Source organism: Monodon monoceros, unplaced genomic scaffold, assembly GCF_005190385.1.
Source record: "Monodon monoceros isolate NGI ecotype Baffin Bay Population unplaced genomic scaffold, NGI_Narwhal_1 Super_Scaffold_18, whole genome shotgun sequence".
In the NCBI taxonomy this organism is placed as follows: Eukaryota; Metazoa; Chordata; class Mammalia; order Artiodactyla; family Monodontidae; genus Monodon; species Monodon monoceros.
In genome coordinates this window covers 113,564,498-113,708,676 of record NW_021703774.1, presented here as the reverse complement: position 1 = coordinate 113,708,676, position 144,179 = coordinate 113,564,498, and the positions used below count along the sequence as shown (strand labels likewise).

General features: G+C 37.5%; 2 protein-coding genes across 7 annotated transcripts in view; both read right to left on the bottom strand.

Moving 5' to 3' along the window:
• Nucleotides 1-58,703, bottom strand: part of ZZZ3 (zinc finger ZZ-type containing 3) — a 102,147-nt gene extending 43,444 nt beyond the window's left edge. Inside the window, exons 1-4 of one of the 2 annotated variants that reach the window (XM_029227880.1) lie at nucleotides 58,537-58,703; nucleotides 17,081-17,214; nucleotides 15,326-15,479; nucleotides 8,701-10,256 (exon numbers count right to left, since the gene is read on the bottom strand). In XM_029227880.1, coding sequence (XP_029083713.1) covers nucleotides 8,701-10,205 — 1,505 coding nt within the window. In that variant the 5' untranslated portion in view covers nucleotides 10,206-10,256; nucleotides 15,326-15,479; nucleotides 17,081-17,214; nucleotides 58,537-58,703. Of the gene's footprint in view, nucleotides 1-8,700; nucleotides 10,257-15,325; nucleotides 15,480-17,080; nucleotides 17,215-58,536 lie in introns of those variants that run through there. The other variant, XM_029227881.1, reaches the window with a different exon arrangement.
• Nucleotides 58,704-72,544: 13,841 nt separating this feature from the next.
• USP33 (ubiquitin specific peptidase 33) lies at nucleotides 72,545-143,133 on the bottom strand. 5 transcript variants are annotated; one of them, XR_003794406.1, is made up of 25 exons: nucleotides 142,932-143,101; nucleotides 115,840-115,971; nucleotides 115,583-115,636; nucleotides 115,092-115,154; nucleotides 113,802-113,954; nucleotides 111,466-111,568; nucleotides 110,660-110,729; nucleotides 109,031-109,144; nucleotides 106,480-106,558; nucleotides 104,939-105,350; nucleotides 102,399-102,539; nucleotides 101,018-101,133; nucleotides 99,687-99,859; nucleotides 99,492-99,586; nucleotides 98,460-98,493; nucleotides 96,781-96,826; nucleotides 96,156-96,336; nucleotides 95,628-95,754; nucleotides 94,312-94,481; nucleotides 93,084-93,165; nucleotides 92,331-92,439; nucleotides 81,841-81,943; nucleotides 80,601-80,669; nucleotides 79,869-80,199; nucleotides 72,545-72,774 (listed from the first exon to the last, which is right to left on the bottom strand). XR_003794406.1 is itself a non-coding variant. In XM_029228268.1 (24 exons), exons 2-24 carry the CDS (start codon nucleotides 115,918-115,920, stop codon nucleotides 80,042-80,044), a joined length of 2,733 nt encoding a protein of 910 aa, XP_029084101.1. In that variant the 5' UTR covers nucleotides 115,921-115,971; nucleotides 142,932-143,133; the 3' UTR covers nucleotides 79,001-80,041. The 5 variants fall into 5 exon arrangements, 4 of the variants coding, with proteins under 4 accessions (XP_029084101.1, XP_029084100.1, XP_029084102.1 ...); XM_029228268.1 differs by lacking the exon at nucleotides 72,545-72,774 and having other exon boundaries at nucleotides 79,001-80,199; nucleotides 142,932-143,133; XM_029228267.1 differs by lacking the exon at nucleotides 72,545-72,774 and having other exon boundaries at nucleotides 79,001-80,199; nucleotides 99,492-99,562.
• Nucleotides 143,134-144,179: the final 1,046 nt, after the last annotated feature.

Genomic DNA, 144,179 nt, shown 5'->3' with positions numbered 1-144,179 from the left:
CAACTGAGGAACCATTTCCAATAATCTAGAAAAGAGAAGATAGTGGCATTAATTTAAGATTAATTTAAGAAAGTGACATTAATAATAAAGAAATAAAGTTGAATCAACATTGGTGGGAGAGGAGGGTATGGTGAAGAAGTAACTGAAGAAAAATAGGGGTACGTTTTTCTAGACTGGGCAAATGAAAGACCCTACCAACTAAGTAAAAAGATGGTGGTGTTTATTGGGTGTGTATGGAGGAAGCAACGATGAGTTCAACTTTAGACATGTTCCACTGAGTTATTGTGAGACATGTAAATGGAGATATCTTATAAATGGTCCAAAGTTCAAGAATAATCTGATTGGACATGTAAATTTGGAAATCCATCAGTATATAAGATGGCAATTTCATAGCAGTGAGAATGCCCAGAGAGCATGCAAAATATGAAGAAAGTAAACAACTGAAGCCTGAGCAGGGCCAAAAGTAAAGGGAAGAGCAGACAAAGAGAATTCAAAATCATATATACAGATAGACAGATAGACATATATGAAAAATAATTAGAATTACAGAAATCAAATCATGTCAACTTTATAGATGAGAAAACTGACAACCATAGAAGTTAAAGACATTTACCCAGCTCCACAGTACCAGTTTAGAACAGTAATGGAAGGGGACTGGAACACTCCTCAAATCTAGTCCAACCTCTGAAAATAATTTACAAATAAAAATTTTTTAAATATTGAGATTCTACAATTAAACGAGTTAGCATTTTAAAAACACAAACACTGGGAATTCACGGGCAGTCCAGTGGTTAAGGCTCCGTGCTTCCACTGTAGGGGGCCCAGGTTCCAGCCCTGGTTGGGGAGCTAAGACGCTGCATGCTGTGTGGTGCAGCCAAAAATAAAAAATAAGTAAATAAAAAGAAAAACACAAACATTATCTACTCATGATTGGTGCCTTAAGAAAAACTCTAATTTTGACAGAAAATGTTATATTTGTTGCCTTTACTGACTCTTCACACCCATATATATGTTTTGAAGTGTTTATTAAGAAGATACTTTAGGGTTTGATTGTAATCTTTTTCACTCCCACTTCCTACCCTCATTGCCAATAAACTTTTAGCATGACCCTTGCTCTCTAACTAAAGTTTAAGCAGAGCAAAATAATCTTATGCTTTTATATTCTGACACCTATTATTTAAAACATGATAAAAATACATTTAAAAATTATGGGGAAAGATAATGTGAGACAAGTGAAAAGTAGCAAAGAAAGAAAGAGTTCAGCCAAAATTTTTCAACTTAATACAAATGATAAAAATTACGGTACCAGGCAAAATAGATTTCTGCATAATACTCTACATTTAATTTTATTTAAGAAAAAAGTATATAAAAGAAACTGGATTAAACTGATAGTCGTAAAAAGGGAACATTCATCATGGCTTTCTGAAAATATAATACAGAAAGTTTGGTCCAGCAAAAAGATCTGAAGGGTCTAAGAAAAAGAGCTAACTAAAATCCAGATACATTACATTACTCCTTAATCATTTATGGCTACCATTCTAAACCTAGTAAACAATGTTTCATATCTTCTTGTATGTCACTTTCTCTTTTACCCTCCTCCTGAAGTATATATCAACCAGTAACCCAACTTTTTACTTCTGCCTCAACCATAACAATACCTCATCAACACAACTAAAACAATGTCAAGTTTCTTTTTACCTTCATTCTTCAATTCAAATCGTTATTATTCCAATTTCTCTGACTTAAGCTTCTTAGCAAAAGTCGTCACTTAAACTGATTTTTAAGGTATAACTAAAAACTAGGGACTTCCCTGGTGGTCCAGTGGCTAAGACTCCACACTCCCAATGCAGGGGGCCCGGGTTCGATCCCTGGTCAGAACTAGATCCTACATGCATGCCACAACTAAGAGTCTGCATGCCACAACTAAGACCCGGTGCAGCCAAATAAATATTTTTTAAAAAAACAAAAACAAAAAAACTAGCCCTCACTGTCACAGGAGCATCAACAAAAAATCATTTCCAAATGGCCAAACCGTAGGCTAGGCGTGAGTGTCCTGAGAAGAAAACACACCTAATGTATATTAAAATTAAATCAGAGATTTTCGCTTCCAGTTATGACAGAGTAGCCAACACTGAATACCCTCCTGCTATACATAACTAGCAAACTGGAGAAAATATAGAAGCAATTACTGTCAGACAATGGACAACAGGCAGAGCAGAACTATGACCTGTGAGAGAGGGCAAACAAATGAGCTAAGCCCTAGGATCACACTCACTTTCTACATAGAAGTACCATCAGTATCATGAAATAAGAAGGGGTCTGGATGAGCAGAGAGACAGAAAACAGAGTTTGGGCAAGCTGAAGCAGCTGGAATTTGTGGGACAGAGCACCAAAGAAGAAGCAAAACAGAAAAGGATGGAACACAGAAACCTAGAGTCTTTGGCTTGAACATAAAGCTGCACATATAAAACATGAGATTCCACAGGACCAAGCAAAGAGTAACTACCAGTATTCTCATGAGGCTAGCTAGAGTCATTAGGGTTTCAACTAGCCAGAGTAAAGACCTTTTTAAGAGACACCAGAAAGGCCATGGCATAGAAGTGAGGCTAAACTAGATCTAGAGCACAGGCTACTCTGGACTTCCCCCTAACAGAGCTAAAAGTATAAGCCTTATTAAGACCAAGCTTATTATCAAGTAAATTAACTGCCTGTCAGACCAAATTTCAACACTTTTTAAAGAAAGAACAAAATCCAGACAGTCAACAACATATTTACAATGTCTACCACACAAATATTACTAGATATGTGAAAATAAAATCATAACACACTACAGAGAATTCTATCTACTGAGAGAACCCTGAACAAATTACTCAGTCTCCTCTCATCACTTTACAAATTTCCCTCTGTTAAAATCAGAAATTAAAGAGACAAGTAGAAGCAGCTTTCCATAATAATGCAAAGGAAATGTGGTAGAGAGATTCCACTAAAGTAAGAGGGAGGAAGGGAGGAGGGTGGGGAGGAGTAGAACGGTCACAGACAGATCTTCCCACTTATTACTGTACATTATAATACCTGATGACGTGCATCATCAAAGAAACAGTATATATGGTATAGGCTACTAATACGTAAAAATACAACATTTTTAGCCTACTATAAAAATTTACAGAAATAAAGCTCCTGCAACTAAAGGCTAAGCTTCAATCAGTCTCAAATAAATGATAATTATTTTAGATGGGTTTTATTTCTAATGAGTATTTATTGCCATGTATAAAGAACCAACTATTGTTTATTCAAAATTTAGATACCTGGTAACTTACATAAGACACAGCCTCCAAATCAGAGAGGAAGCAAACAATAAAACCCACAATTAAAAAAAAAAAATTTCATGAACTAATGCTCATTTACTAATTCAAAAAGAAATTTCTCAGTGCATCTCTTAAAAATCATGAAACAATTCTTACAAGCTTGGTTATTCTTGGTTTCCAAGTTGAAAGAAAACTGAAAGCAATTAGAAGGGAAGGCTGAATTATTAGAAGGTAAGTACCATCACAGCACAAGTGACTAATGAAAGTCAACAAAAATTAAGAAAATCATAAGAAGCCAGAGAACTTAGAAAAGAAGCCACATTCTAAGAGCATAAAAAGCGGAGAAGCCCAAATCATTTAACACAGGTGAAAACAGACCTTCTGGCAGTGATGCCAGAAAAAGTATCACCACATAACCCCTGCCAGCAAAGATGACCCTAAATCAAAAAGAACAGATTAAATTACACTCGAGTATAAATATAATTCAATCACAGGCAGATAGTTACTTTTGGAAACCACTGACATTAGTTGAAATAAAAGATGTTGGTATTCAAAGGAAAAAACAAAGAATTCACAATATTTTGACTAGTCAATGGCTTACTCCACTTCAACCCAAAATTTTATACTTAGGACACTTATCTCCCTCCTCCCATTAATCTTTGTGTCAAACTACTGGGGCCAATCTGGCTCTTGTATTCCACACTGTTTTCCCATGAGTTTTCCCTAGTAGCTTTTGACTTTAATATACCTAATTGCATTCTAAACTACCCTCCATAAAGTATTTTTTGCGCATTATCCAAATCCTCTATGTAAAGTCAAGTTGTAGCTGTAATTTTATTTCCCCAGTTTACTGTACATGGGAGTTATCCTTCACAGACACACTAACAAAATGTTCTTCAAAACAATGAACACGGGCTTCCCTGGTGGCGCAGTGGTTAGGAATTCGCCTGCCGATTCAGGGGACATGGGTTCGAGCCCTGGTCCGGGAAGATCCCACATGCCGTGGAGTAACTAAGCCTGTGCGCCACAACTACTGAGCCTGCGCTCTAGAGCCCACAAGCCACGACTACTGAAGCCCCACGCACCTAGAGCCCGCGCTCTGCAACAAGTGAAGCCACCACAATGAGAAGCCTGCGGACCGCAACGAAGAGAAGCCCCCACTCGCCGCAACTAGAGAAAACCTGCACACAGCAACGAAGACCCAACGCAGCCAAAAATAAATAAAATTTATTAAAAAAAAATGAACATGAAAGTATTTCATTCAATAAACAGGTTACTTACCTATAAGGCTGATTCTCTGACAGATAAAACCAAATAATTATGATTACAATTACAGAGCTTAAACTTGGGCTAACAAATTTTGAAAACTGGGTATCCAAGATCTGTTCCATTAGAGTCCTCAACCTAGAAATTCCAAAAGTCCATAGAATAAATCTTTATTGGATCAGGGAACCTAGTTCAGACTATCAACTGAAAGACAGAAGTTCTAACCCCATTTCTACCCAGAATTCATCATACTTTAAGTAAATAACCTAAAAACCTTGATTATGAGTTAGGAAACAGGGACTGCCACCTATGCTGTCTATTTCCAAGTAGTTGTGGGTGTCAAATGAGAAACTAGATGAAATTACTTTGTAAATTATGAAACACAGTACAAATGTAAAATTATTTTATCCAGGGCCGGATTTCAACTCTAGTGCTTTCTAAGCAAAATCCATCCCTAGTCTTGGAGTTTTCTGGCCCTTTGAAAGAAATTACCTTGACAAACAATAAAAGTAGTCTCATAGGAAGTAATGAATCTAGAAGAATTGATGAGGATTTTCCTATGTAGCTTCTGAAACTGATGAAGTATCAAATGATTCCTCATAAGCACTGTGCAACAGAAGGACATATAATTATTTAGTACATTAATGTTTTCAGAGAATCAAGTTTGAAACTACAATTCTTGTAATATTCCTTAATATGATTTGAAAACAAGATTTTTACCTGAACACTACATGAGCAACACTCTTAGATGAGCAATAACTATCTTACTCTTACGCTTTCATTATCTAGAAACTTACAAATCAATATCAACATTAGCAATATTATCAATGAGTTAAATCATTTGTAAGACCTCAAAAATCTAGAAACCCTAAATCTGACTTTCCACCCTCTATCTGTTCATAAAAGCTTTCATGAAGCTATCCAAGGCCCTTCAAGTACAAATTTATTTAAGTATTCTTGTACAATGAGAATTCAGAGGCAACTGACCAAATCACATTTTTATTTGAAAATTTATTTTCCAGTGACTGCCTTGTGAATTGGAAGGAAAGCTCTGAACATTAAATCCCAGGACCTGAAATCTTCCATATCTTCTCTCCCTAGAACCAGAACTTCAAAATTTAGAGGTCAGTTTCAGTGTCTCTGATTCAAAATCAGCAAAAGGTCCATTCTCAAACAGAAAGAGCAATCCACAGTTAAGCACATGATCTCAGTTAGTCCAGCTATTTAGGCCAAAAAGAGAGTCATTAGGTATTATCTACCACTTTAACAGACTCTATCAACCTATAAGATGAGACTGTCTTGAGCTGAAGTATATTTCTTTTTGATTCCCCACCCCCTAATCTTTAAGAAGGCATATTCTAGTAAAATACTCCACAGCTGGAATCACACCAGAGAAGAAGATACTCTTCAGTCCCTTGATCACAGTGGAGTTCTCCATGTGGATAAATAAATACAGAAAAGCACCTATGGGTTTATATGCTGGAGAAGAGGGATGGTATCTAGAGAGGAAACAGGGCAAGCACCCAAAACATCTGTAGGCTCACTTCTCTGGCCTATGGCCTAATTACCATGAATCGGGTCTAAGTCTAGGACTCAACATAAAATATCTTTTCAAACATTTAGAAGTGATTAGATGACCTTGTATATGATATCCCTGCAAACAAGATGGATAAATTATAGGATGAATGCTAGGATAGAAGGTTGCTGATTAATTAATGTTAATTCAAAGAACTGTAACTGGAACAAAGAGCTATGGCCTCCTGGCTCCAGACAAAGAGCTACGTCACACTCAGTGTCTTCTATTCATAATATATTTTCTAAACTGGCCATCAGGAAGTACTCATTCCCTAGTGGTGGAGATCTGTGTGTGCAGGGGGACAATAATCCATCTACCCCAAGTGTCTTTTTTTTTCTTTCTTTCTTTCCCCAAAGTACCTTTTAACATTTTCCAACTGCCAGAAATTTATTTGAGAATTAAAAGCGTTAGACAGGTATCATGATGCTATTTTCAACAATGACAACTTGGGTAAAAACAGTCAAAACATTTTCTCTAACCATCTCCTGGTTCTAGATAGGAACAGGGATTTTACTGAAAGAGATTAACATGTGATATGATCAAACACCTCATCCCAATTTTTCTTAAATTATCTTTAACCAAGATGCTAATCAAGATGCTCCCTCTCCATCCCACTTCTGCTGATCTGCTTCCTTTGGGGGAAAAAAAAGTTAAAAGTGAAGGGTCAAAGGTGCTATTTTCAAAAGATTTGGAAAAAGCAAAAAAGCAAGAAGGAATCAATTCTGTTGCCCAAAGTCACCCAACAAGGCACTAATTTAACTTGAGAACACTGTCCTAATAAAGCAACTATCATCCAAATTCCAAAGTACTCTATATCCTAAGGAACCCATGAAACTATTGTTCTCATTCTCAAAGGTTTAGGAATATGCACCTCACTCTTCAAATGTTATGGCCACTATCTTTAGAGAACCATTTTATAGGAACATCATTCTTCAGAATCACCAGAAGAGCTCTTACCAAAAAAGTAACATAATGTACTAATGGGAATATTTTCCATGATTAATAACCAGTTAACCCTTAATAAGAGAGTACCTCTTTTGCCAAAGAAACAATAAAAAGCAAAGAATAGAATAGAGTATCATTTTGTAAATATGCATACTTCCAGACTTTTCGGTATTTCCCCCAAGACACATGCTCTGCTTCCCAGTGCCTGCAGGAAAAAACTCTACTTTTGAAAACTGATACATGATACTAATGGTAAGAACTCAATTTATCTCAAATTGAAAAAACTTCATTTATGAATTTTTTTCCATCTCAAACTGGACTTCAAACACTTCAAATACATGAAAATGCTAACAGTTCCACAAAATAAGTAAAATGCTCAAATAAAATGATCTATGAAACACAATATTAAAATGCTGTTTATAAAGAAAACAGAAGAAAATTTTCAGAAAAGAGACCTATGCTAAAAGGCCACCATGTTATCATGTACAAATCTAAACTATCTATAATGCGTGGCAAAAGATTATTATATTCTACAAGGCAGGATTTGATACTTTCATCCAATATACAGCAGGATCTGACAGCTGCCACAACAAAAACATTAAAAAGGTTCCTCAAATAAGTATTTTACAGTTTATATAATCTGATTGTGATATTTATTCAAAAGCCTACTCTGTAAAAGTAAACGTGATTAAATCTATCTTTTACTATTGCTGATCATGATATTTATGATAAGCACTTTTGTTAACAGTTCCTTTCACGATTTAGACATAGCTCCAATTCATTTGTTATTGCCCAGAGTACTGTAAAGAAAATCTAAGCAAAATCGTGATAAATCTGGACACGGAATTCTTTATTTTAAAAAGTACCTTTATCACAAAGGTTGAGAACAGATAGTATTTTAAGATACAGTCTCCCCTTATAATTTAGAATCAGGAAAATAAAGAAATCTGTCTCAAATGCTTTATGTAAACTATAGAGCAGACTTAACTCTTGCTAATAAGCTAACTACAACATACAACTAGCTGTCACAGTATTAACAGTAATATCTACTTCTCTACATCACAAAAGTCAAAGACGATGCATAAAGCACACTGTTTAAATCAAAAGTTTTAATTGGAAATTAGATGTAAATAACTAAGATAAATGTAGATTTGTAGCCTGCCAGATTTCCCTTATTTGGATGATGTTTATTCACTCATTAATTGTTCTACATTATGTGGACACCATATACACTTCATAAAGCTCTACAAGTGTACTGTGATAACTAAAGATGTTTCTATTTTATAAATTAACTCAAATAATATAAAACTTATTAAAAAATAAAAACACCATCAACCATGTTTCCACATGTCTTTTCTAATTTGAGATGTGTGAAATCTTAAAACTAGAAAACCATATTGCCATTGAGAAGGCTAATAAAGCTGGATGTTAAGTCTTTTTTTTGGAAAATTTTTTTTTAAGAGTTGAGAATATCATTGTGTTAAACCCAAAATTTCAGCTAAAGCATTAATTTTAGCTGTAATAAAAATGCTATAGACATTATGAATAAATGAAAACTTGGGGAATAATAAACAAAGCAGAATTCATGGTTACCATATTTACACATACTCTTTGTTGTGTTTCAGTGCCACATGATCTGATTCAAAGTAATAAACATCAGGATCATCATCTTCCTCTTCTGTAATGTGCGGATTGGCACTCTCTTTGGCAGATGGCAAATGTCCAATATTGAGTCTTGCCTCTGAGGATGGCTTACTTAGTCCTTCACTCCCATAATTTTCAGAGTCACAACATATGCCTTTTTCATTGTGAGAAATTTCATCGGGATTTGTGACAGACTGACTTATATTATCACTAACAGGTGCATTTGTTTCACTGGGATTAAGATTATTCTCCTCAAGTTGTCCATTTTCTCTGCAAGGAGAACTGTTTTTAGTGGGACTACCTCTGGTAGGGGCCGCCCTCCGGGGTGAAGTTCTCAGAGTATACCGATGTTCTTGAGGTTCTGATAAAGACATCATTTGAGCCGAAATACAGTCTAGAACAGAAGATGGTTCTGGTTCTCCGGAGACTGGCATACTCTCAAGACTTGTGTCCAGGGCGTTATTGGTGTTTTCATTACACTGCTCTTTTGAGGCACTGCTATCTCCCACCACATCTACTTCCTCCTCAGAATCCCTTAAAGATGAATGAATTTCAGAAAAGGGGCCTGTAGCTGGCTCAGTAGTCAGCTGATTAACATGTTCCACAGGCAGGCAGGCAGTTACTATTTTGTGGTCCTCCAACTTGACCTGCACTTCTGAATTTGTGCAAGGCACGTTATGGTCTATATAACTGTCCTCCTTCCTACTACCAAGGAACATTGAAGTGTGGGTATCCGAATCCCCATTTTCAGCTACTGATTTCTCCTGCAACACATAGGAACCAGTGCTATTTTGTTTAGTGTTCCCATCGGACTGACAGTCATCACAGTTTACAACAGCTGAATCACTGTCATCAACACCATTGACAGCCAAATAGCCCGTGATTTCTTCAACTACTGTAGAATTAAGTGGCCCTTCCTCACTGACATTCACCTTTTTAATTTCCCTTTTCTCACAATCATCCAGTATAAGACATCGACAAGCTCGTTTAGTCCCTTGAAAATCTGCATCATTGTCCACTACTGTACTCCTCTGTTCTACTGACTCCTTGTCTGATTTTATAGGTGAATCTTCTTCTGAACTGTTTGGTGCTTCAGATCTAAGACAACGCTTAATTCTTTTTAAAACTGGTGAAACAGGTTCTGCTTGCCTTCTTTCACAATTTTCTACAGACTGCCTTTCTACGTTATCTTTTTCTGAAGAAGGAAGTCCTCTTTTCCTAGGGCTTACCCATGACTCTCGAGTACTCTGCTGTTTTATATCAGTAGTTCTTCCATTATTATTTCCTTTCTGAATTTGCACAGGCTCTGGTCTCTTCTTTGGTGATCTTGATCGTACTTGAGAATGAGAAGAGATTTCTTCAGGATGAGCAATGCTACGATTCCTTAAAGTTCTACCACAAAAAGATTCATCCAAGCCGTTTAACCCCACTGTTGATCTTGTAACACGAGTAGATCGGGAAGCAGCCATACTATGGCAAGTCCCTACAATACGGTCATCATGATCCACTCATTGGGAAACCTTCAAAAACGTAAACAAAATAATGAGAAAAAGGTAATAGTTAATACACCTAAAACAAAAGTATAAAGCTATAACTTTTTAATCCATGTATAGCCATATTAAATTTTGTGATATAATTATTTTATTAACATTTCCAAAAGTGATAATATTAGCTAACAATTATATGGCACTTAATACATTCCAGGAATCGTTCTATATGCTTTACATACGTTAACTCACTTAAGTCTAACAACAATTAGAATAAGTGCTTATTATCATTCCTACTTCATAAATGAGGAGATTGAGGCACATACAGTTTAAGTAATCTGTCCAAATTCACACAGCTAGTAAACTGCTGGGCAGGGCCCTAGATTCCACGCTCTTAACCTTCCTCGCTATGTATCTACCTCTCAGATATACAGGGGCAAAGCACCCAGAAAGATCTCTCTCAAAGACAGGACTTCATCTTGGTTATTAAAATAATAATCTTGAATTTATATAGCAGCTATCATATAAACTATCCCAATCACTTCTCATGTTTTCTCAACACTTCTGGGAGGTAAAAAGACAGGCTCTGCTCTTTTTAATTCACTCTTACTAAAATGAGTTTCAGGTCAAATTCTTTGATAACAAACCACGTGGCATCCAAAAAATTTTGGTTGCAGTAGAATTTTTTATAACTAAGCAGATGAACAGAAATCGCAGTAGAATTTTTTATAACTAAGCAGATGAACAGAAATCACAACCGTAGCTTATACTTGCTAAGAGCAATACAGAGCAAAGCCAAGCCACCCTAGTCTCTAGAAGTAGAGCCACAAATTAGCAAGTGAAAGGAAGTATTCTAAAGAGGATAGAAGAAAAAGGGAAAGAAGCACACTGCCAAACAAATATTACATTTAAGAAATCAGGAATACACATATAACCCCATCCTTTCCTTCTTTGAACTCCTGAGTATATGTGTATGCCACAGTATTAATGCATGTTAAGGAGATGAGCAGGCTTTCTGGTGTGGATGCTTTGGTGCTTCTATAATACAAATGAGAGGGAAACTGAAAACTGCCCTGATTGATCCATTTGTATAAACTGAGCGATTCAGTGATTATTTTCCAAGGTTCTCCCAACAAGCAGAATTAAAGGAGCTGTTAAAATTTCAAGTCTCCATTCTTCTGCTCCTCCCCTATTTAGCTTTCAAAAGGTACTTCGCCACTTCACTGCCTGACTTCAAACGGGGTGCAGGATGGACAGAGAAAAGAGGCCAGTAATGGTTGTAGTACAAAGTTGCACAGGAACCTCTTCCCTCATCCCTTTTGCCAGCTTTCCCACAAGCTCACTCTCCTATAACCCTCCAAATGCCATTCTACCCCTCTCCCCACAAATCAAATACAATCTCTCCTTTGCCTCAACTTAGAAGTATCTAACAGTTGGAAAGGTTATTAAGAGCTACAGAAGATACAGCAACACAGTATCACATACAAAAAGAAGAAACTGCCTTCTTGTTCCTGCCTGCTGACAAAATGAATAAAATGAAGAAGTATCCTGTAAAATATGTAAGTCAGTTGAATTTAGTTTTGTTTCAGAGTATGGCATGCTTCTAAATTTTTAATTAACAATTTTTAAAAACCTTACAAGACTCACAAAATCAGCCCTGGGATTAAAGTGTGAAAATTCTTTCTAGAGAATTCCATAGCAATTCCATGAACAGTAAGTATGGAACACTGATCAGAGCTTAAAAATAATGCTTTTCAAAGTAAACTTTTACTCTTTTGGGACTCATTAGTCAGATCTGATGTATAATTCTCTTCTGTTAAAATCTTCTTATCAAGATTACAGTCTATTTTTATTCACAGGTAATAAACAGTGAATGACCCATAAACATCCACTTTTAATTACAAAACTTTAAGTTAAACTTCAGATGATGTTTCAAAAGAGCACAAACTAAAAAATATTAAAATCAATGTATTTGTTTCATGTATCCAAATCTGAAGCCTTCAAATTTGAAGATTACAGATTTTTAAATATTAAATACCTATGTAAATATAACAAAGAAAACATAAGCTAATTTTATAAACTTTATTTATAAAACCTAATGCAAATATCTTTAATGCCAATTTGATTATATTCGTGATTTATGGTTCAAAAATAATATTGGCAATAGTAATATTTTATAAACACACACACAAAAAACTGTTTATCTTTATTTTTAAAAATATGATGCCAATCAAGGGCATATAAACTTCAAATGATTCTGGTAACAGGCATTCCTAGCCCTTTTCTCTCCACACCAACCCAAATGAGAGCAAAATTTCTGCCTTATCATTATTAATGAAGTAATCCTATTATTAGTAGTACCCAAAACTACTAACAAAGAATATATATATATCATTATAAAACACCACCTATAATGAGGGTCTGTTTTATTTCTGCACCATTCCAGTGATCAATCAAAACACTGATCAACATGAAATATTAAAACTTTTTTCATTTCTTTTGCTCCCTAAAAATATTTTTATTCCGTTCACAACTACAATGAAGTCCAAATTTTAGAGTTCTCAAACCCTATGCTATTGGGCCATATTTTAAATGAAACTGTTTTGTGATAAGAACCCTTGTGGTACCTCAAACTCTTGCAACTCTAAGTGTGGCCTGAACACCTGAAACTAACACAACATTGTAAATAGACTATACTCCAATAAAAAGTAAAACAAATAATAATAATAAAGAAACCAATAGGATATTTTGTACAGAAATTTGGTGACTCATATTTACTGTCCTTAAAGTAAAGTATAAAAGTCTTTAAAAAAAAAAAAAGTGTGGCCTGAGAACTAGCACCATGGACATCTACTGGAAGCTTGTTACAAATGCAGAATATCAGGCCCTGCCTTAGACCTTCCAATTAATTTGATTCCCAGGTCATTAAATGTCTATTAGGGTTTGAGAAGCAGTGCCTTAGACCACTGCATCCAGACAGTAGTCTATTAAAATATATCAAGTTTCAAACTAAATTAGACCATTTATAACATATCCTTTAATTCTTTACTCGATCCTAATAATAAAAAATTTATAAATAAAACCATTATCCCTTTGGCTAAGGAAGCACCAAATAGAGGACTATAAAAATCTCTTGCCTGAAATTAACATATTACATATACTTAAGGTATTAAATTGGTTAAAATTCTGAAGATTAGAGTTAAGTGAAATTTCAACACTCTTCCTTCTAATGATTTTTTCCTTCTGTTCTAACCTTTTTCTTCATTATCTTTTCTATTTTTGAATAAGCATTTATAAAGACACATATTTTCTGTAGTTATCTGATAAACTGAGTGCAAAATTCAATTACCAAAAAGAGACTAACAATGCTCCAATTATCTCAACCAAGTCTCAACATTGTTTTGCCATGCTTTGTAAAGTATTATAGACTAAAAGCAGTTGTCTTCCTCATTTTAGCTGCATAACACAAGAGTTACTAAAGAAATTTAGTGAAGAGGTTTGGAGTACAAAATTATATTCCAGCCAAAAATTAAGTTGCTAAAGGAAGAGAAAAAAACTCATTTACAAACAAAGTATCTCAGAAAACACCCCTGCTAGTTAAGTAAATAGTTAACATGGTTTAAACATTAGCCAGCACCCAACTAGAACTGGTAATTCAATCAATCACTCTAGTTTTAGAATTAAGGGAAACTGTTAGTTAACAGATTCATATGGGCAAAACCCAATCTAGCAACTAGAATGACGTTTTTCCTATGTTACCCACAAACTAATGAATATGGCATCTTCTACAATAGAGGGAAGAGAATATAATCAATCACTAGAATTCCTCTCTTCCCCACCTTCGTGAGTTTTCATTCTATTGCAGGACATATCTCAGAAGGAGAGTCAACCAAATTTTACCCTGTCCATTCACATTGAGGCCCAAATCCTACCTATAATTCCATATGTCTCACCCATTTATTTACTGCTGAACTACCCTCTCCCAAATTTGAATCTACTTGTAGGATCTAATTATAGGATTCTCAAATATAATTATGGGATTCTGAAACGCTCTCTGAAACAGTATCAGCTATGTTTCAGATCATAAATTTCCAGCCCCTGTGATCACATCTGTATCACTGTTTCAGTGACTGAAAGTAAAATGGTCCACCTAATGAAACACTACTCCAGCTATCTACCACCTTTACTTTAGAAATCTCAAAAGATATTTCAAAGACACTGCCTGTAAGCTTTTTTTCCCACTATAATTACTGAAGTAGTATGGTTTATTTTGGGAATTGAAGGACTGGCAATCCTTCGTTAACATCAATGTTCTAGCTGATATTTATTTAGTTTTATTAAGTGAACAATTTTTAGGAACTGGTCATGATACCATGTAGACAAACCAAAGTGAAAGGCAAAAAGAACAACAGCAATTGGGAAGTGTTACCAATGATTCTTTTTCTATTTGTCTAGAACATAAACAGGAACTGTTTAATAACGGTTTAGGGACTATCCTTGTCATACAATTCTTTTAAGACAAATTTCTTTGCTGAGCAATTACCACTATTATCTATAATGTCAAAAGTATCTATAAGGTTAAAAGAAGGAGAGTGAGACCTGGGGACCTATCTATGTAATTCAACTTAAGGTTCTTAATATCAGTCTCTTTGAACCCTGGGAACTCTATTACATACTACCTTGATCCCCTGTTTAAAGGGATCTCTTCTTTCTTCCCCATTCAGAGGGGCGAGGGGGTAGGCAGAGAGACATAGATATAGAGAGAGCTGAATGAATATACACTTAAAAAGACAAGTGGGGAGAAAGAGAAGTCAAGGAATTTCATACTACCCTTGAATCAAAAATACCTAGAGTGTCAAAGAAAGGTATAATGCTCTAGAGATTCCAATGTACTTTAAGTCACTTCATTTATCCCCTGTTGGAAAAAGATATCATCCCTACGCCATTCCCTATAGCTCTGCGCTCCTATGAACAGCTACCCAGACTGCACAATTTTCCATGCACCGAAGGAAGTACAGAAAAATAACAAGCCTCCTCTCCTTAATTACAGGCAAACAAACAGACTATAGTTGTCTTCACTACTACAAAACTAAATAACTTACCTGTATAACCAAAGATCTATCATTGTGGAAATATTATCTCTTTTCCTTATATCCTGAAGGAGTTGGAGCTATGATCTAGAATAGAGCTTAAGCATCATGGTTTCAGACTCTCAGCTTCAGCCATGGAGAATACTAGAACTTCCTAAATTCCTTTCTTTAAAAATAAAATAATAAAAAAAAAGAATTAAAGAATCAAATTAACTTATGCTAAAATATTTTAGTAACATCTTTGGTAATTCTTGTTAACTTTGTAGGCTCAGATATATCAAGAAACTGGAAAAAGATTTTTAGAAACCAACAAAAACAAACCAAAAAGAGCTTGAAATATACTAAATCTTTACAACAACTCAGTATTATTTTGAGTCAAAATGTAACTCAGTTCTTTTCTAGAGTCTAAGGCAATACTGTTTTGAGGTGACCCAAAGACTGCCCTTGATAAGAAGATTTCTCATACGGAATTTATAATCTCTTATTCTAGAGGCCTTCCCAAAGTTTGGCTTTCAGGTATTTAAAACTAGGAACTGAACAACAAAATTAATTTAGATTATGTACAACAAAGAATCAACCAAGTCTTCTGGAATAGATATACATTATAACTTTGGTTATATAAAGTGCTACAAGACTTTACAAAGGGAAATTTTTTATAAAGGGAAATTTCTATTATTTTTGGCATATGGATTTTCAACAAAAACAAAAACAATAAGGATTTTCTGGCTTTAGTACCCAGTTGGCCAGATATTTTAATTAATCTAATTATAATCCATTTCTTGGACAGTCTGGCTAATTACAGTTTTACTTTATAATAATGTATTATGATATCCTTTTCAGAGAATCTGGATAAATGGGTTACTATGAGTGCCCATCCAAAAACAAGGAGGAACACCAGGAAAAAGACTAACGATGTTCATGATGGAAATTGTCACTTTATTATAAACATAAAACTAGATATTCTAGAAGTGATACTATTTTTGGTAAAAGATTGCAACTTAAAAACTAATGCAAAAAATTTTTCAAAATAAAAATGGATGCAATTATCAAGCTTTGTAAACTAGATTTACTGCCTAGAAAAAATAAATAGATTACAGTTTAAGTCAGCAAGAGGGCAACAAGGCTAATATCTATAGATGCGACCTCTCCCAGATATGTCTTCTAAATTCTTGAAAAGCACAAGGTAGGAAAATTGTCTAAATAAAATTATTTAATACTACATTAAAAAATGTTCTAAATTAACACGAGGAGGGTGCACAGTGAAAAATGGTCCTACAAAAAAGTAACCCTTGACTTGAAACTTCACTCTTCTTATAACATTCCAATTGCCAACGCCTTTGTACTCAACCCTGAAATCCTTTCACAAACATGGTAAAGCATTACACTGTATGGTGTATGGAGATGGTAGCAAACAACAGAGCCAAAGAGGATCCACAGTTTAGGATGTGTCTCTGAGTATCCGCTGGCACGCCCATTCCAGCGCTCTATCAAGTTCCAATCAGTCACGTTACTATCCTATTTGGGTAGGGTTTGCTGTTGAAACATCACCCATTATGATATTTGCCAGGCAAGGAGATCTGCAGCAGTTATTTTCACAGAAGAACTGGTACTTACAGCTGAGTCCTACCAGTATTAAGATAAACAGGATCATGCAGATGATTAGGCAGATTAGGCTTCTTAAAAGCCTAATACAGTGAAAAGGAAACTTCAATTACTTCTACTAACTAAAGCCCACTTGGCCTTAATTAAGATTACATTTTTTCTTACCTTTTTTAAAAGTGTTTCGCCTAGTATTTGACTCCCAAGCGTCTGCATTTATCTGTCATCACTGTTAATGTCCATGTTACACTGTGACTTCAGGTATTACTTATTTATATGGTTGTACTAGCACAACTTGATATCTGTGAAGGGAAACCACAATATAGTCACTATGGATATGTTACTGTTTACAGATTTGTGGATAAAACTGATAATATTTCTTAACACACCACACACTGCATTTTCTAATAAATTTCACAAATAATTCCTTATATTTAGCTACAAAATATGTGTTATTTTTTAGCAGACTAAGATGATTTGTTAACACTCTTACAAATGCTTCTCACAGTACCCACATAAAATATTTCAAATTTAATTCTAAATTAAAATTCTTACAAGTTTTAGAGGTTCTTAGATTCCTTTTCTGACTACCAATGTAGACATACAGATATATCTGTAATTTCTCAGACATTAATAGAAAAGTACTTTTTTGTGTTTTATAACAATATTAGGGAATAATCTAGAAGCTTAAGAATGCAGTAAAAAAGATCATGACTTTCCCCTAAATGTGACTTTAAAACATTCTATGTCTTTTAAAGTAACATTTTTGTCTTGGTTAGATTATCCCTCTGTGACTAATCTGACCATGTTATTTTGAATATAAATAGAAAATAAATGTGACAAAATAAGTGAAGAAACAAATCAAGATGTAGCTGTACAAACGTTCCTTAAAAAAAAGTAAGCTTCTTAAAAACATACACATGGTTGTAGGTTACAAGTCTGAGAAACACATCAATGTGCTTACAATGATAATGAAAAGCATTATATAAAACTTTAAGTCATTTCTACCCATTTATTATTGGAAAAATAAGCTAAAAAAAAGTCATATATATGTCAAAGAAATCTATCAATGGCATTCTAAAATGATTCAGCATGGTGTACCATCCCAAATTCCAAAATCTACACAGAAAATGCAGATAGCCTTACATCTGTTTTGTGGATAAAATTTGTTACTGGAGTTGTCAACCTGACAGATGTTCTCAGTGAAAAGTTTCACTAAAATACAGTAGAAAACTAACATAATATCAATTATATTTAAATTTTTTTTAATTGGAGGGAAAAAAACACAATAGACAGCAATTAAGAAATACTAATATCTATCCTCAAACACTTCATTCCTATTATTTGTTTTCTTTTTTTTTCCCCCCGCCACTCCACACGTCTTGTGGGATCCTAGTTCCCCGACCAGGGATTGAACCTGGGTCCCCTGCAGTGGAAGCACAGAGTCCTAACCACTGGACTGCCAGTGCATTACCTCATTTGTTTTCAAACGTTAAAAAAGACTTTAGGAAATGCCAAAAAAAGTTAATACAGATCTAGGTATTCCTAAATTTAAAAGTTGATATAAATTCTCTTGTAACAAGCAAGGAGTTAAAATAGTCAAAACTCTTCTTATATTCCCTACATAGCAGTCTTCATTTCATTCACTATACATTTCATATTTAAGATTCTGCACAAATACTATATGCTTTCTGGAGCAGAAAAGCTACTTAGAATTGTGACAAGCTACAATAATTTTAAAATTTGAACTATTTAAATATATAACTTACTTCCAGAAGTTTAAAAAACTTAGCTACTTTGTCTTTTGAAACGCATACAAAATAGAAAACAAACCATTTAAATCCCATTCCTAAGGCCTTATTTATTCTTTGCCATAGAGCTTTGCTTGTTTTCACGTACTAACAAAATTCATTGACTATTCAATAATTCCAAAAGCAAATCCAGAAACCAATCTTGACTGAAAATAATTACTTTTCCTACCATTTGCAGTCTAACACTAGTACTACTGTGTTAAACAGATTACGGATCTCAGATTCATGGCACATATGAAATCACTCCAAAAGACTACAGAAAATCTCACTAGAAAATATATCAGTTCTACTAATATAGCAAAGTTATAAGCCACACAACATACTATAAAAGTAAAACAGTGACATCCAAGCTAAATGCAATCTAAATTATAAGACACTGAATTTTTTTTTTTTAGTTTTATAAGACCTTGGGGATTAAAAACTCAGAACAAAGGTTATAATATAGATTCATATTTCACACCCAATTCTTCAGTTGTTATAAGAAAAATACTGAACACATGCACTGCAGTACACTATGGCTTTAAGTGATTTTAAAAGAAAACAGAGAGAGGGACATTCAAAGCTGGTTGTAAAAAGCATTAAGATAATGGTCAAAGACAAAAATACTTTTTCTAGACAATTAAGTTTACCACAGTTACTTGCTATAGAGAGCTGAACCGAACTTTCACTTGGTACAAAGTATGACCAAGAAGATCACACTTTCCTGGCTCCCTAAATTGTTTGTAACCACAGATGTAATGTCTTGGATGCCTCCTACAGATTTCAGAGATAAGCCTATTACATAGTCAACAGAAAGGAAATAGAAAGAGCATCAGATTTGGTGGAAGGAGAAGGAAATATGATTCTCTACCCACCATCAATAATAACTGTTTGACCAAGAGAAAACCACTTTGCACTTCTGCGTTTCATTTCTTCACCTATAAAACAGGAGACATAATACCTGCCGACTACATCTCAGGGTTACTATGAAGTTCAGTGAGATTATACCTGCAAAGCAGGCAAACTTTAGTGTGCCTAAGAAATTCCTGGAACTAACTGCCCCAGAAATTCAGATTCAGCAGTTCTGGACATGCACACATAAATCTTTACTTTTAATTAACCACTTCAGGTCATTCCAATGTAGGGATCCCCCAAAGATGAGGCTCACCCTTTGAAAAAAAAAAATTCCATCACTTTCTTCTGAAACTTTAGTGTTTGTAAGCATTACCCTAGGGGCTTATTTAAAATACAAATTTTTAAACCTCATCCTTAGAAATTCAGATTCAATAAAGGTGGGGCAGGACACAGAATCCTCATTTTTATCAAACACACTACAGGTGACTGAGATGTAAATGGCTCATGACCCATCCTTTTACAAACCCTGAACTAGATTCTTCCCCATACACGTTTCTCAAATCGTTCCCCACCTCTCTAGTGTCATCCATGACTAACATTAGGCCTTCATCACTTCTCACTTGAACTAACCCACATGACTTATAATTGGTCCCTCTACTTTAAGTCTTGTCCCTTACAAATGCATGGTCTGCAGCGGGGTCTAAAGCACACATTTCTGTCACTCTCTTATCTAAAACACTTCCAAGGGACTTCCGCTTCTGGCCAAGACAGGGTAACAGAGATGAGATTTACGTTCCTATCCGAAACAACTAAAAATCTGGGCAAAATATATGAAAATGTTTTTCAGACACTGGAAACCAGACAATATAGGAGAGTGATCGATGAAAGAGAAGAAACAAATAAAGCAAAGCCCCAGCTTCCTGCTTGGAGAGTTTCCAAGCTTCAGAGTGAGGAGGGTGATCCCAGGCAAAGCAGTCTCCCTGATTTAAGAAAATGATGCACAGAGTCTGGGGAGACCCAAGTAGCTAAGGTTCCCAGAACACTTGTACCAGAGAGGAGACAGCTTCAGAGAGAGCAAGTAAGACCTCAGGAGATCTGCAGAGATCCTCCTCAAGTCTTGAGCTGAGCACTGATCAGTATATGCAGTGTATCCAAGGCCTGGAAAACCACTCTTACCCATAGCCAGGGGTATGCTAGAAAATGTGTAACAACCAAGGGCAGTTGGTGGTTTATAGTTCCTGGTTTGCAGGGTTACCAATGACTCTGGTGTGAATACTCCTACCCATGGCCAATTTCAAGCTATCAAGGAATAACACTGAGTGCAAAGATGGGAAAAGATACATGATAACACATTAAACATTACAGAATATTTCTAAAATAGTGATATAATAAATTACCACCAAAGCATCAAAATAGTAATAATAATATAATTTACAAGTCATGAGTTTTGAGTATTTATCTCCTTTATTCTTAATATAACTGATTTAACTATAAGTGTATATAATTTAATTCTATTAAGAATTAAGCCAGCTCACAAACTTCCCAATATTTTGAAAACTGGCCCTCACAAGCTCTAGTATACCACTGCCCATGGCTCACACAGGGCCAGGAATAGTTTGTATACCTATCAGGTAGAGTAGAAAAACTCATAATTCATAAGACATCAAGTACAGTGCTCAGGAGGGCATTGCCTCAGTAGTGGGACAAAATGAGCTCTAGACTAAAGATTGCTCTAGTCCCACCTAACAAAGATTAAAAGCAAGCCCCAAAAGAATAAATCCATTTGCAAGGAACTTAACTGTATCCCAGAACAAAACTCAAAAATATTTATAGGAATACAAAAACGTCTAGCACCAAACAACGTAAAATTGACAATGCCTGGCATCCAATAAAAAACTACCAGACATGCTAAGAAACAGGAAGATACTACATATAATGAGAAAATCAATCAATAAAAAAGGACACATACATGAAAGATTTACTAGGCAGGAACATTAAATCAGTTATTATAACTGTTGTTAATACATTCAGAAAGATAAATGGAAAGGTTAAGCATGTTAGGTACAGATATGAAAGATATTTTTAAAAATTGATTCTTCTAGTAATGAAAAATGCTGGTTGGGATAAACAGCAGATTAGATACTGCAAAGAAAATGTCAATGAACATGAAAGCATAGCAACAGAAACTACAAAATAAAGCACAGAGACAAACAAAACTGAATAAAAAAAGCATAAATGAGCTGTGAGACAACATCAAGCGGCCTAGTAGATGGGTAACTGGAGTGCACAAAAGCAGAAAAAAATGTCTGAAAAAGTAATGGCCCCAAATTTTTCCAATTTGACGGAAATTATAAACACACAGATCACAGAGACTAAACCCCAAGCACAAGAAACATGAAGAAAAGCACAGCACATCATAAGCAAATTGCTTTAAATAAGTTAAAAAAAAAAAAGAATATCTTAAAAGCAGACAGAGAAAAATGACACATTATATACACGGGAAGAATAAGATTGAAAGCAGACTATTCACTAGAAACAACACAAGACACAAGACACAGTGAAGTTTACCTTCATACTGAAAGAAACTATCAACTGATAATTCGATAGTTTTTGAAAGATACGTTCTCTAAGTTGAAATAAAGATGATTTCAAATGGTAAATGTTGGAAGATGCCATCACCAACAGAAATAAACTATAGGAAATGTTAGAGGACTTCCCTGGCAGTCCAGTGGTTAAGACTCTGCGCTTCCACTGCACGGGACGTGGGTTCGATCTCTGGTTAGGGAACTAAGATCCTGCATGCTGCGTGGCACAGCCCCCACCCACCCCCAAAAAATGTTAAAAGAAGTTCTTCAGGCAGAAGAAAAAAGATACTGGTTGGAACTCTGGATCTAACCAAATGAATGAAAAGCACCAGAAATGGAAAATGAGGGTAAATCTAAAAGAGTTTTCTCCTTAGTTGTTATATCTCTTTAAAAGATAACTGGGACTTCCCAGGTGGTGCAGTGGTTAAGAATTCCCTGCCAATGCCGGGGACACGGGTTCGAGCCCTGGGCCCGGAAGATCCCACATGCCTCAGAGCAACTAAGCCCATGCACCACAACTACTGAAGCCCACACGCCTAGAGCCTGTGCTCTGCAACAAGAGAAGCCACCGCCAACTAGAGAAAGCCTGCATGCAGCAACAAAGACTCAATGCAGCCAAAAATGAATAAATAAATAAATAAATTTATTTTTTAAAAAAAAGATAATTGACTATTTAAAACAAAATAATACCAATATACTGTGAAGTTTATAACATGCACAGAAGTAAAAGGTAATAATAGCACAACAACCAGAAAGGCAATAGTAGCACAACAACCAGAAAGGCAATAGTAGCACAACAACCAGGAAGGTAATAATAGCACAACAACCAGGTAATAATAGCACAACAACAACCTTACAACAATACAATGTTGTAAGGTTCTTATATTACATGTGAAGTGGTATAATATAATTTCAAGATACTCTGTGATAAGTTAAAGATGTAGACTATGAACCCTAAAAGCAATCACTTGCAAAAAAAAAAAAAAAAGATGATAGTTAATAAGCCAACAAAAGAAATAAAATAAAACATAAAAAAAAATACTAAATCCAAAAGAAGGCAGAAAGAGGGAAAAGAGAACAAAGACAATATAGGAAAAAATTTTAAACAATAGCAAGGTAGTAGGTTTAAACTTAACTACAGCTAATGTAAATGGTCTAAAATCAGTTTTAAAATAGTTATTTGGAAAAAGTTGCTTGGAAAGAATATCAATAAATTTTTAAAGATTCAAGTAATATAAATTAACCATGATGGAATTAAATTAGAAATCAATACTAAAAGTATATCTCAAAATCCCGAAATATCTCAAAATAAATAGCATGTTTCTAAATACCCCATGAGTCAAAGAAGAAAGAGAAATGAAGGGAGAAATTAGAAAATAGTGTAACTAAATGAAAATAAAAACACAACATATTAGCATCTGTGGGATGCAACAAAAGCAGCACTTAAAGGAAAATTTATAGCAGAAAACATTAGAAAAGAAATAAGAACTCAACATAACAACATCAACTTCCACCTTAAGAAACTAGGGAAAAAAAGAATAATATAACCCATATAAAAAAGAAAGGGAATAATAAAGAACAGAAAATCAATGAAAACTGAAAACAGAAAAACAAACATCAGTAAAACTGATAAATCTCTTGCCAGACTGATCAGGAAAAAAATATATAAATTATTAATATTAAGAAACAAGGAGGGACTTCCCTGGTGGTCCAGTGGTTAAGAATCCGCCTTCCAATGCAGGGGACGTGGGTTCGACCCTTGGTCAGGGAACTAAGATCTCACGTGCTGCGGGGCAACTGAGCTCACGAACCTCAACTAGAGAGCCTGTGTGCCGCAACTACAGAGCCCGTGCGTTCTGAAGCCCGCGTGCCACAACAAAAGATCCCACATGCCGCAACTAAGACCCGACACAACCAAATAAATAGATAAATTAAAAAAAAAAAAGAAGTGGTATAACTGTAGATTCTGTATTTAAAAGATAATTATTCCAACAAGGAAACCAAGATAAATCAATGGGGGAAAAAATATCTTCCCCAAAAATGGTGCTAACAAAAATGGAATATCCACATGCAAGAGAAAGCTGGACACCTATTTTTGCATTACATTCAAAAATTAACTAAAAATTAATCAAAGACCAATGTGTAGGAGCTAAAATTATAATATTCCTTGAAGAAAAATAAATATAAATCCTTGTTACCTTGGATTAGACAATGGTTTCTTACATATAACCCTTAAAGCACAAGCAACCAAGGACAAATACTACACGATTCCACTTATATGAGGTAACTAAAGTAGTCAAATTCATAGAGATAGAAAATACACTGGTGGTTTCCAGAGACTAGGGAAAGAGGGTAATGGAAAGTTATTGTTTAATGGATAGAGTTACAGTTTTACAAAATCAAATTAGTTCTAGAGGTGGATGATAGTGATGACTGCCCAACAATGTGAATGTACTTAATGCCATTAAAACTGTACACTTTAGGGACTTCCCTGGCGGCGCAGTGGTTAAGAATCTGCCTGACAATGGAGAGAACATGGGTTTGAGCCCTGGTCCAGGAAAATCCCACATGCCGCGGAGCAACCAAGGCCGAGAGCCACAACTACTGAGCCCGCGTGCCACAACTACTGAGGCCCGTGCACCTGGAGCCCAAGCACCGCAATGAAGAGTAGCCCCCACTCACCGCAACTAGGAAAGCCTGCGCACAGCAACGAAGACCCAATGCGGCCAAAAAACAAAAACAAAACTGTACACTTTAAAAATGGTCAGTTTTACAAACTCACACACACACACACACACACACACACACACGCATGCATGAATATTAGCCACAAAAAGAATGAAATACTGCCATTTGCAGCAACATGGATAGACTTAGAGATTAGGCTTAGTGAAATAAGTCAGACAGGAAGACATATACTATATTATATCACTTACATGTGAAATCTAAAAAATAATACAAACGAATATATATGCAAAACAGACTCACAGATACAGAAAACAAACTTGTGGTTACCAAAAGGGAGAGGGAAGGGGGTAGGGACAAATTAGCAGTATGGGACTCATAGATACAAACTACTATAAAATAGATAAGCAACAAGGATATACCATACAGCACAGGGAATTATATACTTTAATCTTGTAATAACCTATAATAGAATATAATCTGCAAAAATACTGAATCACTATGCTTTACACCTGAAACTAACACAATAGTGTAAATCAACTATACTTCAATTTTTAAAATGGTCAATTTTATGTTATGTATATTCTACCACAATTTAAAAATTAAAACTAAAAAGAAAGAAGCAACCAAAGGAAAATACAGATAAACTGGAATCATCAAAATTTAAACCTTTGGTGCTTCTAAGAACTGTATCAAGATAACAAGACAAACCACAGAATGACAGAAAATATCTGTAAATCACTCATCTACAAAGAACCTTTACAACTAAACAAAAAGACAAGCAATCTAAAAAATGAGCAATGGACTTGAATACATATTTCTGCAAAAAAGATGTACAAAAAGCCAATAAGCACATGAAAAGATGCTGAATATCATTGGTCATCAGGGAAATATAAGTCAAAACCAAAATGAAATATCACTTCATACCCACTATGATTAATATGACAAAAAAATGGATAACAATACTGACAGGATATGGAGAAACTGGTACCCTCATAACTTGCTGGTGTAAATACAAAATGTTGCAGCTGCTTTGGAAAAGTCTGGCAGGTCCTTAATAAGTTAAAGATAGAATTACCATATGACCCAGAAATTTCACTCCTAGATATATACCCAGCAAAAAGAAAACACTTTCACACAAAAACTTGTCCATGAATGTTCATAGCAACATTATTCATAATAGGCAAAAAGTGAAAACAACCCAAACGTCCATAAACTGCTGAATGGATATATAAAATGTGGTACACAATGGAATATTCATTCAGCCATAAAAAGGAGTGAGGTGTTGATACGTGCTACAACATGGATGAACCTTAAAAACATAAGTGAAAGAAGCCAGTCACAAAAGGTCACATATTGTATAATTCTATTTATATGAAATATCCAGAACAGGCAAATTCATAGCCAAAAGCTACAAAAAGGAGATTAGTGGTTGCAGAGACTGGAGGAAGGGAGGAGATGGTGGAAAGTGATTGCTAATGGGTATGGGGTTTCTTTTTAGAGTGATGAAAGTATTCTAAAGGTGATGGTTATGGAACTTTGTGAATATATTAAAAATTACTGAATTATACATTTTAAAGGGGTGATTTTATTATATCTAAATTTTATATTATCTCTCTCTCTCTTTTTTTTTTTGGCTGTACCTTGCAGCATGCAGGATCTTAGTTCCTTGACCAGGGACCGAACCCATGCCCCCTGCAGTAGAAGCACAGTCTTAGCCACTGGACCGCCAGGGAAGTCCCCTATGTTATCTCATTTTTTATGTTATTTTTAACTTACCTATTAAAAGTATGGTATACATACAGAGAAGTACGCAAATTTTAAATGTGCAGCTTGATGAATTATCACAAAGTGTAGAGGTATATATATATTTTTAAGAGTTCCAAGGATAATTTTGATAAACAAACAACCAAGGATTAAAACTACTACCTCTGCCTCAAGTGTCTTTACCTTCTTTCCTTTGCTAGCTAACATTTATCTTGCCCTTCAAGTCACAGATCAGATGCAACCAACTCCTATAAGAAGCTATGTGGGGCTTCCCTGGTGGCGCAGAGGTTAAGAATCCACCTGCCAATGCAGGGGACATGGGTTCCAGCCCTGGTCCGGGAAGATCCCACTATGCCATGGAGCAACTAAGCCCGAGCGCCACAACTACTGAAGCCTGCACGCCTAGAGCCTGTGCTCCGCAACGAGAAGCCACCACAATGAGAAGCCCGCGCACCGCAAGGAAGAGTAGCCCCCGCTCGCCGCAACTACAGAAAGCCCGCGCACAGCAACGAAGACCCAACGCACCCCAAAAAATTAATTAAAAAAAAAAAGACTTTAGCCATAAAGAAGCTATGTGTTCTCAGGGAATCCTGTGCATAGCTCTTATCATACCACTGAGCACATGTGGTATTTTCCGAACTCTTTTTTAAAGCAAGAACTCTTAAATTATATGCTAAAGAAACAGAAGAAAGTAAAGCTGCTCTAGTTAAAAACAAGGGTAAAGTCATTGCATGACAGTAAGCTTGCCCACCCTCCCTCAAACTATTCCCCTAGGAGTTTGAAAATTACTACTTAGTATACTCTTCTATTCACTTGTATTTCATTCACCAAAACTAGTTTATAGCAAGGCCTCTCATGATTTCCCTGATGCTTAGAAAACATTAATTAAACATTATTACTGAGACATTATTCAAACTAAAAGTAAATATGGAGGATAAATCAGTAAGGGGAAAAATGTTTAAGAAAAGGTAAACAGTATCAATGGAGGTACTGAAACAGAAAAAGCCTTGGCATATCAGAGGAACTGAAATTAGGCCAGTTAGGCTGGACCTTAAGTGGGCAAGGGAGGAAGCATAATGAAATAAGCTTTAAAGCAGACAGGTGCCAGATCATGAAGGGCTTTGTAGGCCATGATAGGAATATGATCTTTGGGGTTTTTTTAATTTACTTTTTAATTTTGTTATGTACTTTTAATTATTTTATTTTATTTTTTTGCGGTACACGGGCCTCTCACTCTTGTGGCCTCTCCCGTTGCGGAGCACAGGCTCCAGACGCGCAGGCTCAGCGGCCATGGCTCACGGGCCCAGCCGCTCCGCGTCATGTGGGATCTTCCCGGACCGGGGCACGAACCCGCGTCCCCTGCATCGGTAGGCGGACTCTCAACCACTGCGCCACCAGGGAAGCCCTTGTTATGTACTTTTAATCTGAAGTATTTATTCCATAGAAGAATTTTAAAGAAGAGAATGACACAATCTAATATACAGTTTTAAAAGATCATTCTGACTGCTGTGTGAATGTGAACTCAAGAGCATAATGGGAAGGGAACAAGAGTATCCTAATAAATTTGAACAAAGGGAATAAAAGAATAAACGTTTAAGCAGGAAAGTGACTACATCCAATATTGTCACTTGTTTTCATTCATTCAACAAATACTAACTGGGACCAACTGTGGTCCTGGCACTGTTCTGGACACTGGGAAGAGGTAAATTCCTGCTTTCACAGAGCTTACATTTTGTATAAACAATTCAACAGATAAATTATGTCAGATAAGTACTACAAAAAATAAAGCAAAGGGCTTCCCTGGTGGCGCAGTGGTTGAGAGTCCGCCTGCCGATTCAGGGGACACAGGTTCGTGCCCCGGTCCGGGAAGATCCCACATGCCGCAGAGTGGCTGGGCCCGTGAGCCATGGCCGCTGAGCCTGTGCTCTGCCACGGGAGAGGCCACAACAGTGAGAGGCCCACGTACCGCAAAAAAAAAAAAAAAAAAAGCAAGATAAGACAATGAAAATGATGGGAGTGGTCGGGGGGAATTCTCTAATGACCTAACTTTTTTTAATTAATTTTTTTATTGGAGTAGTTGATTTACAATGTTGTGTTAGTTTCTGCTGTACAGCAAAGTGAATCAGTTATAATATACATATATACACCCTTTTTTAGGTTCTATTCCCATACTGGTCATTACAGAGTATTGAGTAGAGTTCCCTGTCCTATACAGTAGGTTCTTATTAGTTATCTATTTTATATATAGTAGTGTGTATATGTCAATCCCAATCTATCCCTCCCCCACCTTCCCCTCTTGGTAACCATAAGTTTGTTTTCTACATCTGTGACTCTATTTCTGTTTTGTAAACAGGTTCATTTGTACCGTTTTTTTACATTCCACATATAAGCGTTATCATATGACATTTGTCATTCTCTGACTTACCTCACTCAGTATGACAATCTCTAAGAACGACCTAACATTCGAATAGCGATCATGTAGGACCTGGTAGGCAATGGTAAGGACTTTGGATTTTATTCAGAGTGAGATGAAAGCCACTGGAGAATTTTAATCAAGGGAGTACCATGATGTGACATTTATTTAAAAGGATCATTCCAACAGCTCTGTGCAGAACAGACTGTAGACAGCAAGAGCAGAAACATGAAGGACAGTTCCAGAGAATATTACTGCTATGGGAGAAATACCAGTGCATTATCAGAGGAAGTGGCAAGAAAGTGGCCACTTCAACCTAGATTTTGAAAGCAGGCCAAATCGAATTCACTATCATTAATACTTTGGATGTGGAGCTTTAAAAGAAAGTCAAAGATTCTAAGAATTACTCCTCCTCTGCTCAGGAGTACTCTGCAAGGTTCTGTCCTACTCCCTCCTTTGTTACTGCCTTCTTTTATCCTTGCACAATAACTTCAATGCTTTGGGCTCCTCGATCTATACAGCAGCTTCTACATTTCCCTTCAGAGCTTCAGTTCTATATCCAACTGCCCGCTGGACTCTACAAAAACCTCAAATTCTACTTGTTCAGAAGTGAATTCACCTCTTCCCTTCAGCCCCAATACCAATACCTGGTTCCTCCATCAGAATTACTTACCTAAATGAATGATACTACAAAATACCCTACTGCCAAAGCTAAAATCCTAGGAGTAACCTTTTTAATTCCCTTTTCCTCTATCATCCAACCCACCCACCCATACCCATATCCAATCATTCATCATATATATTTTTTTGTACATTATGTGCACTTTAATGATGTCACAGCACAAGGGTAAGGAAGATCATTTAATCTGCTTTCTCTGACTTATGGTATATAAGTGAATGCTCTAATGTTAGTTCGAAGAAAAATTAAGGGAGTCAAATCTTCAGCAAACAAAACAATAAAGTTATAGGAGAAGGATTAATGTTTGGGAAATGGTGTTATTACGACCTACAAATACACAAGTTATCTTTTATAAATACCTATATCTAACTCCACAAAGAACATATATTCCAAGATGTTGATAAAAATTCACATTTTCCCAATGATTTACAACCTCAACTACACAGATGAATTATCAGTAGAATATCTTTTGATCCCAAATACATAAACCTTTTCATAAAAACTTTTAAAAATGCTTTTTAAACAAATATATAGCACCAAGTGAGAGAGTTCATTTGAATGCTGCCCATTTTACAGTGATGGAATGAAATGTGAAAGGCCATCATAATGCCTAAGGATAATTTAAAGGTCTCTATTAGTATTCCAAGTTCAAAACCTGGACTGCAACAGGAAAAAAATTAAAAGAACAAGGAAGAAAACCTCAATAGAGTTCTCCAAATTTCCCTTGAATACAATGTCTATTTCTATTTTCCCAGACGCAGCATCAAAAGATTTCAACCAGAAATATTTAAAGCTAGGTACTTTTTCATTTTGGGGTCTTTTGACCTTCTTCCCTTGGCTAGAAAGTCAATTACAGTTTTGCACTTCAACTTGAAGTAAGCTCCTTACAAAGAGAGGATAAAATCAGAGTATTTTTCCCTTACCAGAGGCAAAGTCTAAAGTCACTTTGTAATAGCTAAGTCAGCCAGACTCAAGGAGTCTAGTGGCTTATAAACAAACTATTAACTGTTCTTAATTACATATCAACAAAGCATGTTTATTTCTGTAGTATAAGTTCTAGTCTATCGAGCAAAGTAAAGAAACCTAGGAAGACTGGAATAAAAGATATTTGAAAACACTGGAAAACTCAAAATCAGTCTTTGAAAAAATCTGTAAACATGAATCAAAGGTGATTCGTCTATATGGTGTAAAGGTACCTACAGCATATATCTGAAAGGAATCTTAATATACTGGGTGTTGGGGTGGGGGGAGAGTTTTAGGTTCCAATCCAAACTAAACTACTTACTAGTTATATGACTTTGAGCAATTAACTGACACTCATTCCTCACCTGTGAAATGGGGAAAAAGCATTCCTACCACACAGAATTGTCCTGAGAATTAAATGAAATAATTTATATAAAGTACTCCCAGTACATATTACATAATCAATAGATACACATAATAATGATTGTTAACATTTATTATGTCCAATGCTAGGCACTATACTTTATATTCATCATCTCATTTAAAACTCTCAGAAACCTGGGGGGGGGTCCTATTATTATTCCCATTTTACACATGAGAAAACTAAGGCTTGAAAAGTTAAATATTTTCTTCAACATTACACAGATAATTAAGTGGCAGAAAAGAATCTTAACCACTTTGATACTGTGCTTTACAATAACAACTTTCTCATTATACCTTCACAATAACCTCAAAAGTATACAGGATAGGCATGATCTTCATTTCCTGTAGCATATGGCAACAAACTCAAGAAACGCCTATGATCACACAACTAATAAAGCCAGAATTTGAGCCTAGGTCTTATTGCTCAAACCAGAGTTCAATCTATGAGACTATGTGGCTCTCTATATTATGGTAATAATTCTGTAAACACTGTGAATGAAGAACTCCTTCCAGAAGAAAACAAGAGAGGTTATATCTAATAAACAGATGATACATGACCTATGTTAATACTTCCTCCCAATGGCTGTCAACAGTCAAATTTACCAGAAGTTAAAATATAGATTTACTTAAGAATATCAATAACACCATTACCCTACTTACATGAAGTCTGTGAGAATATCCCAGTGCTAATCAAAAGCAGAAGATATTTTGACAGGTCCATTACTGTTTTCTGTGTATGCTTCTTGTTTAAACAATGACATCATTTAACAGAGAACTAGAAGGGTTTTATACTTCTTTGTAAGTCATTCAGTCTCTCCTGCAAACTCATTCCCTCTCTCTGTTCATGAAGAGGGAAAAGATTTCCACCTTTGGAAAGGTGTAAAGACTGAACACAAGACAGAGCCTAAGGCTTGATACGAAAAGTGCCCTTCATTGTATTTATCTCCTATTTGTCTCCTAGAATAGAAAACTTAAGAGAAGGAAGCCAATTAAATAGTTAATATTGACACAACATGATCAAACAAATGATTTGTAAGATCAAAATTAAAATTGCTTCTTCTATAATTACCTTTACTTTGACTGGATTTTAGTCATGACAGTATTTTTAAATATTTAAAAGAAACAGCTACTTTTTTTGTTGTTGTTGTTGGGGGTAGGAGTTCATTAATTTGTTTATTTATTTTTGCTGTGTTGGGTCTTCATTTCTGTGCAAGGGCTTTCTCTAGTCGTGGCAAGCGGGGGCCACTCTTCATCGCGGTGCATGGGCCTCTCACTATCACGGCCTCTCTTGTTGCGGAGCACAGGCTCCAGACGCGCAGGCTCAGTAGTTGCGGCTCACCGGCCTAGTTGCTCCGCCGCATGTGGGATCTTCCCAGACCAGGGCTCGAACCCGTGTCCCCTGCATTGGCAGGCAGATTCTCAACCACTGCGCCACCAGGGGAGCCCCAGCTACTTATTTTTTAACCAAAAGGGGTATGAGCAAATATGGTCATCTGATTCATGACAAAGGTAAAACTATAGTACAGTGGGGAAAGAAAGGTTTTCTTCAATAGATTACAGAGGGTCAACTAGATATCCATATGGAATAAAATGTGATTTGACTACTACCTCATGCCATACACAAAAATCAATTCAGACAGACTACGGATCTAAATGGGAAAGGTAAAAAAATTTTTTTAACTTTTTAGAAAAATTTAAAAACTTTTTAGCAGGAGAACAGCTTTATCATCTTGGAACAGGCAAAGATTTTCTTGAACAGGTCACAGAAAGCAGCATTTGAAAAAATGGACTGGGAATTTCCTGACGGTCCAGTGGTTAGGACGGCTTCCATTGCAGGGGGCACTGGGTCGACCCCTGGTTGGGGAACTTAAGATCCCCATCGTGTTGTGGACAAAAAAAAAAAAAGAAAAGAAAAGAAAAGAAAAAAAATGGATCAACTGGATTATGTTACAATTTTAGAACTTCTGTTCAGCACAAGATACCATTAAGAGAATGAAAAGGCAATCCAGAGTGGGAAGAGATATTTGCAATGTATATTTCAATCAAAACAGGACTCATGTTCCAATATATTTTAAAAATTCCTATAAACCAATAAGAACAAGATACACACCTAATATTTTTTAAACAGGCAAAGATCTGACCACACAAAAAATGAAAGCCAATTAGCCAATAAACATGAAATGATGCTCTACTTCATTATTCATCAAGGAAACAAAAATCAAAACCGTATGACTATGATTTTTTTAAAAGGCAAAACAAAAATTAACAAGAGGGAATTCCCTGGCAGTTCAGTGGTTCAGACTCTGGTGCTTTCATTGCCAAGAGTCCGGTTCAATACCTGGTCGGGGAACTAAGATCCCACAAGCCTACACCACGGCAAAAAATAAAAAAATAAAAATTGACCAAGAATGTGGAGCAACCAGAACTCTGATACGCTACTTGCAAAAGTGTAAACTGATATAACCACTCTGGGAAACTGTCAATATCTACAGTTCAATAAATACACACTGTCTGACCCAATCATTTCAATCCTAGGTATATAGCCAATAGAAATGTATATATATGGGGGAAAAAAGAGAAATGCATGCGTATGTTCATCTAAAGACATGTATAAGAATGTTCATAGCAGCACTATTTGTAACTACCTAAATGCCCATCAACAATAGATATATAACTTGTTGATTATTCACACAATGAAACAGTATACAACAATGAAAATAAGCTAAAAGTTCATGCAACAATAAAAAGCTCATAAGCATAATGTTTAGCCAAAGAAGACAGACACAAAGGAGTACATACTGTATGTTTCCATTTATATAAAGTTCAAGAACAAGTAAAACTAATGTGTGTTGATACAGTTGATTTAAACATGGCTGACTCCATCTACATGTATATATGTATATGTACACATACACACACACACACACACACAGAGCATGTGACGCAAGCAGCACCAATCACAGTTCCTCCATGAGATCTGTTTATATGGCTAATGAAATAGCCTAACAGATAGGATTTTTCTCTACAGTAGCAAAAAATAAGGTTGAAACTCCCTGTGCCCAAGCAAAAGAAGGAAAAAGAGCCCTAAACGGCCATCATTTAAACAATTTGATTTAGTTCTGCCTGAAGCGAGATAAACAATCTGAACTTTTCAACTTCATAAGTCAAAAATATTCCCTTAGTTGACAGATGACTTTCAAAAAATGAAATGGGAATGCATCTATACATCATTCTGAGGTCCAAACTAGCTTGGTTGTTCATGGAACAGACTAGTTTGGAAATGATTCTTGGACTATCAAGACTGATTTATTTCAAGATACATTAACTGAGCACGTTATGTTACTATGCACTTACCATCATTAAGACAGAATCTCAGCTCTGTACAATGGTTCACCTTCAGTAAACATTTGCAATTAAGTATTAATAATTCAGCAAGGCCTATGTGAAATGTCTGATGTAAAGATCCCTCTATTAACTTCAATTTGTATAAATGTCTTCCTTTCAGTAATATTCCTCACTAAAACTATCTTTCAGAGCTGCCTAGCTGTACATAACATTTTGAAAATGGTTACAAATAATGATTGTAAGTGCTTGTTTTAAAATATTAAAAACAAGTCTTACACATATTGTAAATCCACTATACTTCAGTTGTTAAAAGTCTTATATTTATAATGATTTCAAATTCTGTAATGCTCTAGAGTGGTTATGAATTTATCAATTAGTTAAATTTGGAGAAAAGGATAAATTTCCATTAACTTTATTCAGTGATTTTTATCTTTAAGGATGTTATGTAATGCCAGTTTCTTTAAAAGCCAGTCTTAACTCTTTCTAAAAGACATGTTCCATCTGTCCTAAGAATTCTCAATGGTTTTGGTCAACACAGATATCAAGGACCAACAATGAAGACTAGGAAAAGTCTTCTAACACAACATTTTTAATCAACTATATGCCAATATAAAATTAAAAATTTTTTTAAAGACTATGAAAAATCTTAAAAGCAAATTAAAAAATCAACAGGAGACAAACTAAGGTAAAGAGTCATATTGAATTAGGACATTTTACCATTCTTCTCTCAGGACAGAGTCCTCCCAGAAATTTTTTTTTTTTTTTTTGCGGTACGCGGGCCTCTCACTGTCGTGGCCTTTCCCGTTGCGGAGCACAGGCTCCGGACGCGCAGGCTCAGCGGCCATGGCTCACGGGCCCAGCCGCTCCGCGGCATGTGGGATCTTCCCGGATCGGGGCACGAACCCGTGTCCCCTGCACCGGCAGGCGGACTCTCAACCACTGCGCCACCAGAGAAGCCCAGAAATATTTTTTGATATCATCATCAAGGGCGGAATATCAAAATGCAAAACCCTTGAAATCTTATCAGATCTCTAGCAATTCCTCTAAATTCTTGAATTTTTACTGTCAATTATCTCAGAAAGGACAAAAAAAATTCACCAGTATACTAATCCACCTCTAAGTGGATGCTCCACCACCTCTAAGAATCTATAGAGGTTAAGGAGTTCCCAAGCTAGTTTTAATATTTCAAAAACTTAAAACTGCCATAACACAAGTATCATATAGTTGATTCTCATTATCCACAGTAGTTACGTTCCATAAAGTTGCCACAAACACTGAATTAGCCAATACTGAACCACTTCTCCTAAGGGAAATGCAGAGTTAAGCTCCTGCAAGCCTCTGGTCACATTTTCATCATCTGATCAATACATAACCTTGTTTTATGTACGTGTCTGTTTAAATACACCTTATTTAATATACATTATTGATTCATTAACATTGAACTTACAGCCAACAGCACTGTAACTAGTACTAAAATGAAACTTGTCTAACACATATTTTCTATTTTCTCTGTAAGATACATCACAACCTCTGTAAGATACATCACAACCATCACAACCTAGACAGCACTTCAGCACGACACTTGGAGTTCACTTTAAACAACAAAATCTCACCCCCCAAAACACAAAAATGTGCAAGACATGGCACTAAATAGACCATGAAAAGACCATGAAATAGAACACTGTTTACAGTATGCGAGCTGAAAGAAGGCAGGTCATGACCCTGTTCAACCTCAGTTAAGAACATGTGCCTTGGGCAACTCAAATTTTTCACCACTCTGCACATCTGTGAATGACCATGAAAGCTCCAGGAGTATTGATTTTGGTGTTAAAAATAAATTTTAGCAGGTAGGTGAATTCATAAATACAAAACCTGCAGATAATGAAAATCAGCCATATTTACATTCTTATCACTCTACCTGTTTCTTGACTAGAAAGTTATATGGCCACATTAGTTATCTCAGTGCTGATCATAACTATTAATAATGCAATTTTTTAAGTAAAAACCTTTGAAAATATAGATTAGAGGGGAAATAATAAATGAGAAGTTTTATAGGGAAAGAGTTGGGAACTGTTATCCGGAAAATACACATACCTAAAAAACACATAGAAGATAATCATATCTTAATTCTATTTTTCTGCCTAAGAAATTTTAATGTGCTAATATAATTGACCTAACCTAGGATCATGTGTTTAGAACACATGATACTGCAAAAACAAGGTAAAGCATTCTCACAAGCATAAAGCACAGTATACAACTGCAGGCTTCTGGACTTCAACTTACTGTTGTATCAGTGTGGAATACTTTTCTGGTTAATTCCCTCACTTCTTTCAGTCCTCTGCTCAGATATCACTGTATCAGGCTTCCCTGACCACCTACATATGATATTCCCTGATGGCCACTCCTTGCCTCCACACAACCACAGTCTCCATCCCCTTTACCCTACTTCCAGTTTTTTCGACAGCACTTATCACCATCTGACATATGTTTAAATCATATGAAACTTCCAGTTTAGTAGGTCAAAAATGATCAAATAACAGCCTTTTAATAAGGTTCAATGGAATATTTGCTTGCTACCTCCCACAACTTACCTATAATCTCCACTAGGACTTTGTTTTCTTCTCTTTTATAATCCAGAGCCTAGTCAGAGCTTGATGTCCAATACTATTTGTTAAATGAATAATTACTATACAATCATTATTAGATACATCCTTAATATAAAGTACAAATATAGCTTAACCCATTTCAACAACCACTTAATATACTAGTGTATTCCCTTCCATTCCTATTATATGTGCATTTTTTAAGTCAAAATTCACATTCTTTTTTTTTTTTTTTGCGGCACGCGGGCCTCTCACTGTTGTGGCCTCTCCTGTTGCGGAGCACAGGCTCCGGACACGCAGGACCAGCGGCCATGGCCCACGGGCCCAGCCGCTCCGCGGCACACGGGATCCTCCCGGACCGGGGCACGAACCCGTGTCCCCTGCATCGGCAGGCAGACTCCCAACCACTGCACCACCAGGGAAGCCCTCACATTCACATTCTTAATTTTACATCCTGCCTCACACACACTTAACATGTCACACGGTTAAGTCTTAAAATTGTTAATGGATATAGAAAAACCTTGTAAGCAGTCCCTAATTCAACCATATCCATTCTGTTGGGACATTTAGACTACTTCTGATACTTTATTATTGATTATAAATAACCCTTTGATGCATGTCCTTGTACATTCTGTACATTTCTGCATCCCTGACTACTTGTTTAAAAGACTTATTGGGTCCTACGATATGAACTTTTTTAGGGTTGTGATGAACACCGTCAAGTTGCTTTTCAGATAAAGCTTTTATATTTTATACTTGTTAATATAAAGCTGAATATGTTAAAACTTCTAAATTTAAGGTGACTACAAAACAATGCATTAAAATATCCTTGGGGCTTCCCTGGTGGCGCAGTTCTGTAGAAGTTCTGTAAAGGCGTTCTGATATTCTGCTCAAGGCTACAGAATGGTTATATATACTGATTCTAAGGTATTTCAATTTACCTGATTCTAAGGTATTTCAATTTACCTAAAGAATACTGTCTTATCTGAAAAACCACAGAGTAACTTGACATTGAGGCAGCAATGTTTATCAGAGAAACACATAGGTGCCGAATGCCAAATGGCTGATTATCAGAACTTCAGACTAAACGTTATCTCTCAGGAACCACTGCCAAATGCCAGTTCACTCCATTGTTTTAAGGTCACAGCCCAACTGCCCACTGTAAGAAACCCCAGTGTAAAAGATTATTTATCAAGAAACACAGGACATGGGGGGGGGGGAAGATGTCAAGTGTCATCAAGCTTCCCTACTAAAAGATAGAGTTTTATGCTGTTCTCCTTTATCACGTCTAATTTCTGGTTTTAATATCAAACGCTTATCACTAAAGTCTTTTTATCTTTTTTTTTTTCCTGTCCTATTTCCCTATTACCTGTTGGTTTCAAGTGAGAGAAATCCAAACTCAAACAAACAAAGAAAATTACTGACTTAGTAACTGAATGACCTAGGGGTAGATTTAGCTGAGGTACAGGAATTCGATGTCATTAAAATCCAGTTTTTATTCCACTTTTAGCTCCATTTTTGGATATTTAACATTCAAACATATGTATTAAGTATCTACTTTGTTTTAGATGTTGTGGAAGCAGTGGAAATAAGACAGGTAAGGAAGGTCCCTACTTTTATTGAGTTTACACTCCAGTAACAGTAAAGCCTAGAGATTCACTCTGATTGGACTAACTTCAGTCATGTGCTCATCTCTCATGAACCAATCACTTGGCCAGTGGTGAGCTGATCCGGCTTTAGCCTGGATAATATATTCCACCCCTAGGACTAGGGATGGGCCTGCGCTGGATAACATTAACGTCCTTTATCTTTTTATACCTCTCTTTCTACAATAATACCCCTTTTCCCAATCAGTATGTTCATCAAAATCTTATAGAAAACACCTAAACTGGATATTCCAAATTAAACCCTACTTTAAACCACTTATGATTTTATTTTTCACTAAAAAAAGTTTTATCTTTATCCAGAAGAAATAAATTAATTTTTGTTCATTTCTCCAGAAATGTCAGCATAAACTTCACCATACAGAGCTATGAAAATTTCTATAAATCGATGGAAAAGTTAGCGCAGACTCACATTTTAAACTAATCATACAAATATAAAAGATAATCTTTTCCCTAGAAGTGAAAGGATAAAACTTTTATGATTATATGATTTCATAACAAAAGTAGTAAAAACATTTAGGTTTAAAATCTTTTGAAAATTAACATTATGTGATATCATTTACATAAAGTTCAAATCAGAGAAACTAATCTATACTATCAGAAGTCAAGATAAAGGTTACCCTTGGCATGGGGAAGTAGAAAGTGACTGAAAGGAGGTACTGCTGGGACTTCCTTGGTGGTCCAGTGGGTAAGACTCCATGCTCCCAGTGCAGGGGCCTGGGTTCAATCCCTGGTCAGGGAACTAGATCCCACATGCTGCAACTAAGATCTGGTGCAGCCATGTGTGTGTGTGTGTATATATATATATATATATATATATATATATATATATATTTTTTTTTTGGAAGGGAGGGAGGGAGGAAGAAAAGAAAGAAAGGAGGTACTGCTAATGCTCTCTTTCTTGATCTAGTTGCTGGTTCAGTTTCTGGAAATTCACTGACCTTTATACTTAATGATGATGTGTTTTTCGTATTTATGTTATACCTCAACAAAAAGGTTTTGAAAAAGTTTATTACATTTGCAATTAACACTCCTATAAACAAGAAGCTAGAAGAATAAACTTACAGTAGAGATGTATCAATAGGGACCAATAATAATGAAGAGGCACATTTCATTTTCTAGCAGGTAAAGGTATGCCTCTTAAGTAACAGGCCACAATTACTTCTATCCCATTATTTTAGAGCCTAACTATCATTCTTCTTCCCTTCCCTTTATACTATCATTGTGACCAAATCCAAGGTTCCAATCATTCTGGGCTAATCTCCATTTCTTCCAATTTATATCTAGCAATAGCTGTTCCAACAGGAACCACACATTTATGAACATACAACATAAACAAAACATATATTTTTCATTTATAAAAACTTTTCTGGGAAAATTCAGGAACTCAAATTCCATATGTACTCTAAGTGCATTTGCCACCCTAATTTGTCATCAATAAATTGAGCATTGTTTTAACTTTAAAAAAAAAATCGCTAGATCCCCTCATAAAAATCACCCAGAAAAGCATGCAGTTAACATTATGTGATATCATTTACATAAAGTTCAAATCAGTATGGCACACATACAAAAAGTAAACTTCCAATGCAATGATTGAAAACACCCTCAGACGTTATTCAGCCCTGAAGACACACCCTAACAGCTTTTTTGACACTCAGAGGAAAATGAATATGAACTTTATATTTAGATATTTGGTAACAAACTACAATTCTCTGAGGAGCGATTTTCTCTTGTATAAAAGAGGAAAGCATACCAATCTTAATATTGATAATTATCATATAAATAAAATGAGATCATTGTAGAATGTTGTCAGTTTCCTTTATCCAATTCAGGGGAGTTTCTAAACTCACAAGATATCTCCTTCTCCATTTTTGAGCAGTTCAAAGTGGAAACAGGGTACTTTTAAACATGATGCAAAAAAAAAAAAAAACCTTTTAATTACCTTTATTGGAGAAGAGAGTTACAAATATATCAGGGTGGGAAACTGGAATACACACTGCAGTGACTGGAATTGAAGGTATCAGTACATATAGCCTGAATCTAAACAAAAGGAAACATCAGAAACACAAATTGAGGTACATTCAACAAAATAATGGGCCTAAACTCTTCAAAAATGTCAAGGTCAAGAAACTCGAGGAACTGTTCCAGATTAAAGGAGACTAGAAAGATAGGATAATTAAATACAACACATGATCCTTGATCTTAAAGCGATGAAAGTAATTATTAGGATAACTGACAAAATTTAATTATGGACTATAAATCAGATATTATATTAATGTTAAAGTTCCTGATTTTGATCATTGTAACTGTGATTTTTTAAAAGAATATCTCAGTTAAGGAAAAAAGTCTGGCAGTATACCTGGATCTAGTTCCACTCTATGAAACTTCATTACAGCCCTTCACTACCTGAAAATAGCTGCTGCCTCCCATTCTCCACCCATTCCAACCAAGTCATCCCTTCTCCACAGTAAGCACTCCAAACTCCTTCAAAGGTTCTCAGACACTTCATCATCATCTGGTTACCCTCCTCTTGACACATTCAATTTTTCATTTACTGTTCTTAAAATGCAGCTTCTAGAAGCAAGGCCAACATTGTAAACACGTTCTAACCAACACGGAATACATATTACAGTATATCCCTTATTATGGACAGAATCCCATTAATACAACCTGGTACCTCATTTGTTTTGTTTTGTTCTTTTTTAAGCAACTCACACTGTTGGATCTCTGAGATTATGCAAAACCAAACTCCTAAAATTCTCTATCAAATCCAGCTAGTTCTTCCCCCAGCTGCAAAGGTTTCTCTTCTCAGTAGCCACACCCTGAAGCTTTTAATCAAGTCATCGCTTCTCTCCTTCCTTTGAAACTCCCATCTTTGACCTGCATTTCCTTCTAGATTTCCTCCTACCTGAGATAAATTTTCAAAGGCTTTCCCCCTCCATTTTCTCATGCAATGTGACTTCTCTCTGCTCCCGACAAAATGTACATGTCCCGCCCTTTCTAACTCTCTCTCCATAGCTGAAGTCAAACTCTTTCAGATAAATTTAATCTATAAACAGTTTTATATTTCTAGCCCCAACCAATACCCAAAACTTCCGACTGGCATATTCTGAGCTCTCAATCTAGATACCCCAAAAGTAGTTGTATTCAACAAGTACAAATCCCTAGTCATTTTCTTTCTACCTCCAAAAAACTATCTCCTCCCTATGTCAACAATCTAAAGGACATATATCTAATCACCCAAACTAAAAAACTTTGAGACATCTTAACTCTTTCCTTTTCCCATCAGTATACAATCAATAAACCCTACTTCTTCTACTTCTGAAATGTCCTGAAAAAAACCTTCTACTCTTTCTGTCCTATTGTTACTGCTCCAGGTCAGGCCATCATCACCCCATTTAAACAACTGTAATAGCCTAATTAATCTCCCATTCCAATGTATTATTTATCTATTCACAAATATATGTCTTAATAAACAGAGCCCTGGCTGATTTTTCAGTCCCCTAATTAGAAAAAAAAAAAAAAGAGAACAAACAAAACAAAACACCACAATGACTTTCTCCCATCTTCAACTCCTAGAAAACTTTTCTTCCTCAAAACCCAATTCAATGATCCATCAGAATTAAATGCTCTCTTTTGTTCCCATAACACTTAAATCTTCTATCACAGAATTTACAATGTATAGTTTGATGTGTGTATATTCCTTACTTGATTACAGGCTCCTTGAGGGAACAGTGCAATTCATGTTTTATTCTCTAGTACAGTTCCTTAAAATTGGTGAACTGAATAGAATTCTACTCAGAGAACTTTTTCAATCGAATTCCATACTTTTTCAGAATTTCTTCATTTTTAAGTAACTCAAACTATAGGTTCCTGCCTGTGATTTCAGACAAAATTTTGAAAGCTGTTTTTAGTCATCTATCCTTGCCAGTTGAGTTGTTCAGAAAATAAGCACAACTGTATATTTATGCGAAGTATTAATAAAAATATTAAAATAGACAAGGACAAAAAAAGCCTTTTTAGATATATCTCTTAAGTTTGACATAAATCCCTCTGTACCAGTATTTAAGAAAGGTTATTTTACACCTATTAATGTAACGTTCTTAATGCTGATGAACTAGCCTATTTCTCTACCTTACCTCCAAGGACTGGAAAATGATTTCAAAAACTACTGGGTTTTTTTTGTTTTTTTTTAAATAAGACTGTCTGTTTCTAATCTTCTGGCATACTCTGACTCACCACAAATTAACAAAAGCTATCAACATCTCTCTCAGTTCCTTTGTGTCATTTAAATGATCTAAAACCTGTGGCATTAGCCAAATAGGTAGAAAATGAATTCTTGGAATCCAATCAAGTGGTGAAACAACCTGGGTGGGGTTTACAGAACTTTATTAGGCAATGGAATTAAAAGGCAGTTACAAAAAGCCTTAAACTTGAATGGAGAAGAAGCCAAAAGACATTGTCTTGGAGTTCCACTGTTATCATATCACGATTTTTGTTAAAGGTTCAATGTGTCCGTGTGCGGAATGAGAAAAACCACCTGGACAAAGGCAGCTTCCGAAGCCAATCAATGTCAGGTTGATAATCAGCCAGTCAAGAGATGGTAACTGGTCTGTGTTCATAAACTGTGTCACAGAAATTTCAACTTGCTTGAGACAACAAAACTATTCCCTTAAGTAACAGACTCTCTGCCAAGGTGAATTAGAATTAAATACTACTAAAATTTAAGTATTATATATCAAACCCACAATATTAATATTTCCATGTTAAGTTTACAACTATGTATTTTTTCTTTAAGTTTTTATAGTGTTTAAGAGAACTTTAACATTATAGAATCTGACAGTCTTATAATTCTAAATTTAAAATAGTAACTGACTTCAGCCTTAGGACATTAAGTTTAAAGGTATAAAGTATTTGGTTTGGTTAATAAGCAATATTGGAATGCTTAAGAGAAATTATGACTGACTATAGTTATAAGTTCCACTTATTAATTTTAAAGGAGTTTTACGTATTCGGGAAAGTCCTGCTTGTTGAAATTTTACATTTACTCTGTAAGGTATATAAAGTGCTAAAAAAATAAAATAAAAACCAGTATAATTAATGTGTAAATATAAGGAATGTAATTAAGTTAAGCAGCAGCAGTAGTGCTACTAACAAAAGAGCATTTTCCTAGTGCTCAACATTGTTCCAAGTACTTTACAATATAAAGTCATTCATTCAACAAATAATCACTGAGCATACACCATGAACTAGGCATTGTTCCAAGCTCTGAGAATTAAATCAGTGAACATAAATCAGTGAATTATGAAAACATAATTTCAACCTTCGTGGATCTCATATTTTAATGAGAAGAGGCAAACAATAAATATCAAATATGATAATTACTGTGAAGAAAAATAAACCAGGGAAACTGAAAGGAGGAAGTGCTCTTTTAGATGGTATAAAGAGGGTCACACCAGTAAGCATCATTCGCAGGGAAGTCTATGTAAATGATGCCCCTTGGAAACTCCTTCATCAGGGAAAACCTCTCTAGACCAAGTGACATTTGAACCTAAGAAATGAGGGAGCAAGGCGTGCAAATATATAAGTGTATTACAGAAAAAGAAAACAAGTACAAAAGCCATTTTACCTGGAAAGGGTGTTTTAAGGGAGATTTAATCTCTTCAGCAAGAATTACTAAGATACAGTAATCAAAGTGTCATCCCCCCACCCAGGAAAACAAAAATATTCTTAGTTTATATGAAACTTGCTCAATTTATTAACAGAGTAATAAAATATATAAGTTGAACTTAAAAGACAAGTTTTTTAATTTAACGACTCAATATTATTTTACCAAAACTTGTAAATGGTCTTTACACCCAAAAGCAGCCACAGACATCAAGAAACAATGATGCTTCATTGCTCTAAGTAATTCATTAGAACTAGAGATCTAAATTTATTTAATGAAACTAGATGCTCTTTACCACATAACAATCATGGAATAGTCTCCTCTTTAAACAAGGTTGTGTCCCTTCCAGTATGAAAGTCATCTTCCTAGACATAAGAGAAGTAAAACAGGATCTGAGTAGTTGTCATTATTTAATATCTCCCCAATGAATGTGTCTCTTTCTTCCTTACTTATCTTGCTGAGTTTAGCTAAAGCCCTCCCTTGTTGGCTTAAGCATTTTTTGCAAACTTTAACTCATTCAGAGCTCTAGCCTCCCCATATTCCTACTGACACATTTTAGTATTAACCATCAGTTATAAACCATTAGTAATGCAGGTATTCTTGATATGTTTTCTTTTGAAGTTTATTAGAAATTACCTATGTGAAAGTCACAATATTTTCTCTGAATGACTCATGCATTTTTCTCCCCTCAGTGGAAATTTTTTGTAATTTTAATACATGCTCCATTTTTTAAAATAACATGTTTATTTTTAAGTGCCTTCTATCAATATTGTCTACATCATCTGTGGTCATTAGCAATCTTTTTTCTGACCTTTCTGAAACTTGCTTTTCTGTGAATTCCTACCTAATAATTTAAAATCCAAAGTGACACAGTCTCAACTTTTGATTCCCATGATTTCCATTTCTATCTAGGAGACAAAGAACAGTATTTTGGAAAAGCATGGACTTTGAAATCAGACAGATATCTGTCACTTACTAGCCGTGTAACAAACTTCTCTGAGTCTCCATTTTGACATCAATAAAGAACAGATTTAATGAGCACCTATTTTATATCAAGTGCCTTATACACTATATGTAAGTAGAAAGTATGTATCATTTATATTAAGGAAAACAAGAGCTTATATATAAGCAATTTTCTTAAAGTCACAGAGTTGCTAAGTACTAGAGCCAGGATTTAAATCCAGGTCTGATTCCAAGCCCATGTTCTTTTTCCTACAACACAAAGAAGAGACTATAAAATGGGTCCACCTGCCCAAAACAAATGTTCAATAAGAGTTAATTCCACACGTCCCTCACTGTTCTTCCTTGTTGGTCGGAATCAATTTCATACCAGCAGTCCTCTTCCACATTCAGGAGACTAAACTGCCAGCGAATAATGTATCAAAAGCTCTGATAATCTTTATTGTTAATGTATTGTTTAATTAATCCACTTAATTAAAAGTAAAGGGCTTTCCTGGTGGCGCAGTGGTTGAGAGTCCGCCTGCCAATGCAGGGGACACGGGTTCATGCCCCGGTCCGGGAAGATCCCACGTGCCGCGGAGCAGCTGGGCCCGTGAGCCATGGCCGCTGAGCCTGCGCGTCCGGAGCCTGTGCTCCGCAACGGGAGAGAGCCAACAGTGAGAGGCCCACATACCGCCAAAAAAAAAAAAAGTAAAAATTCTATTACATTATGCCACACGTAATTTTCAGACATTTTTGTGTTAAAAGAGCCTTATATGCAATCATAAAAACCCAGGGTTAGAGAGACATAAAAAGTCAGCTGGCTGAACTACCTTATTCAGCATAATGTGCTACTCATCCTCAAAATTCTTAAAACAATGTAGCGAAAAAAGTTTTTTTTTTTAAAAAAAAACTGTCATTCTTGTGAGGTATTCAGATCAAGACAACAGAAACGCTTACCATAGTTTTCCAGAAACCAAGCAACCACCAAACAGAACTCTGTATTTGTCAATATCATCATGGAACTATAGTTTCCCTTAATTATCTTCTCTTTCTCTTCTCCTCATACGATTGAATAGCCAATTAAGTGAATGAAAGAATGTTTCCTAGGCCCAAACACTACCATTCACATCACTTTGAATCCTGCCAATCAGTTAACTGATTTGAGTGAACAGAAACTAAGAGCTAGAACACTAATTTTTTTTCCCATTTCTTAAAAGTAAGTTAAAAAAGGGTTTATGGATTAAGGTTTATACACAGGTTTTTACAACTAATAATGTACTATGGTGCTATACTGAAGGACTTCTAAAATGCACCAGCTGACTTTTTTTTTTTTTTTTTTTTTTGCGGTACGCGGGCCTCTAACTGTTGTGGCCTCTCCCATTGCAGAGCACAGGCTCCGGACGCCCGCCCAGGCTCAGCGGCCATGGCTCAAGGGCCCAGCCGCTCCGCGGCATGTGGGATCTTCCCGGACCGGGGCACGAACCCGCGTCCCCTGCATCGGCAGGCGGACTCTCAACCACTGCGCCACCAGGGAAACCCACCAGCTGACTTTTTTTTAAATCTATAATAAGCTGAAAGTGAGACTGACAAAAAAAGAAAAAGAAATCAGATTGATGGAAATGTTCTAAAACTGGACTGTGGAAATGGTTGCACAACAATGTAAATTTACTAAAAATCAGTGAATTGTACACTTAAAAAATGACTCAAATCCTCCCAAAATAACCTATTATTAATAAGGTGACCAGAATGCTTTCTTATACTATTACCTTGAAATAAACGCCATCATTTAGATTTATTATTCTGCAAATATGCATGCTTACTTGAAATGAACCCCAAGTATAGTTTCAGCACATCGGGGCCTCTAAGTACTGAACTACAACTGTGGTCCTCTTTTTTCTTTTTTTCGGTACGCGGGCCTCTCACTGTTGTGGCCTCTGCCGTGGCGGAGCACAAGCTCCGGACGCGCAGGCTCAGCGGCCATGGCTCACGGGCCCAGCCGCTCCGCGGCACGTGGGATCCTCCTGGACCGGGGCACGAACCCGTGTCCCCTGCATCGGCAGGCGAACTCTCAACCACTGCGCCACCAGGGAAGTCCAGTCCTCTTTAATAAATACAATTTTTGAATATATGAACTTATCATTGTGCAAAATTTTAAATGAAACACTAACCAGTAAGAGCTGCCTTACTACAATTGCACACAAAACAAAGTATAAGGGAACAAAGAGTTTGGATAAGTAACACCTTGATGAATAAACTTAAGTGATTTCTATTCTTAAAAACCAAAGTATTCAAATCACAGCTACTTCCAGTTCTGTTTTTGTATATAAAACACAATATTTTAGCAAAAACAGTCCTTGAATATAAGATCTGGAAGAAAATTCAAATGCCACTGTAAAATTTGACACACAAAAAATTCATTAGAATATATGTCAATACAATGGAGCTCGATCAACAAGGAAGACACATATACATGCACATAAATGGTCCTGATGATAGCATCTCAAACCCCAAAAGTAGAGTTTGAATGCTTAAGTTCATATCCTAAACCCTGCATTCAATGCCTGTGTGACACTGAACAAGATACTTAACCTCTCTGCCTCAACTTGCTCATTTGCAAAATGAGGATAAAACTAAACATCCCTGGACTTCCCTGGTGGTGCTGTGGTTGGGAGTCTGCCTGCCATTGCAGGGGACGTGGGTTGGAGCCCTGGTCCGGGAGGATCCCACATGCCTCAGGGCAGCTGAACCCGTGCGCCACAGTTACTGAGCCTGCACTCTGGAGCCCGCGAGCCACAACTGCTGAGGCCCGCGCACCTGGAGCCCGTGCTCTGAAATGGGGGAGGTCACCACAATGAGAGGCCTGTGCACAGCAACAAAGACCCAACACATACATACATACATACATAAATAACATCCCTACAAGGTTGTTGCGAGGACCAAATAATAATGAATACATTATTTACATGTATCTAGCATACAGCAAATGTTCAATAATTTTAAATTAGTATTATTTTTATAATGGTAATAAAAATCATCTAGAGCTGCCCTTCACAATGTTCAATATATATTCAAACTGCCTGGGAATCTAGTTAAAATGAGATTGTTATCGAGAAGGTCTGAAATTTCCATTTCTAACAAGCTCCCAGACAGGTGTCAAGGAAGGCCACTTCTGAGTTACCAGGATGGTTCTCAAGCTTTGGCACACACCAGAATCACTTGGAGGGCTAGTTTAAAATAGATTTCTAGGTTTCACCCCAGAGTTTGAGAGAATTTGCACCTTTAACAGATTGCCAACTGAAATTCCCAGGATGATATTTTAAGAAATAATGTTCAAAGGTTCTCAGCTAGGATGTACATCAGAAACACCTGTGGGGTTTTTGTGTAGGTGCCCTTACTATACCCTAGTATTGTGTGATCTCCTAATCTATTAAACCTGACACTCATGCACTGTTTTTAAAGAATAAAAACAAAACTTCCAGGCAATTATGATGTATGCTAAAGTTTGAGAACAACTGCCTTATAGTTACACATGAATCAAAATCTCCTTCATGAAATTTTGCTAGCTATAGAAAGAAAAGTACCTACCCATAAATGTGCCTGAGTTCAACCTGGAAATTGTCCTGACTCATTCACCAAGAACAGCATTTATTCAAATTTAGTGGTAACTCTATAACCTTTACAAAAGTCAATTACTTTCTCCTTCAGTCTTCATGAGATGTTCTCCTATAACATGATGCCCAAAGTCAAACATTTAAAATATCCAGGCAAAAAAAAAAAAAAAATTTTTTTTTAGAAATTAGTCTAAATTTTTGCATAACGTTTAATTTCCACAGAAGCTCAGCAAATGAAAGAGCACTAGGGTACAAAATGTAGGTACATGTTACTCTTAAATTATACATGAACAAAACACCTAATTTTGACAGCTACAGGCTATTTATAATATTCTGGTCCTAATAATTACTGAGTGACAGCAAGCAAAATTCGTTTATAAAGGAAATTAAGTGTATCTTCCAGGCTGTGGGACTTAAATGAAAGAAAAACTATGTGCAGGAACACAGTAATAAATCTTTCCTACGTCTTCCTTTAAAATTAAGAAAGTGAAATGGAGGGGTAGAAAAGAAAGTACAAAGGGAGAATTTCTCATAAGAAAGTTACACCTAACACTTGAAACCAGCCTGAAAGGAGTTGCTAACTAGGTATAGCTGACTCAATTTTTTAGTAGCCTATAATTTGATCTATAATCTGTATACCACAATGTTATAATGTTCATAAATACAAAATAAATATTTTAAAAGTAAAATGACTTAACCTGAGACTTTTTATGAGAGGGGAGGGAAGGCGAGGGGTGGGTACTCACGACATTCTTTGAAATAACAGCGATACTACAGGATAGCTGTCATAAAAATCTGAATGGGAATCACTGCTTGAAAGGAATTCAAAGAATGAAAAAAAAGCTGCCAACTCATAGGATAAAAGTCCAAAAAGCCATTAGCTGGTCAGGAATGCTATACCAAAGTTTTCAAAACAAAATTTTTAAGTAGGAGGAAAAAAAAAAAAAAAAAGGTGAGGTACTCTTGAAGGCCATCAATGACAGAAATTAAAAGCATCCTGTTTGCCCAAACAACATTAAAACACAAACAGGGTCTACCACACAATCTGAAAGCAAAGAAGGTGGTTCTTTGATGTCCCCTTCTAGAGTTCCTGAAAACTATGAATACCATGAGAAAAATGTCTAAGTGCTGAGATGTCCAAGTATAAACTAGATCAAGTTCTAGGATTTCTCAAGTTACTTATATCAAAACAGGATAACAATGCATTAATGTTTATAAAGGAAGTTAAAGTTCAAAACCAGACAAAATTATTCTACGGTACTAGAAATCGAAATAGTGATTTCTCATGGGCGTGGGGAGTTAATGACCACAATACAGCACAAGACAGTTTCTGGGGTTTTGATAATGTTCTATTTCTCAGTAATAATTACACAGGTGTGTTCACATTGTGAAAATTCACTGAACTGTACACTTAGGAGAACTTTCTGTGTGTATTAATATGCTAATCATATTTACTTTTTTTTTAAAGTGGGGGGGAAATTTCTCCCTCAGGAAATGAAACGTATTACTGCAAAAGCAACATTAAAAATTTTTAGGGACTTCCCTGGTGGCGCAGTGGTTAAGAGTCCGTCTGCCAATGCAGGGGACACGGGTTCCAGCCCTGGTCTGGAAAGATCCCACATGCCGCGGAGCAACTAAGCCTGTGTGCCACAACTACTGAGCCTGCACTCTAGAGCCGGCGAGCCACAACTACTGAGCCCACATGCCACAACTACTGAAGCCCACGCACCTAGAGCCCGTGCTCCGCAAGGAGAAGCCACCGCCATGAGAAGCCTGCGCACCACAATGAAGAGCAGCTCCCGCTCGCCGCAACTAGAGAAAGCCCATGAGTAGCAACAAAGAACCAACACAGCCAAAACTAACTAAATAAATAAATGTATTAAAAAAAAAATAGTGGAGACCATTCAGATTAAGAATTACAGGTTTGGGGTGGGGAGTAGAGAGTTAATATGGAGAAGTGTTAGAAAGCTCCTCAAGGGCTTTCAGTAGATAAATCTCACAAACATACACACACCTTTTTCAGGAGGAAAAAATCTTGGTACCTCCCTCTATAATACAGCCAAGCTAAATTTCACTCTATTTATGAAACACATAAATCTGCTTCTAATGGGGAAGTGCATATGAGCTGCAGTATCTACTTTCCTTAAACTTCTGTCCAATTTTTTAAAAAAGTTATTAGTAAGGAGGTAAGTAAATGCCAGAACACAATTAGCAACTGCTATTCCTGGACCACTTCAGTGCCATTCTGAAAAATAAACTCACCCCTTAGGGGGTAGCAGAATTCTAGTAGAAATAAAAGATATAAATTATGTTCCAATCCCTATAAATCTCATCCCAATCCAAGGTAAAAGGAAATTTCATCACACCTGGTTCCTCATCTGCAATTCTCTTTATGTAATACCCAAGCACAGGACATATGTGTTTTCAAATATTACGTTTTCATACAAAGTTAATCTGGTTTTTCTTCCTAGCAATTATGTAACCATACCATTCTGTAGCCAACAGAAAGTGCTAGTCAATATTTAATAAAATAATAGCTTGGAACATTACAGTTTTAAAATGTAAGTATAAATATCTCACTTTTTAAAAAATTATTTTATTATCTTGAATAATTATTTCATAAAGGAAAAAACAAACCACACCTTCGTAAACAATAAGAACTGTAAACATTTAAAAAGCTCTCCTTGGCATGGATGCCCTCACGAATGCTCACATAGAATTTCTCAGATTCATTACTTAATTTCAGTAAACACACAACATTGCCACCATTCTTAACAGTTGAAAAACAAAGGAACTGTGATTCTGGAACTTGAGTCCTAGAACTGCAAATGAACACTTTTTTTTTCTAAATATTTTAGAGGGCTATGATGTCAAGTTGTATATTACTATTTAATGAGGGAAACACCTTAAGCACACATCCTAAATTGTTGATCTTAGAAGTTTATTTCTTTAATTCCACAAAATCTACCAAAGTAGTTTTTCTCTTTACAGCCTCTTGTACTGTATACCTTTACATAGTTTCATATTTTATCTTTTCAAGAAAGGAGAAATTGCTTCATTTAATCCTACTTAATTCTGGTATATGGGAAAAGAATATTTCAAATTTTCGTTGACAAAAGGAATTATAAAACATTGTTTTGTACAAAATAAGCCTTTATTATCCTCAAATTATAAAGTGCTTTCAAAAATCGATAAGAAAACAAACACAATAAAGAGACCAGGGCAAAAGATATTAAACATGTAGTAAGAATCATCTTAAAAACAATACTAATTTTTTTAAGTTTGGGATTAAAAATAAGCAATATAACATATAAACATTTAAAATGTAAAAATGGAACACGCAAAACAAAGGAAATATTTGATAAATAGACTTGAGACAATTACCGATTTGCAAGAAAACATTTACATTCTCATACCAATGCCACATGAGATAAAAAGTTAAATTTATTTAAATCTAACTTAGAAAAACTAAAATAAATAGTATTAAGATCAGTATTATTTATTACATTAGAAATGAGAAGGCAGAATTTCGTAAGATCAGAAACAAAACAAAATTAGGCCAATGATTTGATTATATTAATTTTAAAATTCTGTTTATCTGAAAAACTCACAAAAGAAATACACCTATTAAGCATAATGTTTCACCCCAGTAGTAATCTAAGAAAAAAAATGTTATAATACGACTTATCCTCTATTACGTTTTTGTTTTGTTTTTTTTTTTGCAGTACGCGGGCCTCTCACTGTTGTGGCCTCTCCCATTGCAGTGCACAGGCTCCGGAAGCGCAGGCTCAGCGGCCATGGCTCACGGGCCCAGCCGCTCCGCATCATGTGGGATCTTCCCGGACCGGGGCACGAACCCATGTGCCCTGTACGGCAGGTGGACTCTCAACCACTGTGTCACCAGGGAAACCCCCCGTATTACGTTTTTATAAACAATACTTAATGTTGATGTATAGAGCCAACAACCACTCCAATGTGAATATAAATTGATCCTTTTGACAAACATCGTGACACGGTTTTAAGAGCCTTTAAAATGTACCTAAAAATTATACCTGTAATATACTAGAAGATAATACTATAAATAAGAAACACCTTATATATAAATGTTCTTCACACTCTTATGCAAAAAACTAGAACAGGAGAATGATATACATCTACACATGGAACATCATACAACCACTTATAATGATGGTTAAAAATACTCATTGTGAGGCATCCCTGGTGGCGCAGTGGTTGAGGGTCCGCCTGCCGATGCTGGGGACATGTGTTCGCGCCCTGGTCCGGGAAGATCCCACATGCCGCGGAGCGGCTGGGCCCGTGAGCCATGGCCGCTGAGCCTGCGCGTCCGGAGCCTGTGCTCCGCAACGGGAGGGGCCACAACAGTGAGAGGCCCGCGTACCGCAAAAAAAAAAAAACAGAAAAACCTCATTGTGAGAATGGGAAAATGTTACCTAACATTAGGTTAAAAGCAGGACATGAAATTAAATATGTTTTATCTGTAAACATGTAAAAGATATATTTTTAAATAATAGAAGAAATACATCAAAATTTTAATATGGTTATATTAATTCCCAAGATTCAAAATCCTCAAACCAGCCATCAAAATCATTAAAACACACACAAATATACACACTTAATACCTAAATCAAGTGCTATATACCATCACTCTACCACTGAAGGGCGTGTAAGGTTTAAATTAACATATTAAAAGAGACTGAAAAGGCAAGCAAAGCAACAAACAAAATCTACTACAAAAAGAAACATTTCTCACCTCTGGACATTCAGCTGTGCTAAGGATGGAGACTCACTACCAGGATTCAGAACTATACAACTGATTCACAGACAGGTCATTTACTAATTCTAATTATCTGCTCTGAAAATTCCTTCATCAACAAACGTGCTTATCTTTAGCCAATTGGTTAATTATTACTGATACCAAATATTAAATGTAATAGAGTCTTACTTGGGAGGCAACTCCTTGAAATACTAAATAACGAAATAAGTAGATAAAAGCAATAAAATAAAACAAAGAAAATTCCACACACAGCAGCCCCATTTTTTGGGGGGGGTATCAGATGAGTTCTGTTAAGTGAATTTTCTAGAAAACTGAAATGAATTTATTAAAAAGCTTTGAAAACGTTTACCCTTATAAGAGTCTTCTAAAAAGACACCAATTTCTTAATTCCTTAAACACAGTACATAGAGTAAAAGTTTATTTATGATTAAGATCATCACTGTGACAGACCATGTACTATACTACTCTACAACATTGTGATTCCCTCAGAAGTTAATGATTATAGAACTGTATGTCTCCATGAAATGGCCTTAAAACACTATCCTTTTATAGTTCCATATACTTTTTAATAGCTCTTCTTCAGTAGCCTTGAAATAAGATGACATTTCAGTTGTCAGTGTGCCTAACTCCAATGGCCAACCTTGCAAATTGTAATCTGTGGGCTGAAAAATCAGATAACCAACCCTGCTGGGGCTGCAAAATGTTATTTACTCCAGTTAGTAGTTTCTGAACAAAGCTCACAGGCTTATTATACTTGGTTACAGTTATTTTGAAGCCTCAGGATCTCTGCTGTTTGAAATGACTAAAATCACAACCACTCAAAAAATGTTTAATTACTAACTGCAACTTACACATATTCTGGAGTTCCAAAATAATCATAATAACTGAATAGTTTGATAGTCTCCTCAAAGTTACTCAACTCACTTGTCTCTGACCAGAGAAAAATTACCTACGTAAGCTGAGAAATAACAGATGAAAAGAAAAAGAAGGAAAGAAGTGAGAAGGACAAGTTCAAATGAAATAGCAAAGTCCATACTGCATGGTTCTAGAAGGCAAGACTTATGACTTTGGGAAATATTTACACATAGTGTTTTTTAAAGTATAATTACAGTGGTTATCAGGATATTAACTATAGAAAACTGCACTACAGTGTATACCACATATATATTAAATAGTACTTTAAAAATCAAGACTGGGAATTCCCTCGTGGTCCAGTGGTTAGGACTCTGCGCTTTCACTGTCGAGGCCAAAAAAACAAAAAACAAAACAAAACAAAAAACATGCAAACACATGCAGCAAATATTCCTTGTACTTAAACTGACAATGAATTTTCATATGAAATGGCAGATTGTTTAAAAAAGCACCTGCACGTATTTGATATTTCTGGTCAAGTAATTTCCTGTAATCTGTCTTGGACACTGGTTCAGGAAGAGGCAGGAAATAAAATGTACATTCTTCATATAATTAATATGTAACATAGGTATTACACTATATAGTTACAAAGTTACAGGTCTATGGAAACTAGCATTGTGCCATATCTAAAAAAAAAAATCCAAGTGAGGACATAATATTGTCACTTTTGTTAATATCCTCTGATTACTGAAGCTCATTAGCTCTCATAGGTCACTTCTATGACAGTAATAACTGAGAAAGAGGAAAATAAAATTTTCTGGTTAAGTTTTACTCAAGCAAAACTCAACTCACATAAGATATATTTCTCTTCTTCTTGTATTGTCTCAGTATATTTCTACCCAGTATATGGGTATTTTAGTGTCTGTAAAAGTTTGCTAATTCCTAAGATCCTCTACCAAAAACAGTTTATAAAACAAAGTTGTACGAATAAGTAACATATATTATTACAAGGATCAGATGCACATGAGAACTCCCAAGGCCCAATTCCCAAGCAAAACTTTGTAAAGTTTGCAAAAGCCATTATAGAACTGTGATCTTTTGAATCCACTGTCATTTTCACAAGCTCCTACTTCTAAAAACATAAAATAAGTAAAGAATTCACAAAGTTCCGATTAAACATCAACTTCAGTTGATTTTATTTTTTTGGGGGGGGGGACAGGTGATATCAAGCACATCTGGGGGTGAGCTGAAACCTGTTTAAAAAAAATTATTTAAGAGGAAAAAAACTGCCACACATACTGATTCCAAATTCCGGCCAACTCAAGTCACCCTCCCGCCATCATGAACAGACTATTTTTGGACCATGGCTCTGTCAACCTTCTACCATCCTTTCTTTTCTCTGCAACTTCTCCAATTCCATTTCAATATCAACCTATACACACTCCCGTGTCTCCTTTTCCTCTTTCCCACATCTCACCTCTCAACACTCACTTTTATTCCCCAACATTCCTACTTTAACTATTACAAGAGAAAACTACAGTGACCAAAACGAGTGGTCACTTTTTTTACGTGACAAGTGTGATAAATAATACTGCTGGTAGTTTGGAGGGAAAAATACAAAAAACAATCACAAAATGCTGCTTAGCAACTTTTGAGTATATGTATGTTTGTCTATATTAACTACTGATGTTTGTCTGTATTAACTACTGATGTATCTTCCACTCTTCAGTTGAGAACTATTTAATTAAGCTGATAACTTTTTAAACTTCTGGAAAACTCCGATATACACACTTGGGTAGCAGTTTAGAATATATAAGTTATCAAGAAATATAAACATATAAATATAAATGTAAATAGACAGCACAACTATTAAACATAAAAATATAAAACTCAAGTGACAAAACATTTATATCTTTAAATCTTATTTCACATGTACTTTATTTTTGTACAGAACAACCAGCATACCACTCTACAGTAAAAATAATGCTATCACTCAAGCTATTTTCACAAAACTATACCACCAAAATATCTGTACAAAAAATTTACTTTTTTAAAGCATGTATGCATGAGTCAAAACACCACTAAATAAAAATATGAGCAGAAAAACTTTTACTGATTGCTAATGTTGTGACAGAGTATCTTAAAACAACACCCCTCCGTTTCCTCCTCTTTGTTAAAAAAAAATAAAACACATGGAAAATATCTGGAATAATACATACATAGCCACCGCTAAGAGTGTTTACAGAGATTTAGGACTGAGAGAGGCAACTTGGTAGAATGTAACAGGAAGAATTTTACCCTTTATTTTTCTCTGTACTAAGTGTAGAGGAAAATAACACGTTTGTAGTTTAAAAAAAATTATGACCGGATTACCTAATTATCTGATTAGTTTGTGATTAATTTACCACTACGAATACTAAATAAATCCAGACTGCTCAAAAATACGAAAAAAAAAGTATACTATAAATTCATCTTTGATAAAACACTGAAGGGTTGGAGAAAAACTAATCTTCCGTCAAATTCATTTAAGGAAAAATTGAACTCAAGTTTTGACATCAAAGTTTACGAAGATTAGTTTGCTTTTAAATTTGACTTAAAACATTCCACTGTTGCCTTAAATACGTAAACTAAAACAATCATCCCTGAACAACAAAGATGGCAAACTCATAACAATAGTAATCAAAATCCTATCGGAAAAAAAAAACTTATCGATAATTATGAGTTAATAGGCACGTAGCAAAAAAATTAAAAGAATGGTTTTATTCTGACATCAGGTATTGTCAGAGATATAAAGGATCCCTCCAAATACTGCCAAAAGTTATCGTAAACACAAAGTTAGAGTGATGAGGGAGTTATCAATGACCAAATAAATGTGAGTAAATGATGCCCAGAGAGAAAAAATGGAATGCGCTCTATTTTAAGCGTCTGAGAAGGGGCCGTGGAGAAAGGTTCTGCAGCAGAAACAAGCGACAGAATGGTTAACAGGTCTGGAATTCTTCAGAAAATTGTAACAAGGGGAAAAACTGACAAGAACGTCTGTAAGTAAGAGGAACGGTATCCAATGTAATCCTCACGTCTGTGCTAGCACGGCTCCGTACTTCCAGTGAGACGGGGGAGGAACTATCACTGAGCGGGGGAGAAGGAGCCCGGGCTGAGGGGTGGCTTCTGCAGGTGGCGAAGCGCCCGCAGGGGGGTGGGGAGGAGGATCGTGTCGCCTCAATTGGGTCAATGTATTCCCTTCAAGACTACAGGAAGATGACGCAGCACGGCTCCCGGCACCAAGAGGCACTTGCCCCCGGCCCCTCCCTCGCAACTTGCCTTGCAGAAAGAGTTGCGGGTCCCAGGCCCCCGGAACCCACGGCTCCGCCATCCAGGACAACTGCTCTGCCAACAAGGTCCCGCGAGAATCGGAAGATCTCGCGATACAAACCCACTAGCATCTCGCGAGTTTCCCCCAGAACCAACATGGCGGTACACAGAAACCAGTACTTCGGCATTTAGAAAAGGTTTCATTTACGAAAAGAATGTGTATAACAGGGAAAGAGCGGGAAGTCTTTTTCGCCTTATATTTCTCTTCATACCCCCCTAGTAGAGATGAAAAGCGGCAAACAACCCTAAAGCCTCCGACGACCACGGTTGCGCTACACAGACACAGCAATCTTCTGCCTCAGCCAGCCTCCGAGCCTGTCACGTGGAAACATTCTCGGCGTGCCGGTCACGTGGACCACTACTGAGCGAGCGCGCGCCCGCCACCCTCCCCCGGGCCCTCCCCGCCCCCCTTCTGCCCGCGCACACGTGCGCGCGCCCCCCCGCCCCACGTGGGGGCTTCGCCGTCGCCGCCGTCGCCGCCGCCGCCTCCAGCCCACCCCCTCCTAGCACTCGGTTCCAAATCCGGGTCCCAAAGCCGATCATCCCCAAGATCTCTCCTCCTCCATTCCCCCTCCCCCATCTGGCCCCCACCACGTGCCCCGAGCGCCTGCTCACCTTTCGGGCGGGGCCGAGCACCGCAGGCCACTCCGGGAAGCGCCGTCGCCGTGGCCGCTCTCCGCCCCCGCCACGGCACTGGCTCGGCTGGCCGCCGCCGCAGGAAGCTCGACAGCGGCGCTGGGGCGCTTCCAGGTGGGTCCCCGCCTCCCGTTCCTGCCACTTCCCGCAGCACCAGTGGCTCCTTCCGGTCCCCTCCTTTCTCGTCCTTGCTGGGACTGGCGGGCTGATGCGGCTGCGGCTGTAGCTGCAGGCGCGCTCACTACACCGCCTGCTGGTAACCGCGGCCGGTGCAGCGCCGGCGGCCCAGGCGAGGTCCACCCCCGCGATCCGCCCCCGCTCCTGGGCAAGGGTTGGTCTTCTGAGGGCGGGACCCAGTCCATCTCCTACGGCTAACTTGGCTCTAGCCTTGGAGGAAGGGCGTCCCTGGAGCGCCGCGGTTGGAAGTCCGTTTCATCCTGCCTTTTGTGGCCTCTTGAGAGATTTGTACACCGCCCTTCCTTAGTAATGTGGTCTCAGGTAGAAAACTATCTGTGTGTATATTGTATGTGCTCCTGCCTACCTCATTTCCCACCGCATAGGTCCCTCGCTCACCTCTCTGGCTTTCCCTCTGTTCCTGCAACACGCAGGCTCGATCCACTTCACGACTTCGCGCTTGCTGTTCCCTCTGGCTGGAACACTTCCTCCAGATTTCTTTTAACTCGTTCGGCGCGTATTCCAGGTCCTTTGTCAAAGATCGATATCTGAGTCTTCGCAGACCGCTCTATCCAAAGGAGCACACTTGCACCGCCGCTTTTGCTGTCTTTACACGCTTACATTTCTTCATGACAGTTATCACTTGCTGACCTTATTTATCTGTCCTCTGCCACCAAGAATGTGAGATCTGGTGGGGTTTTTATGAATTTTATTTATTTGTTTCTATAACAGGTTCTTATTAGTTATCAATTTTATACACATTAGTGTATATATGTCAATCCCAGTCTCCCAGTTTATCACACCACCACCACCACCCCCCGCTGCTTCCCCCCCTTGGTGTCCGGACGTTTGTTCTCTACGTCTGTCTCTATTTCTGCCCTGCAAACCGGTTGATCTGTACCATTTTTCTAGGTTCCACGTATATGCGTTAATATACGATATATGTTCTTTTCTTTCTGACTTACTTCACTCTGTATGACAGTCTCTAGATCCATCCACATCTCTACAAATGACACACTTTCATTCCTTTTTATGGCTGAGTAATATTCCATGGTATACATGTGTGACATCTTTATCCATTCATCTGTTGATGAGCATTTAGGTTGCTTCCATGACCTGGCTATTGTAAATAGTGCTGCAATGAACATTGGGTTGCATGTGTCTTTTTGAATTATGGTTTTCTCTGGGAATATGCCCAGTAGTGGGATTGCTGGGTCATATGGTAATTCTATTTTTAGTTTTCTAAGGAACCTCCATTCTGTTCTCCATAGTGGCTGTATCAATTTACATTCCCACCAACAGCGCAAGAGGGTTTCCTTTACTCCACACCCTCTCCGACATTTGTTGTTTGTAGATTTTCTGATGATGCCCATTCTAGCTGGTGTGAGGTGATACCTCATTGTACTTTTGATTTGCATTTCTCTAATAATTAGTGATGTTGAGCAGCTTTTCATGTGCTTCTTGGCCATCTGTATGTCTTCTTTGGAGAAATATCTATTTAGGTCTTCTGCCCATTTTTGGATTGGGTTGTTTTCTTAATATTGAGCTCCATGAGCTGTTTATATATTTTGGAGATTAATCCTTTGTCCATTGATTCATTTGCAAATACTTTCTCCCATTCTGAGGGTTGTCTTTTCATCTTGTTTGTAGTTTCCTTTGCTTTGCAAAAGCTTTTAAGTTTCATTAGGTCCCATTTGTTTATTATTGTTTTAATTTCCATTACTCTAGGAGCTGGATCAAAAAAGATCTTGCTGTGATTTACGTCAGAGAGTGTTCTTCCTATGTTTTCCTCTAAGAGTTTTATAGCGTCCAGTCTTACATTTAGGTCTTTAATCCATTTTGAGTTTATTTTTGTGTATGGTGTTAGGGAGTGTTCTAATTTTATTCTTTGACATGTAGCTATCCAGTTTTCCCAGCACCACTTATTGAAGAGACTGCCTTTTCTCCAGTGTATATCCTTGCCTCCTTTGTCATAGATTAGTTGACCATAGGTGCATGGGTTTATCTCTGGGCTTTCTATCCTGTTCCATTGATCTATCTTTCTGTTTTTGTGCCAGTACCATACTGTCTTGATTACTGTACCTTTGTAGTATAGTCTAAAGTCAGGGGGTATGATTTCCCCAGATCCCTTTTTTTCCCTTAAGACTGCTTTGGCTATTTGGGGCCTTTTGTGTCTCCATACAAATTTTAAGATTTTTTGTTCTAGTTCTGTAAAAAATGCAAAAAATGCCATTGGTAATTTGATAGGGATTGCATTGAATCTGTAGATTGCTTTGGGTAGTATAGTCATTTTCGCAATATTGATTCTTCCAATCCAAGAACATGGTATATCTCTCCATCTGTTTCTACCATCTTTAATTTCTTTCAGCAATGTCTTTTAGTTTTCTGCATACAGGTCTTTTTTCTCCCTAGGTAGGTTTATTCCTAGGTATTTTGTTCTTTTTCTTGCAATGGTAAATGGGAGTGTTTCCTTAATTTCTTTTCCAGATTTTTCATCATTAGTGTATAGGAATTCCAGAGATTTCTATGCATTAATTTTGTATCCTGCAACTTTACCAAATTCATTGATTAGCTGTAGTAGTTTTCTCATGGCATCTTTAGGATTATCCATGTATAGTATCATGTCATCTCCACAAGCAGTAATAGTTTTACTTCTTCTTTTCCAATTTATATTCCTTTTATTTCTCTTTCTTCTCTGATTGCCGTGTCTAGGACTTACAAAACTATGTTGAATAATAGTGGCGAGAGTGGACATCCTTGGCTTGTTCTTGATCTTAGAGGAAATGCTTTCAGTTTTTCACCATTGACAACAATGTTTGCCGTGGGTTTGTCATATATGGCCTTCATTATGTTGAGGTAGGTTCCCTCTATGCCCACTTTCTGGAGAGTTTTTATCATAAATGGATGTTGAATTTTGTCAAAAGCTTTTTCTGCATCTGTTGAGATGATCATATGGTTTTTATCCTTCAGTTCGTTAATATGGTATATCACATTGATTGATTTGTGCATATTAAAGAATCCTTGCAACCCTGGGATAAATCCCACTTGATCATGGCGTATTATCCTTTTAATGTGTTGTTGGGTTCTGTTTGCTAGTGTTCTGTTGAGGACTTTTGCATCTATATTCATCAGTGATATTGGTCTGTAATTTTCTTTTTTTGCAGTATCTTTGTCTGGTTTTGGTATCAGGGTGATGGGGACCTCATAGAATGAGTTTGGGAGTGTTCCTTCCTCTGCAGGGCTTTGGAAGAGTTTGAGAAGGATGGGTGTTAGCTCTTCTCTAAATGTTTGATAGAATTCACCTGTGAAGCCATCTGGTCCTAGACTTTTGTTTGTTGGAAGATTTTTAATCACAGTTTTAACTTCATTACTTGTGAATGGTCTGTTCATATTTTCTGTTACTTCCTGGTTCAGTCTTGGAAGGTTACCTTTCTAAGAATTTGTCCATTTCTTCCAGGTGTCCATTTTATTGGCATAGAGTTGCTTGTAGTAGTCTGTTAGGATGCTTTGTATTTCTGCGGTGTCTGTTGTAACTTCTCCTTTTTCATTTCTAATTTTATTGATTTGAGTCATCGCCTCTTTTTCTTGATGAGTCTGGCTAATGGTTTATCAATTTTGTTTATCTTCTCAAAGAACCAGCTTTTAGGGTTTTTTTGTTTTTTGAATTTTTGAATTTTTTTTTATACAACATGTTCTTATTAGTTATCCATTTTATACATATTAGTGTATATATGTCAATCCCAATCTCCCAATTCATCACAACAACAGCACCCCCCTGTCACTTTCCCCCCTTGGTGTCCATACTTTTGTTCTCTACATCTGTGTCTCTATTTCTGCCCTGCAAACTGAGAACCAGCTTTTAGTTTTACTAATCTTTGCTATTGTTTTCTTTGTTGCTATTTCATTTATTTATGCTCTGATCTTTATGATTCCTTTCCTTCTGTAACTTTGAGTTTTGTTTGTTCTTCTTTCTCTAGTTTCTTTAGATGTAAGGTTTGATTGTTTATTTGAGATTTTTCTTGTTTCTTGAGGTAGGCTTGTATTGCTATAAACTTCCCTCTTAGAACTGCTTTTGCTGCATCCCATAGGTTTTGGATCATTGTGTTTTCACTGTAATTTGTCTCTAGGTATGTTTTGATTTCCTCTTTGATTTCTTCAGTGATCTCTTGGTTATTTAGTAATGTATTGTTTAGCCTCATGTGTTTGTGTTTTTTACGTTTCTTTTCCCTGTAATTGATTTCTAATCTCACAGCGTTGTGGTCAGAAAAAATGCTTGATGTGACTTCAATTTTCTTAAATTTACTGAGGCTTGGTTTGTGACCCAAGATGTACTCTATCCTGGAGAATGTTCCATGTGTACTGGAGAAGAAAGTGTAATCTGCTGTTCTTGGATGGAGTGTCCTACAAATATCAATTAAATCTATCTGGTCTATTGTGTCATTTAAAGCTTGTGATTCCTTATTAATTTTCATTTTGAATGATCTGTCCGTTGGTGTAAGTGAGGTGTTAAAGTCCCCTACTATTATTGTGTTACTGTCGATTTCCTCTTCTATAGCTGTTAGCGTTTGCCTTATGTATTGAGGTGCTCCTATGTTGAGGGCGTATATATTTATACTTGTTATATCTTCTTCTTGGATTGATCCCTTGATCATTATGTAGTGTCCTTCCTTGTCTCTTGTAACATTCTTTATTTTAAAGTCTGTTTTATCTGATATGAGTATTGCTACTCCAGCTTTCTTTTGATTTCCATTTGCATGGAATATCTTTTTCCGTCCCCTCACTTTCAGTCTGTATGTGTTCCTAGGTCTGAAGTGGGTCTCTTGTAGACAGCATATATATGAGTCTTGTTTTCGTATCCATTCAGAGAACCTGCGTCTTTTGCTTGGAGCATTTAATCCATTCACGTTTAAGGTAATTATCAATATGTATGTTCCTATTACCATTTTCTTAATTGTTATTGGTTTGTTTTTGTAGGTCCTTTTCTTCTCTTGTGTTTCCCACTTAGAGAAGTTCCTTTAGCATTTGTTGTAGAGCTGGTTTGGTGGTGCTGAATTCTCTTAGCTTTTGCTTGTCTGTAAAGCTTTTGATTTCTCCGTCTGAATGAGATCCTTGCCAGGTAGAGTAATCTTGGTTGTAGGTTCTTCCCTTTTATCACTTTAAATATATCATGCCACTCCCTTCTGGCTTGTAGAGTTTCTGCTGAGAAATCAGCTGTTAACCTTATGGGAGTTCCCTTGTATGTTATTTGTCATTTTTCCCTTGTTGCTTTCAATAATTTTTCTTTGTCTTTAGTTTTTGTCAGTTTGGTTACTATGCGTCTTGGCGTGTTTCTTCTTGGGTTTATCCTGCCTGGGACTCTCTGCACTTCCTGGACTTGGGTGACTATTTCCTTTCCCATGTTATGGAAGTTTTTGACTATAATCTCTTCAAATATTTTCTCAGGTCATTTCTGTCTCTCTTCTCCTTCTGGGACCCCTATAATGTGAATGTTGTTGGGTTTAATGTTGTCCCAGAGGTCTCTTAGGCTGTCTTCATTTCTTTATTTTCTTTATTCTGCTCCACAGCAGTGAATTCCACCATTCTGTCTTCCAGGTGACTTATCTGTTCTTCTGCCTCAGTTATTTTGCTATAGATTCCTTCTAGTGTATTTTTCATTTCATTTATTGTATTGTTCATCTCTGTTTGTCCTTTAATTCTTCTAGGTATTTGTTCTTTAATTCTTCTAGGTCTTTTTTAAACATTTCTTGCATCTTCTATATCTTTGCCTCCATTCTTTTTCTGAGGTCCTGAATCATCTTCACTATCATTATTCTGAATTCTTTTTCTGGAAGGTTGCCTATCTCCACTTCATTTAGTTGTTTTTCTGGGGTTTTATCTTGTTCCTTCATCTGGTACAAAGTCCTCTGCCTTTTCATTTTCTCTGTCTTTCTGTGAATGTGGTTTTCCTTCCACAGGCTGCAGGATTGTAGTTCTTGCTTCTGCTGTCTGCCCTCTGGTGGATGAGGCTATCTAAGAGGCTTGTGCAAGCTTCCTCATGGGAGAGACTAGTGATGAGTAGAGCTGGGTGTTGCTCTGGTGGGCAGAGATCAATCTAACTTTAATCTGCTTGTCTGCTGATGGGTAGGGCTGGGTTCCCTACCTGTTGGGTGTTTGGCCTGAGGCGACCCAGCACTGGAGCCTACAGGCTCTTTGGTGGGGCTAATGGCAGACTCTGGGAGGGCTCATGCCAAGAAGTACTTCCCAGAACTTCTGCTGCCAGTGTCCTTCTCCCCACGGTAAGACACAGCCACTCCCCACCTCTGCTGGAGAGCCTCCAACACTAGCAGGTAGGTCTGGTTCAGTCTCCTATGGGGTCACTGTTCCTTCCCTTGGGTCCCAATGCACACACTTCGTGTGTGCCCTCCAAGAGTGGAGTCTCTTTCCCCCAGTCCTGTTGAAGTCCTGCAATCAAATCGCTCTAGCCTCCAAAGTCTGATTCTCTAGGAATTCCTCCTCCCATTGACAGACCCCCAGGTTGGGAAGCCTGAACTGGGGCTCATAACCTCACTCCAGTGGGTGGACTTCTGTGGTATAAGTGTTCTCCAGTTTGTGAGTCACCCACCCAGCAGTTATGGGATTTGATTTTACCATGATTGCGCACCTCCTACCGTCTCATCATGGCTTCTTCTTTGTCTTTGGATGTGGGGTATCTTTTTTGGGGAATTCCAGTGTCTTCCTCTCTATAATTGTTCAGCAGGTAGTTGTGATTCTGGTGCTCTCACAAGAGGCAGGGACTTCGTAACCTTTGATCTTGCTGTATCCACAGAACCTGTGTCTGGCACAAAGCAGTGTATGATACTGTATTAAATTATATCAAGGAACTATAGTGAGCATGGAGGAAAATAAAGGTCCAATACCCATTGATGGAGATAAGTACTTACTTTGGGTTGGTAGTTTCATTGACAACCTCACCTTTTATGAGCTGTGAAAAAGCTGAACTAAATCTCCTTCCCTCTGTATAATTTGAAGATTATATTCTAAAAATATCAAATGCAGTGGTAGAAGCTATTTTAACTGGAGCTCTTCAGCAATTGTCCAGTAGTGCTTCATTGCTTTTGTTTACCTTGTGTTTGAAACTTTTTTTCAGGCAAGTGGATATGTGCCTCCTTTTATTTTGCTAATAAAAGTTATTAAATGCTTTTTGTATTTGTTTTAGTTGAGAGTTCAATTCAAATTAATATCTGCTTGGAGACCAGGGATGGCAGGTATATTCTTATACTGACACATCAACAAACCTTTATTGAATCTAATTAGTTCCAGGCCCTATACTAGGACTAGAGACACAAAAATTAACAAAACAAGGGTTCCCTACCTTGCTCTATATGATTTTAAGAGCCACGTACTAATTTATAGTAACCTTAACAATTAGCTCTTCTTGAGTCCTATGTGCCAGGCAGTATGCTGTGTACTTTTTATACCGTATCCTATTTTAGGCTTCCAGTAATCCTGAGATAGATGCTATTAGTGGGGGACACTGAAATGTACTTCTCAGATCCCCTTCAGGAATGAGGGACATACTACCCCAGCGGCCAGGAGTGTTGCCCACAGACAGCCATAGCCATCAGATGTCAGACCCCTTCTGGCATTGCCTAATGTCACACCCCTTCCCCAGGAGGCAGATATCTGTCTACAAATTGTTGGAAGGCCCAGCCCTCTCACCTCAAGTTGTGACAGTTCTGATGGATCATCCCATCCCCAGAACAACCTGCATTCCATTAAGACTGCATTGCAGCTCGACTTCTCCCTCTGCCCCATTCTTCCCTTCTCTCTCACAAGTGATGATCCAAAGGGCATTCCCTAATAAATATGCACACTAATCATGTAAGAGTCTTCTTTCTGGAGAACCCAACAGGTGACACTATTCACATTTTTTTTTGATGAGAAAATAGGCTTAGAGAGGTTAAGTAGCTTACCCAAGTTTGAGCTGCAGAAGTTCTACATAGAGATATAAATAAAGTATTGTGGCAACAGAGGAGGACTTGGGAAAGGTTTTCTACAAGGGTTGGCATTTGAGTTACAGCATGACTTTGCAGAGAAAAAAGACCATTTTCAGCAGAGGGAACTGCACGAATGTGAATGTGTGGCAATGTGAGAGGGGAACTACAAGTAGCCCCAACTGGTTGCACGCAAGGGTCTTTAAACCAAGCACTAAAGGAGCGATCTCAACTGACCCCAAGGGCTCCAGGTTAGTACTGGTTTCGACATTTATCACATCACAGATCCAGAACCACTTTCTTTTTCCACAGTCCATTTACAGTGTAAAGAAGATTTTGAAAAAGTCCCTCAAAAAGAATGGTAGAATTAGAAAAATCACCATTTTTCAGCCTGTGATGAAATAACTGAATCAGGCAATAATATCAGTAGATAATACTATTCGTTGATAAGTTGATCAGTAACTTTACGATGAAAGGATTGAGCTCTTACCATCTGAACCCACTGATCAATCCTTGTATCATTAAAAGTGGGATAACCAAATATTGTATGACCCCCTCACTTCACCAGGCTCATCAAACATGTTAGACAGTTATATTGGTGTCTCCCAGTGAACTATGCCTCCTGGTATTCAAGCCCTTATATAGTTCTCTCCCAAAAGAAGATGGCCAAAAATGGTACTGTGTCAGGTCCAGTCCCAACCCTTTAGAAGCCTGCAGCATTTTCTTTCACCTTCCTGGAATGTAGCTGCGGGGGAGTAAGGACGATTAGGCTATCCTTCTACAGAGGGAAGCCATATGGAAAGGCCCTAGGGGACGAGATCCTGAAGACAGAGGCCTTGATGGAAATAAATGTAGTGCCTCAGCCAACAGCTCCAAGGCCCTGGTTATGTGAGAAGCCTTCTTGGACCTCCCAGCACAGCAAATCTGCCAGCTCAATTAACCTCATGAGTGACTCCAGACAACACCACAGGGAGAAGAACCACCCAGACCCAGAAAATTATGAAAAATAATAAATCTTGATTTTAAGTCAGTAAGCTTTGGGGCCCTTTGTCACACTACAAAGGATCGTCTTCAATTTGAGTAGCATCATGACTTTACTGTTAGAGAACTATGCCAGCTGCTGTGTTCATGAACAGTCTCATACTTCAGTGTCCTCAGGTCCTGTAGCAGAACTTCACGTGGGTGAGAGACAGAGAATTGAAGGAACTTAAACCCAAAAGGCTTGTCTGATAAATCTGCACCTGAATAGCTGCTATCATAAATAACTATGCCTCCATAATTTTGCCACACAATACACAATTGAGACATGAATTATCAAAGTCACTATCTACTTAGTATTTGGAGCGCTATAGAGGGATGGGCTGGTGTCCTGGACTTTCTGCCATTGGTGACATGTGAAAAGCACTGTGGGATTATGCATCTGACAGGGCATGTTATATGCACCCAAAATTGGGGAGAGAGATGCTGTGCATTTACTAGGTACTTTGTATCTTTTAAACATTTAGTTTCGTAACAACTCAAGGTAGATACTCATTTTGCAGATGAGGAAACTGAGGTGAGAGAAGTTGCCAAGGTCACACAGCTAATAGGTGGAAGAGCCCGTATTCAATGTAAGCAATTTGACTATTGTAGATTGATTGTATTAATGACCTTAATTGTTCACATCTCTCTGTATCCACGTCTTTTGCCAAGTGCCTATCATTAAAAGTAGAATGTATTCCCCCCTCCTTGATTCTGAGTTACACCACACAACTTGCTTTTTGGTCAAGCAAATATTAGCAGATAGGACATATGCAGAGACTTGAAAACGACTTGTCCCTCTGCCATGACCAAGAGAACATGTTGAAGGACATAAGAAACAGAACCAGTTTGCTCCGGTCACCTCCACGGAAGTCATCCTCCATCAGCCCAACCCTAGACAAATGAGTGAGCCTAGCAAAGGTTAGAGGCCAGCCTAGCCGTCCCTCAGCTGACTGCAGATACACGAGTGAAGAGTGAGCCCAGGGGAGATCAGCCAAGGCCTGATTAGCTCAACTCCCCAGACTTGTAAAATAAATCAATGTCCTTGTATACTACTGAGTTTTTGTGGTTGTTACATAGAATTATTGTAGCAAAAGTAATTGATACACTGGCTCTGAAGCCCATTCTGCCAATGACTACTTATATTGCTTTTCAGATTGTTCAAGTTTTAGGTGACTGACATGTAAGTAGGTACATTTGGCAAAGAGAAATTTGAGTTTGTAAGAGGCATTGAGGGTAGTAAAATATACTTGAGAATCATTTTCAAGTAAGTGATATTGGGACTTCCCTGGTTGTCCAGTGGGTAAGACTCCACACTCCCAATGCAGGGGGCCTGGGTTCCATCCCTGATCAGGGCACTACAGGCGTCCCCAACCCCTGGGCCATGGACAAGTACCGGTCCGCTGCCTGTTAGGAACTGGGTCCCACAGCAGGAGGTGAGCAGCGGGCGAGCGAGCGAAGCTTCATCTGCCGCCGCCCATAGTTCGCGTTACCGCCTGAACCCCCCGTTTCTCACATTACCGCCTGAACCTTACCCCCCCGATTTTGTGGAAAAATTGTCTTCCACAGAACCGATCCCTGGTGCCAAAAAGTTTGTGGACCACTGGGGAACTAGATCCCACATGCATGCTGCAACGAACAGTCTGCATGCCACAACTAAGACCCGGCACAGGCTAAATAAATATTTTTTAAAAATATTTTTAAAATAATAAAATAAAAAAGTAAAAGAAAGCAGCCACATAGCACAGGGAGATCAGCCCGGTGCTTTGTGAGCACCTAGAGGGGTGGGATAGGGAGGGTAGGAGGGAGGGAGATGCAAGAGGGAGGGGATATGGGAACATATGTATATGTATAGCTGATTCACTTTGTTATAAAGCAGAAACTAACACACAATTGTAAAGCAATTATACTCCAATAAAGATGTTAAAAAAAATAAAAGAAGTGATATTCAGGGAATTCCCTGGTGGTCCAGTGGTTAGGATTCCTGCTCTCAGTGCCAAGGGCCTGGGTTCAATCTCTGGTCAGGGTATTAAGATGCCACAAGCCGTGCAGCACAGCCAAAAAAAATAATAATAAAAGACATGATGTTGAAAGCAAGGGAGTAAACGAGCTCCCTAAATAAGAGGATATGTATTTACAAAGGTAGAACGACAGAGATTTATCATTTAACATCCAGAAAGAGAAGCCACAGTAGGCAGATATGCAGAGAGGAAAAAAATGGGTGGAAAGCAGCACCATGCAACTTGAAGGAGGGAAGTTTCAGGACATAGTTGTCACTGAGAAAGTCATTGGACTTTCTAACTGGAAATTTACTTGTGACTTCTGACAGAAGCATAGGTTTTGGAATCAGACACATGTGGGCTTGAATTCTGACACTTAATAGTTGTATGTACTCAGGAACATTAATTTGTTTGTAAACACATTTAGCCTAATGTCTGACACTTGCTAAGAACTCAAAATTAGTAGGGATTAGTAGTGGTTGTGTTGTTAATAGTTTTGAATGATAGCCCATTTTTTTTCCCCTAGAGAAACAGGAGGTAAGGGGGCAGGGCACAACCTTTAGAAGAATGACACAGCCCAAGGACATGACATAAACTGATTAGAAGCAAATAGGTCCAAGATGGCAGACAAGTCAACTTCCACTAGACCTTGAGCCTCAGTATACGCTCATCGTAACACATCAGCAAGCTAAATGACACACCCACAGGCGCCATGACAGTCCCCAGGCTGACCATAAAGGTCAAGAAGTGGGCAGTGGCCCAACTTCTGGAAATCCCCACCCCTTCCCCAAAATAGCTGGAATACTCCTCCCACTCATTAGCCTATGAAATTACCCACCCCTATAAAAATTGACAACCCCCCATACCCTGGTGCCTTTCTCACCTTCTGAGACGGCCCACACTCTGTGGAGTGTGTTTCTCCATAAACAAATCTTCTTACCTATCACTTTGTCTCTTTCGGAATTCTTTCTGTGACGAGACATCAAGAACCTGAGCTTCATTAAGTCCTGAGACCAGGTGTGTGATCTCAGTTAAAATACTGTGGGTTCAAGTCCCAATCTGGGTTACACAGCAGTTTCTTCCTAATCTCTTTACTCACAATCCTTCAAAATGGTAACTAGTATATTCAAACTGATCATCTTCCTTTGAGACTTAAGGGAGTAGCTTCAAAATACAAGGAAATTGCATCTTTCTGATATAATTAACTGCAAATAATATTCCAAAGTTAGTTATGAAAATAGTAATGATTGCTAATAAGCCATATAAGAGAAAAAAAATTTTTTGAGCCAGGTGGCAACAGTAAAAGCCAGAGATTTGAAAAGTAAAGAGGGTAAATACTGAAGTGGAAGCAAGGAGTGAAACAGAGCAGGACCCTGTGCGGCCCTCCCGGTATAAACCCTTTCTATGTCCCCTGTTTCTTGTTTGTAGGAAATAGGCTTCATTCAGCCTCCTAGACCTTCCCTGTATTCCAAAAGGCAGACGCACAAACAGTTGCTAACCAGGGAAATGAGGGAATGCAAAAACAAAGGAGGAGCAATCAAGAAACAATAGTGCAGGGGCTTCCCTGGCGGTGCAGTGGTTAAGAATCCACCTGCCAATGCAGGGGACACGGGTCCGGGAAGATCCCACATGCCGCGGAGCAACTAAGCCTGTGCACCACAACTACTGAGCCCGTGAGCCACAACTACTGAAGCCCACACGCCTAGAGCCTGTGCTCCACAACAAGAGAAGTCACCACAGTGAGAAGCCCACGCACCGCAATGAAGAGTAGCCCCCACCCCCCGCTCACTGCAACAAGTGAAAGCCCGTGCGCAGCAACGAAAACCCAACACAGCCAAAAATAAATAAATTAATAATTTTTCTAAAAAAAGAAACAATAATGCAGAATGGAGTGAAATCCTGGTTCCTCCTGGGGGATGTGAATAACAATTTGATACATATCTCTGAGTTCTTCTACAAGAACTAAGATCCCCACCCAGGTGGAAGATGGTAACTTCAGGCTGAGCATAAGCACTGGACCCCAGACCAACTGGAACCAGAAGGCTGATGATTGAGATTCCTGGAATACCACCCTATTACCACCAACCAATTAAAGGAGGGTTACACATCCGGCAGCCCTGCCCCCAAATTTTGCCTATAAAGATGTCTCCCTGAAACCTACTGGGGGAGTTGGGATGTTTTGAACACTAGCTGCCCTGGACTCATTGTCTGGCGCCTTACAGTAAATGCTGCACTTTCCTTCACCACGACCTGGTGTCAGTAGATTGGCTTTACTGTGCACAGGCAAGGGGACCCAAGTTTGTCTCAGTAACAAGAGTGTAGACCAATCAAGTAAGAACTTTGTCAGTAAGTATGATACTGGCACAAAAATAAATATAGATCACAAATATAGAAATATTGATCAATGGAACAGGACAGAAAGCCCAGAAATAAACCCATGCACCTACGGGTAATTAATCTACACTAAAGGAGGCAAGACTATACAATGGAGGAAAGACAGTCTCTTCAATAAATGTTGCTGGGAAAACTGGACAGCTACATGTAAAAAAATGAAATTAGAACGTTCTTTAACACCATACACAAAAGTAAACTCAAAATGGATTAAAGATCTAAATGTAAGACTGTATACTATAAAACTCTCAGAGGAAAACATAGGCAGAACACTTTTTTAAAAAAATAAATTTATTTATTTATTTTTGGCTGCATTGGGTCTTCGTTGCTGTGTGACGGCTTTCTCTAGTTGTGGCGAGCAGGGGCTACTCTTCGTTGCGGTGCATGGGCTACTCATTGCGGTGGCTTCTCTTGTTGCGGAGCACGGGCTCTAGGCATGCAGGCCTCAGTAGTTGTGGCTCGCGGGCTCTAGAGCGCAGGCTCAGTAGTTGTGGCACACAGGCTTAGTTGCTCCGTGGCATGTGGGATCTTCCCGGACCAGGGCTCAAACCCATGTCCCCTGCACTGGCAGGCAGATTCTTATCCACTGTGCCACCAGGGAAGTCCCAGGCAGAACACTCTTTGACATAAATCTCACGAATATCTTTTCAATCCGTCACCTAGAGTAATGGAAATAAAAACAAAAATAAACAAACAGGACCTACTTAAACTCAAAAGCTTTTGCACAGCAAAGGAAACCATAAACAAAAAGAAAAGACAACCCACGGAATGGGAGAAAATATTTGCAAACAACCTGACTGACAAGGGATTAATCTCCAAAATTTACAAACAGCTCATGCAGCTCAATATCAAAAAAGCAAACAACCCAATAAAAAAATGGGCAGAAGACCTAAAAAGGCATGTCTCCGAAGAAGACATACAGATGACCAAGAGGCACATGAAAAGATGCTCAACATCGCTAATTATTTAGAGCAATGCAAATCAAAACTATGAGATACCACCTCACACCAGTCAGAATGGCTATCATCAAAAAGTCTACAACAGGGCTTCCTTGGTGGTGCAGTGGTTAAGAATCCGCCTGCCAATGCAGGGGACACGGGTTTGAGCCCTGGTCTGGGAAGATCCCACATGCCTCGGAGCAACTAAGCCCGTGCGCCACAACTACTGAGCCTGCGCTCTAGAGCCCGCGAGCCACAACTACTGAGCCTGTGTGCCACAACTACTGAAGCCGGCATGCCTAGAGCCCGTGCTTTGCAACAAGAGGAGCCACCGCAATGAGAAGCCTGCACACCACAACGAAGAGTGGCCCCCACTTGCTGCAGCTAGAGAAAAGCCCACGCGCAGCAGCAAAGACCCAATGCAGCCGAAAATAAAATAAAAATCTACAAAAATAAATGCTGGAGAGGGTGTGGAGAAAAGGCAGCTCTCCTACACCGTTGGAGGGAATGTACACTGGTACAGCCACTATGAAGAACAGTATGGAGGTTCCTTCAAAAACTAAAAACAGCTACCGTATGATCCAGAAATCCCACTCCTGGGCATATATCTGGAGAAAAACATTGTTCAAAAGGATACATGCACCCCAGTGTTCATTGCAGTGCTGTTTACAATAGCCAAGACATAGAAGCAGCCTAAATGTCCATCAATATGTGAATGGATAAAGAAATTCCAATATACAATGGAATATTACTCAGCCATTAAAAAGAATGAAATAATGCCATTTGCAGCAACATGGATGGACCTGGAGATTATCATACTAAGTGAAGTTAAGTCAGACAAAGACATATATCATATATCACTTATATGCAGAATCTTAAAAAAATGATACAAATGAACTACTGTATAACACAGGGAACTATACTCAATTATTTTGTAATAACCTATAAGGGAAAAGAATCTGAAAAAAATAGATATATCGATATATGTATGTATAACTGAATCACTTTGCTGTACACCTGAAACTAACACAACATTGTAAATCAACTATACCTCAATAAAAAAATATATATGGTGTGGCAAATTGGTCTAGGAAATACTAACTTCCCTCATCTTCTCCCTCCCAATAAGGGAAAATTTAGCAAGAGTGAAGACAGGGGAAGGTGCAAGTGAAAAGGGGAAGTTTGAGAAAGTCTATGGTGTGGATACTTAAATTTGTTTGTTTTGTTTTTGGCCATGATGTGGTGCATGTGGTATCTTGGTCCCCGACCAGGGATCAAACCCGTGCCCCCTGCAGTGAAAGCGCTGAGTCCTAACCACTGGACCGTCAGGGAAGTCCCGATACTTAATTTTAAAATGTACTGAGGTGTATTACAATGGATTACCACTTCAGCCATAAAAAAGAATGAAATGTTGCCATTTGCAGCAACATGGATGGACTTGGAGGGTATTAGGCTAAGTGAAATAAGTCAGACAGGAAAATACAAATACTGTACGATATCACTTATGTGTGGAATCTAAAAAATACAACAAACTAATGAATATAACAAAAGAGAAGCAGACTCACAGATACAGAGAACTAGTGCTTACCAGTGGGTAGAGGGAAGTGGGGGCGATATAAGGGTCAGGGATTTAGAGGTGCAAATTATTAGGTATAAAATAAGCTACAAGGATATATTGTACAACATGGCGAATATAGCCAATATTTTGTAATAACTATAAATGGAGTATAACCTTTAAGAATTGTGAATCACTATATTGTACACCTGTAACTTACATAATGTTGTACCTCAACTATACTTCAATTAAAAATTTTTTTTAATTAAAAAACAATGTACTGAGGGAAGTGAAAGGGCATGAAAAGTACCCTGAATGAATAAATAAATTCATGGGTGAAGACAGGAAGTCAGAGAAGGAAACAGAAGGGCTTCTCCTTTCTCTAATGCAGAAAGATGCCAAATATTAAGAGGTGGCAACAGAAGACAAAGAAGCTTACGCCTCCTCAATCTTAACAAAAGAGGGGGTAAGATTATTTACTGCAACCAAGGGAAAGGCAAGGTTTGGAAGAGCTGGTGTGGTAGTATGTTATCCTGACGAATTGACAAAGGATCACTAAAGATGTCACTAAACTCTGGGAACTAAATTGATGCAAAAATAAGTATCTTATGATTACCATGTAAAGGTATATAGATATTGTTAGTCTTCCCATCTTCACTTTTTAAGTTCAGTGATTCTAAATGGTTCTGAAATTCTATGCCTCCTTAAACTACATTCTAAAACTGCAAGCAGTTTAGTAATAGTTCAGGATATATGAGTATCGGAGTATATACTTCTTAATTAACCCGAATCCATAATCTTGCAATGCAAAATCATAACCTTTCTGAGCAATGGAGTCATTGTCAGGATCAAGGGAGATTAAATTTTTTAAACTTGGGGGGTAGGGTTGGTAACAACTGCTTTTTGACCCCAACTTTTTTTTTTTTTTTGGCCTCACGGTACGTGGGATCTTAGTTCCCTGACCAGGGATTGAACCTATGCCCCCTGCACTGGAAGTGCAGTCCTAACCACTGGACTGCCAGGAAATGCCCTTTTTATTTTGAAAAATTTCAAACCTATTGGAAGTTCCAAGAATAGGGTGAACCCCTATATTCGGCAATTATTTTTTTACTTAACCTTTTTAAAAATCAAAGTACAGTTGATGTATAACATTATATGTTACAGGTGTACAATATAGTGATTCACAATTTTTAAAGGTTGTACTCCATTTATAGTTATTTTAACATATTAACTATATTCCCTGTACTGTACAATATACTCTCGTAGCTTATTTTATACCTAATAGTCTGCATCTCTTAATCCCCTCGCCCTGTATTGCCCCTCACCCCTTCCCTCTACCGACTTGTAACCGCTAGTTTGTTCTCTGTATCTGAGTCGGCTTCTCTTTTGTTATGTTCCCTAGTTTGTTGTATTTTTTAGATTCCACATATAAGTGGTATCATACAGTATTTGTCTTTCTCTTTCTTATTTCACTTAGCCTAATACCCTCCAAGTCCATCCATGTTGCTGCAAATGACATTTCATTCTTTTTATGGTTGAGTGTATATATATATATATACATTTCACATCTTGTTTATCCATTCATCTGCAGATGGACACTTAGGTTGATTCCATGTCTTGGCAATTATAAATAATGCTGTTATGAACATTGGGGTGCATGTATCTTTTTGAATTCGTGTTTTTATATTTTTTGGATATACACCCAGGAATGGAACTGCTGGGTCATATGGTAGTTCTATTTTCAGTTTTTTGAGAAACCTCCATACTGTTTTCCACAGTGGCTGCACCAATTTACATTCCCACCAAGAGTGTACAAGCGTTCCCTTTTCTCCACATCCTGGCCAACATTTGTTATTTGTGTTCTTTTTAATGATAGCCATTGTGACAGGTGTGAGGTGACATGTCATTGTGGTTTTGATTTGATTCACCAATTAACACTTGCCACCTCTTTGCACTCTCTCTCCCTGCTTTATCTCTCACGTATGTTTATTTCATATAGCATGACTTTAATCCTAAAAACTTTACCATGTATTTCCTACCAAGGTCATTCCCTCACATTACTACAGTAGTTATCACACTCAAGAAATTTAACATTGATACATTACTATTATGTAATATATACTCCCTATCCAAATTTCCCCAACTGTCCCAGTATCACTCCTTATAAATTATTACCTCCAATCCAGGATCACACATTACATTTTGTTGTCATGTTCTCTTAAACTTCATCAGTCTTTTTTTGTCTTTCATAACACTTATTTTTTTAAGAGTCCAGGAAAGCTGTTCTGTATAATGTGCCTTTTTTAAACAATTATCACAATTCCCTCCCGCCTCATGATTAGATTCAGATTAAATATTTTTGGCAGCCCTCTTACAAAGATGTGTCCTTAAAAGTTACACATTTTGAAAAGGAGAAAGAGAATAAGGGACTACATCATCAAGTGCCAAATTATGTTAAGTATAATAAATATAACAATACACATAACTATCATAATCTTATGATCAAGTATGGCATACACACAGATTTTCAGACCACTCTTCAAGAAAGCACTCATTACCCAGATGAGAGGAGAGTGCTTGGCTGATAGCATCTTGCTATTAGTCCCTGCAGTGTCAATATGAGGTCACTCTCTTTTCCAGGTAGCCACTAGTCTGTGACAGTACAAGAGCCTACCCATTTCTGCCCAATGCAAGACTTCTCTAATGGACAACCTTAGCTCCAGATCTTTCCACGGAGCTGGTAGAAACTCTGTCAGGTCAGCATTATGTTCTGATAACTCCTGCTTCCTCCCGTTTTCTTTCACTGATGTTACTTCCCAAGAATCATTTGTACTTCTAACTCCATCTCAGTGTCTGCGTCCTGGAAAACCCAACCTGAAACATTCTCGTTTAAGAGATGAAAAAAACTGGAGATAGAGAACTCTGAGTGCTGTTCCAACTCATAGCTGGAAGATGACTTATCTACTAGGATTTGAACAGAAGCAAACTGACTCCAGAGTCCAAAAACTAATCACCTTCATGTTATAAATCAATGTAGTATTCTTAAAATATTGTAGGCTCTCACTATCCCTTAACTGCAATTTTCCTATTTCTCAGCTTAAGTATTTCCAAGAAAATCATCCTCAGATAAACCATATCTTTTATTTGACACCTGTTAACACATACGCTAACATTCAGCTGAGAGTCTATGGGACTGCTAATAATCCTTTACATACTATTTTGTTATGTATTTTGATGATTATAATGTAAAAAAAATTATATAAACCTTTAGAGACCAGTGTTCTTTTTTTTTTTTTGGCTGCCCTGCACGGCATGCGGAACTTCCCCAACCAGGGATCGAACCCATGCCCCAGTAGGAGCACGGAGTCTTAAGCACTGGACCACCAGCGAAGTCCAAGACCAGTATTCTTTACCATATTATATATCCCAATGACAGATGCTATTAATGAATCTAATAGTAATACTATAATCTGTTTTAAAATAATTCAGTGGGAGAAAATATGGTGAATAAGAACAGTGGTATAAAGTTGCAATGACTTTAGTTGGAGTCCCATATCTGCTACTTCTTTGCTGTACGACTTTGGGCAAACCACCTGACCTAAGTCATAGGGTTGTAACTGGGATTAAATATAAGTAATGCGGGACTTCCCTGGTGGTGCAGTGGTTAAGAATCTGCCCGCCAATGCAGGGGACACGGGTTCAAGCCCTGGTCCGGGAAGATCCCACATGCCGCAGAGCAACTAAGCCCGTGCGCCACAACTACAGAACCTGTGCACTAGAGCCCGCGAGCCACAACTATTGAGCCCGTGTGCCACAACTACTGAAGCCCACATGCTTAGAGCCTGTGCTCCACAACAAAGAGAAGCCACTGCAATGAGAAACCTGCACACTGCAACAAAGAGTAGCCCCCACTCACCGCAACTAGAGAAAGCCTGCGCACAGCAACAAAGACCCAGCATAGCCTAAACTAACTAAATAAATAAATTTATTTATATATATATATATAAGTAATGCCCTTAGTTGAGTGGCTGAAACATCATAAATATGTAATAAATGGCAAGCACTATTAAAAATGAATCTTTTTTGATTATCTCCTAAATGCCAGGCGTTACACTGATCTCTGGTGATACAAGACAGATCAGTAATATCATTCAATCCTTGAAGAGGATTATAGCATAATCATGAGAAAGAAGAAAACTAAAAACTATTTTTTTTAATTCAAATAGATTCTAATGGCTGATTATTTCATTTCACTAAATACCAAAACTTTAAATACTATACCAAATGACTTCTTATTTTGCATACTTCTGATTAAGAAATAACAAGACATTAACATTAAAAAACTTTATACCCTTCACCCTTAATATCTATCAAATAAATACATCCAAGTTCTACATTTTTCAATCATTTTTATTGAACTAATTTTAATAACACTGTTTTAGCAGGTGGCGGCTGCCCCAAACCAAAACAAAGCCATTGTGAATGCTATTCAACATTCTCAAAGTAATCCAGTTTGTTTTTGTACTTGGAATATAGTTAAACTTTTGACATCACATAATCAAGCAAATAGCAGTGCATATTATATTATTCAAAAAGACTTTATGCATTTCATTTAAAAAATCATTTTGCAAGAGGCTTCAGCTTTATCAACAATCTCATTGACACATTCTGTACTCCATGCTCTCAAAATAAAAAGTGCCCTAAAACTAACCCTAAGTTTTTTACTGATATTAATGAATACTATTCAGGGTTGTAGGAACTGAAATTTAACATTTTACAGTGTAAGAGGCAATAAATTACTAATATCTGTTGACACAAATTCCACTCAGACTAAATACACCATTGATACACTCAAAAAGACATTTTGTAAATATTAATATGCTAGTTTATATGCTGCAGTGCAAAAGGCGTGACACCCTAACAGTTTCCTGAGCTTTAGGAGATTAACAACATTTTTCTGACTACTACTCTCCATTTAAAATAGGCTCTTTATTATATGAAGCCATGTCAAAACTATACAATTAAATTAGGTTTTTGGGGAACTGAAAAGATTGGTCAGAATTATGGTGGCTTAGGGTAATGGAAAAGTTTTCAAAGCAAAAGTATTTACAAAGCTACAAAGGATACTATGGATTTACATGTAGTATAAAGATCAAAGATAACCTACTGATTACCAAATGATCACAATTATTCCTTCTTTTTTCAAAAATATTACACTGAAAGACTTTATGATAAGTTATCTAGCATTAAATATACCAACCTGTAGAATATTATACATTTTGACACATTCTTCCATAATGCCCAGTAAGAAGGAATGAAAGATAAAATATTAAAAATCAAGAAAATAAACATGCTTTTAGGAATGTTTTTGCATGGGAACATGTCAGCAGAAGTGAAAATGATTTCTCATTAGAACTCTCTATATCCTCAAAATTACAAAGACCGAGTTTCTACTTCAATTTTTTCTTCTGCTTGTACTGCATCAGGATCAACATGAACAACCGGAGGTCTTAGGATAACTTCAGGCCCTCCACCATATATAGACTGTAGAAAATTCCACGTTTCTTCAGAAATCTGACCAGAATCTGCTCCTAAAATTAAGTATATAGAGAAAGAATAATATTTACAAACCTACATATTCATACTGCAAAAACTTTCATAATGTACCCCCAGCATGAATACTCTAGGAATAATTGAGAACTTTTGGAACATGAATCTTCAGACTACCGGCCCATACTGTTACAAGTTGCAACTTTATGGTCTGCCTTAAAAAGTTAGAGATCCTTTTTCCTGCCTCCTATTAACAGCCTTAAAATCTTTCTTCAGATAAAAATTAAACATTGGCAATTTTTCCACTATTTGTCCTAATTCATGTATGAATTACATCATTGAGCTGGATATAAAGGTGGTATAGATGGCTAGTGATGATATATTCTTAACAGTGTGACAAATTACTAACAAGTAAAGGCTTAATAGTATTAGTCAAACTTACCTTGCCTGAGTATCACATTGCCACATTTGGTGACTGCAATTTTCGTGTTATCAATAGGACCTGGAGGATCTAAGTCAAAAGGAAAAACAAATAATCAAAATGTATAAATGTACCAAAGAACTGCATATTTCTATGCCTGAATTAATGAAGGATATAACTGTATAATCAGATTATTTTTTAGTCAGATTATTATAGTCAGTTCTTAACTGTCTTCTTCTGAGCCTCTTCCTTTTTGGGTCTTGATTCCCCCAAAATGGAACCAGGAAAGAAGCTGAGAGAAGTTCTCTCACTACCATCCAAAATTTAATAAAAATGATTTCTTAAGTATCCATTTGGGGATTACAGGTTAAAATGCACTTTTAATGCTACAAAAGAACAATTCTTTGTAATTTAAAAAGAAATGCAATTCTTGGTTTTAGACCGCCATTAAACTAAAAATAAAAGCATGATAAAATGAAATGTTAAAATGCATCCTTTTTTTTTTTTTTTTTTTTTTTTAAAGCTGCGCCTTGTGGCTTACAGGATCTTAGTTCCCCGACCAGGGATGAACCGAGGCCCTCAGCAGTGAAAGTGTGGAATCCTAACCATTGGACTGCCAGCGAATTCCCAAAGTGCATCCTTTTTTTAATTTAAGGAAAGAAACCTTGTTTTCCCCCTGGATACAAAAATACAGTGCATGTTCATTATCAAAAACTGTTTAAAAAAACAAAAAGGCACAAGAAGGAAAAAGATACTGTTATCCTACTACAGAAAGACAGGCAAACTGTTCTAGTACCTTTGAGGTCTTTCTGCCTTTGCATATGTTTGCCTTTTTCTTTTTTTAAACAAAAGGTTCCAACTATGCATACTGCATTATAACCTTTTTCATATATCAAGAACATCTTATTTTTAAATTTTAAACACTGTTACACAAATAATTTTTAAAGTCCACATAGTATCCCATTGTAATGGATAAGCTATGGTTTAACCAATCTTATTGTTGGAAGGATATTTTTTTTTAATTTTTCAATGTTAAGATCACAGACTAATTTTTATTCAGTTCTTTTATATCTGCTATGAATATGCTATAATCCATGAAAGTTTTTAAAAAATTAAAAATAACCAACATATGAACTAGAATGTACGTTTTTTTCTCTCTTGTTCAGTAGTGTAATCCCAAGTGCATGCAGATATTCAAAAAACATTTGTTAAATAAACAAAAAAATCTGCAAAGAATTTCGTCTTTCAGTTAAACACTTACCTCCATCCTTACCCTTCACAAAACTTTCCCATTCTCTAAACCACTGCATACTGATGCAATAAAAAGTAGCTGGAGAATCCTCCTCTTGGAATGCTCTGTTGAGCTACAGAGGGAAAAAAATTAGTCATCTAAAATCTAGAATTTGCTTTGTAGCAGAACAATACAACCATTCTACTTCAGCATCTGATAAGGCCAATTCCTCACACACAAAGAACGTGACTTACATTGATGCTAAGTTAACTTAATACTAGGATACATGGTAACACCTAATAAACATTCTAGGTTATATCTCAAAGTTTATCAAGTATACACAAAAGGGGCATAATGATTGGATAAGTGAAAATGGTCAAGATAAAGTCTTCAAGGCAATAAATACTCCACATATTTATTAAAAATCTGATGTGTAAATCTTATTTAAACATACCATACCCACTGTCTACATCTTACTTCCATTCACTTAAGATACTGGTAGACATGTTGCTATTACAAACAGAATGTTGAAACGAAAAGTTCTGTACGTGTTATTTCATAGACAATAAACATATATATAGGACTTCCCTGGTGGCGCAGTGGTTAAGAATCCGCCTGCCAATGCAGGGGACACGGGTTCGATCCATGGTCAGGGAAGATCCCACATGCCACGGAGCAGCTGAGCCCGTGCGCCCCAACTACTGAGCCTGCGCTCTAGAGCCCGTGAGCCACAACTACTGAAGCCCGCGAGCCACAACTACTGAAGCTCGCGTGCCTAGAGCCCGTACTTCGCAACAAGAGAAGCCACTACAATGAAGAATGGCCCCTGCTTGCCACAAATAGAGAAAGCCCAGGCACAGCAACGAAGACCCAATGCAGCCAAAGATAAATAAATAAATATTTTAGAAAACAACAACAACATATATATATATAGGATAAATTCTCAAAAGTGGTGGGACAGTCCTTGAAGACGTTCCACTTCCTCCTCTAGTCCCAAGGCCCAAGAAATGGGTATATGACTCAAACTAGGCAAAACTACTAGAAATGGAAATCTTCAGAGGAGTAACCTAATGATTGGAACGGAGTCATTCCAATGTCAACTTTGTTAGCTATACAGGAATAACTTGGTTCCTGAATTTCTGGAGGTCTGGTTATTCAAATTTTCTTTTCAATAAATTTCTTTTTTTGCTTAAGTTAGCCAATCTGACTTCTACGACTTTCAATTAAAAAAACGAATTTGGGAGTTCCCCAGTGGTCTAGTGGTTAGGATTCTGGGCTTTCACTGCCCTGGCCCGGCTTCAATCCCTGGTCGGGGAACTGAGATCCCACAAGCCACGCAGCTCAGCCAAAACAAAACAAACAAAAAACCAAAAGAAAAAAAAAAAAAAACCCAACAAAACAAGACGAAACCAAAAACCAAACTGACAGAAAAACTGGCATAGAAAGAGGGGAACAGGAGCTTCCCTGGTGGCGCAGTGGTTAAGAATCCGCCTGCCAATGCAGGGGACACGGGTTCGAGCCCTGGTCCGGGAAGATCCCACATGCCACGGAGCAACTAAGCCCGTGCGCCACAACTACTTAAGCCCGTGTGCCTAGAGCCTGTGCTCCGCAACAAGAGAAGCCACCGCAATGAGAAGACTGTGCACCGCAACAAAGAGTAGCCCCCGCTTGCCGCAACTAGAGAAAAGCCCGTGCAGCAATGAAGACCCAACGCAGCCAAAAATGAAATAAATTAAATAAATAAATTAAAAAAAAAAAAGAGAGGAACAGCAACAGAGCCTGAGGAAAATGAAGGGTATTTGAAAATTATCTAATTGTAATAGTGTGAAAAGACAGTGAGACTCCTGCAGATATCTCATGCCGGGTAACTAAATGCCCGCGGTACATACTACCTATGGACAAAAACAGTGAAGTTCAGCTCATTTCTCCCCTATGATCAAATCTAATCCAAACCCTGCCACTGTCCCCAGAGATCCTTATAATAATAGCTCAGAAGTACCTCTATGATCTGGCCGCATGATTTGACTTCATCTTCTAGTACTTTCCTCCTCATTTATTCACTTGTGGTCACACAAACAAACCTCTCTGTTACTCCCAAAATCAAGCAGATACATTCCTGTCTCTCAAAGCCTTTGCATGGGCATCCCTTCTTTTTACAGATATTTGAATATCTCCCTCACCTCCTTCAAGTCTTTGCTTAAATGTCACCTTTTCAATGAGGCCGATCTTTTTTTTTTTTTTTTTTTTTTTGTGGTATGCGGGCCTCTCACCGTTGCGGCCTCTCCCGTTGCGGAGCACAGGCTCCGGACACGCAGGCCCAGCGGCCATGGCTCACGGGCCCAGACGCTCCGCGGCATGTGGCATCTTCCCGGACCGGGGCACGAACCCGTGTCCCCTGCATCGGCAGGCGGACTCTCAACCACTGCGCCACCAGGGAAGCCCAATGAGGCCGATCTTGATCACACTGTTTATAACTGCACCTGACTCCTCCCCTCATCACTATACTCCTGATCCTCTTATCCTGTTAGATATCTTCCTTCACCATAGAACTCATTACCTTTTGATATATAATGTATTTGTTATTTATTAAATGTAAGCTCTTTGAGAGCAGGGATCCTTCTGGGACACAAGGTAGCTGCTTCCACAGAACAATGAAAGATAATGAATAATGTTGTGATTGCCTCTGATGAAATCAAGGCATGTTTGTCTCCAGGTAAAGAATTAAAGTTTGGACTTCCTGTGATGTACAACTTATCCTTAGAGAACTGAGATTTCTGAAATGTAATGTTAGACTGATTCTGTCAGATGAATCTGTTTCATTCACAGCATTACCAGGTTTGGACACTTTCAGGACTTTCTCTTTGGCATTAGGACATTTCTTCCTTATGTGTCTAGGTGGGGGTTTTTGAAAATTGAGTTAAGTGTAATCACCCCAGTTATTTAAAGGCATCTGTTTCTCTCCAGTTCTCAGAAATTAAACTGTTGCTCTCAAAGGAGTTCCACCTCTCTACTCTCTTCTAAAATACCTATTAGAAAAACATTGGATTCTGTATCTACCCAACGTGTCAAAAGTTTTGTTTTCCACCTGTTTATCCTTGTGCTTCATTTTAGGAGAAACCCTTCACTAGATCTTTCAGTACACTAATATGCTCTCCAGCAGTATTTATTCTGCCATTCAGTCAACCCATCTATTGAGTTTTGTTTTGTTTTTAGGAAACAATATCCTTATGCATCTCTCTGAGAATCAATCATTTATTTTAAGGCATAACTTAGGAAGACACAATTCTTTCTAGGTATTACAAGCTATCTAAGGTTAACGCCTTCTTTAACCAACCCAAGGGTCCACATTCACTGCTCAATCCAAGCAGACACCTTCGTGCTTGCTGCTTAGTACAACGAAGGGGGCAGAGTGCTGAAATCACTATTAGTATCTGCCGCTTCCAAGCTTAAAGCCTGTGTGGTCATTTCCCATGACATTGGTCTGCTTCTTCAAACTGATCCTATCTGCTTTCTCAATTTTTCAGAAACTCCACTTAATTTCCAGTCTAGCAAGGGCACCTATTTTTGTACTCTAGTGTTCTGTTTTGTTTTTTTTAATTTTTTTTGTGGCATGCGGGATCCCAGTTCCCTGACTAGAGATGGAACCCAGGCCGCCTGCATTGGGAGCTCAGAGTCTTAACCACTGGACCGCCACGTAAGTCCTGTTATTTTTTTATACTAAGACATTGCTTTTTTTCTTTTTTTCAAAGGGGTGGTGGTAGAATAAGACAAAAAAAACCCTAGTGTTATGGAATAATTATGGACTTGCATTTTATAAAACAGATTCATTAAAGTATAATCCACAGTGTTAGTGTAAAGTTCAATGGTTTTCAGTAAGTTTATAACTGTGCAGCCACCAACACAATCCAGTTTAAAACACTTCTGACACTCCCAAAACTCCCCTGTGCCAGTTTACAATCAATCACTTCCTCTCAGCCCCAGGAAACCACTGACCTACTTTGTGTTTGTTTTTAATTAATTAATTTATTTGGTTGCACTGGGTCTTCGCTGTGGTTCAAGGGCTCCTTAGCTGCAGCTCGCAGGCTCCTTAGTTGTGGCAGGTGAACTCTTAGCTCCGGCATGCACGTGGGATCTAGTTCCCTGACCAGGGATCAAACTCAGGCCCCCTGCATCAGGAGCACAGAGTCTTACCAATGTGCCACCAGGGAAGTCCCTATTTTTTTCTTAGATATTTCATATAAGTGGAATTAGACATTACATAGTCGCTTTTGTCTTGTTCCTTTCACTTGGCATAATGTTCCTAAGATTCATCATATTGCTGCAGGCATCAGTAGTTCTACCTTTTTTATGCTTAGTAGTATACCACAGCCTTTTTATCCATTTGCCACCTGATAGACATCAATTTCCAGTTTGGGGCAATTATGAGCAATTCTGCTCATGAACATTTGTGTACAGGTTTTTGCAGACGTGAGTGTTCATTCTCTGGAGTAAATACCTAGGAGTGAGATTGCTGAGTCATGTGCTAAGTGTTTGTTTAACCTATAAGAAATTGTCAAACTGGTTGTCATCCGGCATGTGACACCACATGCCCACCAACAGTGTTTATATGAGAATTCTAGTTGCTCTACATTTTTTTTTTTTTTTTTTGAGGTATGCGGGCCTCTCACTGTTGTGGCCTCTCCCGCTGCGGAGCGCAGGCTCCGGACGCGCAGGCCCAGCGGCCATGGCTCACGGGCCCAGCCGCTCCGCGGCACGTGGGATCTTCCCGGACCGGGGCACGAACCCGCGTCCCCTACATCGGCAGGCGGACTCTCAACCACTGTGCCACCAGGGAAGCCCAACATTTTTGTCAGAACTTGATATTGTCCACTTCTATATTTTAGCCATTCTAAGAAGTATGTAATGGTATCTCACTGTGGCTTTAATTTGCACTTTACTGATGACTGCTGAGAGTGTGTACCTTTTCATGTGCTTATCACTCATATCTTAAGGATAATGTATATTAAAACATTTTCTTATTTTTAAATTGGAATATCTATCTTCTTGAGTTGTACGAATTCTTTATATAATCTTATATAATCTGGATATATACAAGCCCCTTGATGATAAATGATTTACAAATGCTTAGAACTGGATTTGGGCCTACCTTCCTAACCTATAGTGTTTCTTCCAGTATCACCGTTGTTGGTCTTACTGAATGTCTCATTTCCTGAGATGATATCCCATATCACCTCTGATTATGTAACTAATTTTACACAAAATAAATGAAGCAATGGGCTCACATCCATAGAATTCACTGACTTTACCATATGGCATCACCTAAAAGTTGCTGGCCTACTGAATACTGTTTTTGTGCCCGGGTGGCAAAACACCGTGGGGTTGGTACTATCCTAGAGGATGTAGTATATGCCTCAAACTAGAAACAACCCTATGGTGCTGTTTTTCCCACAACCAGAAAACATGAGAGTAGGTACCAGGTAAAGGAAGTAGGAGAGTTTATCTATTACTACCTACTGACACAAAAGCTTTTTTGCTTCTAATTATCACAACTTTGGCCTCTACTAGTTTAGAGGTATTAGGTTCCAAAGGGACACAACAATGATTTTACTGGACTGGAAGATGAGACACTCCTCTGGCCATTTTGGGTTCCTCATGTCACTGAACCAAGAGACAAAGTGGGTAGGGCTATATAAAAAGTAGAATAAAATGACTACTACACAACAGAAACAAGGGGAACTATGTCTGAAAATCAGGTTATACCCACTGTATTAGTTTCAGAGGGGGGCTATAGCAAATCACCACAAACTTGGTGGCTGAAACCAGATTATTTTTTCTCTCAAAGTTCTGGAGGTCAGAAGTCCAAACCAAGGTGTAGGCATGACCGTGCTTCTTGTGGAGAAGGGGAGATTCGGTTCCTTGCCTCTTCAACCTTCTGCTTTGTGAGTGTATATTCCAATCTCTGTCTTCTGTCTTCAAATGGCTTTCACCTCTTCTCTCTGTGTATCTCTCCTCTGTGCATCTCTTTATAAGGGCACTTATCATTAGACTTAGGGTCCATTCAGATAATCCAGGTTGATCTTGTCTCAAGATCCTTAATTATATATAAAAAGACCCTTTTTATAAAGTCAATTCACAGGGATTAGGACACGGAAACACCTTTTTGGGGGGCCAGCATTCAATCCACTATAAGCACCATTCAGTATTTCCATATCCACAGATTAAAAGCTCATAGCCAACTAGAGAAATCTAACACAGGCAAGACTACAAAGAGCTCAGACTCTTCAGGAACGAAGGTCTGGGTTACCTTATCAGGTAAATAACCAGCTGAAGTGCTGGATGAGAAAACAGAGAATATGGAATGGGTAGTTATAAGCTATAGACACATACTTCTTCCTTCCCCCATGCACTGGGTTGGCCAAAAAGTTCGTTCGGTTTTAAGTAGAACTAAAAGACACCTTTTTCATTTTCACCAAGAATTTTATTGAACAATGTATTCACTAACCCAATGAACTTTTTGGCCAACCCAATACATATTTGTAAATATTTCTAAATTTGTGAAAAATTACCAATTTATATTTCCTTTCATTCCTCTATTTCATATAAGGTATGTTGTTGGTGGTTAATCTTATCGTTTATTCTTTAGCTTGCAGAATATAAAAGGGAGATTATGACTAAACTGACTGAACTAAATATGAATGATCATCATCCAGAAATGGATACACTGACTGATGGGACTTTGGGTTTTCCAAGTTTAGGGAAAGGATAAATGCTGCATCTATTGGTACATGAGCTAGCTGCATCATGTTAGGCAGAAACATGATACTATTGCTACTGTTGTTGCTGACGTATGAATGCATATGACAAGGGGGGCAAACTATACTGTATTTATTGTCTGTTAATGCATCATTTCCATTCATTCTTACACTCTCTTCTATGAAAAGAGAAGATTTCATTTTCCAGGATCGCTTGCCAGTAGTGCTCCAGATCAGTCACTGCCAATGATATATGCAATATATGGAAGGCACAAGAGAAAGAGAAACTTCCCCCACGTCCTCTGGTGGCAGTTGCGGCAGGACTGAGGCCTCCACAGATGGCACAAGTAGGGTTTTGCCACCACTTCCAAGCCTCTTCCCAAGAATCCCTCATTCGGTGCCACAGGCAGCTAACATCTTTAACAGCAGCATCCTCAGGATAACCCACCAGGGTCCTGAGATTAGCGGCTTATCAAGTCTATCAAGTTTCTGAGCATTCTCCTGAGACTTGCCAGTGGTAAGCAACATAGGTAATTTCCAGAAGCTTTGTGCAATTAAAAACTTCTTTTTAGCTTTGAAACAATCTCAAACTTACAGGAAAACTCCAGTACAATACGAAGAAATTTTCTTTTCCTGGACCATTTCAGAGTAAGTTGCTAAACACACAAGGACTTTTTCCTACACATTTAACACAAATGATAAAAATGTGGAAATTAACATCGATGTAATACTAGCACCTAATCCTCAGACTCCATCAAGTTTTTCTAATTGATCCAATAATGTTGTTTATAGCCAGAAGATCCAGTTCAGAATCACTTGTTGGGACTTCCCTAGCGATCCAGTGGTTAAGACTCCACGCTTCCATTGCAGGGGGTGCGGATTCGATCCCTTGTCCGGGAACTAGGATGCCACATGCCGCTCGGCCGAAAAAACAAACAAAAAACAAAAACAAGCAAGAATCACTTGTTGCATGTAACTTCATATTTCCTTTAAGGTGGCACAGTTCCTCAGTCTTGACTTTCACGATCTTGACAATTTTGAAGGTTACAAGCCAGTTGTTTTATAAAATGTCCCCCAATTTGGGTCTGCCTGGCTTTCCTCATTTGAAACTCAGGTTATGCACTGTCTACCAAACAAGTGATGCTGTGTTCTTCTCACTGTATCCTATCCTAGCACATGATTTTGATATATTCCACTGCTACTGATGTTCACTTTAATGACTTCATTGAGTTGGTGCCAGACTCTTCTTGCTTAGTCTTTTCTCTTCAAAATTAATACGTGGGCTTCCCTGGTGGTGCAGTGGTTGAGAGTCTGCCTGCCGATGCAGGGGACACGGGTTCGTGCCCCAGTCTGGGAGGATCCCACATACCGCGGAGCGGTTGGGCCCGTGAGCCATGGCCGCTGAGCCTGTGCGTCCGGAGCCTGTGCTCCGCAGCGGGAGAGGCCACGGCAGTGAGAGGCCCGCGTACCGCAAAAAAAAAAAAAAAAAAAAAAAAAAAAAAAATAATAATACGTATTTTGTGGGGAATAAGCTGGAACTACGTTAATATTCCATTCCGCATCAGTCTTTCAATTTATTCACTTATTTATAACAGTATGAACACAATATCTCCTATTTTGTTTAATGCATTATAATACCATTATAATTTATTTTGAAGCAAAATTGTCCCAAATTTGGCAAGTAAAAGTCCCTTCAAGCTGGCTTCTGTGTACTTTTGACATTTCCCCATCATTCTTCGAAAACTTCTTTAATTTCTGGAACAGTAAGAAATTCCAAGCTCATCTTGTAATTCCCCTGCCCCAGCCGTGAAAGCAGCCATTTCTCCAAGGAGGGCTGGTTCCTTTTACTAGAGAAAGATGTTTAGAAGCCAAGATCCGAAGAGAGCTAGGTATGCTCAATCCTGCTGTAGTTATTACTGCTTCCAGGCCTTTTCAGTGCCAGAGTTAGGAAATTAACTTAGGTACATCATTTATTTCTATATATGTGTACATATACACACATTTATACCTCTATATGTATATATGTATCTAACACAGTGAGTTCACAAAGATGCCTACAATTTTAATCCAATAACAAAGAGTCCATTTTAGTTTCCTCTCTTTCAGTATCTGTAACTCCCTTATCTGACAATAAGAGATCTGGCTCTCATTACACTCATATTATCTGATCAATCCTACACATGGAATCAATCCCTCAATTTTACCACCACCACTAAGCTGTGCCGCCTCACACAGCAATCTCCAGCCAACACGGGCATCCACTGTTACATTGCCTGGGCTCCAACATCCTTGACCAGGCCCACACCACTACACAGAAGCTTTCTTTACCTTGTCTGGGCTCTGAGACCCCACTCTGAGCTGCTGTCCCCACTCCTACCTCCAGTATGGCAGCCTTCCAGATTTCCTGAAAGTCAGCTATGGTCTTCTTGATTTTCACTGCCCAGTCTTTTTAGTAGTTATTTAAGTCTTTCATTGCCTGTATTCCTATTCTACTCAAAGTACTTAGAATGACTTCTGTTGATCAAACCCTAATGTATGGGACTTCCCTGGTGGTCCAGTGGTTAAGAACCCATGCTCCCAATACAGCAGGGCCGGGTTCAATCCCTGGTCAGGGAACTAGATCCCACATGCATGCCGCAACTAAGAGCTCATATGCCGCAGCTAAAGATCCTGCATGCGGCAATGAAGGTCCTGTGTGCCGCAACTAAGATCCAGCGCAGCTAAATAAATAAATAAATATTGAAAAAAAAACCCTAATGGATATAGTCATTAGCCATTTATTTAAGCATTCGTGGAATGAACTACTTTTACTATTCAACTAAAATTTGCCTCCTTATATTTAGAAAGCAAATGAGGTTCAAGCACAGTAAATCAATCCACACCTGTAATATCTTCCTGTGTATGTGAAAATCGCTTTACTTTAGGCAAAGGCACACACACACACACACACACACACACAACACCCCTAAATCTATGAAAAGAAGCCTGTGGCCACAACATGGAGTGTACTGTTCATCTATAATATCTGCTCAATTAACTTCTCCCCTTCTTTTACTAAAGAATCTCAATCTTCCCTTATAGAATTATCCCTCCACCAATATGATTTCAATAGAAATATCAATGAACATGCCTCTCAGGTAACTCAAACTCTAGTAGTATTCTCTACTAGGAACCCGAATAATAAATAAATGGTTGGAGCTGTATTACTGACAGCAGCACTTTGAAGAAACTTACTTCTTGCTACCTAGACAAATGGAACTATACTAGTCTTTGTCCAATAACACCTGGTTATTCAGCTCTTCCTATTGATTCTGTGATCAGACTTTCTGTTGCTTGCAATCAAGAAATGCCTCATAACATACTCACTTTGTGGGAACTAGGTATAAGTATAGAGAGTCCCCCCAAACAATATTATATTTCACAAAGGGGTGGAAGTAAAGAATGCAATCTGAGTAGATGCTTTCAGAAAAACCACTAACTTAAGGAAACTTATAATTTACCATTTCAATAAAGAGATTTCTTGCCAGTGCCAATACATAAAACAAAATTTATTACCAATCCATGAAAACAAAAACCCCCAAAAGAAGAACTTAACTCACTAGAACTATAGTCACCTGACTGGGGTCTCTCACTGTTATGAGCCCATGAGACTTAAAATGTATTACAACTCTTTCATCCAATAATTTCACTAACATCGTTCCTCTAACTGTCAGTTCTTTATCTTTATTCTAGATCATTTTTATAATTTGAAAAGCATCATTTTTTTACCCGAATAAAAATTTCCAATTCAATTTTTCTTCTTTTTTCAATTTTCTCCGCCTCAATCTGGCAAGTGTGACAAATGTACAGATGGTTGACGGCTGGTCCTCCTCCATACCTAATGCATGAAGAATTTAATAAGTATGATAATCTGGAAGTAAGCTGATGTTCTAGGAAATGTGTCCAAGTTTTAGTAAAATGTAAAAACCAAATTATCGTAAGGGCCTGATTTTATGTTTTTCAGGGTCGCTGATTTTATCAGTTTATTGACTTACTGATTCATCTGTATTTCAACTTTCCCTTACAGCTACTTTTGTTACAAAATATGTTTGTTGCGACAACATAAAGTAAAAGAAGTGGCTGTCAAAAGTTAGCATACAACATATAAATCTTAAGTTATACACAGCCACAGTTTTAATCAAGTTTTAATTAGAAGGAGGCTTCCCCTGGCCACTAAGAATTCATAGAATGAATTATTTTCAGTATTTAAGAAAAAATATTTAAGAAAAATGTCACGGCATACTTTTAGAGATACAGATTATCAGAACATAAAACTTAGAATTAATTATCTAGACTAGGGCCACACTAGCCACAAAAGTCTCTCTACTCACACTTCAGAGTGAATAAATGAAGGAAGAAGGGAATATTCCACATAAGCAACATACAGCACAGGGAGCATATACAAAATAATCCAATCTCCTTTTAACGAATTTCACAAACTGATTTCCACAGTACCATATTGTCTGATTTAAAAAAACAAACCTGCTATATAGGTTATCCCAAATGTTCTGAGGCAGCATCAATACCAGGTCTTCAATATAACTAGCTTTTCGTGGAGGAACACCTAAAAAAGTTTAAATGGGTCTGTCTCATTCTTGAATTCCGTTATATTACTTTTAACTGATTAATCACTGGCATTTTTTCCAATCATTATTCTTAAAACCTCTCCCCAAAAGGTTAAAAATTAAGTATATGTTCCTAAAGATGAACATATTTCTTGAAATAGGGAAAAATAAGTTAACCAAGATGTTCAAGTACTTAACTTACATAAATCTTTACTAAGCCTTGACTGTGTATTGGAGCAAGCCAGAGATAAATCAGAGACAATCTTTCCTTCATGGAGCTTATGAGCTAGCAGTAGAAATGAAGAATTTATATGAATAACCATAATAAAAGGCAGGCACAGATAAATGCCATAAAAGGATTATAGGGAGATTTGGAACCGGAAGAGACTTAAGTTATTAGCTCAAGTAGGGAAATAATAAGAGAAAAATTCACATACAGAAATATTTTCAAAAAAAAAAAAAGAAAGAAATATTTTCAAGGTTTAGATTTCTAAATCCAATATAGGACATTTCTACTATCTCTTGTGGTTTCACTGCAAAAATAATTAATTAATGAGAATATCAAGTCTTCAACCATGAAATTTAATTAAGGTGTCACACTAAGGTTGTCATGGAAACAAGCACTAACACAGTCACAAAGGCATAAATTACATTTAGCAAATAACTGCATGAGGTTTTTTTGTTAAACTCAGAGTACATTTTCATAGTTAGGAAAAGAGCCAGCTATTCATTTAGACAAAAGGGATAAGAGCCACGGATACAGCTGGAGCTGCATGTCTCTCAGCTGAGAAAAATGATGGGCAATAGAAGTGTTCACTGCACCATAATTACCTGTTTATGCATCTGTCTTTACTATGAAATTAAAGCTATGCAAATAGAAATAGTGTTTCTGGTACTTTCAGGCTCTAGCACAGGGTTTGGAACAGGTACTCAGTAAATATCTGTTCTATGAAAAGGCTACAGATTGCCTATAATTAGAAGAAAAAGCTAATTTCTGAAACCATAGCAAAATAAACACATTTAAGTTGGAATGTAGATGGGGAAATGGAAAATAAATGGAAGAGGAAAATTCTTGGCTCTTACCCTATTTGTAAATTATTTAACAGCAAATCCCTACCACTACTTTCCATTACAGAGTTTCTTACCTCCATGAATACAGAGAAAATCATTATTTGAAATAGGGCCAGGTTCAGCAAAGGTCTTAAATTTATTTAGCCACTGTCGAGAAATATAAAACTGAAGGAGACTTGGTTCCATTATGTTCAACAAATTTGATATCCTCCGCCTCTCTTTTTGTGCTTCTTCACTGCTCTTCCTATTAAGGGACAGTGATTCATTAAATTCAATATGCATTTTACTCCATTAGATTAGTAAGTGGATTTTTCCACTCACTTATTAGACTTAGCACACACATTAACACAGTCATCCCTCTATATCCCTGGGGGATTGGTTCCAGGACCCTTGCAAATACCAAAATCTGTGGATGCTTAAGTCCCTTATATAAAATGGCGTAGCATTTGCATATAAGCTATGCACAGCCTCTCATATACTTTAAATCATCTCTAGATTACTTATAATACCTAAAAAATGTAACTGCTATGCAAACACTGGTAAATACAGCATAAGTGGTATGTAGATAGTACTGGTGTGCAATTTTAAGTTTTGCTTTTTGGAACTTTCTGGAATCTTTCCCCCCCAATATTTTCAATATGCCGTTGGTTGAATCCTCGGATGTGGAACCAATGGATATGGAGGGTGGGCTGTACTGTGAATCTTGTTAGGTCTTGAAAATTATTCATGAGAAATATACTTTGTTCCACCCTGCCCCCACTACATTACACACTCTAGGGGTGATACTATATCTTAACTACTAGTATCCACATAACTATTGCTATAGAACAGACATTCAAATGATTGTTAATAAGATCTAAACAGTTAATCTGCTTTCCTGTTTTAGTAGTTATTACAATCTTTTAGAAGACACTAAAAGGTACCAAGGATTTATTTTTATATTAATACCTTTTGTTTTTTTTTAATTTTTATTTTGGCCATGCCGCGTGGCATGCAGAACTTCCCTGACCAGGGATTGAACCCATGCCCTCTGCATTGGAAGCGCAGAGTCTTAACCACTGGACCACCAGGGAAGTCCAATACCTCCTTTATTAGCTATGTTACGAGAAAATTCCTACTGTCAGTGCCTAATTTTTAAAATTAAAACCAGTCTTTCTAAAACAAAATATATTCCTTTGCCCTTCAACTAAATGACTTACCATTCTCTTAACAAAAGATCATTCTGCATGCAACCTTTCACTTTTACTCACATAATGAAATGAGAGTAAAGCGATTTCTAATCTTTACTCAGAAATCCACTTTGAAAGTCTTAGAAGTCACTGTTAACCTCAACATGAGATGTTCTGTCATATTTGTCAAAACAGCCTATCCAGGAGAGTTATTTCCTCACCTGTAGAAGAGAACATAAGCTTCTGCATTTTGTACAGTAGATTCTGAAACTTCAGTGACACTTTGGTCATCAAATTCATACCAGAGATTATTTAAATTGTTTCGGCAGTAGGCAATATAGTGTCCACCTGAATTTAAGCAGAAAAAATTTAAATAATTTCAGTAATAAAAAGATATAGCAAGAACTATCTTCGTATTCTTTTCCAGTAGATACCCTTACCACCACCACTTGAGGAAATGAAAATCAGGACAGAGAACGTAATCTTAAAAACCCAGTGTAAAAATAATCATGTTTAAGTCCTTATTATTTATCTTTACATAAAACATAATTTCCAGTATTTTAAACTTCAGAGTAAAATTATTCAATTTCCTAAAATTTCTGACATGTTTTTAATAACCAAGATAAAATAATTAATAAAAATCTACTTTTATACTTTTTCTTTTGTTCAATCAGGTCTTGTTTAAGAGATCAATTCAGATGTTTCTTTTCTTTAAAATCTAAAAACATATGTCAAACTTGCATACTTACTACTTGCAGTTCCATGGTGACAAATGACTGACAGAAGATCATAGGTAACAATTTGAGCTGGACTATCTTTAGCAAGAAATGGCTGAAGATCCAGGCCTTCCAGTGGAAATGAAACATGGGTACTAATTTTGGTGGAAAACATCAGTTCATGTCTGAATCTTTTAAGATGGATGCACAAAATCTTTTTAAAAGAGAAACAAAGGATTATTTAAAATTCTACTGTTTCATATGCTGCATAAAAGAGTCTATTAAATATACATATTGTCAAGATTAAACATTACCCTGCAATTCTGATAACCTGATTCCAGAGACGTTAAAATGTGGAAATGATGAAACATGGTACTTGCTAAGTTCATAGCTACTGGCTTCTCCAATTTTACACTTTATGCCTGCAAGACCCTACAGTATCTGATTAAACTGTGTTCAACACAGTTTTACTGCTAAGGGCACTTACTTGGTGTGCAACTCAATATTTAAAAAATGGATAATCTTAATAGGGTATACACAGCCACTGGTCAATAGAACCATTCCATTCTTCGACCAAAGCTAAAGAATTTACTACACTGTGTTATATTAATACCTTACCTATCACATAAAATAAATTAAATTGTGATAAAGCCCATACCTCAGGAAACTTTTGTACTTTACAAAACTTTACTCCATTCCTCAATCTAAGGGGTGAAAAGAGAAAACCAATTTTAATAAACCTGTTTCCCATACAAACCTACAAAACCTTTAGTATTTTCAAATATACAGCAAAATCTTTTAGAAAATGCAGAAATAAAGGTATCAGACTAAAAATGCTTACTACTGAATTATACACTACCAATTAAAAAATACTAATAAAACACTGGAACCCCTTATTGTAAAAAAATTATTTAAATTAAGACATCAGTAATAAAAATTTAGAGTTGTATAATTCTTTGATGAAAATTTTCTACTATCTATGGCCTGGCTATGCCTTTATAACATTCAGGTATCACGTAAAACTGGGTAAAATAAAATCCCAATTTTATAGAAATGGTTGGTCAGGTCAATATATTACAACCTTTATTCCTAAATGTGAAAACAAATAACTTAAAATAGAGAGGTTATTATTAATAATCAAAAAAAATTTTTTTCAGCCACACCACGCGGCTTGTAGGATCTTAGTTCCCCAACCAGCGATCGAACCTGGGCCCTCGGCAGTGAAAGTGCAGAGTCCTAACCACTGGACTGCCAGGGAATTCCCAATAATCAATATTAATTTATACTTGACAGATCTCTACTCTGGATTCTGGGGTAGATGCAAGTTCTTTTCCATCTTCACTATTATCTTTTTCCTAGTTGGCACTGTTTTTCCAAGAAAGATTCCCCCTCTGGACCAACTCAGTCTTCAGCTATCTGCTGTGGCTTCAAGGACAAACTGATAATAAATACTTTCCAATTCACTAGAGGTGTATTTTTTTCTAGAAAGTGCAAAGCAGCTTTTCTTCCTTATTGACCTAACAATATACTATTCCTTTTTGTAATGAAGAAGACCAACAGCTGCAGATCAACATTTCCCTGGGTTTTTGACAAAAGCCAGAAGTTTGTATTATGAAGACTCTATTAATAGATCTTATTCGGAGGCCATTATTTTTCTATCAGAGAGATTCAGAAAAATTTTCCCGTTCACTCTACCTCAGACATATTTGCTTTCAATTCTCCATTTACTTTTCTTTTCTAACTCATCAACAAGAAGCCTTAAAAGCCTAAACTTATTACAAGATAGAAAAAGGCAGCTAGTAGTAGATATAAAGAAATAAAATCATACTTTTCTTAACTGTCTTCTTTATTCGGCCCTCATACAGCAGGTAACATTAGAGATGGTATAACCTTTCTGAATTTTACACAAACTTGAAACTATGTGCCTTTATAGTCACTTTCACTTCCTAAATCTAGCCTGTTAAGGTGGTAAGCCAGAAAAGAATACTGCGTTATTTATGATGACAGAATTAACCTATGTAATAAAAATATATGTTATATATCCTAGTATATATTTACAACATATTTGGAAAATGTTTTATGCAAAATTACATACTTATTTTATATCTTAAAATACACTGTCACATCTTAGCTAAGCCGATTAAATTTGTTAAATTTTTAACCTCAGATTTGTTTTGCAGAACAACCAGTCATTTTTTACTAGGACAAAGCTTACTGGCCTTTATATTTTTCTAAATAAAACGGAAAATTAACCCTACATGCCCAATTCAAATTACCAAGAAAAATACCATTTAAAGTACAAAACATGCAATTGAAAGCACTGCCAATGACACTTACTTTTTGCATTTTTCACAACTGTACATATTGTCACCTGAAAACAGAACAGATCTGGTCATTCCTCTCAAACTAAAAGCAAGTTATTTTCTTTTGGTTCTGCAATTCTTTGAGCTTGCAATGCTGAACCAGTAGAACAGTAACACAAGGCTCACATTTTTTAGTCTCTGCTCGAGTCAGCACGCTTACCACACCTACAACACCCTTTAACTGCTCTTTTTTCAACCTTGAAGGCGTATCTCAAATAACATCCTGTACACTTATTAACTCAACAAAATTTACTGACTGCTTGTTACATGTCCAAGCAAGGTGCTGGACACACAAAAATAGTGAAGGCTTGGATCTTAAACACTATGGAGAAATTCAGACTAATCCAGATATACAAGTAAGTTTTTTATATTTTGGTTGAATTTTCTCTTTTTTCAATCCCAGAGAAGATTTTAGACACTTCAAATACCGTATTGTCTAGTACTATAGGAATTTGTATCAATTATTTCAGGATATCATTTATAGTGTTTATGTTGTCATGGTAGATACTGGCACTATGGCAATATGGGCAAGTACTATTTGAGCTGCCTCAAAATTCAGCTTTGGGCTTCCCTGGTGGCGCAGTGGTTAAGTATCCGCCCGCCAATGCAGCGGACACTGGTTCGAGCCCTGGTCCAGGAAGATCCCACATGCCGCAGAGCAACTAAGCCCGTGCGCCACAACTACTGAGCCTGCACGCGCTCTAGAGCCCGCAAGCCACAACTACTGAGTGCACATGCCACAACTGCTAAAGCTCGCACGCCTACAGCCCGTGCTCCGCAACAAGAGAAGACACCGCAGTGAGAAGCCCGCACACCGCAAAGAAGAGCAACCCCCTCTCGACGCAACTAGAGAAAGCCCACACACAGCAAGAAAGACCCAACACAGCCAAAAATAAATTTAAAAAAAACTCAGCTTTTATGAATACGTTCTATATTTTGTCCCACTAGTATTTTAGATCACTCACAACAGTTTAGCCATAGATGAAAACTATTTCGTATTTCTTACCTTTTAGTTCATCTCTGGCGAAGAAGGCAGCAAGACAATCTTGCAAGGTTACTATTGGACCCCAAAACCAGCTAGGGACACATGAGACAACAAACCTGAAACATTATTGATAGAAAAAAGAAAGGAAATGTTCTGCCAGTACAGCAGAAACAGCAGTTTTAACAATCAACTAATACAAAGAAAACACATACATACCTCTTCACATATTCCATGAAAAAAGCTATCCACCCTTGTGGAGCATATGCTTCGCCACATGATCCTGCTTTGACTATAGATGTTGGATGACTTGATGAATGTAGCTTAGCAAGGTCTTCCTTGCCAGGAATCGGCAAGGACAGATCTTGAAAGGTCTCGAGGGTTACAGACACCTAAAATTGTTTTGTGTTTTAACAATGGGATGAAAATAATCCAGCACAAACATTTGAGGATAGATTTTAGACGGCAAAGATCAAAGCAAATTATAATAAGAAAAAAACAAAAAAACTGCTTTTTATATGGTAAAAAAAGCTAAAATAGTAATAACGAAAGCAAAATTGCTTTGTACCAGGTGCTGTTCTAAATTTAATCTTCACATAAACCTTATGAGGTAACTACTAACATCCCCATTAGTCAAGGACATTGCAGTAAAGAGAAGTATCTCACACACAGCCACTGTAGCCTGAGTTCCAGACTGTTAAGCACTACTGCATTTATTTTTGAAAATGACCTCTAGTGATAGTTTTTAAATGTAGCTTAAAAAACAAGATGCAAAACCTAAACAGCTGAAAACATTTCAGGATAATTCCATTTAAATATCTGGTACCAAAATAGCCTACATTAAGATAACTCTATTGAAAACCCTTAGATTTGACTTAATTCTAACACAATAACTGAAAACTTACTTTGGGTTTTTTTTGGGTTTTTTTTGAGATAGTTCATTTTACATTCATCTTAATTATATTCATCACTGCACTGAAGTAAAACTGTTCTTAAGAAAACCTCTAGGAAACTCAGGAATTTAGAGGTATTATTAAAAATCTCATGATGATTTTAATTCATGCTCTTGTTTATGAACCTGATACTACTTTTATTATCTGAATCCAAACTTAACATGGGAAAATATTTATAAGCCATACAACCAAGTGGAGAAGATACATACATAGCCTTGTGCCTGTGAATAACAACAGTTTCCTACTAATTTCATCAGCCTTGGGAGAATATGCAAGTGTTACAAATTCTCGTTGCTGAGCAACATATCTCCTTTGTATGTGACCAGAGATGAAGAACTGAGTTAATTCTTCCTGCTAAATGCATGCCTGTTCAGTGACAGGTCAAGACCCATCCTTAAATTAGTATGTTACTATTGCTTCCAAAAAACAAGTTCTACTCCTAGAATCAATTTATATTTCTTCAAACACAAGAAATACATGTATAATCATCAACAACAAGGAAAAGACATTAAACTTTCACACCATTTTGTCAGGTTTTTTTTTTAAAAAGAGCATTTGACAGAAATTTCCTGTGTATTATAATTCTTTCATACTCACCCTATCACAAGTCAGACACTGCACTGAACTAATGATTGTTCCATCAAATATGTCTGAAATAACACTCCGGTATTTCTTGTGCTGTTTTTTTCTCTTTGGAGATGATGCAGACTGAGCTAGGATTGAAAAACAAGCATAGAAATTTTTTTAGAAATCAAAGTAGTTCCTTTAGCATTTTTTTCTGAAATCTTTTAACAGCAAAATTACTATGCTGAAGAAATTTGTCAAAATACCATTCAAAAGCATTACCTAAAGAAAACACACACACACACACACAAAAAAACCTCAAAGAGAAACCATGATGAAATAGAAAGTATTCAGCTTCCCATCTTGACTTCAACCAGAATAGTTCTGCTTTTACTTATTTGTTTTTGCTCCCAAGTAAGGCTTTATTTGAAGAAAGGATTCTATTAAGCTTTGAGAGTTCTTTATGTATTTTATATACAAGTCCTTTGTCAGCTATGCGATTTGCAAATATTTTCTTCCAATCTTATCTTTTCATTCTCTTAATGGTGTCTTTTGCCAAGAAAGATTTTAATTTTTTTCTTTTACAGATCATGCTTTTGATGTCTTTGATGTTTTTAAAGAATTCTAACACAAGGTCATGAAAACTCTTATAAGAGTTTTACAGTTTTACATTTTCTAATACTGGAACTCTCATACATAGCTGGTCGGAAAGCAAAATGATACAGCCACTCCGAAAAACAATTTCATACAACATTAAGCATAAAACTAACATAAAACCCAATAACCCCACATCCAGGTGTTTACCCTAAACAAATGAAAATTTATGTTCATACAGAAACCAGTACATAAATGTTTATAGCAACATTATTCATAATTGCCAAAAACTGGAAACAAATTCAAGTATTTGTCATTGAATGAATAAACAGTAGTACAGTCACACAATGAAATACTACTCAGTAATAAAAAAGAACTATTCAGACCTGCGACATGACTGTATCTCAGATTCATTACGCTAAGTGAAAGCAGCCTGTTTCAAAAGACTACGTCTGTATGATTCTCTTTATATGACATTCTGCAAAAGGAAAAACAATAGGAATAGAGAACAGATTCACAGGACTGGGGCTTTGGGAGGAGTAGTGGGAGGGTCTGGTAGTATAAGGGAATTCTTTGGGGTACTGGAGCTGTTCTATATTCTGTTTGTGGTGATGGTAACAATCTGTGCACATGTTGAAACTCAGACCCCTACACCAAAAGAGTGAATTCTGTTGTATGTAAATTTGTGCCACACACACACAAAAATTTTAAATCATGGTTGTGTAAAACTATGCTGTCAATTTAAAAAGCTTGAATAATATTTCATAATTAACACTTTAAACTATCAAAGCAAAGGAACCTAAATAACTGAAACTTCTACCTTTTTTGTGTGTGGGTGCCAATCCTGGCCACAAAGTGCCTGATTTCGGAGGGCTTGCTGATAAACGTGGGTTAACACCTTCACTTGATGGGAGGGTCTGTGATGTAGACAGCTCATTCAAATGGACATCAGTAATATATTCTGTAATATTTAAAATTTGTATTATTACATTAAATAGTAAAATTATTCCACCTGTCAAATAAAGCTTTCTTCATCTGAGATTTTGAACACAACTCACATTAATAAATGTCAGGTAAAACACCTGATAGACATTAGACTTGCTAAGCAAACTAACAGTGATTCTCCCCCTAGGAATCTAATTAACGTTTATAACACATTACTGTTGTAGGCAATCCAGAAACTGTGCAAATATAAGTGTGGAAATATAAAGCCAAAGAGGATCATATTTGTCCTAACTTAGTATTTAAAAAACAAAAGCAATTTAGGGCAGTTTTTTAGAAAGCTTTAAAACTATATGGGAGAAAAAGAGATTATCCTCCCAAACTGACATAGTAAGCAAAATCTAACAAGAAATTTAGGCATAAAGTAATTATAAATTATTTTACTCTGTTATAAAAGGAAACAAAACCCTCTGTCAGAAAAAAACACCTTTTTTGGAATTAAATTATGAATCAAGAAAATATAAGCTCTATGAGAGCTATCTTGATTTGCTGTTGGATTCCTAGTACATAACATATATTCCAGGGCAAGAGACTGCTCAAAAAGTATTTGAGTGAAGAAAAGAGAATTGTACTGCTCAAAAAGTATTTGAGTGAAGAAAAGAGAGTGAAGAAAAGAGAAAGAAAAAAGAAAACAGAATGATTTCAGGGATTTTTCCAGATAATGCAAAATAAATGACTTTTATTACTTTCACAGAGGCATTTCTCATTATCCCAACCATGACTAAAAGCAGACTGCATAATATTGGGGGAAGAAAGAGGAGGAGACTCGCTCTAGCCTTTCAGAAGGGAATAAAGTTAATATCATCTAGGTCAGGGATTGGCAAATGATTCCTGTAACAGACCAGATAGTAAATATTTTAGGTTTTGCATGTCATATACGGTCTTTGTCACATTTTTCAATCAGAAAATGCAAAACCTCAGATCCCTGATCCAGGTCATCAATTAGTTACTAATTGTAAGAATAAACTTGCTATGGAGCAATAAAGAACCAGTAGGTCAAGTAATCAGGCTTAATCAGGCTTTCGATGAGGAAAGGCTAGATAGCAGATGGCTAAGTCTTTCAATACTGAAATTTCACATATCTATTGACTAAACAACTTCTAACCACATCTAAACTTCTAAACATAACATCAGTATAATCAAGGAGCCTAACACGTTTTCCTGACTAGAAGGCATTTATGCACTGCACATGGGTGAACCACAAGTATTCCTGTGGTTAAGGAAATATCCTTCTCCTCCAAAAAAAATGTGGGGTTCAAAAACGTAAGTAAATTGTTTAGTAGTTCCTACTCTTCAGTAATTACAAAAGATAAATTTTTTATGTTCCTTGTCTGCCACTTATTTTAAGGTCAGAGAATCTGAACCTCTGATGGTTTAATTTTATGTGCTTTGGAGAATTAAATACCACATTAAGCTAACACAAGTTAACCCTAGAAGAAATAAATGTAAAATGCAAAGCAACCTAGCTCAACTATCTTTCATTTGGCCACTTGCTGTTTCCCACAGGAACAATGACATGTATAATGGTATAATCTATCGTAACAGGGTTCATTATAGTTAATTAAACTCCTATGCCAAACATACACCAAGTATTTCATAGCTGATATGACTCCAATGACAGCAGTCTAAATCTAACAGTCTACAATTTGGATTATTTTGCTATTTTGCAGATCTCAACCCAATCTGCTTTAAATGACATTAACTTAACACTCACATGCAAATAGTACTAAACTCTACTAGTCAGAAAGCCCAAAAGTAACATCTATTTAATACCCTCTTTCTTTCAATTAGTATGGTTGAACTATAATGTCATATACTACACACAAAATATTAAGCTAAAGCTATTAATTATTCTATTTCATTTTTATTATGCTAAATATAAACTGTGAACATTAACATGTAAATTAGAAATGCATTCTAAAGTCACATGTCAGGCTAATTCCGCTCTCCCCCAAATCAGAAAATGGTAAAATTACAAATATCATCTTAAATATAAACATATCTTGGGGCTTCCCTGGTGGCGCAGTGGTTGAGAGTCTACCTGCCGATGCAGGGGACATGGGTTTGTGCCCTGGTCCGGGAAGATCCCACATGCCGCGGAGTGGCTGGGCCCCTGAGCCATGGCCGCTGAGCCTGCGCGTCCGGAGCCTGTGCTCCGCAACGGGAGAGGCCACAACAGTGAGAGGCCCGCGTACCACCCACCCACACACACACACCCACACACCCACACAAAATTATATATAGATATGTATATGTATATATACGTATATATATATATATATATATATATATAAACACATCTTGCACCCTTTGTCTAAAAATGAAACACTATCATTTGAAAATTATAAAAATTGTCACCTGAAGCTCTGCTGTGTATTTGCACTTTGACAGTTTCCTGATTGTTCAAGTCAACTGTTTCAGACACAGAGTCTCTATCTAATTCTCCTTCAGAATTCGCTTTATTAATCTTATTGCACATCTTCTCTTTTTGCCAATCTTTTGACATTTCTGAATTGTTTTCATCATCCTGAATTAACATTGTTGTTTCATTATTATCTTCAGAAAAGCTTCTAGACCCATTTTCATTTTCGGCTTTATCACTGCTGCTACAAGATTCACAAGACTGAAAATCTGCATCTGACTGGCTCTTGTCTTCCTCCATGGTCTCCTCAGTCATTATAGTTTGAGGATCCTCTTCTACTTCCATGACCTGTTCTTTCAGTTCTTCATGAAGCAGATCCATTAAACATCGAAGGAATTCTTGAGCATCCTAATATATAAGCAACATAGATATTACCATTTCATTAAAAATACATGTATGTAGAAATGAGAAAATATACAAAATGTGGTTAGCAACTGATTTCTAAATGTGTAGCATTATACTAAGGAAATACAACTTTGTAGACATAAGGCATTGGAGGGATAGGAAGCACTAAGTTCTAAAAAGTTATGTAAATAAAACAAAAGTAATTAAAAAACTGAACATGTATTTCAATTAAAACTAAAAAAAACAATAAACAACAGCAACAAAAAACTGAAGATGATCTGGAGGTCAGCTTTAGTACTGCTGCTATTTTAAAAAACTTGAGTAAGGATTTGCCTCATCTGACAATAACAATTGAGAGAGATATCCTAAATTCAAGTATAAGTTTGGCTTAAAACTAAAGCTTTATCCAGTTTTGCACTATATCTCAAAAATCCTTGATCAACCTAGAATGTTTATTGAAAATACAAATTCGTAGGCCCCAACTTATGTCTACCAAGTCTCTGTGATCCAGGAATTTGCAACAGAAAAAGTTAACAGAGAACAGGTATTGTTTTGAAAAAGAAACACATGTGAGGACCAGGTATTAACATGAAAAAACATTAAAGTACAATAATTGAAACTGCCATTGGTGTCAATCCAAAAAATTACAGGTCGATGAAACAGATTAGAAAGCCCAGAAACAGACCTTATTATACATTAATGTAAGCATCAAATTAATAAAGAAGAAACTTTTAAAACCAGATAAGAAAATTCTTAAATCTGTACTTCCGTACAATTTGTTAGCTGTTTGCGAAAAATTAAATTTGGATTATATTGTAATGTGAAATAAATGACACATGTCTAAAGAACTTTTTTTAATTAAATCAGAAAATACAGGTAAAATTTATCTCTGGATGTGGAACTTTTCAAAGCTAAAAGCGCTAGAACATACTGACATATTTAAACACCCCCAAATTTAAAATTTCTAGAAAAATATGAAATTAAGAGAAAAGTGGAAAAATGTAAGCCAAAAATATGATATGGGGTTATTATTCTTAGAATAGTAAATGAGTATATAATAGCATAATGCATAATAGCATTCTGCAAATGTATTAAAGATTAATATTATGAATAAAGAGCAATGAAGACGTACCTGCTGAGAATACCCCCGAAATGTTGGATTTACAGTTTTAATTCCTTGAAACAGATTAGTAGGCACAACAAATCCTGGCCTGAGGAAGAAAACAGTTTTAGGAAGAAATCTGTGATTTTTAGTTTTTATTTTAGAAATGAGCAATCAGGGACTTCCCTGATGGTCCAGTGGTTGAAAATCCACCTTCCAATGCAGGGGACACAGGTTTGATCCCTGGTCAGGGAACTAAGATCCCACATGCCGTGGGGCAACTAAGCCCACGCTCCAAAACTAAGGAGCCCACGTGCCACAACTAAAGAGCCCGCATGCCGCAACTACAGAGCCCAAGTGCTCTGGAGCCCATGCAACACAACTAAAGAGTCTGTGTGGTACAACTACTGAGCCCGCACACTCTGGAGCCTGTGTGTCACAACTAGAGAGAAGCCCGCGTGAGCAATAAAGACCCGACACAGCCAAAAATAAATAATAATAATAAAAAAAAGAAACGAACAATCAAAAATTCAACGAGTTAAACTGAAAAGTATTTGTGTTTCAAAAAATCATCCAAGGGCTTCCCTGGTGGCGCAGTGGTTGAGAGTCCACCTGCCGATGCAGGGGACACGGATTCGTGCCCTGGTCTGGGAAGATCCCACATGCCACGGAGCGGATAAGCCCGTGAACCACGGCTGCTGAGCCTACGCGTCCAGAGCCTGTGCTCCGCAACGGGAGAGGCCACAACAGTGAGAGGCCCGCGTACCGCAAAAAAAAATAAAAAGAATCATTCAAAATTGCCCAATACTGGGACTTCCCTGGTGGTCCAGTGGCTGAGACTCTGCACTCCCAATGCAGGGGACCCAGGTTTGATCCCTGGTCAGGGAACTAGATCCCACATGCCGCAACTAAGAACCAGCACAGCCAAATAAACAAAATAAATAAATATTTTTTTAAAAAAGAGGGCGTGTGTGGTGGTGGTGGGACGAATTGGGAGATTGGGGTTGACATATATACACTAATATGTATAAAATAGATAACTAATAAGAACCTGCTGTATAAAAAAATAAAATGAAATTTAAAAATACAGGGACTTCCCTGGTGGCACAGTGGTTAAGAATCTGCCTGTCAATACAGGGGACACGGGTTTGAGCCCTGGTCCGGGAAGATCCCACATGCTGCGGAGCAACTAAGCCCGTGCGCCACAACTACTGAGCCTGCACTCTACAGCCCACGAGCCACAACTACTGATGCCCGCGCGCCTAGAGCCTGTGCTCCGCAACAAGAGGAGCCACCACAACGAGAAGCCAGTGCACCGCAACGAAGAGTAGCCCCTGCTCACCACAACTAGAGAAAGCCCGCGCACAGCAATGAAGACCCAACATAGCCAAAAATAAATAAATTGATGAATTAATTTTTAAAAAAAGAAAACAAGATTGCCCCTTCATTTAAAAAAGAAAACAGTGAGAAAAAAAAGAGAACAAAAGCAAACAAAAAAATTGCCTAGTATTATGCTTCACAGGTTCATCAAAATAGCTTATTTTTGATATTTAAGCTACGTAATTTATTGTTCTCCTCCCTAATGAAATGATTATGCTCTACTATATGATTTTTCAAAAAACACTTCTAATTACTTAAAATAATATTTTAATTACTTAAAATTCCTGGGATAAGTATATCTAGTACACTATCTAAATAAAAATTTTAAACCAGCCATCAAATACTCATGAAAAGAAAAATGAAAAGTAAACCAGATGCAAGATTTAATCACTTAAAATTCTGTACTATAACACTTCTGAAGTTTAGTAAACTTCCAAGAATATTAAGTTTATAGTTGCAGGGCAAAGAAGCTTAAACATAGCAGTTAAGGGTTAGTTCTAGCTATGCAGTAAGGAACTTAGAAACGTTAGAACCCTTGGCAGCAACGGGTAATACCCAATAGGGATAAATGACAAGAGAGAATTCTGTCTCTTGAATATTAGAAATGTGAATGATATATAACTTCACATCCCAAAATAATTCATTAAAACAATCTTTTCCTAGCATACTGAAATGACAGTAATAACAAATTTTTAACTCAAGAGATACTCTTTAGTAGGGAGTCAAATATCTCAAAGAAAACTGAAGCACTTAAGAATATAAGTACATGAAAGCTTTGGTGACTGTTTTCTTAGAAGAAAGGCTGGGCAGTTCTTAGGAACCATTAAATGCAACTTTCTGAATAGTTCTAATATAAAATATTACAGCAAACAATTATTTTTCTAATGCTACACTTAGAATAAATAAAGATAAGCAGAAAAATAAACATTCATATATGCCTCTATGGTCTGATTTTAGCACTGTGAGAATGCCTACTCCTGAATTAAAAATCAAAAGTGTCAGTAACAGCAGCTTTAACAGTTCAACATTTTATCTCCAGTCCAGATATTTCATTTGGATGTTCACTTTCAAATATAACATGCCCAAAACTGAATGTCTCAAATCTCCTTTTTACAGCTCTATAAATGCACCTGCAAATGTTTAATATTTATGATATTCATTTAAAAATATAATAATGAAAATACACATATTAAGTACATACCTGCTTTTATGCCACAGCTCTGTCATCAGTTTGAGATAACTTTTACAAATAGCTGGTTTCTTATCTGTTCGGGCTAGTCCTCCACAATCAAGAAAAAACTGTGTCAAAGGTGGGCTAGTTTAAAAAAAAAAAGGTTAAAAAAAAAAAAAGTTAGAGTGCAGTCACAGCTTAATACTGATTGACTTCTAGTCATTCAATGAATTGACAGCACATAGAGCCCTGTATCTGTTACTTCTCTGCTCCCTTTTACAGCTTCACATTCTTTCCTTCATTATCTTGCTCAACCCATCAAATCAGATTTGACCCACCACATCAGAGTCCTCAATGCTGCCAAATCCAGTAAACACCTTTCATTTCCCCCTCAGTAGCATTTGTCACAGGTGGTTCACCCATTTGTCTTGACCAATATAATGCACTTTTTTACTTTTCTTCTTGACCTCTCTGGTAACTCTTTTCCCTCTTTATTGTTTTTTCTGCTCTTACCAGCTATATAACTATCAGGGTTCCTCAGGACTTGATCCTATGACTTTTCATCTCTTCCCTGGGTGATCGTCTGCAGAGCATTCCATACTGCACCTACCTATTTTACAGGACTATAATTAAAAAAAAAAAAAACTAATTGCTTTATTAGAGACTTTCCACCTACAGAAAAATATAAAATATTTTCCTAGGACCTCTGAACTAAAAGTGATTTGAGGAATTAATTAGTTTAAGCTCCTTGTTTTCTAGATGTAAAAACAAATAACTTCCTCAAAGACATACAACCACCTAGGGTCTGAGCCAGGACCAGCAGTCTTAGGAAACTACAGGCACGATCAAAGCAACCCCATTGGGACAACAATGGATTATGTCCCAACTCAGTTTCTTGCCTACTCTACCTTAAGAGTTACTCAACAAGAAAGAGGAAATAACTTTTTCAGGAATATTTACACATTTAGGCTTTAGTTAATCCAGATAATTTTTTAAGTGGGGGCATTTCAGAAAAAGGGGGGAGGCAGCACTATGTGTTGAGAGGGGTGAGGGAAGAGGTACAGCAAGGATTCAATGGGATCCTGTTGGCTAGGGGAATTGAATATAATTGTCACCTCTTTCCCATATTACTACTAATGTATATTTCTTTCTTTTCTTTCCTCACTCCTTTTTTCTCAGTGTACTACAGCAGCACGGTTTTCTGCTCCAAGAGTAACTCTATTATTTTTTTTCATAATTTTATTTTATTTATTTATTTTTGGCTACACTGGGTCTTTGTTGCTGTGCGCGGGCTTTCTCTCGTTGCAGTGAGTGGGGGCTACTCTTTGTTGCAGTGTGCGGGCTTCTCATTGCGGTGGCTTCTCTTGTTGCGGAGCACAGGCTCTAGGCTCACAGGCTTCAGTAGCTGCGGCACGTGCGCAGGCTCAGTAGTTGTAGCTCGTGGGCTCTGGAGCACAGGCTCAGTAGTTGTGGCGCACAGACTCAGTAGTTGTGGCGCGCGGGCTTAGTTGCTCCGTGGCATGTGGGATCTTCCCAGACCAGGGATCAAACCTGTGTCCCCTGCCTTGGCAGGCGGATTCCTAACCACTGCACCAGCAGGGAAGTCCTCCAAGAGTAACTTTAAAAAACTATACTAACAAAATTAATTTATCTACTTACCAATTGGAAAGAGCCTGCAAAGCTGCATTCATATAACAAGTATTTCCAATATTTTTCAAACCTGTAAGACCTATTAGGAAAAATTATAAGTTATGTTATCATTCAATAATGCAATGACTCAATTTTATGAGTGTTCGCTGAATATGTAACTAGGTAATTACTATGGTTCCCAAACTATGTTAAGGAAATACAAAATACATTATAGAAATACAAACAGCAACTTGAATAACTCAAAGAGGTCAGACTTACACCAAAGTGTTAATTTTCAGAAAATTATTTAAATATATCCTTAAAGGGTTAAGATTCCCTTACATCAACTATAAAACAGAAAAGTCTGTACTAAACTATACAGATAGTTTATACTAAGAACTGTGGGCTTTAGTAAAGTGATGCCAGAGAAAGGAAGCATCAAAGTTGTCAGTTTGCTTTTTCACAGATACAATTTTACTAGGTCAAATTTCAGAACTTTTTTTTAAATACAATTACTTTATTGATTTATTAATACTGCCAACTAGCATTACTTCCACCCATGCATCATTAAAAACAAAAGGATATTTCCTTGGTATTTTCAAGTGATGCATAATACAATAAATAAACAAAAAAAGGTAGAACTTAAAAATGCACCCTGATTAATTATGTAAACTGATAATTTTTTTAAAAAAGATAACCGATAATCTGATTCCTAGAAATTTTTTTTGTAATTATCTTCTGATCATCTCTAGATTTTGAAATATTCACATGATACAATTTCCTAAAGAAATGGACAGTAGCATACAAAGGAGTGTTATACAGGAGAATTATTTTACCTCTTGCCTTAAGTTCATCTTCTTCTTCCACTTCTATGTCCAGATCATCAAATACAGCAACCAGAGGAGTTTTTAATGTTGTGTTACTGGGTATTTTAAAATCCTGGATAACAGAAAAGATAGCAGGGTTGAACAAATCCTTAGGTCAAAAATTTTTTTTAATTTGTTCGCAGCTTATCTGTAGACTTCTACAATCTCTCCTGATACTTGTTACTAAAGTTATTTTGCATCCTTTTATGCATATGAAATAGTTTTAAATATTTTTTAAAATTCCAATATTAATTCCTGAGAATTGGATTAACTCAAGAGGTTGCAACTGGTGACTTGGTCAAATGCTAGTCCACACTGTTTTAAAAAAAAAGGACAAAAACTGAAACAAAAGCAAAACTTTGAGCTAATATTTTAAAAATTGAGTGAGCTCACATAAAAATCAAATTCTGCAAGTTCTCTTCTAATAGCAGAAGATCAAAGTACACTGAACCCATTTAGCAACCATCAGTGGGAGGAGGAAACTGAACAGCAGAATGTACTTAGCATGTGCTCTCCAACTTATTACAGCCTATTTCTCTTCTTCAAGGCATGCATATATGCACTTATACCCACCCACTTTATACATTTACTTTACCTTCCTGGCATCTGTAGATACTAGATAGTTGGGTAGGCCCCATATTCTCACTTTGGTGCATTGAAATACAGAGAAGTAGAGCAGCTTTAAAAAAAATCATTCAAAATCTTACCTCCTACAAAACTGTTTGAAAAATCTTAATGACATTTGAATGGTTTCCAATACTGTTATTCTATAATTAATGTTCTGATGAACTGGGCTCAAACAGCCTGTAAATTTTATACTGCTAAAAAAAATCTGTACAAATAACTTTCTTTTTCTTCTGAGTAATTTCTTCAACAATGGGATCATCAGGAAGTTGTATGAAATTAAATTCATGCCTTTTATGTGTTATAAATATAACTCACCAGAAAATTATTTACAAGCTATCAGAAAAGTATCAGTATACTTATTCAACCGGATTCAGCATTCACTAAGAGTTTGCAGTCATAATCTATTTGGGCAGAAATGGCAGATAGCTGTTTTAACTTAACTTTTCTTTAGTCAGTGATGATTATTTTCTCGATGTGTTTTAATTTGTATTTCCTCTTTGTGAACTATCTGTACTTATTCTTTAGATTATTATAAATTGTTATCAGTTCCTCATGTGATTAAACTTTTAATTATCACATTTTTGTTAATAGTGTTAGAGGGTTCAGGTAAACTTATTTTCAAACTACCATGGCATTCAAAAGAAAACCAAAAAACACGTTTTTAAATGATAAATAGGTATCAGGAGGAGAAACAGTAATGATGGTAATTTATAAACTAGAGTTATTCAACTATGAAACTAGAAATGCAACAAGTATACCTTGTCTAAAATCTAGTCACTTGAAGTTATATAATGTGTGAGGCAAGCAAATTTACTATCACAAATATCTACCATCAGAATGTGATACAAAGATGCAACACAAAATATCTTAAGAATTGGTATCAAAGAACACAATTATAGAAGTACAATGTGATTTCTATAACACAGAAGGAAAAAACTCACTGATGTGTTAATTAAACCATACAGACCAAATGATGATAGGACGCCAACTATTCTTATTTTTTTCATTCCTTTTCTTATTTTTTCTTTTTTTTTTTGGCCACGCCGCGCGGCAGGCAGGATCTTAGTTCCCCAACTAGGGATCGAACCCATGTGCCCTGCAGCGGAAGCGCGGAGTCTTACCCACTGGAGGGCCAGGGAAGTCCCTCCCTTTCCTATTTTTTATATGACTAGAAAAGTCTCAATATTAAGTGACCAATCTTTGCAAGCTTACCCATCTTTTGTAACCGAACACTGATGTTAAGCTTTAATGTATTCTATCTGGTTTTCAATAAATTAGTAAAATGTTTACAGTAATATACATTGGGGTGAAGCAGGGAGGGAAATGAGGAAAAGAGAGCTGAATTAGGGCCTATCAAAGAAGGCCCATCACCTCTCCTAGAATCAGACTGGCTAGAAAAAGAAACATTATTTAAACCAGCTGTTTTTTTAAGTTTTTAAAACACATCAGGTGCTTTTCCATCTTCAGACAGGTGTGGGCTTCAACTTCACTCTAATCCATCACTCTATAAAAGAACAAAGGCCAGCTTCGGTGTTTCATTTGAGGAAAAGAGGCACATTATGGAAATTTTTTAAAGTACAGGTGAAGTAGGGCTCTTTTAGATGTCAGCTACATGACAAATTCTGAAATTATTACCTGAAAATATTTGATATTTTAATTACACAGATTTAGATTATTACCTGGACACTATTTTCTTGCGTTTGGTGAAGTGGTTTTACATGAGGTAATGAAGGCTGAGTTCCTAATTTTCTATCCAAAAATACTTCTTTGCTGCAAGCGTAACACCATACTCGAAGAGTGGTAAGGTTCACAGTTAAATAATGCTTTGTCTCCTGTACAATTTCATGGGAGAGAGGGAAGAAGAGTCAAAATTATAGTTGAAAACCTTTCAAAAGATCATAGAAGATAAACTGCTGGCCTTTGATGAATAACAATATACTCAAAAGAGAAAATTTAAACTGGAGCACCAAAAAACCAGTTTTTAGATAAATTGTTAATGCATAGTGAATAGTAACAATATCTAAGCCTACTCCAAAAGTTATTCTATTGTCATTTTTCACCACTATTCATTATAAAGATAAACACAAGAGTTATTATAAGACTCTGCTTTGCGGTTAGCAAGTAATTATAATACAAGAAAATTGACAATAGCACAGTTAACTGTTCCAGGAGATCAGAATGGCAAAAGAATATAAATGACATGAATCAAAGCACAAAACAGCTCAAGCGATAGTGAATATGATCTTGGATATATGAAACTCCAGCCTTTCTCAACTAGAGTTCTGCAAGAGAATAATGCCCTATAGACGATGATCTGAGTAACTATTTTCTCAATTCTCCCAAGAATGGTACAGAGTACCACCATTCTAGATGCACCAAAGAGAAGTAAATTAACTATGTACCATGATGCCTGAGAGCCTTAATTAATTCTCTTGAAGAACCCTGGTTGAGAACAGTTAATGCTGTAGAGATAAATATGAACAAGACAGCTCATTCTCAAGAAAATGTATAGTTTAGAATGGGAGCTCTATCTAATCTGTAAAAGAAGCATGCCAGAATTACACACAAGCACCAAACAACCAGGGTGACGTAGAAACGGGACTCCAGTAAGGAGGATGTAGAGAAAAAGGTATATGAGTTGAGACTTGAAGTCAGTCAGGCCCTGTCATAGCCTAGGCTTCTATTCTTGACTTCAACTTCCATATCCTACTAATATCTTCAGCTACCACCTCCATACATCTGGAGGTACATTTCTTAAATCACTACTCTCTTAATTACAACCTCTTTCTAATACTGATCTTAGCAATTCCCCTCCCCACCTTTTTATAAGCTAAGATTTAACTCGTTTATTAAAAAAAAAAAGAAAAACGGACAAAATTTTGAATTACAACTTAATGTTGTATTTGCTTTCCCTTTCCTTCAGGCTCTCTTTAAAAAACGTCTTGCACAAAATTTTTCTACATACATACCTGAGAATGTATGGTGCTATGATCTACTTGTGATTCACCACAGCCAACATATGAACATCTATTCTATAAATAATTATATAAAAAGGAAAATTAGGTATTTTATAACATGTAAGTTTACAATAATAGCATTACAATTACATTTACAATGAAGTTCTGATCACATGGTTTAACGGAAAGATTAAATGACTTCCCAAGTCAGTTATTTTAACCAAAAGGTACTAGGCACAAAAGAATATAACTGGAATATTTATAAGCTAAAAGATATGTCTCCGCTAATAAAAGGTGAGGGTAAAATATTTTAGTGATTTACCAAACTCTGCAAAAAGCACTGTAAGTTAAAGCCCAAAGTTTAAAGTTTAATTTTTATAATCGATAATGATCTTCTTAAAGTATGTTCATTTATGAAGTCCTCTGTCAAAAAAAATCTTCTAGTTAACCTTATTCAGATATAAATTTTTATATCAAACTTTTGAGAAGAAACATACACATACCTCCAGGCACGCCCAAAGGTTTGGTCCTCTGACTTTACAATCCTGACAAGAACCCTATGAAAGGAAAATCACACAGACAACATTACCGTTACATAAATACAGCCAAATATATACATTCACTAATATCATATATAAAAAATTTGGATTCATGAACATAGAATATTGTAGTAATCTACAGAAAACACATATCTGGGAGAAAAATGAGTATGATCTTTTAAAGGATTTTTTAAAGGAAGAAAAAAAGCCCTCTTTCTTACATGAGACTTTTGTATTAAATCTTCTTTAGTTATTTCACCAACTGAATCCAAATGCGGACAATGACCTCGAAAAGCTGACATTTTGTTAGAAATGTTTTCCTGTTTCTCAAGGCTTTCCAAATGAGGTAATACCTACAGAAAAATTGACCAGAAAAGTCAATTTTAAAAGTGCTAATATATTAAAAATTATTAAAAGATAAAACAAGAAGCATACAAGTTTGTAAGTTTGCCATACAAAAGTGTATATTTTCAAATACATCTAGGGTACTTTCACAATTGAAGTTAATTTCAACACTGGAAGTTTCTCTACTAATAAATAATCATTTTATTAAAATTGATACCTATGAGTCAATGTAAGTTTGTTTCTCCATTACTTTTGCTGCTTTTTCCCCTTTCTCCCATTTCATTTTTTAGAGGTAAATAAAAGGGAAAAAACTTCAGGTTATTCAATTTAAGTATTTTTATCCCTTCTTATTTTTCGTTTAAAAAGATTAACCCTTAGGCTAGAATTGGAGTTGAAAAGAAAAAGAATTCAAATGGAAACCTTCATTTTCACACTAGCAATAGCCCACTGATGATATAAATGAAATAGTTTGGTATCCTAGCAATAAACTAGCATAGTCAATTTATATCAGAGTTTCTCAACCCTGGCACCACTGACACTTCAGGCCAGATAATTCTCTCTTGTGGAGCGTTGTCCTGTACATTGTAAGATATTTAGCAACATTCCTTCTTCTACCCACTAGATACCAGAACACCCTCACTACTACCACTCTGAGCTTTGACAACCAATGTCATTAGACAGTGTAAAATTATGTCCTCTAGGGACAAAGTCATCCCAGGTTGAGAACCACATTATCATATGATCCTTCCAACAACACTGAGATAGGCACCATTATTATCTTCATCTGCATATAAGGCTAATAAGAGAAGAAAACCTAACTGAGTTCACATTGTTAACAAAGGATTCAAACTAGGATTTGACTCCACCTATATATCTCATGGGTAAGAGCCAAGGACTCTAAAGTCAAATAGACCTGAAGATTCCAGTAAGTGCTGAATGTCGTACTCCTACCGTAAGGGTTAAATGAGGTAGTACATGTCACGTGTGTAACACATACTACACATACACATAAAACTTTATTAGGCACTCTGCATCATCCCTTGAGGTTTTTTTATATGACCAGTAAAGGTCTCAGACCTCCCTCCCCTATGAGACAACCAGTTTAAGACTGAGGTAGTTTCCCAAATCAATAATAATTTTCCTAATATTCTTCAGGAGTTTCCTCAATTCCATTAAAGTAAACAGAAGGCAAAGTATTTTGCAATCCCAGTGAACTTAATTTCCTCCAAGACATCACAATGTACTGTAATGTCACTAAATCTTATCTACCTCTACTTTAAATCTTATGAATCATAGAGCAAACTTATACACTGCATTCAATGCCCAGATTATCTTATGAATGGTTTAAGTGAGTGATTTCCAAGTAAACATCTCAAGTCTAACTCAGTAAGGATTTCTAGATCGTCTTTGGACTGCACATTCTACCCATCTATCTATCTATCGCTGTGTTGGGTCTTCGTTGCTGCACACGGGCTTTCTCTAGTTGCAGAGAGTGGGGGCTCTCTTCGTTGCGGTGCGCAAACTTCTCAATGCAGTGGCTTCTCTAATTGTGGAGCACGGGCTGTAGGCATGTGGGCTTCAATAGTTGCAGCACAGGGGCTCAGTAGTTGTGGCTCGTGGGCTCTAGAGCACAAGCTCAGTAGCTATGGCGCACGGGCTTAGTTGCTCTGCAGCATGTGGGATCTTCCCAGACCAGGGATCGAACCCGTGTCCCCTGCACTAGCAGGCGGGCTGTTAACCACTGCGCCACCAGGGGAAGTCCCGGATTGTACATTCTTAATAACAGGGCATTTTATGAACTTTCATTCATCTTTGGGGTTTGAGAAAATTATTTGGGAAAAAGTTAAGAAACTTTCTAGGAAAGAATAAACAGTTATAAATGTGCTGAAATATTAACACACTAGAAAACACATTAAATAAAAAGGTTCTATCAAATCAAATCAAATGATAAGTCCAATATTATACTGCAACCTACAAAATACAACAGGAATAACGCTGGGGTTGATATTGAATAAGTCATTATTTATAAATACCACATTACTACATAATATTACATAAGTCATGCTCCTGACTTTCAGAGCATGAAGTTAAACTTAAAATAATTAATATTTTCCATTTTTCATTTATGTATGGAGGAGGGTTTCCCACCCACCTCTCACTTCCTTTTGTAATTAGATATCTTTTCCCTCTTATCCAAATACTCCCACTTGCAACCATAATGGAGTGACACGGACCAGATTTACCCTCTCAAATAAGTAAGAAACCAGACCAAAAAATATAAAATAATGGTTTTCAGACACAGACACTGGATAACAGGTACTGCAGGACACTGATCCATAAGAAGATAAAAACAAGGTGACTACCCCAACTTACTGCCTGGAGAGAATTTCCTTCTAGGCCACAGTACAGGTAGAAGAAAAACCAAACAGATTTTGGTGATCTAAGTTGAAGAGACAGAGTTGAAAATTCAGGGAGGCCAAGGTGAGTAACAGACAGTAAAGAACTGAATAGAGAGCAAGTGAACTCCGGAGATTCGTAAAGGGCTACCATTATGTTTTCAACCAGTACTGATGAGCATGTGTCTGTGATTAAACTACCCTAAGAAGGGGAAAGAACTATTGGAAAGGAGCACGTAGAACAATCCTCAAAGCCAACCCAGGTCTGTCTGTGTTTCCACCAGACAGAGTTGAAAGATTTCATAATACAGAAGGAATAAAATAGCATACTCAGAAGGGTATCGCCTTAGTATTGGGAAAAAATTATCCCTAGAAGGAAGACTACTTTGGTTCTGCCTTCAAAAAGTTCAAAAGAGAGCATTACAGGGTCAAACTGTTCCCAAGGAATTTAACTGTGTCCCAGAAAAAAAATGAACATTTAAAGGAATGAAAACAACCAGCACCTGACAAGGTAAAAATCAAATGTCTGGCATCCAATCAAAAACTATAAGATATACAGGGGCTTCCCTGGCAGCACAGTGGTTAACAATCTGCCTGCCAGTGCAGGGGACACAGGTTCGAGCCCTGGTCTGGGAAGATCCCACATGCCGTGGAGCAACTAAGACCATGCATCACAACTACTGAGCCTGTGCTCTAGAGCCTGCAAGCCACAACTACTGAGCCCATGTGCCACAACTTCTGAAGCCCACACACCTAGAGCCCGTGCTCCACAACAAGAGAAGCCACCACGAGAAGCCAGTGCACCACAACAAAGAGTAGTCCCTGCTCGCCACAACTAGAGAAAGCCCACGCACAGCAACAAAGACCCAATGCAGCCAAAAATAAATAAATTAATTAATTTTTAAAAATTATAAGATAGGGCTTCCCTGGTGGCGCAGTGGTTGAGAGTCCACCTGCCAATGTAGGGGACACGGGTTCGTGCCCCGGTCCGGGAAGATCCCACATGCCGCGGAGCGTCTGGGCCCATCAGCCACGGCCGCTGAACCTGCGCGTCCGGAGCCTGTGCTCCGCAAGGGGAGAGGCCACAGCAGTGAGAGGCCCACGTACCGCAAAAAAAAAAAAAAAAATTATAAGATATACAATGAAGGAAAATCTGACCCTCACTGGGGAAGAAAAACTAAGGGAACCAGACATAAGACAGATGATAGAATAAAGGATACAAATGATACAGAGAGACATGAAAGATAGGAAAAAAAAGAAAGACCCAAATCAAGTATTTAGATGTTAAAAAAAAAAATTTGAGGTGAAAAATACAATGGATGAGATTAAGACTAGATAAGACAAGGCAAAAGAATAATGAACTTGAAGACACAGCAAAAGAAACTATGAAACACAAAGACGGAGAAACTTAAACAAGAGCATCACTCAGCTAGATGGAAAAGTCTGAACAGGATGAAAACTAAAAAACCTACAAATTGAAGCAACACAAGATATAAGAACAAATAAAACCACGGCATATCAAAAACAAGTTACTTAAAACCAGTAACAGGACAGACATCTTAAAAGCAGCCCCAAAAGACCCAGAATGTATACTAGAAACAACATAAGCTGGAAGGCAGAGGAGCAATATCTTTACAGTTTACTGAAGGAACACTGTCAACCAAGAACTCCATACCTAGGAAAATATCTTTCAAAAACAAAGGCAAAATAAAGACTGCATTAGACATAATAAAGCTGAAAGAATTTATCACCAGCGTACCTGCACTATAAAACCTGTAGGTATGCTTTAATAATTTTCCATATAAATCATACACAAATACACATACAGAGATATACATGGCTATCTTTTTTGTCAATAATATTTTATTTTTTCAATAATATTTTAAAAGACATCCATTTATGTCAAAATTTTCATGGATACATATGAAATGCATTCACACATGGATGCATGCATTCAATCAATTCTTCTAATAATAGACTTTCACTTTGCTTCCATATTCTGCCACTAAAAAATCCACGTAAACATAATGGGTGGGCTTTTATATTTGTATTACATGGGCCAATTTATAAAAATAGATTTTACAATATTACTTTCCAAAAATGCTATAACAATTCATATTTCCACTCATAAGGGAATACCATTTTCTGCACATCAACACCATTTTCTATACTAGTAAAGGTATTACTGGCTATCTTTTTTTTAACTGTTGTCATTTGATAGGTATGCTGTTATATTTCACTAGTATTTAATTTGCATTGCCTTGACATGCGTGGCTAGCTCAGTCAGCGGAGCACGAGACTCTTTAATTTGCATTACCTTGACAACCTGTGAGACTGTCTTTTCATGAATTTTATAGCCTCCTAGATTTGTTATTTTATTTAATGGCTCTTTAAATCTTTGCCCTTTTTACAATTGGGTTGATAGCCTCTTCTTGTAAACAGAATCCTGTCTTCTATACTGCAACCATTTTTCAAACTTACTATTTGTCTATTAAGTTTTTAATTTTGATGAAATACACATAAGTTTATCATCCTAACCATTTTTTTTTTTTTTTTCCTCCCGTACGCAGGCCTCTCACTGTTGTGGCCTTTCCCGTTGCGGAGCACAGGCTCCGGACGCGCAGGCTCAGTGGCCATGGCTCACGGGCCCAGCCGCTTCGGGCATGTGGGATCTTCCCGGACCGGGACACGAACCCGTGTCCCCTGCATCCGCAGGCGGACTCTCAACCACTGCGCCACCAGGGAAGCCCATCCTAACCATTTTTAAATGTACAGTTCAGTAGCATTAAGTACACTCACACTGTTGGGCAATCAATCTCCAGAACTCATCCCATCTTGCAAAAGTGAAACTCCACAGCATTACACAGCAACTCTCCATTCCCCCTCCCACCAACCACTGGCAACCACCATTTCACTTTTTGTCTCTACAAATTTGACTAGTCAGGGTACTTCGCAAGTGAAATAGAGTATTTTCTTTGTGATTTATTTTACTTAGCATAATGTCCTCAAAGTTCATTGATTTTTATAGCTTGGGCCAGGATTTCCTTCCTTTTCCAGACTGAATAACATTCAATTGCGGTGATATTTCACTGTGGTTTTGATTTGCATTTTTGCAATTAGTAATGTTGAGCATCTTTTCATGTGCTTGTTAGGCATTTATTTATATACCTTCTTTGGAGAAAAGTCTATTCAAGTACTTGAGTCATTTTTTTAATCGCGTTTTTGCTTTTTTGTTGTTCAGTTGTAGGAGTCCTTTATGTACTCTGGATATTTAGCTCCTTACCAGACACACGATTTGCAAATATTTTCGCCCATTCCATAGGTGGCCTTTTCACTCTGTTGACTGTGTCCTTTGATGCACAGAAGTTTCTAACTGATATAATCCAAGTTATCTAATTACTACTTTTGTGACCTGTGCTTTTAGTGTCAGATCCAAGAAGTCGCTGCCAAATCCAATGTCACAGTTCCCCCCTCTATGTTTTCTTCTAAGAGTTTTAGTTCTTATGTTTAGGTCTTTGATCCACTAAAGTCAATTTTTGTATGTTTGTGTAAGGTAGGGATCCAATGTCATATTTTTGCATATGGATATACAGTTTGCCCAATACCCTTTCTTGAAAAGACTGTTTTTTCTCCCACTGAATGGTCTTGGCACTCTTGACAAAAAACATTTGACCAGGGGATACTTTACTAAGATGGTGAAGTAGGCAGACCCCGAGCTCACCTCCTTCCGCACACACACAAAAATTACAACTATTTACAGAGCAACTATCTATAAGAATGACCTGAAGACTAGCAGAAGATTTTCCAGAACTAAAGATATGAAGAAGGAACCATGAAATAGATAGAAGCAGCAGAGATGCAATATAGTCAAGACCCACACGCCTGGTAGGCAACCCACAAACAAGAGAATAATCACAATTGCAGGGAATTCCCTGGTGGTCCAGTGGTTAAGAATCCACCTTCCAGTGCAGGGGACGCAGGTTGGATCCCTGGTTGGGCAACTAAGACCACACATGCTGCAGGGCAACTAAGCCTGTGCACCGCAACTACTGAGCCCACAAGCCACAACTAAACTAGAGAGCCTGCACACCACAACTAGAGAGAAGCCCACGCGCCACAATGAAGAGTCCACGTGCCACAATGAAAGATCCCACGTACCATAACTAAGACCAGACACAGCCAAAAATAAGGAATATTAAAAAAGAAATCACTACTACAGAGTTTCTCCACAAGGAGTGAAGGTTCTGAGCCCCACACTGGGCTCTCCAGCCTGAGGGATCTGCACAGTGAAAATGAGCCCCCAGAATATCTAGCTCTGAAGGCCAGCAGGGCTTGAGTATGGGAAAGCTGGTGGTCTGCAGGAAACAAAACTCCACTCTTGACTGGCAACCTCTACAAGAGGCAGCACCTGGCAGCCAACCAGGCCAGGGGCCAGCCCCAGCCACTAGCACACCCACAGCAGTCAGCGCTGCCACAACAGAAGACCCCACAATTGCCCCTTATTTGATAAGGGATCAACATCCAAAATATACAAAAAACTCATACAACCCAACATCAAAGATGCAAGCAACCTGATTTAAAAACGGGCATTTTAAATAGACATTTTCCATAAAAGACATACAGGTAGCCAAGAGACACATGAAAAGATGCTCAGCATCACTAATCATCAGGTAAATGCAAATCAAAACTGCAATGAGATATCACCTCATACCTGTCAAAATGCCTATTATCAAAAGGACAACAAACAAGTGTTGGTGAGGATGTGGAGAAAAGGGAACCCTTGTGCCCTGTTGGTGGGACTGAAAATTGGTACAGCCACTATGGGAAACAGTATGGAAGTTCCTCAAAAAATTAAAAATAGAACTATCATATGATCCAGCAATTCCACTTCTGCATACTTTTCTGAAGAAAACAAAAACACTAATTCAAAAACATACATGGGCATCCCTATGTTAATGCAATATTATTTACAACAGCCAAAATATGGAAACAACCTAAGTATCCATCAACAGATGAATGGATAAAAAATATGTGGGGTGTGTATACACACACACACACACACACACACACACACACACACACACACACACACAAAATGGAATACTACTCAGCCATAAAAAAGAATGAAACCTTGCCATTTGTGACTACATGGATTGACCTAGAGGGTATTATACTAAGTGAAATAAGTCAAAATAAGAAAGACAAATACGTATACATGGAATCTAAAAAACAAAACAGAAACGAACACATAAACACAGAGAACAGGTGGTTGCCAAAGGGGAAGGGGTGGGGGCATGACAAGAAAAAAAAATTAAAGTAACTACATGAGGTAATGAATGCTAACTAGCTTGACTGTGGTAATTACTTTCCAATGTATGTTTATATGAAACTGCCACATTGTACACCTTATATATAAAAATTTTTGTCAGGGGCTTCCCTGATGGCGCCATGGTTGAGAGTCCGCCTGCCGATGCACGGGACACGGGTTCGTGCCCCGGTCCAGAAAGATCCCACATGCTGCGGAGCGGCTAGGCCCGTGAGCCATGGCCACTGAGCCTGTGCGCCCAGAGCCTGTGCTCCGCAACAGGAGAGGCCACAACAGTGAGAGGCCCGCGTACCGCAAAAAAAAAAAAAAAAGCCTAAAAATATTTTTGTCAATTATACCTCAGTAAAGCTGATAATAGATTTTCTTAAAATATGACTATATGTATGCGTTATTTTGGGCTCTATGCTTTTCCATTAGTCTATATGTCTACCTTAGTGCCAAAACTATTGTTAACTTCCTTATGGTATGCTTTATTATTAAAAGTTTGCATTTATAAAATCAGACAGATCTCATTCTATAATAGCATCTGAGTTTCCAATCTTAAGGTTTCCTTCACCCTAATTTATAGAGCTAAAGCTGTAGAATACCCTTAAATTTTTTTTTAACAAGGCTTTTAATCTATCTGGAGTTTATCTTAAGACAGGAATCCAATTTTATTTTCTTCCAGATGGGCAGACACATTTCCCACTGAATTATAATCCTATCTTTATTCTTTATTAAATTGGCACATAAAATATTTCTGGATTTTCTATTTTTTTAAACTCATCTGTCTATGCCCATATTATATTAATCTAATTCAGAGACTAATATTCTACACAGAATAGTTTGATAACTGTAAAAACATACTTCCTTCACTGTTCCATTTCCATTTCCTTGTCTACTCTCTAAGTACACTAGACAACCTGATAATTTTACCTCTTCTGTTCCAATATTACTACCAGCTATTTAATTTTACTGTTTTAATGCATTCATTAGAACCTCTAAAGGCAATCTTGAATATAAAGGTGACTGTAAGCATCCATGTCAGGGTCCTTATATTAATGTTTTGCCATTTAGGATATCTGCTATAATTTTTTTCCATTCTTAGTGTACTTACATTTTAAAAATCAGAAATGGTCTTTTAAATTGAAGTACAGGGACTTCCTTGGTGGCACACTGGTTAAGAATCTGCTTGCCAATGCAGGGGACACAGCTTCAAGCCCCTGCTCCAGGAAGATCCCACATGCCATAGAGCAACTAAGCCCATGCGCCACAACTACAGACCCTGTGCTCTAGAACCTGAGAGCCACAACTACTGAACCCCTGTGCTGCAACTACTGAAGCCCACGTGCCTAGAGCCTGTGCTCTGCAACAAGAGAAGCCACTGAAATGAAAAGCCCGTGCACCACAATGAAGAGTTGCCACCGCTGGCCACTAGAAAAACAAAGACCCGATGCAGTCAAAAATAAAATAAATTAATTTTAAAAACTGAAGTATAGTTGATTTATATTATTATATTAGTTAGAAATGGTATTAATGAACTCTATCGAATGTCTTTTCACGGCGGAGTCAAGATGGTGTACTAGGAGGACGTGGAATTCACATCTCCTCACAATTAGGGCACCTACCAGGCACTGGTGGGGGACCACGGAGACCTAAGGGGACGGGAGGAACCCCCAGCGACCATCTTGCGGGATCTCAATTCCCAAGCTGGAGGTCGGGACCAAGCTCCCATGGTGGGAGTTCCAGGTCAAACTCACTGGACTAACAGAGAACTTCAGACCCCAGGGAATATTAACCAGAGTGAGGCCCCCCAGAGGTCCTCATCTCAGCACCAAGACCCAGCTCTAACCAACTGCCTCCAAACTCTATTGCTGGATGTCTCAGGCCAAACAACCAGTAAGACAGGAATACAGCACCATCCATCCATCAAAAAAAAAAAAAAAAAAGAAAGAAGAAAAGAAACGACAAAAAAATATGTTACAGGGCTTCCCTGGTGGTGCAGTGGTTGAGAATGTGCCTGCCAATGCAGGGGACACGGGTTCAAGCCCTGGTCTGGGAAGATCCCACATACCATGGAGCAACTAAGCCTGTGAGCCACAACTACTGAGCCTGTGCGTCTGGAGCTTGTGCTCCACAACAAGAGAGGCCACGACAGTGAGAGGCCCGCACACCGCGATGAAGAGTGGCCCCTGCTCGCCGCAACTAGAGAAAGCCCTCACACAGAAACGAAGACCCAACACAGCCAAAAATAAATAAATAAATTTAATTTAATTAAAAAAAATATATATATATATATATGTTACAGATGAAGGAGCAAGGTAAAAACCTACAAGACCAAATAAATGAAGACGAAATAGGCAACCTACCTGAAAAAGAATTCAGAGTAATGATAGTAAAGATGATCCAAAATCTCGGAAACACAATGGAGAAAACACAAGAAATATTTAACAAGGTTCTAGAAGAACTAAAGAGGAAACAAACAGTGATTAACAACACAATTACTGAAATTAAAAATACTGTAGAAGGAATCAATAGCAGAATAACAGGGCAGAAGAACAGATAACTGACCTGGAAGATAAAATGGTGGAAATAACTACTAGGGAGCAAAATAAAGAAAAAAGAATGAAAAGAATTGAGGACAGTCTCAGAGACGTCTGGGACAACATTAAACGCACCAACATTCAATTTTAGGGGTCCCAGAAGAAGAAGAGAAAAAGAAAGGGACTGAGAAAATATCTGAAGAGATTATAGTCGAACACTTCCCTAACATGGGAAAGGAAATAGTCAATCAAGTGCAGGAACCACAGAGAGTCCCATACAGGATGAACCCAAAGAGAGACACTCTGAGACACATATTAATCAAACTATCAAAAATTAACTACAAAAAAAAATATTAAAAGCAGCAAGAGAAAAGCAGCAAATAACATAAAAGGGAATACCCATAAGGTTAACAGATGATCTTTCAGAAGAAACTCTGCAAGCCAGAAGGGAGTGGCAGGACATATTCAAAGTGATGAAAGGGAAAAACCTACAACAAAGAATACTCTAGTCAGCAAGGATCTTATTCAAATTCAATGGAGAAATTAAAATGCTTACAGATAAGCAAAAGTAAAGAGAATTCAGCACCACCAAACCAACTTTACAACAAATGCTAAAGGAACTTCTCTAGGAAGGAAACACAAGAGAAGGAAAAGACCTACAAAAACAAACCCAAAATAATGAAGAAAATGGTAATAGGAACATACATTTTGATGATTACATTAAATGTAAATGGATAAATGCTCCAAGCAAAACACATATACTGGCTGAACAGATACAAAAACAAGACCCATATATCTGCTGTCTAAAAGAGACCCACTTCAGACCTAGGGACACATACAGACTGAAAGTTAGGGGATGGAAAAAGATATTCCATGCAAATGGAAATCAAAAGAAAGCTGGAGTAGCAATTCTTGTATCAGACAAAATAGACTTTAAATAAAGACTATTAAAAGAGACAATGAAGGACACTACAAAATGATCAAGGGATCAATCCAAGAAGATATAACAATTGTAAATATTTATGCACCCAATATAGGAGAACCTCAATACATAAGGCAAATGCTAACAGCCATAAAAGAGGAAATAGTAACACAATCATAGTAGGGGACTTTTAATATCCCACACTCACCAATGCACAGATCATCCAAAATGAAAATAAATAAGGAACAAAAACTTTAAATGACACATTAAACAAGATGGACTTAATTGATATTTGTAGGACATTCCATCCAAAAACAACACAATACACTTTCTTCTCTACTGTGCATGGAACATTCTCCAGGATAGACCATATCTTGGGTCACAAATCAAGCCTTGGTAAATTTTAGAAACCTGAAATCATATCAAGTATCTTTTCTGATCACAACACTATGAGAATAGATATCAATTACAGGAAAACAACTGTAAAAAATACAAAAACATGGAGTCTAAATAATACGTCACTAAATAACCAAGAGATCACTGAGGAAATCAAAGAGGAAATCAAATAATACCTAGAAACAAATGACAATGAAAACAATGATGACCCAAAACCTATAGGATGCAGCAAAAGCAGTTCTAAGAGAGAAGTTAAAAGCAATACAATCCTACCTCAAGAAACAAAAAAAATCTCAAATAAACAACCTAAACTTACACCTAAAGCAGTTAAAGAAAAAAGAAGCAAAACCCCCCCAAAGTTAGCAAAACGAAAGAAATCATAAAGATCAGATCAGAAATAAATGAAAAAGAAATGAAGGAAACAATAGCAAAGATCAATCAAACTAAAATCTGGTTCTTTGAGAAGATAAACAAAATTGATAAGCCATTAGCCAGACTCATCAAGAAAAAAAGGGAGAAGACTCAAATCAACAGAATTAGAAATGAAAAATGAGAAGTAACAATTGACACTGCGGAAATACAAAGGATCATGAGAGATTGCTACAAGCAACTATATGCCAATAAAATGGACAACCTGGAAGAAATGGACAAATTCTTAGAAAAGCACAACCTTCTGAGACTGAACCAAGAAGGAACAGAAAATATAAACAGACGAATCACAAGCACTGAAACTGAAACTGTGATTGAAAATCTTCCAACGAACAAAAGCCCAGAGCCAGATGGCTTCACAGGCGAATTCTATCAAACATTTAGAGAAGAGCTAACACCTATCCTTCTCAAACTCTTCCAAAATATAGCAGAGGGAGGAACACTCCCAAACTCATTCTATGAGGCCACCATCACCCTGATACCTAAACCAGACAAAGATGTCACAAAAAAAGAAAACTGCAAGCCAATATCTCTGATGAACATAAATGCAAAAATCCTCAACAAAATACTAGCAAACAGAATCCAACAACACATTAAAAGGATCATACACCATGATCAAGTGGGGTTTATTCCAGGAATGCAAGGACTCTTCAATATACGCAAATCAAACAATGTGATACACCATACTAACAAACTGAAAAATAAAAACCATATGATCATCTCAATAAACGCGGAAAAAGCTTTCCACAAAATTCAACACCCATTTATGATAAAAACACTCCAGAAAGTAGGCATAGAGGGAACTTACCGCAACATAATAAAGGCCATATATGACAAACCCAGAGCCAACATCATTCTCAATGGTGAAAAACTGAAACCATTTCCTCTAAGATCAGGAACAAGACAAAGTTGCCCACTCTCACCACTATTATCCAACATTATTTTGGAAGTTTTACCCACAGCAATCAGAGAAGAAAACGAAATGAAAGGAATCCAAATGAGAAAAGAAGAAGTAAAGCTTTCACTGTTTGCAGATGACATGATACTATACATAGAAAATCCTAAAGATGCTACCAGAAAACTACTAGAGCTAATCAATGAATCTGGTAAAGTACCAGGATACAAGATTAATGAACAGAAGTCTCTTGCATGCCTATACACTAATGATGAAAAATCTGAAAGAGAAATTAAGGAAACACTCCCATTTACCACTGCAACAAAAAGACTAAAACACCTAGGAATAAACCTACCTAAGGAGACAAAAGACCTGTACACAGAAAACTATGATGCTGATGAAAGAAATTAAAGATGATACAAACAAATGGAGAGATATACCACATCCTTGGATTGGAAGAATCAACATTGTAAAAGTGACTGGACTACCCAAAGCAATCTACAGATTCAGTGCAATCCCTATCAAACTACGAATGGCATTTTTCACAGAACTAGAACAAAAAATTTCACAATTTGTATGGAAACACAAAAGACCCCGAATAGCCAAAGCAATCTTGAGAAAGAATAACAGAGCTGGAGGAATCAGGCTCCCTGACTTCAGACTATACTACAAAGCTACAGTAATCAAGACAGTATGGTACTGCCACAAAAAACAGAAACATAGATCAATGGAACAGAATAGAAAGCCCAGAGATAAACCCACGCACATATGGTCACCTTATCTTTGATAAAGGAGGCAAGAGTATAAAATGGGGAAAAGACAGTCCCTTCAATAAGTGGTGCTGGGCAAATTGGACAGCTACATGTAAAAGAATGAAACTAGAACACTTCCTAACACCATACACAAAAATAAACACAAAATGGATTAAAGACCTAAATGTAAGACCAGACACTACAATTCTTAGAGGAAAACACAGGCAGAACACTCTCTGACATAAGTCACAGCAAGATCCTTTTTGACCCACCTCCTAGAGAAATGGAAATAAAAACAGAAATAAACAAATGGGACCTAATGAAACTTAACAGGTTTTGCACAGCAAAGGAAACCATAAACAAGACAAAAAGACAACCCTCAGAATGGGACAAAATATTTGCAAACGAAGCAACTGACAAAGGATTAATCTCCAAAATATACAAGCAGCTCATTCAGCTTAGTATCAAAAAACCCAATTCAAAAATGGGCAGAAGACCTAAACAGACATTTCTCCAAAAAAAGTATACAGATTGCCAACAAACACATGAAAAGATGCTCGGGCTTCCCTGGTGGCGCAGTTGTTGAGAGTCTGCCTGCTGATGCGGGGGACACGGGTTCGTGCCCCCATCCGGGAAGATCCCACATGCCACGGAGCGCCTGGGCCTGTGAGCCATGGCCGCTGAGCCTGCGCGTCCGGAGCCTGTGCTCCGCAACAGGAGAGGCCACGGCAGTGAGAGGCCTGCGTACAGAAAAAAAAAAAAAAAAAAGATGCTCAACATCACTAATCATTAGAGAAAGGCAAATCACAACTACAATGAGGTATCACCTCACACTGGTCAGAATGGCCATTATCACAAGGTCTACAAAAAACAAATGCTGGAGAGGGTGTGGAGAAAAAGGAACCCTCTTGCACTGTTGGTGGGAATGTAAATTGACACAGCCTCTATGAAGAACAGTATGGAGGTTCCTTAGAAAACTAAAAATAGAACTACTACATAACCCAACAATCCCAAACATATACACTGAGAAAACCATAATTCAAAAAGAGTCATGTAACACAATGTTCACTGTAGCACTATTTACAATAGCCAGGACATGGAAGCAACCTAAGTGTCCATAGACAGATGAATGGATAAAGAAGACGTGGCACATATATACAATGGAATATTGCTCAGCCATAAAAAAAAACGAAATTGAGTTACTTGTAGTGAAGTGGATGGACCTAGAGTCTGTCATACAGACTGAAGTAAGCCAGAAAGAGAAAAACAAATACCACATGCTAACACATATATATGGAATCTTAAAAAAAAAAAAAATGGTTCTCATGAACCTATGGGCAGGACAGGAATAAAGACACAGATGTGGAGAATGGACTTGCGGACATGGGGAAAGGGAAGGTGGGATGAAGTGAAAGAGTAACACTGACATATATACACTACCAAATGTAAAATAGATACCTAGTGGGAAGCAGCTGCATAGCACAAGGAGATCAGCTTGGTGCTATGTGACCACCTACAGGGGTGGGATAAGGAGGGTGGGAGGGAGACTCAAGAGGGAGGAGATATGGGGATATACATATGCATATAGGTGATTCACTTTGTTATACAGCAGAAACTAACACAACATTGTAAAGCAATTATACTCCAATAAAGATGTTTTTTTTTTTTAAAAATGTCTTTTCAGCAGCTACTGATGGCTTCCTAGACTCCTTGTTTCATTTGTTGATATTATCTATTATATTAACAGACTTGATACTAAGGATCCTTGCACTGATGTAATACACCGTACTGGGTCAAAATGTACTATTAGTCCGTTATTTCATATCTAGATTCTATTGGCTAATATTGTATTTAGAAATTTTGCATTTCTAGATGTAAGTGAGATTGACCTTTTTTGATAGCATTTTTAATCAGGGATAAAAGTATCGGGCTGGCCAAAAAGTTTGTAACATCTTATGGAGAAACCCGTACGAACTTTTTGGCCAACCCAATATGTGTACTTCACAGAATGCACTGAGTAGCTTTGCATCTTTAATAACATACAATACAGCTTTTTAAAAAAACTATATGTTGTTTATAAACTAAATAAAAGTCAGCTGTGAAACCATCTGTTATGCTGCCTCTTTCAAGGACAGATCTTCAATGACCTTTTCAATCCTTGAGCAAGAACTGGTCAACTTTTCTGCTTCTTGGGTCAATTTTATTAATTTATACTTTGGTATAAAATTATCCATTAGGGCTTCCCTGGTGGCGCAGTGGTTGAGAGTCTGCCGATGCAGTGGTTGAGCCTGCCGATGCAGGGGACATGGGTTCGTGCCCCGGTCCAGGAAGATCCCACGTGCCGCAGAGCGGCTGGGCCCATGAGCCATGGCCGCTGAGCCTGCGCGTCCGGAGCCTGTACTCCGCAACGGGAGAGGCCACAACAGTGAGAGGCCCGCGTAGCGCAAAAAAAAAAAAAAAAAAAAAATTATCCATTAATCTTGACTTTCAACTTTGGCATCATGGCATAACATGTAGTATTCTCAAGAAGGTTTGCATAAAATTCCGTTAACCTCTCCTATACCTGGGTATCTATGATATCTCCTTCCTCATTCCTAATATTGCATATTTTTACTCCATTTTCTTCGCTTCTATATGAGGTTTATCTAATTCATCAGTCCTTGCAAAGAACCAGCTTTGGGATTTATCCTTCCCACTATTTTTGTTTTGTTGTTTCCAATTCCATTAATTACAGTTTTACCTTTAATCCCCATGTCCTATTTGGTTTCTGTTTTATTTTCTTAATCCCTAAATATGGGAACTGAATTCTCTTAGTTTTATTTACTTAATAATAAAAGTATTTAAACTATACATTTTCTTCTTAATACCAATGTTTGCCAATGGGATGGAAATGTTCTTCTCACTGCTTTCTAGACAGTATATTATCTCACTTTTGACTGTAAAACGTTTTAAGTGCATCAATACAAGGTTGGATATATATATACATATACATATATATACGTATATATATATGTATATATATTCATGACTGAACACTACACATCAGTTTAACTTCGTGAACTGGATGGATAATTTATCAACATGAATAGATCTAAAGGACATAATGTTGAATGGAAAAAAGGAAGATGCAAAATAACACATTCTCTATGATACCACTGAAGTAAAAATTTAAAACCTGAGGAAAGAATACATTAGGAGTTTGGGATTATCAGATACAAACTACTATATATAAAACAGGTAAACAAGGTCCTACTGTATAGCACAGGGAACTATATTTAATTATCCTGTGATAAACTATAATGGAAAAAATGTGAAAAATATATATACGTACAACAGAATCACTTTGCTGTACACCGGAAACTAATACAACATTGTAAATTAACTATACTTCAGTTAAAATAAAAAAAAACAAAAAAAATAAGAAAACAATGTTCAAAAAACATAAAGCCCCAAAACAAAACATGCATAATAGCACATTGTATCTGTATGTACCTATCCACTGTAAAAGGAAAAAAATACAGTTTTGAAGGTTATGTACTCAGAATGTTGCCTCACAGCAAAGAAGAAAGGGGGACTACAGAAAGATTAGTTCTCTCCATTCTGCTATTCATGTTCTGGTATTTAAACAGCTTAATGAGAATTAATTTGCAGATAACATGATACTATACACAGAAAATCCTAAAGATGCTACTAGAAAACTACTAGAGCTAATCAATGAATTTGGTAAAGTTGCAGGATACAAAATTAATACACAGAAATCTCTTGCATTCCTATACACTAACAACAAAAGATCAGAAAGAGAAATTAAGGAAATAGTCCCATTTACCATCACAAAAAAAAGAATAAAACACCTATGAATAAACCTACCTAAGGAGGCCAAAGACCTGTACTCAGAAAGCTATAAGATACTGGGACTTCCCTGGTGGTCCACTGGTTAAGAATCCGCCTTCCAATGCAGGGGACACGGGTTCGATCTCTGGTCGCGTAAGTAAGATCACACATGTCACGGGGCAACTAAGCCTGCATGCTCTGGAGCCTGTGCACCACAACTAGAGAGCCCGTGTGCCGCAACTACTGAGCCCCCACGCTCAAGAGCCCGCACACCACAACTAGAGAGAAGCCTGCTCACTGAAACGACAGATCCCACATGCCGTAACAAAGATTCTGCACACTGGAACTAAGGCCCGACGCAGCCAAATACATAAAAATAAATAAATTTATTTTTTAAAAAAGAAAACTATAAGATACTGATGAAAAAAATCAAAGATGAACAAACAGATGGAGAGATATACCATGTTCTTGGATCAGAACAATCAGTACTGTGAAAATGACTATACTACCCAAAGCAATCTACAGATTCAATGCAATCCCCATCAAATTACCAATGGCATTTTTTCATAGAATTAGAACAAAACATTTTACAATTTGTATGGAAACACAAAAGACCCCAAATGGCCAAAGCAATCTTGAGAAAGAAAAACGGAACTGGAGGAATCAGGCTCCCTGACTTCAGACTATACTACAAAGCTACAGTAATCGAGAGAGTATGGTACTGGCACAAAAACAGAAATACAGATCAATGGAACAGGGTAAAAAGCCCAGAGATAAACCCACGCACCTATTGTCACCTAATCTATGACAAAGGAGGCAAGAATATACAATGGAGAAAAGACAGTCTCTTCAATAAGCGATGCCGGGAAAACTGGACAGCTACATGTAAAAGAATGAAATTAGAACACTCCCAAACATCATACACAAAAATAAACTTAAAATGGATCAAAGACCTAAATGTAAGGCCAGACACTATAAAACTCTTATAGGAAAACATAGGCAGAACACACTTTGACATAAACTGCAACAAGATCTTTTTTGATTCACTTCCTAGAGTAATGAAAATTAAAACAAAAATAAACAAATGGGATCTAATTAAACTTAAAAGCTTTTGCACAGCAAAGGAAACCATAAACAAAACGAAAAGCCAACCCTCAGAATGGAAGAAAATATATGCAAGTGAAGAAACCAACAAGGGTTTAATCTCCAAAATATACAAATCTACAAAACTATTAATCTACAAAACTCTAAGACTCCTCTGGAAGCTTGGGGATCACAGGTTGGGAATTACTAGAGAGCAAAAGATATTCAAACTGTGCATGGAAATTAAGGCTTTCCATAATTTGACCTCAATTTGTCCTGACCTTTGCAATCTTTTATCAGGCAACTTTTCCCTCTATCTACCCTATCTGGACAATTTGAAATCTCCTCAGCAATAATGATGGTAATAACAACTGAAAAATCTTCCAGGTTGAAATGACAGCATCATGCTGTATGATGTACAGCTTTGGCAAGGGCTCAAGTGCCCATCTGTAGATTCAAAACTGCTTCTGAAGATATTACTTTTAAGGGGGTGGGGAAGATATTACTTTTTAGCAGTACAATCCCCTAATCTTCAGGCCCCAAATTCTGACCCAGTCATCCTAATAAAAGAATAGCAGACATTCAAGTTTTAATACAGGAAAAGCATAGGGACCAGTGTTATTAATATTTGTTACACATCAAGACATAGTTGGTAACCTAAGGAGAACCTTTTAATATTGAAAAACTGCCTGTATTCCATTATCTAGTCTATCCCAAAAAGTAAAGCTATTTATAAAGAATCAGAATCAAGCGACTGTGACAAAAAAATTTGTCATGAGAACTGGTTGCTAATTTATTAGTTACACAGAAGATTAATATGAATCCAGAAGAAACTCTGTATTAGCAGATGGCAGAACTGTTCAAAATTCTTAACAAAAATCTGGATAAAGACACAGAAGACAGGCTAGTTAAATCTAATTATAAAATTATAAAAATAATTAAAGAAATGACATTTTATTTAGAAAAATGAGCTAAGATTAACAAGGATGGATATAGTATTCTATATTGGCATTCAAAGAGTCTCCTGTCAGGGGCTTCCCTGGTGGCACAGGGGTTGAGAATCTGCCTGCCAATGCAGGGCACACGGATTCGAGCCCTGGTCTGGGAGGTTCCCACATGCCGCGGAACGACTGGGCCCGTGAGCCACAACTACTGAGCCTGAGCATCTGGAGCCTGTGCTCCACAACAAGAGACGCCGCGATAGTGAGAGGCCCACGTACCGCGATGAAGAGTGGCCCCTGCTCACCGCAACTAGAGAAAGCCCTCGCACAGAAACGAAGACCCAACACACCCAAAAATAAATAAATAAATTAATTAATTAAAAAAAAAAGAGTCTACTGTCTAAAGTAAGGCCAAAAAAATGGTTTCAGGTATTTAGATTCTAGATGCTAAAAGACGAAGGAAACAACAGTGCAGTTCTCACTCAATTTATCAACAGAATAGGTTTCACAATAAAAAGAGAAGCCAGTCTTATTGTACTCATAAACTAAATAGATTGTTTAGTGAACGTTTTATTTATGAAGAACGTTAAAAGCTACAGAATACAAATGCCTTCCATAGACAGTCTTAAATAATTTGAAAACTGTATCCTCATAAAGACAACACTATGGCTAAAAGTAAAGTTTCTGGAGCAAGGCTACCTGGGTTCAAATCCAAGCTCCACTATGTCCTAGGTTTGTGACCAGGGTTAAGTCACTTCTCTGTGCCTCAGTTCCCTCATCTATAAAATTGAGATAATTACAAAAATCTACCTCGTGAAGTTGGGGGGGTGTTATATAACACATTTGTTAACATATATACATTACTTCGAACAGAGTGAGAGTAAGCACTCAATAAATGTTAACTATTATGAGCAAAAATTGAAAGCATGGATGTTATGTTTAGACAGCAGAAGGCAAAAGTTGGAGGACTTGAGGGGAGTTCCCTGGCGGTCCAGTGGTTAGGACTCAGCACTTTCACTGCCCAGGCCCTGGCTGGGGGACTACAATCCCGTAAGTCGCTCCAAGCAGCCAAAAAAAAAAAAAAGTTGGAGGACTTGATACATGCATTCCAATTATTTGGACATTATGACCAAAGTAAGAGAGATCTTTTCTTTTTTACGTAACTTGAGAAATTTAGAAATAGCAACTCCAGTCAATGGTGAAGATTTTCAACAATTAGAGTTATATAAAAATGGAAGGTGCAACCTTGGGAAGTAGGATGTTCCCCATCATTGTTACACACAGAGGCTGGAAGACCAACTGTCAGGTGTTTCAAAGGACAGCATTTTGCCCTAAAGTCAATTCTAAGATTCTCTGACTGCAGAAAAACTGATTTGTCTGTCAGTAGTTTCAACCTATACAACTGTTCCATTACTACAACTAATCTGACTAGTCCAACTGTACTATTTTATCTTTTACTTTTTTAAACTGTTTTTTTAAAAATAATTATTTATTTTTGGCTGCATTGGGTCTTTGTTGTTCTGCCTGGGATTTCTCTAGTTGCAGCGAGCGGGGGCTACTCTTTGTTGCAGTGCGCGGGCTTCTCATTGTGGTGGCTTCTCTTGTTGTGGAGCACGGGCTCTAGGCGCGTGGGCTTCAGTAGTTGTGGCTCGCAGGCGCTAGAGCGCAAGGCTCAGCAGTTGTGGTGCACGGGCTTGGTTGTTCCGGGGCACGTGGGATCTTCCCGGACCAAGGATCAAACCCATGTCCCCTGCATTGGTAGGAGGATTCTTAACCACTACACCACCCTGGAAGCCCCCAACTGTACTATTTTATTTTATTTTTAATTTTATTTATTATTTTTAGCTGTGTTGGGTCTTTGTTGCTGTGTGCGGCTTTATTCTAGTTGAGGCAAGTGGGGGCTGCTCTTCGTTGCAGTGCACGTGCTTCTCATTGCGGTGCCTTCTCTTGTTGCGGAACATGGGCTCTAGGTGGGCAGGCTTCAGTAGTTGTGGCATGTGGACTCAGTAGTTGCAGTTCGCAGGCTCTAGAGCGCAGGCTCAGTAGCTGTGGCGCACAGGCTTAGTTGCTCCGCAGCATGTGGGATCTTCCGGGACCAGAGCTTGAACCCGTGTCCCCTGCACTGGCAGGTGGATTCTTAACCACTGCGCCACCAGGGAAGCCCAACTGTACTATTTTAAATACTAGGTTTCAAAATTATTTTAATTGTAAAAATACAACATTAAAATAACCTTACAGCTTATTTTTCCATATTTACCATAGAAGAAAATTACTATACAACAAAAGCAAGCCAAAAACATTGACAATAGAAGTATTAATATCAGCAAAGAGTACAATAGGCAGAAAAGTTTATTTTATTCTAAATCAATTCATAATAAGAGTCCGTGGAGACTTTTAATCTATAAAATATGCTGATGAGCACTTTTTAAAAAAATATATTTATTTGTTTGGTTGTGCCGGGTCTTAAGTTGTGGCTCATGGGCTCCTTAGTTGTGGCATGCGAACTCTTAGTTGCAGCACACATGTGGGATCTAGTTCCCTTACCAGGGATGGAACCCAGGCCCCCAGTGGATAAGACGTGGAGTCTTATCCACTGCACCACCAGGGAAGTCCCCTGATGAGCGCTGTTTTATTTTTAAATTTATTTATTTATTTATGGCTGTGTTGGGTCTTCGTTGCTATGCGCGGGCTTTCTCTACTTTCGGCGAGCAGGAGATACTCTTCGTTGTGGTACACGGCCTTCTCATTGCGGTGGCTTCTTTTGTTGCGGATCATGGGCTCTAGGCGCGCAGGCTTCAGTAGTTGTGGCACACGGGCTCAGTGGTTGTGGTGCACAGGCTTAGTTGCTCCGCGGCATGTGAGCTTCCCCGACCAGGGCTTAATCCCGTGTCCCCTGCATTGGCAAGCAGGTTCTTAAACAATGTGCCACCAGGGAAGTTCCCTGATGAGCACTTTTAAGAACTGTGTTTCTTGTCCTTTAAACAAATATTCTAGCAAACACAAACTCCTTAAAATCTATACACAGATCTCACAGTCCTATAACTCTTCCCCAATCGTTCTTAATTTTCGTTCAAACCATAACAAAGAAAAAGAAATTTAGTACTAATCTTCTAATTTCCCTTTTCTTAAAAACATCTGTCCTTTGACCCTTAACAGTCTAATTAATGAGAGGCTTACTGAGTCTATTAAGAGAACTATATAATCTCCTAATTGATTGCTCTACCTGCAATCTAGCTATTCTAGAACCTATTCTTAACACTGCCACAATAAACCACCCAAAAGCATAGCTCCAACCTGGCAACCTCGCTTTAAATAAAATTCCTTAATCAAGATTTGTAAACATTAATCAGCATTTCCTACAAAGAAAAAAAATCTGTCCAATAACAGCAAAGTATAGTCAACTGTAGCCTTATCTAGTATAAATAACTGTGACAAACACTAGGCAGGGGGGAAGAGAGAAGAGGGAGGAAGCAAGAGGAAGAGAAATGGAGAACAAGAATCAATGAATATAACAGAGTTCTAATAGAAGCACAAACCAGCTGATGGTAATTTTCACCCTAAGTCACTTCTGAGCAAGATGGAGGGGTAATTAAATTAACAGAATATCAACATTATGGGACAGTCATTAAAACTACTTAAGTAGAACATGTAGAATCATGGAAAAACAATTGCAACCACCATATTCAAATGAGAACCACTCTAAGAAATTTTGTCAATTTTTTTCTTTACCAGAATATTGCTGATTATAAAAAAGAATCAGAATTTATTCATCTAAATAATGCCTCTACTAAAAATATTAGCAATTCCTCCTTCAGGATTTTATAAATAGTTAAAAAATGTAAGAAATCTTCTTATTCTATGTCACATTCATTCTCCTATTTTCACCATACTACCATATTTCAGGACGCGCTAGCCCCAGGCATTTAGAGGCTAATTTAACAAAGGCTCAATCAAGTATGGGTCAGACACTGTATCTAGTAGGGGTGGCAGCACTGTTCAAATCTCCACCCTACTTTCCCTTTTGAATGACTGGTCACCTACACTCTACTTTATCAACACTCTTCAACACACTGTAATTCCTTTATTCTCCTGAAATAACTAATTTGAATGTCAGTGACCTTATGTCAACCCTCCTCAATCACAAGTTACATAACTCTCAAACCTCAGTGCCATTTTAGCATCCCTCCTCATTTTCTATATTCTACCAGTTAACAAATTCTACTGCTTGCTTCTTTTATCCATCACTTCTCAACTCACATTTCTTCTAGATCTCCACCTAAATTGAGGCTTTTATTTCACATCTTGATTATTTAATAAGAATGCCTATTAACAGACACAGTTGACATCCAGCCCCCATCCCTTCAGCTCACCTTGCAGCTGGTACAGATAGTATCCTGACAGCTTCCCACCTCCACCAACAGGAGCCTGCCCAACCCTAGCTAAGACAATGGGAAGTGCTCGAAACATTTCAAGAACAATCTCCATCAGTGAGGACTGGAGTAGGTGGAAAAACTCCCCATCTACCCTTCAGTTAGTAGGACAATTCTAAGGCAGCTCTACAAAAATCTCCACAGGATTAACCCCCAGTTGCCCATCACTGGCTTTTTTTCCCTTTCCTGACTCTTTACCCACTCCCTCACTTGTGCTCCCTGGCATCTCACCTGCACCCATGTTATCTCAAGGTCTGCTTACAAGATAGCACTTTGGAGAAACTACAAGGGCCACAAAAGTGACACTATCGGGGCTTCCCTGGTGGCGCAGCGGCTGTGAGTCCGCCTGCTGACGCAGGGGACATGAGTTCATGCCCTGGTCCAGGAGGATCCTACATGCCGCGGAGCGGCTGGGCCCGTGAGCCATGGCCGCTGAGCCTGCGCGTCCGGAGCTTGTGCTCCGCAACGGGAGAGGCCACAACAGTGAGAGGCCCGCGTACTGCAAAAAAAAAAAAAAGTGACACTATCAAGATCTTGCTTAACCTAAAGCTGCCCAAGTGTTCTCTTGGTCTCAATCATCTCCCAATTACAGCTCATTCTGCATTCATATGGATCACATACCTCTTCTAACCAAACATTTTCAATGAAGCCCTTCGTAATTTGTCTTTTTCATCTCCTATTTCTAACTTAGATAAATCATAACTTATTATCAGCCAAATTGTTGTACTGATCCTTTCTCAAATATAAGTTGTACCTTTCCAGGAACACAATAATCTATTGTTTTTAGAAATGTCCTCCAATATTCACCTGTTGAAAACCTTGCAAAGCTCACTCATCTCAAATATCATCTCTATCAAGATTCAATCACAAGTAATGTCTCCCTCACCTAAATTCCTGATTGTAATAGTCATAAGACATTTTACCACAGTTCTGTAAAAACCTACCCTACTTGACTACAAGCCTGACTTTAAATTCTTTAAGGGTAGAAACCATGTTCCATTCTTTTTATTTTCCAAAGGGCTTTCTTTCCCTGATAGACCCATAGATATTGACCTACATAGGCTTCTAGAGTAACTTTTGAAAAGAACATTTATTTTTATATATGCATTCTTAAGTATTAGTACAAAATTCATGCTCCTTTTTATAGACAAACTGAGCTTATCTCAGACTCTTTGGGACTAACCTATTTATCAAAATGCTCCTGAAATCACATGCAGACTTAAAAAAAAAGTTTAAAAACAACACTAAAGAAAGCTGTTACTTATTCCTTTATTTTTGGGAAATGACTACATTTCATGTTTCTCACCAAAAATCTTTCACCATTTATGTACTTCATTTCCTTGCAAAGAGTCCAGAGTCTGTCCCATGTTATACTTCACAGTGTTCCAATACTTAGCTGAATTCCAATTTATATCAAAGGTTACTTCAAGATTATTTCAGGCTTTAGGGAAATTCTGATCCTTACACAATCTCGAAATGCTTCTGTCATGGGAAAAGACTTTACTTCTTGGCATTTCTAACTCAGAGGACTGGCATGAGGATCAAATAAGATTGTATATGTGAAAGGTCACTGAAAATTCTAACAATAAATAAATGTAAAAATTATCTCCTTAACTCTGAATTTCAAACGATTAAAATAATCTATTTACTACAATCTAACGTCATTAAATGCACAGTTATTTTTTACAAATAGGTTATAAAGGCGTAAGTTATAAAGAGCTCAAGACAAAAAAATGAAAGCTGGCTATAAACCAGATCAAAAATAAGAAGCAATCTTAAGTAGACTATCCCTCTTGCATATGGCAAGAGGTCAAATAGTTTATTCCTGCAATACTTTTGTACTGTCCTTTTTTTTTTAATCCTGCCAAAGTAAATTAAATAACATAAAGCCCCCGGTGTAGTATAACTTATTACTATTACTCTTCCTTAAAATTAGCACTGTCTTTCAATAAGATTCCTACTTTTCCCCATGTTTATATTAATAGCATGAATTCACTAACAATATTCGTATTAGGTTCAAATCAAATAGCTTATTATCTGCTTTGGTCAGACCTTTCCAAATGATACAATTGTCTCAACCAGAAGTGGAACTAGAACACCCTCATTATTTTTTGAAACAAGTTTTCCTTAAAAGAAAAATAATCTGATTAAACTAAAAAATTCTACTATTCTATACATCTAATAAGCAATAAGTCTAGAGATCCTTATCGTAAGTTTAGAGCCTATGCTCCTGCCAGCGTTTTCCCCTCTGGCCCAATTTTCCCGGCCTTATACTGATTATATGAGACGTAAACCCTAAAAATACTTGAGTGCAAAACACCCATAGTCATCCAACAGCTCAATTTGCACCCTGTAAATATTCAAATGAAGAGCATTTTGTAGTAGGTAAAATATGTAAGAGTAACGGTCTGGGAAACCACACACCATGGAAACTGACTCAAACAAAAGCTGCGGATGGACAGACCGCAAGGAGTAACCGGTGAAACAGTAAGGATTAAATATTCGTCTAAGAAAAATTTCGGTGACGATGACGCCTAGGTTTTCCTGCTGACAACAATTAATAACGGGACCCCTGGGGCTGCACGAATGGGTCCGATCACCCCAACTACGCCGCAAAGCGAAACCAGAACCCAGGAGCCAGCGCACTGCGGGGCTTTCAGTCGCCTGCGCCCACCGTGCTGGGCTGATAAGCCGTCATGCGGAGACCGAGGAAAAGAGAGGAGGCCCGCTTCGGGACTCTTCTCACCCCTCCTTCCTCCCGCTTCCCAGGGGAGCGCCCCCTGGGGACCCTTCCTCAAATCTACGACTGACTCGCATCCTCCACCGCCCCTACTGGGGAGGCCACCAATCATCCCTGCAGCGAAGAGCACCGGAGGGGCCTAGGCCTTCTACCCACCCGCGCACCCACCACCACCCCGAACCAAGAAAAAGAGGCCGCTGCAGCAGCCACAGCCCCGGCGCGCGGGAGCGAAAACACAGACCGATCCCTAGCTGCAGGCGAGGCGCACTTCGACCCCGCGCCCCTCCCAACAGCTACGCGCTCACCTCCACGGCCTTCCCCACGGGCCCCGCCAGCGCGGCCGACGGTGGCCTGCGGCCGCACCTCCCACCAGCTCCTCTTTTCTTCCCCTGGCCTAGGAGGGGGCGGCGTCGCTTCTGGATGGCCGGAAAACGGACCCGCAGCTCAGCCTGCGGGATACCAGCCTCCCGGCCACTTCCCGCAACGGCTCCAGCTCCTTCCGGTGTTTTCGCGACAGCCACCGGCTTCTAGGGCGTCGCAGGAGGGCGAGGAGGGCGGGCAGGGGCGGGGCTGCGAGGAAAGCTCGTCCCGCCTCTGGGGCGTGGCCGCGGAGGCCGGCTCCAGGTGTGGAGACCCAAGCTGCTCTCACCGCTGGGACTTCCAAGGTAGCTAGCGGCACAGGGACCGTACGTGCAGAGCAGTTTTAGATCTGGGGCACTTTTCGTTTCTACACGTGTTCTTCCCCTCTTCTGCAGTCACACTACGACCATTAGCAGGTCTGTCTCTATGCATTACAGAATTTGTGTTAAGGCTGTCCACTGAAGGGCCTCAGGTTTCCGGCCTTGTGCAAAGAAAAATTAGACTACTTAATTCAATTCAACCCTTTTCCCTTCCTCTCCTCTTTCTTCTCCCAACGTCTTAGGACATAGACTATCTGAAAGTCATTGTGTTTCTTTTTCCACATCTACAAAGTAGAAATTCATCTCTCCCATTTTCCCTTAAGCCAAAATCAAGATCATATCAAATATTTATTGAAATTTTAGTATCTGCTTAGTGACTAGAGCATTTGAAGAGATCTGCATTGTAATTTATGGATCTGTTAAAATCCGTTCAATTGATTGATATGCAAATAATAAAAATAGTTAAATTAATATTAATTAGTTCAAATTGTCAGTTTCAACATGTCTGTTTACCTCTATCTTTTTGGCCTCCCAAATGGGAGCTTGTACTCAAGCATTATGTAAGAGGCTCAATCTCCATCAGAAACAAATAGAGAATATGAGAGCTTTCAATTCTATTCATATGGTAAAAATAGAAGAAATGAAGTTTTGCCAGCATCCTATATAGGGATTGACACCAAGGCCTCAGTTTGCACCACAACATGTCCTGGGTTCACTGCTGGTCAGCATATTTCAAAATATTGCAGTTTACATGCTTCAGTATGTCAGCAATGTGGTTAATTTTTATTTTTAAAAAATCAAATTTCTAAATGTTTTTAAATGTTTATACTCCTCTGTAAAGACATAAGAGAATGATCATGAAAATCATTTGTT

What these genes read in the sequence shown, in the direction of transcription:
- USP33 (XM_029228268.1), bottom strand. Translation starts at nt 115,920, where the DNA reads ATGTCAGCTTTTCGAGGTCATTGTCCGCATTTGGATTCAGTTGGTGAA. An exon ending in CGCAAGAAAATAGTGTCCAG is followed by an intron (nt 111,569 to 113,801) that starts GTAATAATCTAA and finishes TCTGTTATCCAG; the next exon opens with GATTTTAAAATACCCAGTAA. An exon ending in AGTGTCTGACTTGTGATAGG is followed by an intron (nt 99,860 to 101,017) that starts GTGAGTATGAAA and finishes AAACAATTTTAG; the next exon opens with GTGTCTGTAACCCTCGAGAC.